General features: G+C 42.7%; 2 protein-coding genes and 69 non-coding genes across 72 annotated transcripts; all 71 read right to left on the reverse strand.

Annotated features, from left to right (window-relative positions):
* Positions 1–8,606: 8,606 nt before the first annotated feature.
* Positions 8,607–64,645, reverse strand: LOC148330594 (cytosolic phospholipase A2 zeta-like). 2 transcript variants are annotated; one of them, XM_088304692.1, is made up of 25 exons: positions 64,572–64,645; positions 61,642–61,714; positions 61,316–61,446; positions 60,067–60,195; positions 58,255–58,289; positions 58,119–58,161; positions 57,478–57,550; positions 57,244–57,380; positions 56,990–57,118; positions 55,405–55,445; positions 55,284–55,326; positions 54,969–55,023; positions 54,517–54,641; positions 54,219–54,308; positions 15,544–15,578; positions 15,287–15,425; positions 14,456–14,592; positions 13,876–14,098; positions 13,684–13,798; positions 13,355–13,492; positions 11,898–11,990; positions 10,960–11,139; positions 10,693–10,865; positions 10,424–10,610; positions 8,607–8,986 (listed from the first exon to the last, which is right to left on the reverse strand). In XM_088304692.1, exons 1-25 carry the CDS (start codon positions 64,578–64,580, stop codon positions 8,769–8,771), a joined length of 2,751 nt encoding a protein of 916 aa, XP_088160818.1. In that variant the 5' UTR covers positions 64,581–64,645; the 3' UTR covers positions 8,607–8,768. The 2 variants fall into 2 exon arrangements, with proteins under 2 accessions (XP_088160818.1, XP_088160819.1); XM_088304693.1 differs by having other exon boundaries at positions 61,316–61,390; positions 64,572–64,637.
* On the reverse strand, positions 19,555–19,626 carry trnaw-cca (transfer RNA tryptophan (anticodon CCA)). Its single transcript has one exon. It is a non-coding gene; the product is annotated as a tRNA-Trp (tRNA).
* On the reverse strand, positions 20,041–20,112 carry trnaw-cca (transfer RNA tryptophan (anticodon CCA)). Its single transcript has one exon. It is a non-coding gene; the product is annotated as a tRNA-Trp (tRNA).
* Positions 20,524–20,595, reverse strand: trnaw-cca (transfer RNA tryptophan (anticodon CCA)). Its single transcript has one exon. It is a non-coding gene; the product is annotated as a tRNA-Trp (tRNA).
* On the reverse strand, positions 20,899–20,970 carry trnaw-cca (transfer RNA tryptophan (anticodon CCA)). Its single transcript has one exon. It is a non-coding gene; the product is annotated as a tRNA-Trp (tRNA).
* trnaw-cca (transfer RNA tryptophan (anticodon CCA)) lies at positions 21,392–21,463 on the reverse strand. Its single transcript has one exon. It is a non-coding gene; the product is annotated as a tRNA-Trp (tRNA).
* On the reverse strand, positions 22,380–22,451 carry trnaw-cca (transfer RNA tryptophan (anticodon CCA)). The gene has a single exon. It is a non-coding gene; the product is annotated as a tRNA-Trp (tRNA).
* trnaw-cca (transfer RNA tryptophan (anticodon CCA)) lies at positions 22,860–22,931 on the reverse strand. The gene has a single exon. It is a non-coding gene; the product is annotated as a tRNA-Trp (tRNA).
* trnaw-cca (transfer RNA tryptophan (anticodon CCA)) lies at positions 23,047–23,118 on the reverse strand. Its single transcript has one exon. It is a non-coding gene; the product is annotated as a tRNA-Trp (tRNA).
* trnaw-cca (transfer RNA tryptophan (anticodon CCA)) lies at positions 23,353–23,424 on the reverse strand. Its single transcript has one exon. It is a non-coding gene; the product is annotated as a tRNA-Trp (tRNA).
* On the reverse strand, positions 23,540–23,611 carry trnaw-cca (transfer RNA tryptophan (anticodon CCA)). The gene has a single exon. It is a non-coding gene; the product is annotated as a tRNA-Trp (tRNA).
* On the reverse strand, positions 24,508–24,579 carry trnaw-cca (transfer RNA tryptophan (anticodon CCA)). Its single transcript has one exon. It is a non-coding gene; the product is annotated as a tRNA-Trp (tRNA).
* Positions 24,686–24,757, reverse strand: trnaw-cca (transfer RNA tryptophan (anticodon CCA)). The gene has a single exon. It is a non-coding gene; the product is annotated as a tRNA-Trp (tRNA).
* Positions 24,992–25,063, reverse strand: trnaw-cca (transfer RNA tryptophan (anticodon CCA)). The gene has a single exon. It is a non-coding gene; the product is annotated as a tRNA-Trp (tRNA).
* On the reverse strand, positions 25,230–25,301 carry trnaw-cca (transfer RNA tryptophan (anticodon CCA)). The gene has a single exon. It is a non-coding gene; the product is annotated as a tRNA-Trp (tRNA).
* Positions 25,418–25,489, reverse strand: trnaw-cca (transfer RNA tryptophan (anticodon CCA)). The gene has a single exon. It is a non-coding gene; the product is annotated as a tRNA-Trp (tRNA).
* Positions 25,605–25,676, reverse strand: trnaw-cca (transfer RNA tryptophan (anticodon CCA)). Its single transcript has one exon. It is a non-coding gene; the product is annotated as a tRNA-Trp (tRNA).
* Positions 26,098–26,169, reverse strand: trnaw-cca (transfer RNA tryptophan (anticodon CCA)). Its single transcript has one exon. It is a non-coding gene; the product is annotated as a tRNA-Trp (tRNA).
* trnaw-cca (transfer RNA tryptophan (anticodon CCA)) lies at positions 26,404–26,475 on the reverse strand. Its single transcript has one exon. It is a non-coding gene; the product is annotated as a tRNA-Trp (tRNA).
* Positions 26,582–26,653, reverse strand: trnaw-cca (transfer RNA tryptophan (anticodon CCA)). The gene has a single exon. It is a non-coding gene; the product is annotated as a tRNA-Trp (tRNA).
* Positions 27,570–27,641, reverse strand: trnaw-cca (transfer RNA tryptophan (anticodon CCA)). Its single transcript has one exon. It is a non-coding gene; the product is annotated as a tRNA-Trp (tRNA).
* On the reverse strand, positions 28,249–28,320 carry trnaw-cca (transfer RNA tryptophan (anticodon CCA)). The gene has a single exon. It is a non-coding gene; the product is annotated as a tRNA-Trp (tRNA).
* On the reverse strand, positions 28,742–28,813 carry trnaw-cca (transfer RNA tryptophan (anticodon CCA)). The gene has a single exon. It is a non-coding gene; the product is annotated as a tRNA-Trp (tRNA).
* Positions 29,424–29,495, reverse strand: trnaw-cca (transfer RNA tryptophan (anticodon CCA)). Its single transcript has one exon. It is a non-coding gene; the product is annotated as a tRNA-Trp (tRNA).
* On the reverse strand, positions 29,783–29,854 carry trnaw-cca (transfer RNA tryptophan (anticodon CCA)). Its single transcript has one exon. It is a non-coding gene; the product is annotated as a tRNA-Trp (tRNA).
* trnaw-cca (transfer RNA tryptophan (anticodon CCA)) lies at positions 29,970–30,041 on the reverse strand. The gene has a single exon. It is a non-coding gene; the product is annotated as a tRNA-Trp (tRNA).
* On the reverse strand, positions 30,686–30,757 carry trnaw-cca (transfer RNA tryptophan (anticodon CCA)). The gene has a single exon. It is a non-coding gene; the product is annotated as a tRNA-Trp (tRNA).
* On the reverse strand, positions 31,110–31,181 carry trnaw-cca (transfer RNA tryptophan (anticodon CCA)). The gene has a single exon. It is a non-coding gene; the product is annotated as a tRNA-Trp (tRNA).
* On the reverse strand, positions 31,672–31,743 carry trnar-ccu (transfer RNA arginine (anticodon CCU)). Its single transcript has one exon. It is a non-coding gene; the product is annotated as a tRNA-Arg (tRNA).
* trnaw-cca (transfer RNA tryptophan (anticodon CCA)) lies at positions 32,048–32,119 on the reverse strand. The gene has a single exon. It is a non-coding gene; the product is annotated as a tRNA-Trp (tRNA).
* Positions 32,236–32,307, reverse strand: trnaw-cca (transfer RNA tryptophan (anticodon CCA)). The gene has a single exon. It is a non-coding gene; the product is annotated as a tRNA-Trp (tRNA).
* trnaw-cca (transfer RNA tryptophan (anticodon CCA)) lies at positions 32,542–32,613 on the reverse strand. Its single transcript has one exon. It is a non-coding gene; the product is annotated as a tRNA-Trp (tRNA).
* trnaw-cca (transfer RNA tryptophan (anticodon CCA)) lies at positions 32,729–32,800 on the reverse strand. The gene has a single exon. It is a non-coding gene; the product is annotated as a tRNA-Trp (tRNA).
* Positions 32,917–32,988, reverse strand: trnaw-cca (transfer RNA tryptophan (anticodon CCA)). The gene has a single exon. It is a non-coding gene; the product is annotated as a tRNA-Trp (tRNA).
* On the reverse strand, positions 33,104–33,175 carry trnaw-cca (transfer RNA tryptophan (anticodon CCA)). The gene has a single exon. It is a non-coding gene; the product is annotated as a tRNA-Trp (tRNA).
* trnaw-cca (transfer RNA tryptophan (anticodon CCA)) lies at positions 33,292–33,363 on the reverse strand. The gene has a single exon. It is a non-coding gene; the product is annotated as a tRNA-Trp (tRNA).
* trnaw-cca (transfer RNA tryptophan (anticodon CCA)) lies at positions 33,786–33,857 on the reverse strand. Its single transcript has one exon. It is a non-coding gene; the product is annotated as a tRNA-Trp (tRNA).
* Positions 33,974–34,045, reverse strand: trnar-ccu (transfer RNA arginine (anticodon CCU)). Its single transcript has one exon. It is a non-coding gene; the product is annotated as a tRNA-Arg (tRNA).
* On the reverse strand, positions 34,162–34,233 carry trnag-ccc (transfer RNA glycine (anticodon CCC)). Its single transcript has one exon. It is a non-coding gene; the product is annotated as a tRNA-Gly (tRNA).
* trnaw-cca (transfer RNA tryptophan (anticodon CCA)) lies at positions 34,350–34,421 on the reverse strand. The gene has a single exon. It is a non-coding gene; the product is annotated as a tRNA-Trp (tRNA).
* Positions 34,844–34,915, reverse strand: trnaw-cca (transfer RNA tryptophan (anticodon CCA)). The gene has a single exon. It is a non-coding gene; the product is annotated as a tRNA-Trp (tRNA).
* On the reverse strand, positions 35,030–35,101 carry trnaw-cca (transfer RNA tryptophan (anticodon CCA)). The gene has a single exon. It is a non-coding gene; the product is annotated as a tRNA-Trp (tRNA).
* trnaw-cca (transfer RNA tryptophan (anticodon CCA)) lies at positions 35,336–35,407 on the reverse strand. The gene has a single exon. It is a non-coding gene; the product is annotated as a tRNA-Trp (tRNA).
* Positions 36,394–36,483, reverse strand: trnaw-cca (transfer RNA tryptophan (anticodon CCA)). The gene has a single exon. It is a non-coding gene; the product is annotated as a tRNA-Trp (tRNA).
* On the reverse strand, positions 36,905–36,976 carry trnaw-cca (transfer RNA tryptophan (anticodon CCA)). The gene has a single exon. It is a non-coding gene; the product is annotated as a tRNA-Trp (tRNA).
* trnaw-cca (transfer RNA tryptophan (anticodon CCA)) lies at positions 37,211–37,282 on the reverse strand. The gene has a single exon. It is a non-coding gene; the product is annotated as a tRNA-Trp (tRNA).
* On the reverse strand, positions 37,398–37,469 carry trnaw-cca (transfer RNA tryptophan (anticodon CCA)). Its single transcript has one exon. It is a non-coding gene; the product is annotated as a tRNA-Trp (tRNA).
* trnaw-cca (transfer RNA tryptophan (anticodon CCA)) lies at positions 37,774–37,845 on the reverse strand. The gene has a single exon. It is a non-coding gene; the product is annotated as a tRNA-Trp (tRNA).
* On the reverse strand, positions 38,330–38,401 carry trnaw-cca (transfer RNA tryptophan (anticodon CCA)). The gene has a single exon. It is a non-coding gene; the product is annotated as a tRNA-Trp (tRNA).
* trnaw-cca (transfer RNA tryptophan (anticodon CCA)) lies at positions 38,636–38,707 on the reverse strand. The gene has a single exon. It is a non-coding gene; the product is annotated as a tRNA-Trp (tRNA).
* trnaw-cca (transfer RNA tryptophan (anticodon CCA)) lies at positions 38,824–38,895 on the reverse strand. The gene has a single exon. It is a non-coding gene; the product is annotated as a tRNA-Trp (tRNA).
* Positions 39,130–39,201, reverse strand: trnaw-cca (transfer RNA tryptophan (anticodon CCA)). The gene has a single exon. It is a non-coding gene; the product is annotated as a tRNA-Trp (tRNA).
* Positions 39,997–40,068, reverse strand: trnaw-cca (transfer RNA tryptophan (anticodon CCA)). The gene has a single exon. It is a non-coding gene; the product is annotated as a tRNA-Trp (tRNA).
* Positions 41,052–41,123, reverse strand: trnar-ccu (transfer RNA arginine (anticodon CCU)). Its single transcript has one exon. It is a non-coding gene; the product is annotated as a tRNA-Arg (tRNA).
* On the reverse strand, positions 41,428–41,499 carry trnaw-cca (transfer RNA tryptophan (anticodon CCA)). Its single transcript has one exon. It is a non-coding gene; the product is annotated as a tRNA-Trp (tRNA).
* Positions 42,085–42,156, reverse strand: trnaw-cca (transfer RNA tryptophan (anticodon CCA)). The gene has a single exon. It is a non-coding gene; the product is annotated as a tRNA-Trp (tRNA).
* On the reverse strand, positions 42,381–42,452 carry trnaw-cca (transfer RNA tryptophan (anticodon CCA)). Its single transcript has one exon. It is a non-coding gene; the product is annotated as a tRNA-Trp (tRNA).
* trnaw-cca (transfer RNA tryptophan (anticodon CCA)) lies at positions 42,568–42,639 on the reverse strand. The gene has a single exon. It is a non-coding gene; the product is annotated as a tRNA-Trp (tRNA).
* trnaw-cca (transfer RNA tryptophan (anticodon CCA)) lies at positions 43,319–43,390 on the reverse strand. The gene has a single exon. It is a non-coding gene; the product is annotated as a tRNA-Trp (tRNA).
* trnaw-cca (transfer RNA tryptophan (anticodon CCA)) lies at positions 43,813–43,884 on the reverse strand. Its single transcript has one exon. It is a non-coding gene; the product is annotated as a tRNA-Trp (tRNA).
* On the reverse strand, positions 44,748–44,819 carry trnaw-cca (transfer RNA tryptophan (anticodon CCA)). The gene has a single exon. It is a non-coding gene; the product is annotated as a tRNA-Trp (tRNA).
* trnaw-cca (transfer RNA tryptophan (anticodon CCA)) lies at positions 45,117–45,188 on the reverse strand. Its single transcript has one exon. It is a non-coding gene; the product is annotated as a tRNA-Trp (tRNA).
* On the reverse strand, positions 45,304–45,375 carry trnaw-cca (transfer RNA tryptophan (anticodon CCA)). Its single transcript has one exon. It is a non-coding gene; the product is annotated as a tRNA-Trp (tRNA).
* trnaw-cca (transfer RNA tryptophan (anticodon CCA)) lies at positions 45,600–45,671 on the reverse strand. The gene has a single exon. It is a non-coding gene; the product is annotated as a tRNA-Trp (tRNA).
* trnaw-cca (transfer RNA tryptophan (anticodon CCA)) lies at positions 45,788–45,859 on the reverse strand. The gene has a single exon. It is a non-coding gene; the product is annotated as a tRNA-Trp (tRNA).
* Positions 46,094–46,165, reverse strand: trnaw-cca (transfer RNA tryptophan (anticodon CCA)). The gene has a single exon. It is a non-coding gene; the product is annotated as a tRNA-Trp (tRNA).
* Positions 46,961–47,032, reverse strand: trnaw-cca (transfer RNA tryptophan (anticodon CCA)). Its single transcript has one exon. It is a non-coding gene; the product is annotated as a tRNA-Trp (tRNA).
* trnaw-cca (transfer RNA tryptophan (anticodon CCA)) lies at positions 48,204–48,275 on the reverse strand. Its single transcript has one exon. It is a non-coding gene; the product is annotated as a tRNA-Trp (tRNA).
* Positions 52,076–52,147, reverse strand: trnaw-cca (transfer RNA tryptophan (anticodon CCA)). Its single transcript has one exon. It is a non-coding gene; the product is annotated as a tRNA-Trp (tRNA).
* Positions 52,564–52,635, reverse strand: trnaw-cca (transfer RNA tryptophan (anticodon CCA)). Its single transcript has one exon. It is a non-coding gene; the product is annotated as a tRNA-Trp (tRNA).
* A 6,057-nt stretch (positions 64,646–70,702) lies between the features above and the next one.
* Positions 70,703–93,068, reverse strand: LOC148330664 (cytosolic phospholipase A2 beta-like). The gene is made up of 25 exons (XM_088305159.1): positions 93,013–93,068; positions 91,963–92,035; positions 91,714–91,844; positions 89,789–89,917; positions 88,123–88,157; positions 87,994–88,036; positions 87,663–87,735; positions 87,396–87,532; positions 87,110–87,241; positions 85,169–85,209; positions 84,032–84,074; positions 83,033–83,087; positions 82,770–82,894; positions 82,396–82,485; positions 81,871–81,905; positions 81,585–81,723; positions 80,887–81,023; positions 80,464–80,686; positions 80,273–80,387; positions 79,943–80,080; positions 79,707–79,814; positions 79,136–79,315; positions 74,191–74,363; positions 73,917–74,103; positions 70,703–71,864 (listed from the first exon to the last, which is right to left on the reverse strand). Exons 1-25 carry the CDS (start codon positions 93,013–93,015, stop codon positions 71,647–71,649), a joined length of 2,763 nt encoding a protein of 920 aa, XP_088161285.1. The 5' UTR covers positions 93,016–93,068; the 3' UTR covers positions 70,703–71,646.
* Between the last annotated feature and the right edge of the window lie 13,593 nt (positions 93,069–106,661).

Consider the following 106,661-nt stretch of genomic DNA (forward strand, 5'->3'; position numbering starts at 1 on the left):
GTTAGCACGATGGCCTCACAGTGAGAGACAGCCGCGGTCGTGGGTTCGATCTCGGCTCTGGCCATCCTGTGTGGAGGTAGCATGTTTTCATCGTGCCTGCGTGGGTTTCCTCTGGGTACTCCGGTTTCCTCCCACATTCCAAAAATGTGCATGGCAGGTTAACGGGACACTCTTAATTGGCCCTAAGTGTGAGTGTGGCGCAAGTGGTTGTTCGTCTATGTGTGCCCGGCGATTGGCTGGCAACCAGTTCAGGGTGTACCATGCCTACTGTCCGATAGCTGGGATAGGCTCCAGCACCCCCCATGACCCTAGTGAGGAGCAGCGGTACAGGTAATGGTTGGATGAATGTTGTGACCCTGCTTGTTTGTAGATCTGTTTGTTTTTTTTCTCTTTCAATCATTGGGAAGGGTGGAGTCTACAGTGCACACCTGCTGGTCATCATCATTAGTTAGGTTCTGAAGCGCTGGTTGTCTCTTTCCCTCAATGAAATTAACTGGATGCATAAAGTAGGCCATAGTGATAAAATATGGACATCATTAAGATATGGTGAATGTAGTAATGAAAATCCACAGTTTTTCGGGGGAGTGAAATTTAGTGTTGATGTAAATTTTACAGAAATCTAGTATGTAAGTGCCAATGTTCAGAAAAAAAAAATGGCCAAGTCATGGAACATTCTTGGTCAGTCACTTTGATTTGTTAAGCAAATTAAAAAAAAATAAAAATTGATGAAATATCAATAATAATACCCATTGTTTTTTCTAATAATTATTATTTTTTCCCCCCTAAAACATTGAAATATGACTGAGGTAATTATGCTGTGTGGCTGATATTATTACTGTCAACAAGCCGATGTTAACCAAGGCCCACAGCGTTGGTACGTAGCATGATTTAATTCCAACAGAGTCTTGCTATAACAATAAATGTTCGATGTTTGAAGTTCTATTTTTTGGGAACGTACAATCAATTAAAATTGGAATAGAAGCCATGAATTTGCCTGTTGAGAAGAAATGTTGCTAATTCTGCATCAATGCTGAATCCTGAGATGCCAAACTGGGCTGGGCTCTGAAAGCATAGCAAATAATTGACACCTCGTCTGTCATGTTTCTTGTTGTGATTGGCTGTTCTTTATCGGGCACTGTGGTTTCCTAAATATCAAAGTAGAGGTACATAATGGGGCCTGAGAAGGACGGGTTTTACACAGCTCATTTGACTCAGATACTACTATCAGGTTTATATTGACAGTTTTAATAAATACGACAGAAAATTATTTATGTTGTTTTTTTTATGTTTTTTGTAACTTCCAACCCCCCCACTTAGTTTACACATCCCAGATCTCAATTATTCAAAGAAAATGAACTGTGCATACTCCAACCGTAAAATTTGAAAATGTGATTTATTTTTGGTGCTTATACTCCATCATTTCCTGAAAATCTCACCTGTTTGCTCATTTTGTGCTCAAGCCAAAGTAATATTCCTTTGGCACCATCTGGTGGAATATTAGTGTTGTTGCGCCATGCATGCTATTCCTATTCTTTTTTGTGTGCGTATGTGTGCGTGAATGCTCAACGTGTTATTTTGATTTGTTGTTGTGTGAATGCTTGATTCAACATATTTATACTGTCAACATAATTTCATATTTTGCATTAAAATTTTACCCATTGGTGTGTATAGCTTCTTCTAGAGCAGGGGTGGGCAAACTTTTTGATTGACGGGCCACAATGGGTTCTAAAATTTGACAGAGGGGCCGGACCAGGAGCAGAAGGATGGAGAGTTTTGGTAACCTCACCTCATCAGAGAAAAAAAATACATTGAATTTTAAATGAAAGTGAACAAAAGCATTACAACAATATATGTCTTTGAAATAAAACATTAACAAGGTTGATTCATTTATTTTTTTTCAAGTTAGGCGGGCAAGATTAAAAAGTTTAACGGGACGCATGTGGCCCCCGGGCCGCAGTTTGCCCACGCCTGTTCTAGAGGGTAGATAGTTCAGTAAGAGTGAAAGTGGCCTGAAAACTCTCCCAAAAATTTGAACTTTAACTTGCCACCTTGGCCACAATATTATCCCAATTTGGACATTCTGTGGTCTCAAGTCTCTTTTATCAGTCAATTCACAAACATTACTTGACATACTTTCTTGTATGGGCTTTACCTCACTTGGTAGAGTTGCTGACCAAGGCGCTGGTAGTTCAAATCGCACATTCAACCAGGGCCGGGGTCTAAACAGGGGCAAGAGGATGCCTGACCCTCTCAAATATATGTTGTGCCTCCTCAAACTAAATTTCCCAAAATGTTTTATATTTTTATTATCTCAGGCTTCTCTGCTCCATTCCACTTATTAATGTCTTGCTTGCCCCCTCAAATATAAAATATATCAAGTTGTTCCTCGTGTCATATATCTCATCTCTCCTTTTCACTCTGCTCAGAGTATGGTCTGCTGCCGGCTCGCTGTGTGGGATTGCAGCCTGCAGCAAGCGGAGCCCCAACTTCCAATCACCCTCCAGTATGCAAATGAACCAATGACAGGTTTCTAATAGCAGTTGCAGCAGTAAACTGAAAATGCGAGGCAAATGAGCTTTGTTAAACTCGTTCATAGTGTTTTGTGTAGTGACATACTTAATTGATAATGACATAATAAAACATAATAAAAACAACAGTTGATATTTTTCTTGTAAATCTTTATGTTTAATCATCCATTTATCCATTATCTGAACCGCTTTTCCTCACGAGGGTCGCGGGGTGCTGGAGCCTATCCCAGCTATCTTCGGGCAGTAGGCGGGGGACACCCTGAACTGGTCGCCATCCAATCGCAGGGCACACAGAGACGAACAACCATTCGCGCTCACCCTCACACCTAGGGGCAAATCAGTGTGTCCAATAAAACTACTATGTACGTCTTTGGAATGTGGGAGGAAACCGGAGTAGCCGGAGGAAACCCACGCAGGCACGGGGAGAACATGCAAACTCCACACTAGAAAGCCGGAGGCGGAATTAAACCCTGCACCTTTGTGTGATAATCAGTCGTCCACCGTGCTGCCACGACGATAACCATTATTATTATTCATTCATTCACTGAAGCTAAAACTTAATAGTAAGGCTGTTAAAATTAAAGCATTAACTAACCTGTTAAAAGCCTCACAAAAAAATAGTAGTAGAAAAAATGCGATTAATCGCAATTATGAAAAAAATGTAATTGCTTGGAAGCATTATTCAAAAGTGTTTTTTAACTGCTTTTTCCTCAAAATAGACAGCGGTAACTTCAATTTCAATTGGCATTTATGGGAATACCTGTTTAATTGACATATTATTTAGTGAGGGGTTGAGGGCCCTATTAGTCCTTGGACCCCAAAAGTTTACAATCCGTTGCTGTAATGTACAAATGTGAAATTAATTTCCCTTACGCCCATGTCCAACTGTTAAAAAAAAAAATGAAAGTGAGGATGATGAATAGATGAGTGGTGCCACCATGCTTCTTGGAAATGGATGCTTATATGTGTTGCAGGTGAGCTGAAGCCTACACATACACCTTGGACTGACCACTAGTCAATTGCAGCGCAGATATAGACAAACAGCCATTCAAACTCACATTACACGTGTTCACTGATAGGGGCATATTCTCCCGGGTGCGGAAGTCAAAAAAGGCACACCGCGACACACCTTCGGGGTGGTGCAGATTGCCCCTTTGACTCGATTGTGTCAGTTACGCGTCTCCATGAAAAATGTAGACTGTGGGGAGAGAAACATTTAAATCTAGTCAAATCTAGCGGTGCGCATATTCTTCCAGAAACTCGACCATCTTTCGTCCTGTGCGATCAGGAGGCTTATTACAGAAGGTGATACATCATATTGCATGTTTTGATTCAACTAACTTCCTCAGTGTTCCACGGAGGACGGCTGCATGACAAGCCGCCCTGCTGACTCGAGCTGGTGGGCAGTTTAGTGCCCACTCAGTGATGATGTGTATGGGAATGTTTTTCTGTCTCTATTGGTGCACTGTCATCAATTGGTGAGCAGTTCGCCCAAAAGTCAACTGGTAGAAGCTTCACCTCCATAAGACCCTGAACTGGATAAGTTGTAGAGAAAATGGATGTGTCAGCATTGCCTTATGGCAAGGAGGAGGTGGACCCAATAGGCGAGGAGGCAGGGAAATGGATGATGTTAAGGGGAATTTATTGAAGGGATCAAACGAGGACAAACAGCGAGGCAGGATACAAAACAACAAGGGCAAACAGGACGCGACTAACTGGGACAAGGATAAAGGGCCGGAACGAGGACGGAAACGAGAACCAGAGCAGGAACGAGATCTAGGGGCGGTCGTGACAGTCCGTGACGCAGCAACAGGGAGCCAAACGGGATAATGACCCGACACTGGGTTGAGGGCATGGGAGGTATAAATAGTCCGGTAATCAGGGGAGCAGGTGTGTGATCGTGAACTGGGAACAGGTGCGTGGCTGGTGAGAATGAAAACAATAACACAAAGCACATGGCAGGGAGGTGACGAAAACAATAACAAAAGACACATGGCAGGGAGGTGACGAAAACAATAACAAAAGGCTGTCATGCCCGACGCGTATCATGACAGTACCCCCCCTCAAGGGACGGATTCCAGCCGTCCCCAAGAATAACAAAAACGAAAAAACCATGTCCCAAAAACAAGGGTGGGCGGAAGGGGTCGGGAGGTGGGTCAACGACCCGTGATCGAGGCCGGTCTGGCGGATGCCCGGGGGGCCAGACCAGCGAGTCCTTTCGTGGCCCTTCAGGGGGCCGTGCGGGTGGCCAGACCAATACGTCCCGATGGGGCCATTCAGGCGGACGTCCGGGACGACCCGAACTCCACCTTGAGTCCGCTGATGGGGCTGAGACGAGGGGCGGCGGCGGGACGCTGGGTGCTGCAGAGGACGGAGCTTGGACCGGCGTTGAGGCGGGCGCAGCCGAGGCAGGAACTTGGAGCGATGGCGGGACGTCGGACGCCGCCGAGACGGAGACGAGGCATGGTGGAACGCCGGACCCCGCCGGAGCCGGGACGAGACGTGGCGGTGGGACGTCGACCGCCGTCGAGGCAGGCACTTGGTGCGGCGGCTGGTCGTCGAACCCCGCCGAGACCGGAACATGGAGCGGCGGCTGGTCGTCGAACCCCGCCGAGACAGGAACGTGGAGCGGCGGCGGCGGCTGGTCGTCGAACCCCGCCGAGACAGGAACGTGGAGCGGCGGCGGCGGCTGGTCGTCGAACCCCGCCGGGACAGGAACGCGGAGCGGCGGCTGGTCGTCGAACCACGCCGAGACAGGAACGTGGAGCGGCGGCTGGTCCTCGAACCCCGCCGAGACAGGAACGTGGAGCGGCGGCTGGTCCTCGAACCCCGCCGAGACAGGAACGTGGAGCGGCGGCTGGTCCTCGAACCCCGCCGAGACCGGAACGTGGAGCGGCGGCTGGTCGTCGAACCCCGCCGAGACAGGAACGTGGCATGGCGGCTGGTCCTCGAACCCTGCAGAGACAGGAAAGTGGAGCGGCGGCTGGTTGTCAAGCCCCGCCGGGACAGGAACGTGGAGTGGTGGCGGTTCGTCGGATGCCGCCGAGGCAAGGGCGGCAGGCGGCGGCTGGTCCTCCAACCCCGCTGAGACAGGAACGTGGCACGGCGGCTGGTCCTCCAACCCCGCCGAGACAGGAACGTGGAGCGGCGGCTGGTCCTCCAACCCCGCCGAGACAGGAACGTGGAGCGGCGGCTGGTCCTCGAACCCCGCCGAGACCGGAACGTGGCACGGCGGCTGGTCCTCCAACCCCGCTGAGACAGGAACGTGGAGCGGCGGCGCTTCGTCGGGAGCCGCTGTGACAGAGACGAGAAGCGACGGCGGGTCGTCGTCCACCGCCCAGGCAGGAAACTGGAGCGCCGGCGAATCGTCGAGTTCCGCCGAAAAAGGAGCTTGGGGCGACGGCGGATCGTCGAGCACCGCCGAGGGAGTGACGGGAAGCAATGGCGTGTCCTCGGGCGCCGCCGGGACAGGGAATTGGGTTGGCGGCGGGCCGTCTGGCTCCGCCGAAGCAGGGATTTGTGGCGGACGCATGGCGTGCTCCGCCGGAACAGGGACTTGTGGCGGACGCAGGACGTGCTCCGCCAGAGCAGGGACTTGTGGCGGAGGCATGGCGTGCTCCGCCGGAACAGGGACTTGGGGCGGACGCATGGAGTGCTCCGCCGGAACAGGGACTTGGGGCGGACGCATGGAGTGCTCCGCCGGAACAGGGACTGGTGGCGGACGCAGGACGTGCTCCGCTAGAACAGGGACTTGTGGCGGACACAGAACGTGCTCCGCCAGAACAGGGACTTGTGGCGGACGCATGGCGTGCTCCGCAGGAACAGGGACTGGTGGCGGACGCAGGGCGTGCTCCGCCGGACCAGGGACTTGTGGCGGACGCCGAACGTGCTCCGCCAGAACTGGGACTTGTGGCGGACGCATGGCGTGCTCCGCCGGAACAGGGACTGGTGGCGGACGCAGGGCGTGCTCCGCCGGAACAGGGACTTGTGGCGGACGCAGGACGTGCTCCGCCGGAACTGGGACTTGTGGCGGACGCATGGCGTGCTCCGCCGGAACAGGGACTGGTGGCGGACGCAGGGCGTGCTCCGCCGGAACAGGGACTTGTGGCGGACGCAGGGCGTGCTCCGCCGGAACAGGGGCTGGTGGCGGACGCAGGACGTGCTCCGCCAGAACAGGGACTTGTGGCGGACGCAGGACGTGCTCCGCCGGACCAGGGACTTGTGACGCTGGCGAGGCGCCGGAGGGGGGGTCAGCAGCTCTCAGGAGGCCAGAACGGGCCCCCCCAGCTTGGGGTGAGCCGGGACGGGGCGTATCAACTGGCGGGGAGCCGGAACGGGGTTCAGCAGCTGGCAGGAAGTCCGGACGGGACTCAACAGCTGGGGAGGAGCCGGAACAGGACTCATCCGCTGGCGGGGAGCCGGCACTTGACTCATCCGCTGGCGTGGAGCCGGAACGGGGCTCGGCAGCTGGCGGGGAGCCGGGAAGGGGCTCGGCAGCTGGCGGGGCGCCGGAACGGGGCTCAGCAGCTAGCGGGGAGCCGGAACGGGGCTCAGCAGCTAGCGGGGAGCCGAGACGGGGCTCAGCAGCTGGCAGAGCGCCGGGACGGGGCTCGGCAGCTGGCGGGGAACCGGGAAGGGGCTCGGCAGCTGGCGGGGAGCCGGGAAGGGGCTCGGCAGCTGGCGGGGAGCCGGGAAGGGGCTCGGCAGCTGCCGGGGAGCCGGAACAGGGTTCAGCAGCTGGCGAGGAGCCGGGATGGGACGCTGCGGCTGGGGGGCAGCCGGGAAGGGACGCTGCGGCTGGCGGGGAGCCGGGAAGGGACTCAGCAGCTGGCGGGGGGGCGACAGAGGGCTGGGCGCAGCAGTCGGTCCGGGCACAGCCGAACCGGGGGCCCTGATCCCTATCAGCCTGCCGCCATAGGGAATCAGGGGAATGGGGAACACGAGGGACCGAGGTTACCGTGGCTGGTGAACGCGAGCTAGGGGGTGCCAGGAGAACGTGAGCAGGTTTTGAAACTGTTGGGGAACGAGGTGTGCGACGAGACCGTGACTTCCGAGATTTGGGACGTGAAGCGCGCGAGGTGGAGTGGGAGGTGATCTGGGAAGACTCAAACGAGAAAGGTGTCAGGAATGGTTCGGGGGGGAAAAAGTGACTGGTACTAACGGTGTCCGGGTTGCGCTGAGCGTCTAACAAGGCGTATATGTAGTCGGCATCGTACTCGTGATCCGAGTCGACCAACACGTGCGGGGCATAGTGCTCAGAATCATAATCGACCGACAAGTGAGGGGCATAGTGCTCAAAATCTTCTGCTAAATCATAATCAACAAAAACGTGAGGGGGTGGATTGGCCTGGTGATCAAAATTTTCGTGGTAATCGGAATCTATAATACAGTGCGGAGGAAGGTCGGGGAGGAAGTCGAGGGCGTTACCGTAACACGAAGACGAGGTACGGGGCTGGTCGGCAGGCTGATGAGGGCGGTTGTCTGGGCGGCGGTGTCCCTGACGCCGCCGGGAGCCCCTCGTTGGGTCCTTCTTAGGTCGGGTCATTCTGTCAGCATTGCCTTATGGCAAGGAGGAGGTGGACCCAATAGGCGAGGAGGCAGGGAAATGGATGATGTTAAGGGGAATTTATTGAAGGGATCAAACGAGGACAAACAGCGAGGCAGGATACAAAACAACAAGGGCAAACAGGACGCGACTAACTGGGACAAGGATAAAGGGCCGGAACGAGGACGGAAACGAGAACCAGAGCAGGAACGAGATCTAGGGGCGGTCGTGACAGTCCGTGACGCAGCAACAGGGAGCCAAACGGGATAATGACCCGACACTGGGTTGAGGGCATGGGAGGTATAAATAGTCCGGTAATCAGGGGAGCAGGTGTGTGATCGTGAACTGGGAACAGGTGCGTGGCTGGTGAGAATGAAAACAATAACACAAAGCACATGGCAGGGAGGTGACGAAAACAATAACAAAAGACACATGGCAGGGAGGTGACGAAAACAATAACAAAAGGCTGTCATGCCCGACGCGTATCATGACAGTATGTATGGTTTCGGATAGTCATGGACCACAGTACTGTATAATGCAGTATTCCATTTTATTTTCATTTAATTATACTTCATTGATGTTGTTTTAATCACTCCAGGATAAATGAATTAATCTGAACCAATCACATTGATTTATATCTTTACATCCATTTTTGCTTTCAAGACCTCAATCCAAAAAGTAAAACTATTGAATATTTATAAAGTTGAACCCTCAGCCATCTTAGCTTTCAAGACTTTATGCAATGTTTCAATGATGCTTTTCTTGTTGTTGGCCACATTATAGGCCGCTAAGTTCACAAGACCGTCAAAATCCTCCTCTGAGTAGATGGGTTTGTCAGTGGTGAAAGGAGAATTGCTGCTCTGCACATCCAGCTCTCCAGCTTTTATTTCTTCTGGAGTCTTGCGCTTCACACCTGCAAAGTTAGAATGACAATGATCGTAGTTACTGTTGTTCTAGTATAAAACATGATATATCTGTTGATCCAATGGATCAATAAAACTACTATTATGGATCACATAATCACCAAAATGCAACAACTAAGTCGATTAGTAGAATCAATCAGTTTGGATTAGGAAACAATAACAATTTGCAAAAGTGAATTCGACTTAATTTTGATTAATTCCAAATTTGTTACAAATTGGGCGTTATGGTGGTTGACTGCTTAGCACAGGAGTCCTCAATCCTGTTCCTTTGAGGGCCGGTGTCCTGCAGGTTTTCCATCTCTCCCTGCTGAAACACAGCTTATTCAAATGATCAGATAATCAGCAAGGTCTGGAGAAGCTAAATAACGATCGCTCAGGTGTGTTGCACCAGGGAGAGGTGAAAAAGGGGCAGGACACCAGCCCTCGGGGAACAGGGTTGAAGACCCGTGGCTTAGCACGTCTACCTCACATGCCCAAGTGCAGCGTTCTACTGTACTGTACTGTTCTACGTTTGTACTCCAGCCTTTCTGTGTGGAGTTTGCATGTTCTCCCCGTGCCTGCGAGGGTTTTCTCCGGGTACTCCGGTTTCTTCCCACATACCAAAGACATGCGTTTTAGATTGATTGGATGCTCTAAATTGTCACTAGGTGTGATTGTGAGCTTGGATGGTTGTTTGTTGTTGATTTGTCTGGTCTTTTCTGCCTTATGGATATGCATGATTTTAGAATGTTTTAGTAAGCCTAAGCACCTGCAATTCAAATTCAAAGCCTGAGATTTGTGACGCAATTGGCAGACGTGCTAACCACTTGTGCTCCACAGGGATAGCAAGCTCAATAGTTAAATAGATGACAAGTGCTTGATATAACGGGTGAAAGGTAAAAAAGAGTAGTTAGTTGCAAATAATACACATTCAAACGCATTTAGTTGGAGTGTGTCAGAGATGGACCACCCCAGCCTCCGATTCCATAGTCCTGAATCCAATCAAACATTCCCGGGAAATATTCTATAAGGGCATTCATTGCCGCCACGTAACAGAACAGTCTATGCAGGAGCTTATTGATGACTTGGAGATGCTCCCTGACATTGTCAGCACATGAAGTGCATGCTTAGACATTGTAGAGTACGTACGGCCAAGGGGAGGCCATCACTCACTACTGTGCCACGTCATGACTTGTGAAGTTGTTACAGCCTGTGATTTCATGTTTCCACTTTTTGGCAATTTTGAGCATGCTTCTCATTCCATCACTCAGTGGTTTATGATTTGATTGCAATGTTTTTTAGTAGTGGTTAATTAATGTAATAATGTGCTAATTTTATTTTTAGGACTGCTCTTTACACTCTGGTCACTTCAGCAGTTTGCAAATGTTGTGATACAGTACATTCATTTATTTGTGCAGATGCAGCTGGAGTCCAGCTCTTGAGCATACCTGGTTCTTTAAAATGTCTGAATGAAATATTGACAAGTGGAAAGAAAATCACGATTGGTGCCTTGGGATTCTCTGTATCTTCAAAGATGTAGACCTCTCTCAAAGGTTCTCCTTCAACAGCAGTAAAATCAATATGGGGGAAGGGAATGTCGTGATCTTTACAGTGGGTTGCTGTCGTCTTTAGTGCCTGTTAAGATCCGAGTAATGAATGGTGATGTTACGAATGGAATATTGTAACACAGACCATTTAAAAAGAAGTTCACTTTTACCTTGAAGGTGTTGCCTGGGTTCCAAGAATTATCAAAGCAAATCATAACATCCGCTTCTCTCTCTGGGCGAAGGACAGGGGGACAGCTGATATTGCTGTAATGACCAGAGTCAATGAGCTGCAGCAATGAGTCGCTGGGTGTCAGTGAGTTTGGAAAGGCATCGGGGTGTGTTTCTGTGAAGAGAATAAATTGGGCAAGTGAAAATGGTACAAAACTATTGCTGTTTTTGCTTTATAGTGTCAAAAAAAAAAAACACGAAGTGCGTACCTTTCCAGGCTGTGAAGTTGCTGTGTGTATTGTAGTTTGAGTGCAGAAAGAGCCCATTCATGAAATTGTATGTCTTCGAATTAAATGGGCGATTCATCAAGCAATCATTGATGATTGTGGAGACAGTTGTGGCTGGATCCAAGAGTTGTGTATCAATAATCGAAGGCTCACTGCTAGCCTCTGTTAAAAGGAAGAAAAAACAAGCCCTTGAATGGACATCCAGTCATTTATATTGAAACAATTACTTTGATGTTAGTTCAATTCTGTAGTTAACACATTTCAGAAATCAAATAAGAAAAACAGGCACTTGGGAAAACTTCAGAATGGATGACATCATCAACAAACACTACAGTATAAGAAGTTGTCATTGAGTTGAAATTGTCTTATTTCCTATTGAAGTTGAATAACATAAAAGTTGACTGCCGTCTCCTCCTCTTCCTTAGCCACTAAACGAGGGTGACTTTTTTGTTTTATTCAATTTTGCTGAGTTATAAATTAAATGAGACATCGTCCTTTTTAGGCTAGTGGCATTGATGGATTTGTTACCATGACAACTAGCTCCGGAGCAAGTGATTTGGAAAAAGTGAATGTGACTTGTGAAGTGAGACAGGGAATGTATTTTCCTTCATAGAGTTAGCGCTTTATCCCTATCACCTGCACCTTTTTGTGAGTGTATCTTTCAGTCCTTGGCTGTATGCAAACCTTTATATTGAACATTCCTGGAATAATCTAAGCATTGACAATAATGGCAGAGATTAAGGGACCGGAACGAGTAAATCTCATTTCTGGGGACTGCAATTGTAATAAGAGTGTATCCTGCTATACTATATAATTAATAACCTTTTTATGACTAAAATGGATAACTGACTAAAAACAATGCCACAATGTAAATATATTTAAAAAAATTCTCAGTACTTTATTCAGTCCAGCACCTTTACCTATGTTTTCAATATCCGGTCCATACGAGGTCTCGTCGATGGGGATCTTGAGTAATTCAGCAATGCTGACTGAAAAGAAACTGCCCCATATTCCTAATTGAGATAAACGAAAAGGTATCATTCATGTTCTTAACAATCTTTGGCTATTGAATCAATCACAACTGAAAATTTCTGGTTGTCTGGTTTTGCTTCTCACCCAACCAGAGTTCATAATTTCATGCACAAGGTGTAGGTGTGGAAAGCTAACTATTTATTCTCCAAGTTAGAGGCACATCCCAAACCGCAAATGGCATCACTCCTTAGGCATACAAAACAGTGGTTATGATGCCTTGCATAAGGCGTTGAAAACTTCCTTGTTAATGTTCCATTTAATTATACAAAGAGTTGTGCAGCTCCTTCAAGACCAGCTAAAGCGCTGTTGTTTGTTTTTCTGTTGTTGTTTTATTTGTTAGAGGCCAAATATTATTATAGTTAGATGTATTTTGTTTGTTGTTTTGTCCTGGGCTTGCACTGAAGCAGAGTTTCATTGTGTATTGAGTATTGTATTTATTGAACACTACCCTGTCGTGTGATGTCTTTTTATATTACGTTGCATAATCCTAGACTATGCCGTAACACAAAATGACTGAGTTGCTTTAGAAGGTACAAAAGGACAGCATTGTCAATGTGAAGTAGGTGGTGGTGAAAGCCTCCACCTTTGTTTAAGGATGGTCTTTCCAACCTTAAAGGTCCCATATCATCAAAATCCAGTTTTGTTTGTACCATTTTATGCATAACATACATGGTTGCTGCAAATCCACTCAACTCAGAAAAAATGGTGACAACGCACCTGCGTCATGTGTAAAATATTTCATCAGATGCCAACCGCAAATAAATGAATGGATAAACTGATTAAATGTAGTTTTGGAGAAACTCCTAAGCACAATATTTGTGCTTTCGAGCAAATGTCAAAGAGGATAGCTTTATCAATGTGGCATTCGCACATGCTAAAAATATATTTTTGGGTTTTGAGACACACAGCCAGTTGTTTATGCATTATTGGTCATATAATAATCTGACAAAGAAGCATCACTTTGCATTGCTGCCATTTTGGAATGTCACTGAGCAAGGAAATGAAACCTTGTTTATCGGGGGTGGTGTTTTGCGCAGCTGCACTTTGATGACCATTGTCTGGGACCGATCATTGGCCTACAAAATATTTACATCACATTTTAGAGCCAGACTACTTTCTTTTAGAACCACAAAGGAGTAGGTACCCAAGAAAGCGAGTAGAATAGAGTAGACCCGGATAGATTTGTCGGTGGTGACTCGCCCTTTGTTGAGTAGAGAAGACTAGGGTAGATACCACCCATGGAAATAACTCTCAAGATAACCAGAACAATCCAGTTAGGATCAATTCAATGCCCTCAGAATGAAGTGACCTGGATGAATGAGAATGTGCACGGTCACATCCTTACCCATCAGATAAGGGATGCGGATTTCTGGGAGTTTTTTGATGAGATGACCAATGAAGAACTGGCTGCCAAAGTCTTCAGTTCGGACAAAAGCACCGTACTTTTGAAAGCCAACTTCATAGGGAGTGAACTCGCACCACTCTGGTAATTTGTTAAAAAGAGGAAGTAAATATTAAAAAAAGAACATGCGCTTCATGTGAGGTGCATTTATGTTGCCAACATAACAAATTTCCATTCGTTATTATTCAGCCTGAACAAAATATGTCTTATTACAAGTAATGTACAATACCTGGACAATGTCAAATTCATACAACACTGACAATGATAATTACCAGCTTCTGAATCTAAGCCACTCTTGTCCTTCATATTCACAGCTGTGTATATGGGGAAAGGGTTTTGGCCTTCATTTACTGTCCTCTGCTGCTCAGAGAGGGTACTGGTAATTTTCTGTAAGGGTTGAATATTCCTTTTCAATTAAAACATGTCTTTGGAAAAAAATTAAGATTTTGTGGGCAATTACTTACCTCCCCAAAAGCAATCTCTTCAAATATCAGGCCTGCCAAATCAGTATGTGACACAATGTGCCCTTTCTTGACTTGGTCTTCCATTTCTTGCTTGTAGTATTCAATTTTTTCCAGAGAGAGGATATTGAGGACTTTCCTAGTAATCTGCTTCCTTACTTCAGCGATGGCACGATCTATGCCGTCTTGTGACCAGTTTGCATATTTGGACAAGACAGTCATAGTCCTATTCAAAATAAAAATGCCAACAGTATTAAAAGTTGAAAATGCCATCTCGGGTGTAATATAAACTTATCCCGAATTCCCCAATTACCACCCAGCCCCTGCATGAGAATGCATAAAATTTGGTTAATAAATCACAGACTGTCAAATAACTCAGTTTTGTGGTGTCTGTGTGGACAAGTGGCCGAGGAATTCATCTAAAGCACTTTGAGTTGAATTTTATGCATTAAAAGCGCTGTGCAATATATTTATGTGTTACTGTTACCCATATCCAGTGACATAAACACTTCAAAAACATAAAAGTAGAGATTTTGTTTTGGTTTTCACTCACATTTTAAATAACTTTAATTCACTAACTCACCAAGTAGCTCCAGACACTCCTGTGAAATAAGATGCAATATCTATGACTTTCATTTCCTTGAGGCTCTTTAGACTGCCAAAAAGGCTCGTCATTGCTCTGGTTCCTCCCCCTGAACCCACCAATGCTATAGTTGGAACCTAAAAAATGAATACACAAACAAAAAAGTTCCAGGCTGTCGGTCAACCACTGATTCATTGCCATTTAGAATACATTTTCCCCATGAAAAATAACTTTTTTAAGCAGTTTTTTTTTTATTTTTATCACAGACAGACGATTAGATGTCTGTGATATGTTTCTGCGACAATATTTCACCTTCTTCAGTGTCACTCTGGATATTCACTCTGAAGAAGGTGAAAGATTGTCGCCGAAACATGTCATGGTAAATGACAATCCAACCGTCTGTCTGTGAGAAAAGAACAAACGATTTCAAATATGAATAAGCGACAGAATGGACTTTATTCAATCATGAAAGATAACTGTGGTAGAAATGATCTGTTCCAGGAAGGATTACTGCCTGGACAATGTGTTGTACACAATACACTTTATACAACTTTCCTTCTTGGTTACATTCTGTTCCTCTGATTTTATTAAGATTGTTTGACTTATTGTCAATACTGTCATATTGACTATTCCAAAACATTCAACGTATTTTCCACATCAATCCTGAAGGTTATGTGCATGGATCCCCGGCATCATTAACTAGACTAACCTGTATGAGGACCTCAGGGTAAGCACACTGACTATTGTATTTACAATTTGTGCCATAGCGTAAAAATGTGCTCATGGCCAAGAATTTTCCGGTATACTTAACATTGTAAAAAAGTTCTGCAACTGGTCTGCTGATGGTGGAGAGTCAAGGCCAAAGAGGGTTTGCATATTCTGCCCAACAATGAGCTTCCTCTTCTTCAAAAACTCTCTCTCTTGTGATGGGATAGCAAAATCCAGACGAACTGCAACAGGGTTATCAGCACTGCAGATTTTCATGGAAAACCCCCCACAAATATTTAAATCAACAGTTAGTACCCATAGACAAGTTGTAGATACTCAATGTGTTTCTATAGAGTACATAAGAAAAGGAGGATGTTTACCATTCATGTGTCTCAACATCTAGATCCACAGTGTCCTGTGCGGAGGGGAAACAAATAGACACACGCGCACACATTAGGGATTCCAAAATGAAAGCATTATATCAGGTGATTAATCCCAAAAAATGTAACTCAGTTAAATATTTTAACTCAGTTAACTCAGTTTGATTTACTTAAAAAATAATTTGCATACTTTGCAAATATTGTGCCATAGTAGCTGTCTTTAGCATGTCTCAGAACAAAACACTGTGTTTAAGTTACCACTGAGCCTTGCAAACCAACACTGCTGGAGTGTGGCGCTCGTGGGCAGTTTTGAGAAATGTTTCCAAAATAAATGTTTGCAAAGATGTCTCCATTTAGATTGTATTCAAGAATCCAAGAAAGCTATTAGAACAGTCTTTGAATTAAATATACTTCATTTTTGGTGATTTTGCATCATTTCCGAGATATTATTCAAGTAAATATCTGTTATAAGCTTTGCAAAAAATAGTAGTTAAAATGAGATTAATCGTGAACAATCATTGAATTTTTTGTGATTAATTAGTTAAAAAAATTTATCACTTGACAGTAGGGCTGGGCGATATGAACTAAAATCAATATCACGATAAATTGGGTAATTTTACCTCGATAACGATAAATGCGCGATAAACAATACCCACCCAAACTCCCACCTGTTCGACCTGATGCCCTCTGGCAGGCGCAACAGATGCATCAAATCGAGGACCAATAGACTGAGAAACAGTTTCTTTCCGAGAGCCATCTCTATTCTGAACTCTCACACACACACACGAGACCACCCTTACCTTGCAGAACAGCATCGTGATGTGTTTTTATATACCCTATTCAGTATTATTTTCCATTGCACTCTCTTATTTATCTAATTTATATATTTGTCTGTATTATTGTTGTATTGCACTGGAGAGGGGAGCTCTCTAATCTCGTTGCACTCTTGAGTACGATGACAATAAAGGGATTTCTAATTCTAAAAAAAAAAAAAATTCCCCCTGAGGACCAAAATCAAAATAAATGCCGGAAATGCATATTTACTGCTTTTTTATTGACCAACTGGTACACATTACTTTAAATGAAAAATAAAAGTACAAAATTCATTTGAATAAACATTCAAAATAGCTTGCTTTGCATGACTTGAACAATGTCACAAAGAACAGGAGAAAAAGGGTACCTCTCACAAAATCTTTTTCTGCAAATATATTGTGCCGAGATGCTGTAATGCCATTTGCAAAGGCCTAGATTTGTGTAAAGGTATCTTGTAAACAATATAAACAATGCCATGTGCAAAGAAGCTAGTCGCCTGTAAACAAAATGCTAAATAAAATGAAAAATATGTCAATGGAATGCCAATGCCAAATAAACAAGTGTGGATGAGCAGGAAAATGTCCCGTCTCGAGTACTCCGGTGCGCGGTCGCCACTTGTCGTCTATGTACTGCACATTCAGGCTCAAACAGGGATCCATGTTGCGACTCGACCACAAGTCGGATGTGGACGCAAAATGCTTGACATGTCTACGCTCCCGTCCCGATGTTGTCCATATCGGGAAGTGCTGTTTGCGACAAATATTTTCGTACCTCTCTTCGGCTACGTTCATGAGGCGTTAAAATCCTGAGCGCTCCACTGTAACTAGAGGAGCTCTATCTTTAGCTATGTGCTAGGCTATCGCGTCCACCTCTGAGACGTTCTCTCGTATGGTGTCGCCTCCGTTATGGGCTGTTGTCACTTGTCGAACCTTGCTTCTCACTTTGAACTTTTAGTACAAGCTCCAAGTCAACAGCATGGTTGTGTTGTGTGTGGTGAAAAAGAAAAGGTTGGACGCGCTGTTTCAGGTGCTTACGACGCACTTTGTAGTTCATGTTCTTTTGCTCAAACATCGTCTTTATGGAACCCAAAACATTTCCAAACGACAGATGTCAAATTTCTTTTCGGGACAAGCACGACAGGAACAATTTCGACTTCGTCTGCAGCCGTGTCAGCCGCTTCAGGATTTGAATAGCCAGCTATGAACGCGTCTTCTGTTTACATTCTTCTACAGCGCATAAGTCACGTGACTACATGCGATGTCGCCGTCTTAAAGGGGCATGAACATCGCCGCAGACAGAAAAGACTTTTCTTTTTCTTTTTTAGACACCGAATTTACCGACATGGGCAAAATGATGTCGGTCATTGTAATACATTTCGGTAACGGTAAATTATCGGTTTATCGCCCAGCCCTAATTGACAGCACTAATATATATATATATAAATATATATATATATATATATATATATATATATATATATATTGTGGCGGACATTAGGACCATGCCTCTCACCCAGCAGGCATCCCGTTTGGGGGCGTATTCATGTGAATGTTTGTTGGCGCGAATTTGTGATTGTGCATTATTCTGTTGTTGGCAGTCTTGGAATAAAGACGTGTTCACAGTCAGTCGTGTGTGCTCATTTCAACTGCCACAATATATATATATATATATATATGTATGTGTGTGTGTGCGTGCGTGTGTGTGTGTAATCTCAATGCCCATTTAATCTAACAGAGATCTTGTGTCAGATTATATATAGACTCGGTAGCAATGGTTTACAATATTGACACAAGTGTCATTATGAATGAAAATGTCACAGACTTGGATGCAAAACAAACAAAAAACAATAACTGGACACAACCGTTGAAGCTATTGTACTTTCACAACCATAAGGGACACATTTCAGTCCCAAATATTCCCCTAAATAAGATTTGTATTCATGTAGCAGATTGACACCCTCTGTTGGTAAACATGCAACCAAGACAGCTGGGCAGAATTGACACCTTTTGGTGATGGTTTGAGACAGGTAGTTGACAAGAGACTAGTATGTACGTGTGTGAGAGAGATGGATAAAAGGGCAGCTGTCCACAATGTCGAAGTCTGTTTTATCATTAATTGTCGGCGAGAACTTAGAAAGCCCTTGAACTCGAACGTTACATTAATGTTTTTGCATGCAAGAAACATCACAAGTTACACTACGGACTCTTGGGGAAATAAAACATGCTGCTTTGCATCACTTGATAAAAGTTTTGTGTTAATTTTATTTCTTTTGCAATATGAATGGCATGAGAGATAATTGTATTTCTTTGTTCATTGTTTTATCGTTTGCTAGTATGTTGTTTGGTTGATGTTGGGTGATAGTTTTGGTTTTGATTTAAGGAGGACTAGTCACATCCCTCCCCGACAAAGTGTGATTTTGAGCTGGTAATGTCAGCGTGTCTGACTCGCTGCGTGAGTTGTCACAGAGGCGTAAATAATGCCTGTGGCACTGATAATGATATTTGTCTAGATCAATTATGACCTTTCAAAGATGCTTTGCACTGGAGAGGGGAGCTCTCTAATCGTGTTGCACACTTGAGTACAATGACAATAAAGGGATTTCTGATTCTGATTCTGATTCTGAGAATGTGTCCTAGCATGCATACTTTCTGTTGTTGTCACAAGAAGCATGTCTTAATGTGTCTGCGCCAAGTAATGCGGTGTTCCCTTTGTATGTGCTTAATACAGTAAAGAAAAAACATGTGGTGTGCCCTATGTTAGTGAAAATATTTGCTTAACTCATTTAATACCATTGACGGCTAAAGACGTCAATGATCCATTTATTTCCTTTTTTTTACTCGGCTGGTAGTGAATGAGTTTAAGAGTTCATCTTGTGAAGACAATTTGGAGACGAGGAAGCTTGCAACTTTGTCAAAACACTGGGCAAATTTGTTTTTTGGTTCGTAGGTCCTGGAAGAGTTTTGTGGAAAGGAAATGGAATCCAGGCATCTCAGTCATGAGAAGAAGTAAATGACCCCAATGTGATTTAAACACAAAACCTTGTGCTCTGGAGTCAGACATGCTACCATTGCGCCACGAAGTCTTGCTATCGCAAAAATCAAATGGAGTTATTGAAAAAGGGTTCGCCCATTACCGTCAAACGCTTAAGGTGCGGAATAGGGGTATATGAATCAGATGCATTGAAGCAAAAGAGGTCCCTGACCCTGACGTGATTTGAACACGCAATCTTCTGATCTGGAGTCAGATGCGCTACCGTTGCGCTACCAGGTCTTCTTGAGGTGTTCCCACTGAGTTGCTTTAGGAAAGAATTCTTAGTCAAGTGGTAGAAGGTGACATTCGATCTTATAAAGACATTTTGGAGATGAACAAGCCTGCAACGTCATCAAACCACTGTAGAAATTTGTCTTTCCCCTGGAGGAGAGCAATGTTTGGTTTTGTTTGGTCGGGAAGAAGAGGAATCAGAAACCTCAGTGACAAGATGAAGCAAATGACGGAAGTGAACCCGATGTGATTTGAACAAGCAACCTTCTGATCTGGAGTCAGATACGCTACCATTGCGCCACGAGGTCTTCATGTCGGAAGGTTTAATGGAATTATTGATAAAGGGTTCGCCCATTACCGTCAAAAACTTACGGTGCGGAAAAGGGGTATATAAATCAGATGCATTGAAGCAAAAGAGGTCCCTGACCCTGACGTGATTTGAACACGCAACCTTCTGATCTGGAGTCAGACGCGCTACCTTTGCGCCACAAAGTCTTGCTACCGTAAAAATCGAATGGAATTAGTGATATAGGGTTCGCCCATTGCCGTCAAATGCTTATGATACGGAAAAGGGGTATATAAATCAGATGCATTGAAGCAAAAGAGGTCCCTGAACCTTATGTGACTTGAACACGCAACCTTCTGATCTGGAGTCAGATGCGCTACCAGGTCTTCTTGAGGTGTTCCCACTGAGTTGCTTTGGGACAGAATTCTTAGTCAAGTGCTAGAAGGTGACAGTTGATCTTATAAAGACATTTTGGAGATGAACATGCCTGCAACGTCATCAAACCACTGTAGAAATTTCTATTTCCCCAAGACCCTGGAGGAGCGGAATGTTTGGTTTTCTTTGGTCGGGAAGAAGAGGAACCAGAAACCTCAGTGACAAGATGAAGCAAATGAAGGAAGTGACCTGGATGTGATTTGAACACACAACCTTCTGATCTGGAGTCAGATACGCTACCATTGCGCCACGTGGTCTTCATGTCGGAAGATTTAATGGAATTATTGATAAAGGGTTCGCCCATTGCCGTCAAATGCTTATGTTGCGGAAAAGGGGTACATATATCAGATGCAATGAAGCAAAAGAGGTCCTTGACCCTGACGTGACTTGAACACGCAAACTTCTGATCTGGAGTCAGACATGCTACCATGGCGCCACAAATTCTTGCTACAGCAAAAATCGAATGGAATTAGTGATATAGGGTTCGCCCCTTACCGTCAAATAGTTTTGGTGCGGAACAGGGGTATATAAATCAGATGCTTTGAAGCAAAAGTGGCCCCTGACCCCGACGTGATTTGAACACGCAACCTTCTGATCTGGAGTCAGATGCGCTACCGTTGCGCTACAAGGTCTTCTTGAGGAGTTCTCACTGAGTTGCTTTGGGACAGAATTCTTAGTCAAGTGGGAGAAGGTGACAGTTGATCTTATAAAGACATTTTGGAGATGAACAAGCCTGCAAAGTCATCAAACCACTGTAGAAATTTCTTATTCCCCTAGATCCTGGAGGAGAGCAATGTTTGGTTTTGTTTGGTCGGGAAGAAGAGGAACCAGAAACCTCAGTGACAAGATGAAGCAAATGACGGAAGTGACACCGATGTGATTTGAATACACAACCTTATGATCAGGAGTCAGATACGCTACCATTGCGCCACGAGGTCTTCATGTCGGAAAATTTAATGGAATTATTGATAAAGAGTTCGCCCATTACCGTCAAATGCTTACGGTGCGGAAAAGGGGTATATAAATCCGATGCATTGAAGCAAAGGAGGTCCCTGACCCTGACGTGATTTGAACACGCAACCTTCTGATCTGGAGTCAGATGCGCTACCGTTGCGCTACAAGGGCTTCTTGAGGTGTTCCCACTGAGTTGCTTTGGGACAGAATTCTTAGTCAAGTGGGAGAAGGTGACAGTTGATCTTATAAAGACATTTTGGAGATGAACAAGCCTGCAACATCATCATACCACTGAAGAAATTTCTTTTTCCCCTAGATCCTGGAGGAGAGCAATGTTTGGTTTTGTTTGGTTGGGAAGAAGAGGAACGAGAAACCTCAGTGACAAGATGAAGCAAATGACGGAAGTGTCCCCGATGTGATTTGAACACACAACCTTCTGGTCTGGAGTTAGATATACTACCATTGCGCCACGAGGTCTTCATGTCTGTAGATTTAATGGAATTATTGATAAAGGGTTCGCCCATTTCCGTCAAATGCTTAGGGTGCGGAAAAGGGGTGTATAAATCAGATGCATTGAAGCAAAAGAGGTCCCTGAACCTTACGTGACTTGAACACGCAACCTTCTGATCTGGAGTCAGATGCGCGACCGTTGCGCTGCAACGGTCTTCTAGAGGTGTTCCCACTGAGTTGCTTTGGGACAGAATTCTTAGTCAAGTGCTAGAAGGTGACAGTTGATCTTATAAAGACATTTTGGAGATGAACAAGCCTGCAACGTCATCAATTCACTGTAGAAATTTCTATTTCCCCTAGATCCTGGAGGAGCGGAATGTTTTGCTTTGTTTGGTCGGGAAGAAGAGGAACCAAAAACCTCAGTGACAAGATGAAGCAAATGACGGAAGTGAACCCGATGTGATTTGAACACAAAACCTTCGGATCTGGAGTCAGATACGCTACCATTGCGCCACGAGGTCTTCATGTCGCAAAAGTTAATGGAATTATTGATAAAGGGTTCGCCCATTACCGTCAAATGCTTATGGTGCGGAAAAGGGGTATAAAACATCAGATGCATTGAAGCAAACAAGGTCCCTGACCCTGACGTGACTTGAACACGCAACCGTCTTATCTGGAGTCAGATGCGCTACCATTGCGCCACAAAGTCTTGCTACAGCACGAACCGAATGGAATTAGTGATATAGGGTTCGCTCATTACCGCCAAATGCGTTTGGTGCGGAAAAGGGTTATATAAATCAGATGCATTGAAGCAAAAGAGGTCCCTGAACCTTCCGTGACTTGAACACGCAATCTTCTGATCTGGAGTCAGATGCGCTACCAGGTCTTGAGGTGTTTCCACTGAGTCGCTTTGGGACAGAATTCTTAGTCAAGTGCTAGAAGGTGACAGTTGATCTTATAAAGACATTTTGGAGATGAACAAGCCTGCAACGTCATCAAACCACTGCAGAAATTTCTATTTCCCCAAGATCCTGGAGGAGCGGAATGTTTGGTTTTGTTTGGTCGGGAAGAAGAGGAACCAGAAACCTCAGTGACAAGATGAAGAAAATGACGGAAGTGACCCCGATGCGATTTGAACACACAACCTTCTGATCTGGAGTCAGATACGCTACCATTGCGCCACGAGGTCTTCATGTCGGAAGGTTTAATGGAATTATTGATAAAGAGTTCGCCCATTACCGTCAAATGCTTATGGTGCGGAAAAGGGGTATATAAATCAGATGCATTGAAGCAAAAGTGGCCCCTGACCCCGACGTGATTTGAACACGCAACCTTCTGATCTGGAGTCAGATGCGCTACCGTTGCGCTACAAGGTCTTCTTGAGGTGTTCCCACTGAGTTGCTTTGGGACAGAATTCTTAGTCAAGTTGGAGAAGGTGACAGTTGATCTCATAAAGACATTTTGGAGATAAACAAGCCTGCAACGTCATCAAACCACTGTAGAAATTTCTATTTCCCCTCGATCCTGGAGGAGCGGAATGTTTGGTTTTGTTTGGTCGGGAAGAAGAGGAACCAGAAACCTCAGTGACAAGATGAAGAAAATGACGGAAGTGACCCCGATGCGATTTGAACACACAACCTTCTGATCTGGAGTCAGATACGCTACCATTGCGCCACGAGGTCTTCATGTAGGAAAATTTAATGGCATTATTGATAAAGAGTTCGCCCATTACCGTCAAATGCTTACGGTGCGGAAAAGGGGTATATAAATCAGATGCATTGAAGCACAAGTGGCCCCTGACCCCGACGTGACTTGAACACGCAACCTTCTGATCTGGAGTCAGATGCGCTACCGTTGTGCTGCAAGGTCTCCTTGAGGTGTTCCCACTGAGTTGCTTTGGGACAGAATTCATAGTCAAGTGCTAGAAGGTGACAGTTTATCTTATTTTTTAGATTAACAAGCCCTCAACGTCATCCCCCCACTGTAGAAATTTCTATTTCCCCTAGATCTTGGAGGAGAGCAATGTTTGGTTTTATTTGGTTGGGAAGAAGAGGAACGAGAAACCTCAGTGACAAGATGAAGCAAATGACGGAAGTGTCCCCGATGTGATTTGAACACACAACCTTCTGGTCTGGAGTTAGATATACTACCATTGCGCCACGAGGTCTTCATGTCTGTAGATTTAATGGAATTATTGATAAAGGGTTCGCCCATTTCCGCCAAATGCTTACGGTGCGGAAAAGGGGTGTATAAATCAGATGCATTGAAGCAAAAGAGGTCCCTGAACCTTACGTGACTTGAACACGCAACCGTCTTATCTGGAGTCAGATGCGCTACCATTGCACCACAAAGTCTTGCTACAGCACGAACCGAATGGAATTAGTGATATAGGGTTCGCTCATTACCGCCAAACGCTTATGATGCGGAAAAGGGGTATATAAATCAGATGCATTGAAGCAAAAGAGGTCCCTGAACCTTCCGTGACTTGAACACGCAACCTTCTGATCTGGAGTCAGATGCGCTACCAGGTCTTCTTGAGGTGTTTCCACTGAGTTGCTTTGGGACAGAATTCTTAGTCAAGTGCTAGAAGGTGACAGTTGATCTTATAAAGACATTTTGGAGAGGAACAAGCCTGCAACGTCATCAAACCACTGCAGAAATTTCTATTTCCCCAAGATCCTGGAGGAGCGGAATGTTTGGTTTTGTTTGGTCGGGAAGAAGAGGAACCAGAAACCTCAGTGACAAGATGAAGAAGATGACGGAAGTGACCCCGATGTGATTTGAACACACAACCTTCTGATCTGGAGTCAGATACGCTACCATTGCGCCACGAGGTCTTCATGTCGGAAAATTTAATGGAATTATTGATAAAGAGTTCGCCCATTACCGTCAAATGCTTATGGTGCGGAAAAAAATCAGATGCATTGAAGCAAAAGTGGCCCCTGACCCCGACGTGATTTGAACACGCAACCTTCTGATCTGGAGTCAGATGCGCTACCGTTGCGCTACAAGGTCTTCTTGAGGTGTTCCCACTGAGTTGCTTTGGGACAGAATTCTTAGTCAAGTTGGAGAAGGTGACAGTTGATCTCATAAAGACATTTTGGAGATGAACAAGCCTGCAACGTCATCAAACCACTGTAGAAATTTCTTTTTCCCCAAGATCCTGGAGGAGAGCAACGTTTGGTTTTGTTTGGTCGTGAAGAAGAGGAACCAGAAACCTCAGTGACAAGATGAAGCAAATGACGGAAGTGACCCCGATGTGATTTGAACACACAACCTTCTGATCTGGAGTCAGATACGCTACCATTGCGCCACGAGGTCTTCATGTCGGAAGGTTTATTGGAATTATTGATAAAGGGTTCGCCCATTACCGTCATGTCGGAAGGTTTAATGGAATTATTGATAAAGGGTTCGCCCATTGCCGTCAAATGCTTATGGTGCGGAAAAGGGGTATATATATCAGATGCAATGAAGCAAAAGAGCTCCCTGACCCTGACGTGACTTGAACACGCAACCTTCTGATCTGGAGTCAGACGCGCTACCATTGCGCCACAAAGTCTTGCTACAGCAAAAATTTAATGGAATTAGTGATATTGGGTTCGCCCATTACCGTCAAATGCGTTTGGTGCGGAACAGGGGTATATAAATCAGATGCATTGAAGCAAAAGTGGCCCCTGACCCCGATGTGATTTGAACACGCAACCTTCTGATCTGGAGTCAGATGCACTACCATTGCGCCACGAGGTCATCATGTCTGAAGATTTAATGGAATTATTGATAAAGAGTTCGCCCATTACCGTCAAATGCTTATGGTGCGGAACAGGGGTATATAAATCAGATGCATTGAAGCAAAAGTGGCCCCTGACCCCGACGTGATTTGAACACGCAACCTTCTGATATGGAGTCAGATGCGCTACCGTTGCGCTACAAGGTCTTCTTCAGGTGGTCCCACTGAGTTGCTTTGGGACAGAATTCTTAGTCAAGTGGGAGAAGGTGACAGTTGATCTTATTAAGACATTTTGGAGATGAACAAACCTACAATGTCATCAAACCACTGTAGAAATTTATTTTTCCCCTAGATCCTGGAGGAGAGCAATGTTTGGTTTTGTTTGGTCGGGAAGAAGAGGAACCAGAAACCTCAGTGACAAGATGAAGCAAACGACGGAAGTGACCCCGATGTGATTTGAACACACAACCTTCTGATCTGGAGTTTGATACGCGACCATTGCGCCACGAGGTCTTCATGTAAGAAAATTTAATGGAATTATTGATAAAGAGTTCGCCCATTACCGTCAAATGCTTAAGGTGCGGAAAAGGGGTATATAAATCAGATGCATTGAAGCAAAAGGGGCCCCTGATCCCGACGTGACTTGAACACGCAACCTTCTGATCTGGAGTCAGATGCGCTACCGTTGCGCTACAAGGTCTTCAGGAGGTGTTCCCACTGAGTTGCTTTGGGACAGAATTCTTAGTCAAGTTGGAGAAGGTGACAGATGATCTTATAAAGAGATTTTGGAGATAAACAAGCCTGCAACGTCATCAAAACACAGGAGAAATGTCTATTTCCCCTAGATCCTGGAGGAGAGCAATGTTTGGTTTTGTTTGGTCGGGAAGAAGAGGAACCAGAAACCTCAGTGACAAGATGAAGCAAAGGACGGAAGTGACCCCGATGTGATTTGAACACACAACCTTCTGATCTGGAGTCAGATACGCTACCATTGCGCCACGAGGTCTTCAAGTCGGAAGGTTTAATGGAATTATTGATAAAGGGTTCGCCCATTACCGTCAAATGCTTTTGGTGCAGAAAAGGGGTATAAAAATCAGATGCAATGAAGCCCATGACCCTGACGTGAATTGAACACGCAACCTTCTGATCTGGAGTCAGACGCGCTACCATTGCGCCACAAAGTCTGGCTATAGCAAAAATAAAATGGAATTAGTGATATAGGGTTCGCCAATTACCGTCAAATGGTTAAGTTGCGGAAAAGGGGTATATAAATCAGATGCATTGAAGCAAAAGAGGTCCCGGACCCTGACGTGACTTGAACACGCAACTTTGTGATCTTGAGTCAGATGCGCTACCGTTGGGCTACAAGGTCTTATTGAGATGTTCCCACTTAGTTGCTTTGGGACAGAATTCTTAGTCAAGTGCTAGAAGGTGAAAGTTGATCTTATAAAGACATTTTGGAGATGAAAAAGCCTGCAACATCATCAAACCACTGTAGAAATGTCTATTTCCCCTAGATCCTGGAGGAGCGGAATGTTTGGTTTTGTTTGGTCGGGAAGAAGAGGAACCAGAAACCTCAGTGACAAGATGAAGCAAATGACCGGAGTGACCCCGATGTGATTTGAACACTCAACCTTCGGATCTGGAGTCCGATACGCTACCATTGCGCCACTAGGTCTTTAGGTAGGAAAATTTAATGGAATTATTGATAAAGGGTTCGCCCATTACCGTCAAATGCTTGTGGTGCGGAAAAGTGATGTATAAATCAGATGCATTGAAGCAAAAGTGGCCACCTGACCCCGACGTGATTAGAACACGCAACCTTCCGATCTGGAGTCAAATGCGCTACCGTTGCGCTACAAGGTCTTCTTCAGGTGGTCCCACTGAGTTGCTTTGGGACAGAATTCTTAGTCAAGAGGGAGAAGGTGACAGTTTATAATATAAAGACATTTTGGAGATGAACAAGCCTGCAACCTCATCAAACCACTGTAGAAATTTATTTTTCCCCAAGATCCTGGAGGAGAGCAATGTTTGGTTTTGTTTGGTCGGGAAGAAGAGGAACCAGAAACCTCAGTGACAAGATGAAGCAAATGACGGAAGTGACCCCGATGTGATTTGAACACACAACCTTCTGATCTGGAGTCAGATACGCTACCATTGCGCCACGAGGTCTTCATGTCTGTAGATTTAATGGAATTATTGATAAAGGGTTCGCCCATTACCGTCAAATGCTTAAGGTGCGGAAAAGGGGTGTATAAATCAGATGCATTGAAGCCAAAGAGGTCCCTGAACCTTAAGTGACTTGAACACGCAACCTTCGGATCTGGAGTCAGATGCGTTACCGTTGCGCTACAAGGTCTTCTTGAGGTGGTCCCACTGAGTTGCTTTGGGACAGAATTCTTAGTCAAGAGGGAGAAGGTGACAGTTTATAATATAAAGACATTTTGGAGATGAACAAGCCTGCAACCTCATCAAACCACTGCAGAAATTTCTATTTCCCCAAGATCCTGGAGGAGCGGAATGTTTGGCTTTGTTTGGTCGGGAAGAAGAGGAACCAAAAACCTCAGTGACAAGATGAAGCAAATGACGAAAGTGACCCCGGTGTTATTTGAACACACAACCTTCGGATCTGGAGTCAAATACGCTACCATTGCGCCACGAGGTCTTCATGTCGGAAAATTTAATGGAATTATTGATAAAGGGTTCGCCCATTACTGTCAAATGCTTAGATGTGGAAAAGGGGGATATAAATCAGATGCATTGAAGCAAAAGAGGTCCCTGACCCTGACGTGACTTGAACACGCAAACTTCTGATCTGGAGTCAGATGCGCTACCGTTGCGCTACAAGGTCTTCTTGAGGTGTTCCCACTGAGTTGCTTTGGGACAGAATTCTTAGTCAAGTTGGAGAAGGTGACAGTTGATCGTATTAAGACATTTTGGAGATGAACAAGCCTGCAAAGTCATCATACCACTGTAGAAATTTCTTTTTCACCAAGATCCTGGAGGAGCGGAATGTTTGGCTTTGTTTGGTCGGGAAGAAGAGGAACCAGAAACCTCAGTGACAAGATGAAGCAAATGACGTGAGTGGCCCCGGTGTTATTCGAACATACAACCTTCTGATCTGGAGTCAGATACGCGACCATTGCGCCAAGAGGTCTTCATGTCGGAAAATCTAATGGAATTATTGATAAAGGGTTCGCCCATTACCGTCAAATGCTTACGGTGTGGAAAAGGGGTATATAAATCAGATGCATTGAAGCAAAAGAGGTCCCTGACCCTGACGTGATTTGAACACGCAACCTTCTGATCTGGTGTCAGACGCGCTACCATTGCGCCACAAAGTCTTGCTACAGCAAAAACCGAATGGAATTAGTGATATAGGGTTCGCCCATTACCGTCAAACGGTTATGATGCGGAAAAAGGGTATATAAATCAGATGCATTGAAGCAAAAAAGGTCCCTGAAACTTACGTGATTTGAACAAGCAACCTTCTGATCTGGAGTCAGATACTCTACCATTGCGCCACGAGGTCTTCATGTCGGAAGGTTTAATGGAATTATCGATAAAGGGTTCGCCCATTACCGTCAAATGTTTTTGGTGCGGAAAAGGGTTATATAAATCAGATGCATTGAAGCAAAAGAGGTCCCTGAACCTTAAGTGACTTGAACACACAACCTTCTAATCTGGAGTCAGATGCGTTACAGTTGCGCTACAACTGTCTTCTGGAGGGGTTTCCACTGAGTTGCTTTGGGACAGAATTCTTAGTCAAGTTGGAGAAGGTGAAAGTTGATCTTATAAAGACATTTCGGAGATCAACAAGCCTGCAACGTCATCAAACCACTGTAGAAATTTCCATTTCCCCCAGATCCGGGAGGAGCGGAATGATTGGTTTTGTTTGGTCGGGAAGAAGAGGAACCAGAAACCTCAGTGACAAGATGAAGCAAACGACGGAAGTGACCCCGATGTGATTTGAACACACAACCTTCTGATCTGGAGTCAGATACGCTACCATTGCGCCACGAGGTCTTCATGTCGGAAGGTTTAATGGAATTATTGATAAAGGGTTCGCCCATTACCGTCATGTCTGAAGGTTTAATGGAATTATTGATAAAGAGTTCGCCCATTACCGTCAAATGCTTAAGGTGCGGAAAAGGGGTATATAAATCAGATGCAATGAAGCAAAAGACGTCCCTGACCCTGACGTGATTTGAACACGCAACCTAGATCCTGGAGGAGCGGAATGATTGGTTTTGTTTGGTCGGGAAGAAGAGGAAACAGAAACCTCAGTGACAAGATGAAGCAAACGACGGAAGTGACCCCGATGTGATTTGAACACACAACCTTCTGATCTGGAGTCAGATACGCTACCATTGCGCCACGAGGTCTTCAAGTCGGAAAATTTAATGGAATTATTGATAAAGAGTTCGCCCATTACCGTCAAATGCTGAAGGTGCGGAAAAGGGGTATATAAATCAGATGCAATGAAGCAAAAGACATCCCTGACCCTGACGTGATTTGAACACGCAACCTTCAGATCTGGAGTCAGATGCGCTACCGTTGCGCTACAAGGTCTTCTGGAGGTGTTCCCACTGAGTTGCTTTGGGACAGAATTCTTAGTCAAGTGGGAGAAGGTGACAGTTGATCTTATAAAGACATTTTGGAGATGAACAAGCCTGCAATGTCATCAAACCACTGTAGAAATTTCTTTTTCCCCTAGATCCTGGAGGAGAGCAATGTTTGGTTTTGTTTGGTCGGGAAGAAGAGGAACCAGAAACCTCAGTGACAAGAGGAAGCAAATGACGGAAGTGACCCCGATGAACAAGCCTGAAACATCATCATACCACTGGGAACAGGGGTATATAAATCAGATGCATTGAAGCAAAAGTGGCCCCTGACCCCGACGTGATTTGAACACGCAACGTGATTTGAACACGCAACCTTCTGATATGGAGTCAGATGCGCTACCGTTGCGCTACAAGGTCTTCTTGAGGCATTCACACTGCGTTGCTTTGGGACAGAATTCTTAGTCAAGTGGGAGAAGGTGACAGTTGATCTTATTAAGACATTTTGGAGATGAACAAGCCTGCAATGTCATCAAACCACTGTAGAAATTTCTTTTTCCCCTAGATCCTGGAGGAGAGCAATGTTTGGTTTTGTTTGGTCGGGAAGAAGAGGAACCAGAAACCTCAGTGACAAGAGGAAGCAAATGACGGAAGTGACCCCGATGTGATTTGAACACACAACCTTCTGATCTGGAGTCAAATACGCTACCATTGCGCCACGAGGTCTTCATGTCGGTAAATTTAATGGAATTATTGATAAAGGGTTCGCCCATTATCGTCAAATGCTTCGATGCGGAAAAGGGGTATATAAATCAGATGTATTGAAGCAAATGAGGTCCCTGACCCTGACGGGACTTGAACACGCAAATTTCTGATCTGGAGTCAGATGCGCTACCATTGCGCCACGAGGTCTTCATGTCGGAAGTTTTAATGGAATTATTGATAAAGGGTTCGCCCATTACCGTCATGTCGGAAGGTTTAATGGAATTATTGATAAAGGGTTCGCCCATTACCGTCAAATGCTTATGGTGCGGAAAAGGGGAATATACATCAGATGCAATGACGCAAAAGAGCTCCCTGACCCTGACGTGACTTGAACACGCAACCTTTTGATCTGGAGTCAGACGCGCTACCATTGCGCCACAAAGTCTTGCTACAGCAAAAATCGAATGGAATTAGTGATATTGGGTTCGCCCATTACCGTCAAATGCTTTTGGTGCGGAACAGGGGTATATAAATCAGATGCATTGAAGCAAAAGAGGTCCCTGACCCTGACGTGATTTGAATACACAACCTTATGATCTGAGGTCAGATACGCTACCATTGCGCCACGAGGTCTACATGTCGGAAACTTTAATGGAATTATTGATAAAGAGTTCGCCCATTACCGTCAAATGCTTATGGTGCGGAAAAGGGGTATATAAATCAGATGCATTGAAGCAAAAAAGGTCCCTGAACCTTACGTGATTTGAACAAGCAACCTTCTGATCTGGAGTCAGATACGCTACCATTGCGCCACGAGGTCTTCATGTCGTAAGGTTTAATGGAATTATCGATAAAGGGTTCGCCCATTACCGTCAAATGTTTTTGGTGCGGAAAAGGGTTATATAAATCAGATGCATTGAAGCAAAAGAGGTCCCTGACCCTGACGTGACTTGAACACGCAACCTTCTGATCAGGAGTCAGACGCGCTACCATTGCGCCACAAAGTCTTGCTACAGCAAAAATCAAATGGAATTAGTGATATAGGGTTCGCCCATTACCGTCAAATGGATAAGTTGCGGAAAAGGGGTATATAAATCAGATGCATTGAAGCAAAAGAGGTCCCTGACCCTGACGTGACTTGAACACTCAACCTTCGGATCTGGAGTCCGATACGCTACCATAGCGCCACGAGGTCTTCAGGCAGGAAAAATTAATGGAATTTTTGATAAAGGGTTCGCCCATTACCGTCAAATGCTTGTGGTGCGGAAAAGTGATGTATAAATCAGATGCATTGAAGCAAAAGTGGCCCCCTGACCCTGACGTGACTTGGACACGCAACCTTCTGAGCTGGAGTCAGACGCGCTACCATTGCGCCACAAAGTCTTGCTACAGCAAAAATCGAATGGAATTAGTGATATTGGGTTCGCCCATTACCGTCAAACGCGTTTGGTGGGGAACAGGGGTATATAAATCAGATGCATTGAAGCAAAAGTGGCCCCTGACCCCGACGTGACTTGAACACGCAACCTTCTGATCTGGAGTCAGATGCGCTACCGTTGCGCTACAAGGTCTTCGGGAGGTGTTCCCACTGAGTTGCTTTGGGACAGAATTCTTAGTCAAGTTGGAGAAGGTGACAGATTATCTTATAAAGACATTTTGGAGATAAACAAGCCTGCAACGTCATCAAACCACTGGAGAAATGTCTATTTCCCCTCGATCCTGGAGGAGAGCAATGTTTGGTTTTGTTTGGTCGGGAAGAAGAGGAACCAGAAACCTCAGTGAAAAGATGAAGCAAACGACGGAAGTGACCCCGATGTGATTTGAACACACAACCTTCTGATCTGGAGTCAGATACGCTACCATTGCGCCACGAGGTCTTCATGTCGGAAAATTTAATGGAATTATTGATAAAGAGTTCGCCCATTACCGTCAAACGCTTATGGTGCGGAAAAGGGGTATATAAATCAGATGCAATGAAGCAAAAGAGGTCCATGACCCTGACGTGAATTGAACACGCAACCTTTTGATCTGGAGTCAGACGCGCTACCATTGCGCCACAAAGTCTTGCTACAGCAAAAATCGAATGGAATTAGTGATATTGGGTTCGCCCATTACCGTCAAATGCGTTTGGTGCGGAACAGGGGTATATAAATCAGATGCATTGAAGCAAAAGTGGCCCCTGAACCCGACGTGATTTGAACACGCAACCTTCTGATCTGGAGTCAGATGCACTACCATTGCGCCACGAGGTCATCATGTCTGAAGATTTAATGGAATTATTGATAAAGAGTTTGCCCATTACCGTCAAATGCTTTTGGTGCGGAACAGGGGTATATAAATCAGATGCATTGAAGCAAAAGAGGTCCCTGACCCTGATGTGATTTGAATACACAACCTTCTGATCTGGAGTCAGACGCGCTACCATTGCGCCACAAAGTCTTGCTACAGCCATAATCAAATGGAATTAGTGATATAGGGTTCGCCCATTACCGTCAAATGGTTAAGTTGCGGAAAAGGGGTATATAAATCAGATGCATTGAAGCAAAAGAGGTCCCTGACCCTGACGTGACTTGAACACGCAAACTTCTGATCTGGAGTCAGATGCGCTACCGTTGCGCTACAAGGTCTTCTTGAGGTGTTCCCACTTAGTTGCTTTGGGACAGAATTCTTAGTCAAGTGCTAGAAGGTGAAAGTTGATCTTATAAAGACATTTTGGAGATGAACAAGCCTGCAACGTCATCAAACCACTGTAGAAATGTCTATTTCCCCTAGATCCTGGAAGAGCGGAATGTTTGGTTTTGTTTGGTCGGGAAGAAGAGGAACCAGAAACCTCAGTGACAAGATTAAGCAAATGACCGGAGTGACCCCGATGTGATTTGAACACTCAACCTTCGGATCTGGAGTCCGATACGCTACCATAGCGCCACGAGGTCTTCAGGCAGGAAAATTTAATGGAATTTTTGATAAAGGGTTCGCCCATTACCGTCAAATGCTTGTGGTGCGGAAAAGTGATGTATAAATCAGATGCATTGAAGCAAAAGTGGCCCCCGGACCCTGACGTGACTTGAACACGCAACCTTCTGATCTGGAGTCAGACGCGCTACCATTGCGCCACAAAGTCTTGCTACAGCAAAAATCGAATGGAATTAGTGATATAGGGTTCGCCAATTACCGTCAAATGCTTATGGTGCGGAAAAGGTTTATATATATCAGATGCAATGACGCAAAAGAGCTCCCTGACCCTGACGTGACTTGAACACGCAACCCTTTGATCAGGAGTCAGACGCGCTACCATTGCGCCACACAGTCTTGCTACAGCAAAAATCAAATGGAATTAGTGATATTGGGTTCGCCCATTACCGTCAAATGGTTAAGTTGCGGAAAAGGGGTATATAAATCAGATGCATTGAAGCAAAAGAGGTCCCTGACCCTGACGTGACTTGAACACGGAAACTTCTGATCGGGAATCAGACGCGCTACCATTGCGCCACAAAGTCTTGCTACAGCAAAAACCGAATGGAATTAGTGATATAGGGTTCGCCCATTACCGTCAAATGCGTTTGGTGCGGAACAGGGGTATATAAATCAGATGCATTGAAGCAAAAGTGGCCCCTGACCCCGACGTGATTTGAACACGCAACCTCCTGATCTGGAGTCAGATGCACTACCATTGCGCCACGAGGTCATCATGTCTGAAGATTTAATGGAATTATTGATAAAGAGTTCGCCCATTACCGTCAAATGCTTACAGTGCGGAAAAGGGGTGTATAAATCAGATGCATTGAAGCAAAAGAGGTCCCTGAACCTTAAGTGACTTGAACACGCAAACTTCTGATCTGGAGTCAGATGCGCTACCGTTGCTCTACAACTGTCTTCTAGAGGTGTTCCAACTGAGTTGCTTTGGGACAGAATTCTTAGTCAAGTGCTAGAAGGTGATAGTTGATCTTATAAAGACATTTTGGAGATGAACAAGCCTGCAACGTCATCAATCCACTGTAGAAATGTCTATTTCCCCTAGATCCTGGACGAGCGGAATGTTTGGTTTTGTTTGGTCGGGAAGAAGAGGAACCAGAAACCTCAGTGACAAGATTAAGCAAATGACCGGAGTGACCCCGATGTGATTTGAACACTCAACCTTCGGATCTGGAGTCCGATACGCTACCATTGCGCCACAAGGTCTTCAGGCAGGAAAATTTAATGGAATTTTTGATAAAGGGTTCGCCCATTACCGTCAAATGCTTCGATGCGGAAAAGGGGTATATAAATCAGATGCATTGAAGCAAAAGAGGTCCCTGACCCCGACGTGATTTGAACACGCAACCTTCTGATCTGGAGTCAGATGCGCTACCGTTGCGCTACAAGGTCTTCTTGAGGTCATCCCACTGAGTTGCTTTGGGACAGAATTCTTAGTCAAGAGGGAGAAGGTGACAGTTGATCATATAAAGACATTTTGGAGATGAACAAGCTTGCAATGTCATCAAACCACTGTAGAAATTTCTTTTTCCCCAAGATCCTGGAGGAGAGCAATATTTGGTTTTGTTTGGTCGGGAAGAAGAGGAACCAGAAACCTCAGTGACTAAATGAAGCAAATGACGGAAGTGACCCCGATGTGATTTGAACACACAACCTTCTGATCTGGAGTCAGATACGCTACCATCGCGCCACGAGGTCATCATGTCTGTCGATTTAATGGAATTATTGATAAAGGGTTCGCCCATTACCGTCAAATGCTTAGGGTGCGGAAAAGGGGTATATAAATCAGATGCATTGAAGCAAAAGAGGTCCCTGACCCTGACGTGATTTGAACACACAACCTTATGATCTGAGGTCAGATACGCTACCATTGCGCCACGAGGTCTTGCTACAGCAAAAACCGAAATGGAATTAGTGATATAGGGTTCGCCCATTACCGTCAAATGCTTATGATGCGGAAATGGGGTATATAAATCAGATGCATTGAAGCAAAAAAGGTCCCTGAAACTTACGTGATTTGAACACGCAACCTTCTGATCTGGAGTCAGATGCGCTACCGTTGCGCTACAACTGTCTTCTAGAGGTGTTCCAACTGAGTTGCTTTAGGACAGAATTCTTATTCAAGTGCTAGAAGGTGACAGTTGATCTTATAAAGACATTTTGGAGATGAACAAGCCTGCAACGTCATCAATCCACTGTAGAAATTTCTATTTCCCCAAGATCCTGGAGGAGCGAAATGTTTGGCTTTGTTTGGTCGGGAAGAAGAGGAACCAAAAACCTCAGTGACAAGATGAAGCAAATGACGGAAGTGACCCCGGTGTTATTTGAACACACAACCTTCCGATCTGGAGTCAAATACGCTACCATTGCGCCAAGAGGTCTTCATGTCGGAAAATTTAATGGAATTATTGATAAAGAGTTCGGCCATTACCGTCAAACGCTTATGATGCGGAAAAGGGGTATATAAATCAGATGCATTGAAGCAAAAGAGGTCCCTGAACCTTACGTGACTTGAACATGCAACCTTCTGATCTGGAGTCAGACGCGCTACCATTGCGCCACAAAGTCTTGCTACAGCAAAAATCGAATGGAATTAGTGATATTGGGTTCGCCCATTACCGTCAAATGCGTTTGGTGGGGAACAGGGGTATATAAATCAGATGCATTGAAGCAAAAGTGGCCCCTGACCCCGACGTGATTTGAACACGCAACGTGATTTGAACACGCAACCTTCTGATCTGGAGTCAGATGCGCTACCGTTGCGCTACAAGGTCTTCTTGAGGCGTTCACACTGCGTTGCTTTGGGACAGAATTCTTAGTCAAGTGGGAGAAGGTGACAGTTGATCTTATTAAGACATTTTGGAGATGAACAAACCTGCAATGTCATCAAACCACTGTAGAAATTTATTTTTCCCCTAGATCCTGGAGGAGAGCAATGTTTGGTTTTGTTTGGTCGGGAAGAAGAGGAACCAGAAACCTCAGTGACAAGATGAAGCAAACGACGGAAGTGACCCCGATGTGATTTGAACACACAACCTTCTGATCTGGAGTTTGATACGCGACCATTGCGCCACGAGGTCTTCATGTAAGAAAATTTAATGGAATTATTGATAAAGAGTTCGCCCATTACCGTCAAATGCTTAAGGTGCGGAAAAGGGGTATATAAATCAGATGCATTGAAGCAAAAGTGGCCCCTGACCCCGACGTGACTTGAACACGCAACCTTCTGATCTGGAGTCAGATGCGCTACCGTTGCGCTACAAGGTCTTCGGGAGGTGTTCCCACTGAGTTGCTTTGGGACAGAATTCTTAGTCAAGTTGGAGAAGGTGACAGATTATCTTATAAAGACATTTTGGAGATAAACAAGCCTGCAACGTCATCAAACCACTGGAGAAATGTCTATTTCCCCTCGATCCTGGAGGAGAGCAATGTTTGGTTTTGTTTGGTCGGGAAGAAGAGGAACCAGAAACCTCAGTGAAAAGATGAAGCAAACGACGGAAGTGACCCCGATGTGATTTGAACACACAACCTTCTGATCTGGAGTCAGATACGCTACCATTGCGCCACGAGGTCTTCATGTCGGAAGGTTTAATGGAATTATTGATAAAGGGTTCGCCCATTACCGTCAAATGCTTTTGGTGCAGAAAAGGGGTATAAAAATCAGATGCAATGAAGCAAAAGAGGTCCATTACCCTGACGTGAATTGAACACGCAACCTTCTGATCTGGAGTCAGACGCGCTACCATTGCGCCCCAAAGTCTGGCTATAGCAAAAATAAAATGGAATTAGTGATATAGGGTTCGCCCATTACCGTCAAATGGTTGAGTTGCGGAAAAGGGGTATATAAATCAGATGCATTGAAGCAAAAGAGGTCCCTGAACCTTACGTGACTTGAACACGCAACCTTTTGATCTGGAGTCAGACGCGCTACCATTGCGCCACAAAGTCTTGCTACAGCAAAAATCGAATGGAATTAGTGATATTGGGTTCGCCCATTACCGTCAAATAGGTTTGGTGCGGAACAGGGGTATATAAATCAGATGCATTGAAGCAAAAGTGGCCCCTGACCCCGACGTGATTTGAACACGCAACCTCCTGATCTGGAGACAGATGCACTACCATTGCGCCACAAGGTCATCATGTCTGAAGATTTAATGGAATTATTGATAAAGAGTTCGCCCATTACCGTCAAATGCTTTTGGTGCGGAACAGGGGTATATAAATCAGATGCATTGAAGCAAAAGAGGTCCCTGACCCTGATGTGATTTGAATACACAACCTTCTGATCTAGAGTCAGACGCGCTACCATTGCGCCACAAAGTCGTGCTACAGCAATAATCAAATGGAATTAGTGATATAGGGTTCGCCCATTACCGTCAAATGGTTTAGTTGCGGAAAAGGGGTATATAAATCAGATGCATTGAAGCAAAAGAGGTCCCTGACGTGATTTGAACACGCAACCTTCTGATCTGGAGTCAGATGCACTACCATTGCGCCACGAGGTCATCATGTCTGAAGATTTAATGGAATTATTGATAAAGAGTTCGCCCATTACCGTCAAATGCTTACGGTGCGGAAAAGGGGTATATAAATCAGATGCATTGAAGCAAAAGGGGTCCCTGACCCTGACGTGACTTGAACACGCAACCTTCTGATCTGGAGTCAGATGCGCTACCGTTGCGCTACAAGGTCTTCTTGAGGTGTTCCCACTTAGTTGCTTTGGGACAGAATTCTTAGTCAAGTGCTAGAAGGTGAAAGTTGATCTTATAAAGACATTTTGGAGATGAACAAGCCTGCAACGTCATCAAACCACTGTAGAAATGTCTATTTCCCCTAGATCCTGGACGAGCGGAATGTTTGGTTTTGTTTGGTCGGGAAGAAGAGGAACCAGAAACCTCAGTGACTAAATGAAGCAAATGACGGAAGTGACCCCGATGTGATTTGAACACTCAACCTTCGGATCTGGAGTCCGATACGCTACCATTGCGCCACGAGGTCTTCAGGCAGGAAAATTTAATGGAATTTTTGATAAAGGGTTCGCCCATTACCGTCAAATGCTTGTGGTGCGGAAAAGTGATGTATAAATCAGATGCATTGAAGCAAAAGTGGCCCCCTGACCCCGACGTGATTTGAACACGCAACCTTCTGATCTGGAGTCAGATGCGCTACCGTTGCGCTACAAGGTCTTCTTGAGGTCATCCCACTGAGTTGCTTTGGGACAGAATTCTTAGTCAAGAGGGAGAAGGTGACAGTTGATCATATAAAGACATTTTGGAGATGAACAAGCTTGCAATGTCATCAAACCACTGTAGAAATTTCTTCTTCCCCAAGATCCTGGAGGAGAGCAATGTTTGGTTTTGTTTGGTCGGGAAGAAGAGGAACCAGAAACCTCAGTGACTAAATGAAGCAAATGACGGAAGTGACCCCGATGTGATTTGAACACACAACCTTCTGATCTGGAGTCAGATACGCTACCATTGCGCCACGAGGTCTTCATGTCTGTCGATTTAATGGAATTATTGATAAAGGGTTCGCCCATTACCGTCAAATGCTTAGGGTGCGGAAAAGGGGTGTATAAATCAGATGCATTGAAGCAAAAGAGGTCCCTGAACCTTAAGTGACTTGAACACGCAAACTTCTGATCTGGAGTCAGATGCGCTACCGTTGCTCTACAACTGTCTTCTAGAGGTGTTCCAACTGAGTTGCTTTGGGACAGAATTCTTAGTCAAGTGCTAGAAGGTGATAGTTGATCTTATAAAGACATTTTGGAGATGAACAAGCCTGCAACGTCATCAATCCACTGTAGAAATTTCTATTTCCCCAAGATCCAGGAGGAGCGAAATGTTTGGCTTTGTTTGGTCGGGAAGAAGAGGAACCAAAAACCTCAGTGACAAGATGAAGCAAATGACGGAAGTGACCCCGGTGTTATTTGAACACACAACCTTCTGATCTGGAGTCAAATACGCTACCATTGCGCCAAGAGGTCTTCATGTCGGAAAATTTAATGGAATTATTGATAAAGGGTTCGCCCATTACCGTCAAACGCTTCGATGTGGAAAAGCGGTATATAAATCAGATGCTTTGAAGCAAAAGAGGTCCCTGACCCTGACGTGATTTGAATACACAACCTTATGATCTGAGGTCAGATACGCTACCATTGCGCCACGAGGTCTACATGTCGGAAAATTTAATGGAATTATTGATAAAGAGTTCGCCCATTACCGTCAAACGCTTATGGTGCGGAAAAGGGGTATATAAATCAGATGCATTGAAGCAAAATAGGTCCCTGACCCTGACGTGACTTGAACACGCAACCTTCTGATCTGGAGTCAGACGCGCTACCATTGCGCCACAAAGTCTTGCTACAGCAAAAACCGAATGGAATTAGTGATATAGGGTTCGCCCATTACCGTCAAATACTTATGATGCGGAAATGGGGTATATAAATCAGATGCATTGAAGCAAAAAAGGTCCCTGAAACTTACGTGATTTGAACACGCAACCTTCTGATCTGGAGTCAGATGCGCTACCGTTGCGCTACAACTGTCTTCTAGAGGTGTTCCAACTGAGTTGCTTTAGGACAGAATTCTTAGTCAAGTGCTAGAAGGTGACAGTTGATCTTATAAAGACATTTTGGAGATGAACAAGCCTGCAACGTCATCAATCCACTGTAGAAATTTCTTTTTCCCCTAGATCCAGGAGGAGCGAAATGTTTGGCTTTGTTTGGTCGGGAAGAAGAGGAACCAAAAACCTCAGTGACAAGATGAAGCAAATGACGGAAGTGACCCCGGTGTTATTTGAACACACAACCTTCTGATCTGGAGTCAAATACGCTACCATTGCGCCAAGAGGTCTTCATGTCGGAAAATTTAATGGAATTATTGATAAAGGGTTCGCCCATTACCGTCAAATGCTTCGATGCGGAAAAGGGGTATATAAATCAGATGCATTGAAGCAAAAGAGGTCCCTGACCCTGACGTGATTTGAATACACAAACTTATGATCTGAGGTCAGATACGCTACCATTGCGCCACGAGGTCTACATGTCGGAAAACTTAATGGAATTATTGATAAAGGGTTCGCCCATTACCGTCAAATGCTTATGATGCGGAAATGGGGTATATAAATCAGATGCATTGAAGCAAAAAAGGTCCCTGAAACTTACGTGATTTGAACAAGCAACCTTCTGATCTGGAGTCAGATGTGCTACCATTGCGCCACGAGGTCTTCATGTCGGAAGGTTTAATGGAATTATCGATAAAGGGTTCGCCCATTACCGTCAAATGTTTTTGGTGCGGAAAAGGGTTATATAAATCAGATGCATTGAAGCAAAAGAGGTCCCTGAACCTGACGTGACTTGAACACGCAACCTTCTGATCAGGAGTCAGACGCACTACCATTGCGCCACAAAGTCTTGCTACAGCAAAAATCAAATGGAATTAGTGATATAGGGTTCGCCCATTACCGTCAAATGGATAAGTTGCGGAAAAGGGGTATATAAATCAGATGCATTGAAGCAAAAGAGGTCCCTGAACCTGACGTGACTTGAACACTCAACCTTCGGATCTGGAGTCCGATACGCTACCATAGCGCCACGAGGTCTTCAGGCAGGAAAAATTAATGGAATTTTTGATAAAGGGTTCGCCCATTACCGTCAAATGCTTGTGGTGCGGAAAAGTGATGTATAAATCAGATGCATTGAAGCAAAAGTGGCCCCCTGACCCTGACGTGACTTGAACACGCAACCTTCTGAGCTGGAGTCAGACGCGCTACCATTGCGCCACAAAGTCTTGCTACAGCAAAAATCGAATGGAATTAGTCATATTGGGTTCGCCCATTACCGTCAAATGCGTTTGGTGGGGAACAGGGGTATATAAATCAGATGCATTGAAGCAAAAGTGGCCCCTGACCCCGACGTGATTTGAACACGCAACGTGATTTGAACACGCAACCTTCTGATATGGAGTCAGATGCGCTACCGTTGGGACAGAATTCTTAGTCAAGTGGGAGAAGGTGACAGTTGATCTTATTAAGACATTTTGGAGATGAACAAACCTGCAATGTTATCAAACCACTGTAGAAATTTATTTTTCCCCTAGATCCTGGAGGAGAGCAATGTTTGGTTTTGTTTGGTCGGGAAGAAGAGGAACCAGAAACCTCAGTGACAAGATGAAGCAAACGACTGAAGTGACCCCGATGTGATTTGAACACACAACCTTCTGATCTGGAGTTTGATACGCAACCATTGCGCCACGAGGTCTTCATGTAAGAAAATTTAATGGAATTATTGATAAAGAGTTCGCCCATTACCGTCAAATGCTTAAGGTGCGGAAAAGGGGTATATAAATCAGATGCATTGAAGCAAAAGTGGCCCCTGACCCCTACGTGACTTGAACACGCAACCTTCTGATCTGGAGTCAGATGCGCTACCGTTGCGCTACAAGGTCTTCGGGAGGTGTTCCCACTGAGTTGCTTTGGGACGGAATTCTTAGTCAAGTTGGAGAAGGTGACAGATTATCTTATAAAGACATTTTGGAGATAAACAAGCCTGCAACGTCATCAAACCACTGGAGAAATGTCTATTTCCCCTCGATCCTGGAGGAGAGCAATGTTTGGTCGGGAAGAAGAGGAACCAGAAACCTCAGTGAAAAGATGAAGCAAACGACGGAAGTGACCCCGATGTGATTTGAACACACAACCTTCTGATCTGGAGTCAGATACGCTACCATTGCGCCACGAGGTCTTCATGTCGGACGGTTTAATGGAATTATTGATAAAGGGTTCGCCCATTACCGTCAAATGCTTTTGGTGCAGAAAAGGGGTATAAAAATCAGATGCAATGAAGCAAAAGAGGTCCATGACCCTGACGTGAATTGAACACGCAACCTTCTGATCTGGAGTCAGACGCGCGACCATTGCGCCACAAAATCTGGCTATAGCAAAAATAAAATGGAATTAGTGATATAGGGTTCGCCCATTACCGTCAAATGGTTGAGTTGCGGAAAAGGGGTATATAAATCAGATGCATTGAAGCAAAAGAGGTCCCTGAACCTTACGTGACTTGAACACGCAACCTTTTGATCTGGAGTCAGACGCGCTACCATTGCGCCACAAAGTCTTGCTACAGCAAAAATCGAATGGAATTAGTGATATTGGGTTCGCCCATTACCGTCAAATGCGTTTGGTGCGGAACAGGGGTATATAAATCAGATGCATTGAAGCAAAAGTGGCCCCTGACCCCGACTTGATTTGAACACGCAACCTTCTGATCTGGAGACAGATGCACTACCATTGCGCCACAAGGTCATCATGTCTGAAGATTTAATGGAATTATTGATAAAGAGTTCGCCCATTACCGTCAAATGCTTTTGGTGCGGAACAGGGGTATATAAATCAGATGCATTGAAGCAAAAGAGGTCCCTGACCCTGACGTGATTTGAATACACAACCTTCTGATCTAGAGTCAGACGCGCTACCATTGCGCCACAAAGTCTTGCTACAGCAATAATCAAATGGAATTAGTGATATAGGGTTCGCCCATTACCGTCAAATGGTTTAGTTGCGGAAAAGGGGTATATAAATCAGATGCATTGAAGCAAAAGAGGTCCCTGACCCTGACGTGACTTGAACACGCAAGCTTCTGATCTGGAGTCAGATGCGCTACCGTTGCGCTACAAGGTCTTCTTGAGGTGTTCCCACTTAGTTGCTTTGGGACAGAATTCTTAGTCAAGTGCTAGAAGGTGAAAGTTGATCTTATAAAGACATTTTGGAGATGAACAAGCCTGCAACGTCATCAAACCACTGTAGAAATGTCTATTTCCCCTAGATCCTGGAAGAGCGGAATGTTTGGTTTTGTTTGGTCGGGAAGGAGAGGAACTAGAAACCTCAGTGACAAGATTAAGCAAATGACCGGAGTGACCCCGATGTGATTTGAACACTCAACCTTCGGATCTGGAGTCCGATACGCTACCATAGCGCCACGAGGTCTTCAGGCAGGAAAATTTAATGGAATTTTTGATAAAGGGTTCGCCCATTACCGTCAAATGCTTGTGGTGCGGAAAAGTGATGAATAAATCAGATGCATTGAAGCAAAAGTGGCCCCCTGACCCTGACGTGACTTGAACACGCAACCTTCTGATCTGGAGTCAGACGCGCTACCATTGCGCCACAAAGTCTTGCTACAGCAAAAATCGAATGGAATTAGTGATATAGGGTTCGCCCATTACCGTCAAATGCTTTTGGTGCGGAAAAGGTTTAGATATATCAGATGCAATGACGCAAAAGAGCTCCCTGACCCTGACGTGACTTGAACACGCAACCCTTTGATCAGGAGTCAGACGCGCTACCATTGCGCCACAGTCTTGCTACAGCAAAAATCGAATGGAATTAGTGATATTGGGTTCGCCCATTACCGTCAAATGCATTCGGTGCGGAACAGGGGTATATAAATCAGATGCATTGAAGCAAAAGTGGCCCCTGACCCCGACGTGATTTGAATACACAACCTTATGATCTGAGGTCAGATACGCTACCATTGCGCCACGAGGTCTACATGTCGGAAAATTTAATGGAATTATTGATAAAGAGTTCGCCCATTACCGTCAAATGCTTATGGTGCGGAACAGGGGTATATAAATCAGATGCATTGAAGCAAAAGAGGTCCCTGACCCCGATGTGATTTGAACACGCAACCTTCTGATCTGGAGTCAGATGCACTACCATTGCACCACGAGGTCATCATGTCTGAAGATTTAATGGAATTATTGATAAAGAGTTCGCCCATTACCGTCAAATGCTTTTGGTGCGGAACAGGGGTATATAAATCAGATGCATTGAAGCAAAAGAGGTCCCTGACCCTGACGTGATTTGAATACACAACCTTATGATCTGAGGTCAGATACGCTACCATTGCGCCACGAGGTCTACATGTCGGAAAATTTAATGGAATTATTGATAAAGAGTTCGCCCATTACCGTCAAATGCTTATGGTGCGGAAAAGGGTTATATAAATCAGATGCATTGAAGCAAAAGAGGTCCCTGACCCTGACGTGACTTGAACACGCAACCTTCTGATCTGGAGTCAGACGCGCTACCATTGCGCCACAAAGTCTTGCGAGAGCAAAATCAAATGGAATTAGTGATATAGGGTTCGCCCATTACCGTCAAATGGTTAAGTTGCGGAAAAGGGGTATATAAATCAGATGCATTGAAGCAAAAGAGGTCCCTGACGTGACTTGAACACGGAAACTTCTGATCGGGAATCAGACGCGCTACCATTGCGCCACAAAGTCTTGCTACAGCAAAAACCGAATGGAATTAGTGATATAGGGTTCGCCCATTACCGTCAAATGCGTTTGGTGCGGAACAGGGGTATATAAATCAGATGCATTGAAGCAAAAGTGGCCCCTGACCCCGACGTGATTTGAACACGCAACCTTCTGATCTGGAGTCAGATGCACTACCATTGCGCCACGAGGTCATCATGTCTGAAGTTTTAATGGAATTATTGATAAAGAGTTCGCCCATTACAGTCAAATGTTTACGGTGCGGAAAAGGGGTATATAAATCAGATGCATTGAAGCAAAAGGGGTCCCTGACCCTGACGTGACTTGAACACGCAACCTTCTGATCTGGAGTCAGATGCGCTACCGTTGCGCTACAAGGTCTTCTTGAGGTGTTCCCACTTAGTTGCTTTGGGACAGAATTCTTAGTCAAGTGCTAGAAGGTGAAAGTTGATCTTATAAAGACATTTTGGAGATGAACAAGCCTGCAACGTCATCAAACCACTGTAGAAATGTCTATTTCCCCTAGATCCTGGACGAGCGGAATGTTTGGTCGGGAAGAAGAGGAACCAGAAACCTCAGTGACAAGATTAAGCAAATGACCGGAGTGACCCCGATGTGATTTGAACACTCAACCTTCGGATCTGGAGTCCGATACGCTACCATTGCGCCACGAGGTCTTCAGGCAGGAAAATTTAATGGAATTTTTGATAAAGGGTTCGCCCATTACCGTCAAATGCTTGTGGTGCGGAAAAGTGATGTATAAATCAGATGCATTGAAGCAAAAGTGGCCCCCTGACCCCGACGTGATTTGAACACGCAACCTTCTGATCTGGAGTCAGATGCGCTACCGTTGCGCTACAAGGTCTTCTTGAGGTCATCCCACTGAGTTGCTTTGGGACAGAATTCTTAGTCAAGAGGGAGAAGGTGACAGTTGATCATATAAAGACATTTTGGAGATGAACAAGCTTGCAATGTCATCAAACCGCTGTAGAAATTTATTTTTCCCCAAGATCCTGGAGGAGAGCAATGTTTGGTTTTGTTTGGTCGGGAAGAAGAGGAACCAGAAACCTCAGTGACTAAATGAAGCAAATGACGGAAGTGACCCCGATGTGATTTGAACACACAACCTTCTGATCTGGAGTCAGATACGCTACCATTGCGCCACGAGGTCTTCATGTCTGTCGATTTAATGGAATTATTGATAAAGGGTTCGCCCATTACCGTCAAATGCTTAGGGTGCGGAAAAGGGGTGTATAAATCAGATGCATTGAAGCAAAAGAGGTCCCTGAACCTTAAGTGACTTGAACACGCAAACTTCTGATCTGGAGTCAGATGCGCTACCGTTGCGCTACAACTGTCTTCTAGAGGTGTTCCAACTGAGTTGCTTTGGGACAGAATTCTTAGTCAAGTGCTAGAAGGTGATAGTTGATCTTATAAAGACATTTTGGAGATGAACAAGCCTGCAACGTCATCAATCCACTGTAGAAATTTCTATTTCCCCAAGATCCAGGAGGAGCGAAATGTTTGGCTTTGTTTGGTCGGGAAGAAGAGGAACCAAAAACCTCAGTGACAAGATGAAGCAAATGACGGAAGTGACCCCGGTGTTATTTGAACACACAACCTTCTGATCTGGAGTCAAATACGCTACCATTGCGCCAAGAGGTCTTCATGTCGAAAAATTTAATGGAATTATTGATAAAGGGTTCGCCCATTACCGTCAAACGCTTCGATGCGGAAAAGGGGTATATAAATCAGATGCATTGAAGCAAAAGAGGTCCCTGACCCTGACGTGATTTGAATACACAACCTTATGATCTGAGGTCAGATACGCTACCATTGCGCCACGAGGTCTATATGTTGGAAAATTTAATGGAATTATTGATAAAGAGTTCGCCCATTACCGTCAAACGCTTATGGTGCGGAAAAGGGGTATATAAATCAGATGCATTGAAGCAAAATAGGTCCCTGACCCTGACGTGACTTGAACACGCAACCTTCTGATCTGGAGTCAGACGCGCTACCATTGGACCACAAAGTCTTGCTACAGCAAAAACCGAATGGAATTAGTGATATAGGGTTCGCCCATTACCGTCAAATGCTTATGATGCGGAAATGGGGTATATAAATCAGATGCATTGAAGCAAAAAAGGTCCCTGAAACTTACGTGATTTGAACACGCAACCTTCTGATCTGGAGTCAGATGCGCTACCATTGCGCTACAACTGTCTTCTAGAGGTGTTCCAACTGAGTTGCTTTAGGACAGAATTCTTAGTCAAGTGCTAGAAGGTGACAGTTGATCTTATAAAGACATTTTGGAGATGAACAAGCCTGCAACGTCATCAATCCACTGTAAAAATTTCTATTTCCCCAAGATCCTGGAGGAGCGAAATGTTTGGCTTTGTTTGGTCGGGAAGAAGAGGAACCAAAAACCTCAGTGACAAGATGAAGCAAATGACGGAAGTGACCCCAGTGTTATTTGAACACACAACCTTCTGATCTGGACTCAAATACGCTACCATTGCGCCAAGAGGTCTTCATGTCGGAAAATTTAATGGAATTATTGATAAAGGGTTCGCCCATTACCGTCAAATGCTTCGATGCGGAAAAGGGGTATATAAATCAGATGCATTGAAGCAAAAGAGGTCCCTGACCCTGACGTGATTTGAATACACAAACTTATGATCTGAGGTCAGATACGCTACCATTGCGCCACGAGGTCTACATGTCGGAAAATTTAATGGAATTATTGATAAAGGGTTCGCCCATTACCGTCAAATGCTTATGATGCGGAAATGGGGTATATAAATCAGATGCATTGAAGCAAAAAAGGTCCCTGAAACTTACGTGATTTGAACAAGCAACCTTCTGATCTGGAGTCAGATATGCTACCATTGCGCCACGAGGTCTTCATGTCAGAAGGTTTAATGGAATTATTGATAAAGGGTTCGCCCATTACCGTCAAATGTTTTTGGTGCGGAAAAGGGTTATATAAATCAGATGCATTGAAGCAAAAGAGGTCCCTGACCCTGAGGTGATTTGAACACGCTACCTTCTGATCTGGAGTCAGACGCGCTACCATTGGACCACAAAGTCTTGCTACAGCAAAAATCGAATGGAATTAGTGATATAGGGTTCGCCCATTACCGTCAAATGGTTAAGTTGCGGAAAAGGGTTATATAAATCAGATGCATTGAAGCAAAAGGGGTCCCTGACCCTGACGTGACTTGAACACGCAACCTTCTGATCTGGAGTCAGATGCGCTACCGTTGCGCTACAAGGTCTTCGGGAGGTGTTCCCACTGAGTTGCTTTGGGACAGAATTCTTAGTCAAGTGCTAGAAGGTGACAGTTGATCTTATAAAGACATTTTGGAGATGAACAAGTCTGCCATGTCATCAAACCACTGTAGAAATTTCTATTTCCCCTAGACCCTGGAGGAGCGGAATGTTTGGTTTTGTTTGGTTGGGAAGAAGAGGAACGAGAAACCTCAGTGACAAGATGAAGCAAATGACTGAAGTGACCCCGATGTGATTTGAATACACAAACTTCTGGTCTGGAGTCAGATACACTACCATTGCGCCACGAGGTCTTCACGTCGGAAGGTTTAATGGAATTATTGATAAAGGGTTCGCCCATTACCGTCAAATGCTAATGGTGCGGAAAAGGGGTATATAAATCAGATGCATTGAAGCAAAAGAGGTGCCTGACCCTGACCCTGACTTGAACATGCAACCTTCTGATCTGGAGTTAGACACGCTACCGTTGCGCTAGAACAGACCTGGGTATTGCACGGCCCGCGGGCCACATCCGGCCCGCCGGGTGGCACTGACTGGCCCGTATGACAGACCTGGGCATTGTATGGCCCGGGCCACATACCTTTGGTTGACTCTGACCGCGAGTGTAAGGTTAATTGGAAATTTCAAAATAAACATACTTTTTAATTTCACCTCATTCATGGGCTAAAGCTGCACTGCTTTTATTCTGAATTATTTTTTTTTTATTCCCGCACAATGTGCGTCGCACATAATGACGTAATGCGTATATCAAGACATGCGCGCGATTGAATCACAACAAGACGACGTTCGCCCTCAAAAATGTCCGCTCTGGCTAAAAAAAGAAAGGTAGATGCCGAATGTAGAATTTTCAACAAAAATTGGACAGCGAAGTATTTATAATATTGCCTTTATTAGTCCCACAATGGGGAAATTCAAGATTCGAACCCAGGCCTCCTGGGGAGACTGGGTCCTGAACGCGGCGCCTTAGACCACTCGGCCATCCTGGCAGTTAGAGGTAAAGCTGTGTGTTTAGTTTGCGGGGAGCAGATCGCCGTGTTGAAGGACTACAATTTGAGTCGGCATTACCAGACAAAACATGCAGAGAAATATAAAAACCTAACTGATGCTGAAAGAGCGCAGACATCGGAAGCTTTGCTAGCTAAGCTGCAAACGCAGCAAGGCTTTTTTACCGGGCTTCATGCATCCAGGGATGCAGCAACCAAGACCAGCTTTGTGATATCCCACAAAATAGCCAAAAACAGCAAGCCATTCTCAGAGGGGGAGTTCGTGAAAGAGTGCTTGGTAGACTCGGCAGCACTAATATGCCCTGAAAAAAAAGCGGCATTTGAGCAAGTCCCGCTGTCCAGGCGAACCGTGACGAGAAGGGTCGAGGACATTGCGGGGAATCTGGAGCTACAGCTGCAACGTGAAGTGCCAAGTTTTGATTTTTTCTCCTTGGCTCTGGACGAGAGTTGTGATGTCCGCGACACAGCCCAGCTACTCGTATTTGTCCGCGGGATAACGCCGGACTTCAGGATTACGGAGGAGCTGGCAGCAATGCGGTCGTTAAAAGGGACGACGACAGGGAGCGATCTCTTCACTGAGGTAAATGCTTGTATGGACACGTTGGGACTGAAATGGGACAGACTGGCAGGTGTCACCACGGACGGTTGTCCAAATCTTACCGGGAAAAATGTCGGACTTTTAAAACGCATGCAGGATAAAGTGACTGAAATGGACCCTGATCAGAAATGAGTATTTTTACATTGTATTTTACACCAACATGTGTTGTGCAAATCAGTGCTAAAAATTAACCATGTTATCGATGTTGTTACTTAAATAGTTAACTTCATCAGGGCGCGGGCACTGAATCACAGACAGTTTGTCACACTTCTGGAGGAGCATGAGAGTGAGCACAGTGACATTGGCTACCACACTTCTGTGAGATGGCTCAGCCTGGCCAAAGTGTTAAAAAGAGTCTGGGATCTGAAAGCAGAAATCCAGGAGTTTTGTGAGAAAAAAGGCAAGGCCATCCCAGAGTTTGCAGATGAGGTCTGGATGGCAGATTTCGCATTTGCTGTTGATGTGACTGCACTGATGAATGAACTGAACACCAAGCTGCAAGGCAAGGGCCTTTTTGTACATGAAATGCACAGCTTGGTGAAGGCTTTCATGAGAAAGATACAGTTTCTTTCAAGACAACTGGAGAGCAACACTCTCACTCACATGCAAACCCTGAAAGAAGTCACACCATCAGCTGATAACCTCTGCAGGTACTCATCCATGTTAGGAGCATTGCATGGTGAGTTTGCAAGGCGATTTGAGGATCTAAGAACAATGGAGGATGAAATCCACATGATTTCCTCTCCCTTTACCTTCAGTGTGGATGATGCACCCAGTGATGTTCAGCTGGAACTCATTGACCTGCAGTCTGATGGAGTACTGGCAGAGCACTTTAAGTCAGGATCTCTGCTGGATTTCTACTCTTCTCTCAAGGAGGAGAACTTTCCAAACATTAGGAGACATGCTCAGAAGATGTTTGTTCTCTTTGGCTCTACCTACATTTGTGAACAAACATTTTCAATTATGAAGTTTACAAAATCCAGGTACAGATCCTCTCTCACTGATGATCATCTGTCAGCTGTGCTTCGCATCTCCACTTCAGACATTCAGCCTGACTTTGATGCACTTGTTAAAGCCCAGCAGAGATTAGATTTCTCACACTGAACAAGAAAAATGAACATTGAAACACCAAATGAGGCAGTTAGACCACAAATGTAGGCATGTTACTGTAAGGCACCAGATAACAATGAACTGGGACACTTTTTCTCAAAATCACAGTTCAGTGACAGTCAATATGTTGTATCTTGCTTAATGTTTGGTGCAAAAAGACAATATTGTGATGTCTTTAAAATGCTCAGAACCTTTACACAACTATCCAACAGTATATGGAACTCAAAATGTATTTTGAAGTGAATGTGACAGAATATGTTTACTAATATGAGTCACAAATAGTAAAAAATGTTAATATTTTGTCTACCATTGTGTTGAGAAATTTGAATGAATAAATTTTTGTAAGGCAACCTCATTTTTTCAGTTTATTTGGTATTTAGTTTCATTGCTTAACTTTAATATATACTCTTGCCAGCTTGTCAAAACAGTGCTATTTACTGCTTTTTAAAAAAAGAAATACAATTAATATTATGCAGAATTGAGTTCAACCTTTTGGCCCGGCCCTCCACAATATTTTATGTTTCTTATGTGGCCCCATGGAAAAAATAATTGCCCACCCCTGCGCTAGAAGGTCTTCTGGAGATTCGCCCACTGAGTTGCTTTGGGACATAATTCTTAGTCAAGTGGTAGAAGGGGACAGTTGCCTTATAAAGACATTTTGGAGAAGAACAAGCCCTGAACGTCATCCCCCCACTGTAGAAATTTCTTTTTTCCCCAAGATCCTGGAGGAGAGGAATGTTTGGTTTTGTTTGGTCGGGAAGAAAAGGAACCAGAAACCTCAGTGACAAGATGAAGCAAATGACGGAAGTGACCCCGATGTGATTAGAACACACAACCTTATGAACTGGAGTCAGACATTGCGCCGCGAGGTCTTCCCAGAACAGCTTTCCACTGAATCGCTTTGTTAGAGAATTCAGAATTTAAAAGAGTCCGTGTTCATTTCAAGAAGACATTTTGGGGAAGAACAAGCTAGTTACAAGTTTGTTGTTCCCGCAGAATGTCTACTTAAGATCAACAGTTGAGGAAGAAGAGGAACAAGTAGTTAATTGTTCAACAGGTTAACAAACAAAGTGATTGACCCTGATGTGATTTGAACACACAACCTTCCGATCTGGAGTCAGACATGCTACCATTGCGCCACAAAGTCTTGATAGTGCAAAATTGAATAGAATTAGTGATGAAGGGTTCGCCCATTACCGTCAAATGCGATAAGTGCGGAATAGGGGTATATAAATCAGATACATTGAAGCAAATGAGGTCCCTGATCCTGACATGATTTGAACATGCAACCTTCTGATCTGGAGTCATATGTGCTACCATTGGGCTACAAGGTCTTCTTGCGGTGTTTCCACTGAGTTGCTTTGGGACAGGATTCTTAGTCAAGTGCTAGAAGGTGACAATCTGAATAACATTTTGGAGAAGAACAAGCCTGCCATGTCATTAAACCACCGTAGAAATTTCTTTTTTTCCCTCGGTCCTGGAGGAGAGGAATGTTTGGTTTTGTTTGGTCGGGAAGAAGAGGAACCAGAAACCTCAGTGACAAGATGAAGCATACGAAGAATGTGACCCCAATGTGATTTGAACACACAAGCTTCTGAACTGGAGTCAAACGCGCTACCATTGCACCATGAGGTCTTGCTACTTTGGCGGCTGCAGAAATGCAATGGGACAGAATTCTTGATAAAGGGTTTGCTCACCCGCAGACTCAATAGTTCATCTTGAGTGCAGAAAAGGGTTATATAAATCAAATCCATTGAGGGTTCAGCGATCACTGGCCCTGACATGATTTGAACACGCAACCTTCTCTCTGCTGTTGCGCCACACGGTCTTGGTAGAACGTTTACTACAGCGATGCAATATGACAGAATTGTGCATCAAGGGCTTGATCGTTACCCTCAACCTTAAATAAAAAAAAAAATTGAGTAAATAAATAATTTCAACGCACATTGTTTTAGGTTGTAGTCACACATCTGACGTTTACAACAAAACACATGGAAGTCACAAAACGTGCTCATGGCGTAAGTCTCAATAAAAGTTTGCACGAGTTACGTGAACACTTGTTTCCGGTTCAAGTTTTCTTTCCAAGTCACACAAATTGTCTGACGAAAATATCTGAATAGGACAAAACCTCCCAATCGCCCTTTATCTGTTTTTTCATTTTTCCAGGAATCGGAAATCAGAAAACATGAAAAAAGTACTGACACTTTTTTCATTTTGTAATTTTGAACAAATATGGAGAAAAGTTATGATTTTTTTTTCTTTTAGTTTTTGCTTTGTGAATGCAAGGGTCTTCCTGGTTATAACCATTGCTTCAGCTAAATGAAGTCGACTCAACATGAGACTGTCACTGTTCTGCTATTATACTGGTATCATGGTGTGTACGTATTTTAATTTGTGTTCTAATTACCTGCTAATTAATATGACTAATAAGCGCTTTGTTACAACTCCACCTGTTGTGAAATGAATATATACATAAAATTGTATTGTATTGTATTTCACACGTAGGTGAAGTGAAGTCCTACTTAGTCCGACTTTAATAAATCCCCCTCATAATATCATCATTTATGACACCACGGCTGGACAAATAGACAGAAACACACTTACAAAGTACTGAGTGAGTGTTGGACGATCTAGCTTCTCTAGAAAGGTCCGTCTTGAAAATCGCAAGTGTATCCGCAACTAAATCCGCACTTTTCCCTCTTTCGGCCATTGTGGTTTAAAGAAGCACGAACATATTTTAAATTTTCGAACGGTCGGCAGTTACGACTTTCAGGTGTGTTGATTCCGCATCCCGCTGCCACTCACGAGTGAGTAACCAATCACGACGCTTTCATCTCCTTCAGCATATGGCAAGCGAGAAGGCCTTACTGTCATCAACTCGTGATCTTATGGACTTTCTTCATTCCTTTCTATTGAGTTGATATGAGCGTTGTGTACACATGATTGATATGTGAATTATTTGTGAAACAATTTGGTTTTTCTGTTGTTCGGTAGTTTTCACAGTGCAGAATGCTGAACTTGCTTGTTCAGAGATCAAATATTGTCCACATCCGTTTGAAATTCTCTGCGTCATTATTTGAACTCCAAGGGGCCGCTACACAGAGCAAAATGCACTATAAAAAAAAAATCAGCAAAGCCGGGAAAGATCAAGCACGATATAGTGAGGGATCACTGTATATTGAATCATACCAGGTTTTGATTTTGAAGTTGTTTGTTACCTGATCAATAACCAGAGACACTTTGCTAGTTTGTTCAGGTGATAGTGGCCCAAGCCATGTGGAACTCGATGGGGCATCAGCAGCAGAGGACTAAAAAACAACAGTCATAAGTTATACCACTTCCCACCATTTGCATCAGGTTACAGGAGAAGCCAAACATACTATAGCAGCCCCCAATCAAAAAACACAACATACAGACTGACTTCAACGACTCACAATTCCTTGACAGAGGTCATAATTAACCCCTTGTTATATTATCTGTGCAATGCCAAGAGGGGCAACCAAAACTCAAACTCACTTTCACTCCAAGTTCAGTCGCCAAGTCTCTGTTAATGTAAAAACGCAGCTTGGTGGTTTCCTTAGCCAACAAAATCTGATTCTCAGGATGGGCACCGCAAAGCTTTATCGTTTTACCCAGAAAATCTATGGAAAGCAGGGAGAAGAAAATCCTTGATTAAATGTTGTACACATATCTGCTCAGATTTCAATGATTTGTCCTAACTTAAAAATGAGTCACCATTGCTGGTATCAAGTAAGCAGATCATTGTGTTGTCCTAACCATTCTGTAGCAGAGGATTTTCGAATGTCTTGGAATCTTAAATACATATTTCAGATGGGATCTGTCCAATATCAGTATGAGTCCTGACAAGTCTAAATTTGAACAAGTCAGACATGCATTGTTGAGCAGAAATATTGGACACTCCACTCGCATTTATTTGGCTAAGCAGAAGCAAACATACAGTACACTACCATAATTGTTGATAAGCTTGTCGACTTTGATTTCCAAAGCACAGAACGGGGCAGCCTAAAAGAAAAATACATGAGACATTAAAAAAGGTGCATGAAAACTCTACAGTATGTAACAGTTTGGCATCATTTACGTATTATCATTTACTTCTGATTTGTTGCTGCCTGGTGTAGTGTACTGAAGCTATGTGTAATTTGAGTCATCTGCTCAAGTGTATAGTTTCATATCATATCTGGCAATTATACATGTAAATAGACAACTGAAAGACAGAAAAAAAGATCCAACAAAACACACAAGGTGCAAATGATGCGTCTTACCAAGAGAATGCCATTACTGACATAGTCAAAAGGGGGCTCTTCACTGAAGGAAAAGAAAAAATGAAAACAAGCGATCAAATTTGAGAGCAAAAATGTTATCAATATTTTATATGTCTGTCACCTGGGGAGCATCTCAAACTGAATTAAAATTTGGTCCGTTGTCTGTAAAAACAGGGAAACATGGTCAGGGTGAGCCGCATGGCACAGAAATGCAACACTGATGAGAAAACGTTATGTAAACTAGTGTTGTCGTCAATTGATTACACCTTGCCAAAGCAAAACGAGATTAACGCTTCTCAGTAGGAAAGATACAAAATGGTTGGAAATCGATCTGTATATTTTTATTTTCAGGCACTGGTGAAATAAACTTGAGAAGAAATACTCTAAAGTCAAGCTGGGGCAAAGACATTATCTGCCTGATGGCTGACAATGCAGTCAGCCTGTGAGCCTCCAATGCGACTTCCATCGCAACTCTAAAATCATAAAAGATGACCGATTATCACCAAAATGTATGTGTGCAAGTGTAGGCATGTGAATATCATTCTCTGAAAATATTAGAACTTATCTTCCAAAATGTTGCAAGTTGTGTTCTAATATTTTCAGACAATGGTTGTCATTTGATTTTATACATGCCCACATAAATTTTAGTGACATTCGGTCATGTTTCTTGTTCAATATGTGACGGAACGTTGCTACTCTATGAAGCAAATATGGACAGGCAACCATATGATGTAACAACCATCCAAAATGTTTCGAGTTTCTTTCTAATATTTTGAGAGAATGATTATCAGGTGCCTACATGTGTGAACAAAAATGTTGGTCACAATGAGTTATTTTTTATGGACAGAGTTGTGCTAAAATTTGTATTGGAGGCTCGAAGGCTGACTGCATTTTCAGTCATTGCGCTGTTGATTTCTCATTTGTCCCCCTTTCTCCTAGGAAGAATGTGAAATGCCATTAATGTTTGAACTTTTATTTCTTACACACACTGAATACTGGAAAATTAATTTTAACTGGTCTGTTCCTTTAACATGAATGATAAGATCTCATTCTTTCACCGCAATGGAAATTGTCGTTACTAAAGTGGAAGGAACTGAACACACATGACGCAGGAACTTATCGTGGCTTACAGATTCATGGATGAGTATATGCTGACACACAATGCTGGTTATTTCACAAACACATCTCTCTTGTAATTTTGGGCATGACACTTCTGGAAAATGAATTCTGAGGTTGATACGTATCAGGTTTAAATGCCCTGACGCCGTTTGGGAGAGCTTTACCAAAGGTGGCCAAGGCCAGAAGGAACCAGGCAAAGTTGTTCATTTTTACCGGCCGGCAGGGAGGGAGAGACAGAGAGCGAGCAGTTGACCTGCTCGCAGCTCTGTAGGACTCCCTGTCGTCCTGCCCTGCCGCCTCCGCTTTTATTAGAGCTTGAAGCAGACTCGTAACAAAACTTAAGGAAACAGAAACTTAACTCACAACGAAGGTGAGATTAGACAAAACGAAACTTAAGGAAACAGAAACTTAACTCTAGAGCAAAAATGTAGGTGTGTGTGCGTGTGCAATCATTAATGCAATTAGTGTATAAAAACATGATTAGAATTACACAAACTGATTATATAAGGTTACTTGAGGTTATTATGATCTTCAGCTTATCTTACAATACAAGAGCCCGCAAAAGTGTTACTATTGTCTGCTATTACCTCTGGTTGCAAGGTGAATGCCATTCTTTCTTTCTTTCCAAATGTTAGGTTGCTGAGATCGTACAGAACCGTTGAAATGAGGTCATGTGAAAAGGGGTCCACGTCATGCAGCTTTATCTCTAAAACATTCTGGAGAAACACTGAATAACTTACTTTGCACGGTCTGCAATTTTGAAATTTTATGTAGTAAACACAAATGTAACTCAAAATCAACAATCAAACAGTCCGAACTTTCATCCTCTTTGTGGACCTACTTTCAGAATGGAGGGGACCCTGAAGGTGAATGTTTCATTCCATTCTGGATTGGCATTGTTGTGCACAGTTTTTGTTTTGAACGCACTTGCAGTTGCAGTCGGCAGACAAAGAGTGACATAAGTGTCTGACTCTGAAACTGTAACCGAGAGAAGGAAGCAAGTGTCCACTCAAAATCTAACCACAAAGAATCATGGTTTGACTTTCAATACACATGAAAGGATGGGTGTACTTACAGTAATCATTTGAAGTATGTATTTTGGCTTTGAGTATGGTGACATTTAATTTCCAGTAAGAAACCTCTTCCTTCTGTTGAGTGAGCCAACAAGAAATAATTACCAACTGAAAAAATGCCTCATATGCCAGCATTTTGATTGAGTCATCTTGTTCAACAAAAACAGCTGAACATGCTTTCACTCGACAGCTTTTGGCTTTGCGACATGGAAGAATGAATCAGTTATTTGCCTAAAATATAGTGTGGTGTTATTTATTTAAGGATAAGTGACTTGTATAATGGATGGATGGATTTTACGTGCAGTATTCCTGTGCTGTGTTTTATTTGATATCATGTATTATTTGGCGAATTAATAAAGTTGACACAAAATTGTTCCTTCTACAAAATTTCACCCTGGTTTAAAAAAAACACATCCCCTTATTGGTTGATGAATGCATATCATAACATTTTTGTTATTTTGTGATGTAGATCATTGGTATCTAGTAAATATTCACATACATTTCATTTATTTTCAGTTAATAACATTTATGTTTGCTGTATTTTTGCATAAACAATCTTAAATGTTTATTTGAATTCTATATTCATCACCGTTCTAACACAAGTTCATATTTTGTGGTTGCTCTCCATTAATGGATGTCTTACCCCCAAATTAATGCCATTGAAAGAGCTGACAAGTTGGCTGTGACTAAAGAAAAGATACACACAATTTATTTTACATTTTTCTAACTGCCATTCATTTTCAGACGAAATGTTAAACAGTTAAACAAAAAACGGTTACCTCTCCTTTAGATCAAAGGCCATCCAAAGTTTACCCTTTAAAGACACAGATGATAAAAGGAAAATTAGGCACGAAATACACATGTAATGATGTGAATGGCTTCGATTAGACTCTTTCACACTGCAAAGCACATCAAAACGCGACGGTTTTGTGGAACCTTGGTGTGTTCACACAACAGAAACTCCTGTTGCATACCAGAGGTGCTGGAATGCAAATCCAATGCTCAACATTTCTGATTGGATGATTTCTTGTTGCATTGTACGTCAGATGCCACGTTTAATACAAAGTCTACGGCTGTTTTTTCTTACTGTTTTGATTTGAATTTTTACACCACAATATGAGATAGCTACAACAGATGTGATCATACAAGAAAATGCAGGTTTTTGTCATATAGTTTGTTTTCTTTAGTATAGAATAAACTAAAAACAGCAACCAGAAAGGAGACTGTTTAGACTTAAATAGGCACAACCTTTGTTGATCTCATGACAGATAAGGTCATTGAAAACAAGTATATCAGGACCTATCGACCAGCAGGTTAATGCACTAGCGGCACTCCCTTGCAAATTACTGTCAACAAAACACTGCCGCTGCAACACTGGAGAGAGTTGAACGGCCGATGTACTCAAGATAAACCCCATATGTAACTTGTTCCATGATGTAACGTTAATGTTACATTAGCTAACTGACCTGTTAACTGAATTAGCTGTGAGCTTGTGGATTAAAAGCAAATTTCACTATTTTGTAAAATGTGTGAAACATGTTTTTTCTTTTTTAAACACACACACACAGACGAACACCCCCCCCACACACGCACACACACACACACACACGCAAGTCCCTAAATGTTCATGTAGTCAATGAATGATGGGATGCTAATCATATTGATTGCTTTGCAACCAATGAGCTGACAGAACTCTCACAATGGTCCATTTTGTTCGATACGTCAGTGAGCCCGCCTATTGGATGTGGCCATGATAATAGCCATAAAAATCTGCAAATTATATCCTTACAATGGTGCTAGAATGCCATAAAAGTGATAGATTTCCTTTTGTTGTTATTGGTTTTATTTCCAAAGAACACAAATCATAGCAGAAAGAATATAAGTACAGTGTGTGTTACTAACACCAGCCAACTAAATCTGTAAGCTAAAAAGACTGTATGTTATTAAAATAAACATCTAAAAATTCCAATTCATTATTTGTGGTAGTTGTCTTCGCTTAAAGGGGAAGTCAACTCAACTATGTTCAATGCAGGCCCGCTAGTGGAAACTGATTAAAATTGCATCTGTGAAATATGAGTGAAGCAGTAAAATCCACCTGTTTTTAGCCATGTCAGGTGGCGGCCATTTTGTCACTTCTGTCGACTGGCAAAAACGTTACAGTTGCTCATGGCTCAGCTAATAACCAATCATGGGTCAGCTTCAGAATTTTAATATTAATCAGAATGCCATGTTTAGACTAATTAAGGTGCGTTGAACATTTTATTGCAAAGATTTTTGGGGGGTTGACTTCCCCTTTCACATTGCTAGTTAGTTCTAACATTGCATGTAGGTAAAATGCCAACGTACCACATGGGAAATGTCATAACATCATTACCTGTGGTTATGAAAACACGATGATGTATCCAAGGTACAACAACTACAATTCGAGCACAAGCCTGGTCCACATTTCAAAAAAGCTGAACTGAGTTTGACCTTTACAATCTCTGATCAAAAAAGGTTCCGTGCAACTCTGATTGAAGCGAGAGTTTCTATTTGTGAGCTCAGGACAAATGAAAAATATAACCAGATTGAAACAAGTGTTGTCAATTTACCTGAGGTTGGATGACAAATTCCTTGATTTTCCTTTCCCCCGCTATCAGTGTGCTGATATCAAACCTGATTGTTTGAATCAAATCGTCAAATAGGGGGTCCTCATCATACAGATTAATTTGGAGCGTAGTCTGGAAACATAATATCAACAGGGTTTTGCTTTTGATATGAGACAAATTCATGACTTTTGTTGCACATATGTTCACCGATGAATATTAATGATAATACATTTAATTTATACACCCAAAGACAGACTGCTGTCGATGATGGCCAAAGCCAAGTTACCAATATTCGGGAGAGTAGGAGGAACAGAGTCATAAAGTGAGCCGGATGACTTCATCTGGCGAACCACATGGGCCATAGACTGTGAGAAAGGTCTGTCCTCAATCCACCTGTCTTCCCTTTCCCTCCGGTCGACAAAAATATTTTGGTGCATGTGTAGTGGATGCCGGCACGGTGAACGACTGGTTAGCACGATGGCCTCACAGTGCAGAGGTCGTGGGTTCGATTTTGGCTCCGGCCTTTCTGTGTGGAGTTGGCATATTCTCCTCGTTTTCCTCCCACATTCCAAAAACATGCATGGCAGGTTGATTGGCCACTTTAAATTGCCCCTCGGTATGAGCGTGGATGTTTGTTTTTCTATGTGTGCCCTGCGATTGGCTGGCAACCAGTTCAGGGTGTACCCCGCCAACTGCACAAAGATAGATGGGATAGGCTCCAGCCATCCCCCGAGACCCTGGTGAGGAGAAGCGGTACGGATAATGGATGGATGGATGTGTAACGATCGCGGAAAACTTCACTTCCCGTGCCTTCTGAAAGGGTCTTAAAGTGAGCTGGCAGTGGCAACTTTTAGTTCAGCAGTCAGGGGTCGGCGCTCCCAAACCGAAAGTGCTTGTTCTATTCCCTCATTGGGTGGACTCCGCTACAGGAAAAACTCCACCTCATGTTGAACTGTTGTTAAAATGGTTTCTTTATTCCACACCTGATTCAAATGAGGGATCGTCAACCTGCTTGTGCAAAGCTTGCTGACGAGCTTCTGAGGAGCAGACCTGCATAGGTTGTGTGAATGTACTTTTTTGCAGTGTGATTTTAGCAAACATAAGTACCATAGGTAAAACATAACATTGTCATAAAATTTTTTAGTTTTTAGTTAATAGTCAATGTTTCCCATGAAAGTAAACATATTTCCTGCATTTTGTTACTTGTGTCTGATCTCCTCATAAAGTTTGAAAGAATTTGGAAATTTCTCACCTGGAGATTATTGTGGAGTCTGAAATCAAAGCTTTGGTTCCATTCTGGCTTGTTGTCATTGGCCACAGCATTTGTCTTGAAAACAATTGCAGGTGGTAGAGTCAGGGTGACATAGCAATCAGACTGTGACCCTAAAATATGAATCAACAATAATTCGATTAGGACAAAAAAAAAAATCTTGGTTCTCTGTATTTTTTTGTCATTTAGAATGATAAATTTAGCTACACACTTAAATTAGAAAATAAAAAATGATGTAGTCCTGGTGATTGATTGACCAAAAACAATGTCATAATTTCTGTTCAGATTAATATGATATTCTCACATACAAAAGTCTGTTGAGCGAATGTTTTCCGCCCTCAGTATGGTGACAGTCAATGTCCAGGAGCAGACAGCCTCGTTCTGTAGAATCGTAAACAACAAAAAGGGGGGGGGATGTTTCTTTTAATCATATCGCAAGAAAAATAACTCTTTGGCTTGCTGTAGTATTTATTGTAGAGAGAGAAGACAATACAATATACCCGAAATCACCAAATGGCGGACCGCGGTCCGAATCTGGACCGCGCGATGGTTCGGACCAGACCCATGACCGCTCTACGATGAATTTTTTTCAGGGCGCATTCGCAAACGTTGCCGCTGCAATTCTAGTTAATACGGAAAAGGCGTCACTGATTTGAGCCAATCAAATCTTTTGTTTACCATCCACTGCCAATTGCGCAGCAGACCGGAAGAGAGTGCTGTTGACAGTATACCTTGCTGAAAAGTTAGCGAGGTCGATGCGTGTTGTTTTAAATGAATGGACGGAGAAATTTAGTTTCATTCTGGCTGCAGCCAATTCAAAACCAGTGTGCATCATATGCCCCGAAACCGTCGCAACATTGCGAAGCGCCACTACGAAACAAAGCACCGCCCTTTTTTGCAAAGTTAGCCGCTGAAGTTTGAGGTGAGCGCACGCAAAAACATTGAACTTCGAGTGCAGTATAAGAGATTTTTACATTTTCGTTTACATTCCAGCGGCATGCAAACGAATGTTAACTAAAAGTATCATGGATTTTGGGGAAACATAAAAAAAGATTCAGTGATGGGGAAGTTGTGAAGGAGTGCTTAAATGCTGTTGCACAAGCATTTAAAGGAAAACACAAAAGACCAGATGTGTGAAATAATCTACCAAATCCCAATGGCCCTGACTCCCTTCCAACCCAGATTTAAGTCACTGGCAGGGCAGTCACAAACTCATTTTTTTCATTAAGAGAAGTTAAAAAAATATTCAAAAGAAAAGGTGGTGTCAAAGCTCATTTTGAATGAGTTTTTCATGAGGACAGCCATTTTTATTGATTGTGTACTGAACATGTTGACCTGTTTTACCTGGATAATTAGGCTTTCTGGTTTTTTTTAGGCTGATAACTCTTTGATTTGAGAAAAAAAAGGTAAAAGATGTTAACTCAATGCTTAGCAGCTGATATATTTCTGCAGGAGATATTTGACTATTTTTTTTCTGGAAGTGGCAAACTTAAGTTCCTGGAGCCACATTTTCTTGAATGTGAAATACACGCCTTATATTTGTTTGACTGGCAAAGGTGTTTAATGTGAACATTGCTAAATATTTAGTATATAAGTGTGCTCTGTTGAAAATGACTAAATATTGAAACTAAAAATGTAAACATAGGCTAGACATTAAGGCACATGTGTCAAACTCAAGGCCCAGGGGCCAGATGTGGCCTGCAACCTCATTTTATGTGGCCCGCGAAGGGAAAATCATGTGCTTCAACTTACTGCTTCTAGCACATTTTCTTCACTTTTAACAACATTGAGATATGAGATATTGCCATTTATTACTGGCTTTTGATTTCAAAACTAGCTTTGTATCAATTTGTTGTGTGTAAGTGATAATGTAAGGTGATTTATATGAGTTTGCAGTCATAACGGCCCTCTGAGGGAAACCAGAACCACGATGTGGCCCGTTCACAAAAATAACTTTGACACCTCTGCATTAAGGGAAGTTGGACTTTGGTTCGGACCTTTTAATTGGAAGACATTTTAGTCGTGGACCTCTGTGACTTTTAATTGAATACCTCTGCAATATACATTACATAGTCCTTGCTCAGGTTTACGCAAACTCATCATCATAGTTGTAATACCAAATGTGAGACATTTGTATGCAAAAATATTTTTTGTGGAATATTTGCAATTAAATGCTTTGAAGGGCACAGTTAGCAAGACAATGTAAACACAAGCAAATATTGTCTGGAATCGTATGGTAAGTAGTATTCAAAAACAAAGTTTCTTTGTAAAAAACTACCAACATAGTCATGCAAAGTATCAACACAGAACAGTGCTCAGTGCTCAACATAGTAAGTACACCTCAACATACTGTATATTGTATGTTAGAAAACTTTAAATCTCAGAATATATTTTATAGAGCGGGGATCGGCGATTCCGGTCTTCGAGTGTCGATACGGTCAGGATTGTTATCAGGCTTCTGCCGAGCTGATCTTTTGAATCAGGTGTGTTGGATGAGTGAAACATCTAAAATGTGTAAGGACTGGAGTTGCCCATCTCTGCTATACAGCATTATAAAATGTGCGAACACTCACCCACACACATGGACACACATACGTCTTATAATCCAAATTCTGAAAATGTTCTTGTGTTCACTGATAACGGGATAAAAAGCTGACTCTCCAAAATTGTTGATTATTGGTCTCATATTCCTTTAATTGAATTGACTTATTTCTTCATCAATTAAAAGCTTTGTACCGAAAGTGATTACTGTTTGGTAGCGTGCACTAGGATAATACAACACTGGATACAAGAGCTCAAGTCAGAGGCCAGGACAGCTTTCACGTACAATATAATGTCCAGAAAGGCTTAAGGAGTCATATCTGTAGACTGATGCAGAGGTCGAATCAGTGCTCCAAAAGAGGAACCACTGTCACGTATCACTTAAGTATATCTTGTGAGCGCTATGACCAACAATGCGCACTGTATTTGTCAACCCAGTGTATTCTCAGGGCATTCAGTCGATTGCAACTAGACAGTTATTTAACGTGCCACTTGCTACAATTGAATGATATGAGAATGAAATGACCTTGATGAATGAAAATAGTCACGGACATAAACAGCTGAAGGGAATTTGCACATTTTAAAGTCTCCAACTGACTTAAGTTCAGTGATCATTCCATTGGAAATAAAGTAGCTTTACACTGGCATGAATTATCACTTCTCCTAATGTCTCAAAATGAAATCATATTAGCCTTACCGTTGCCATTGGGAATGTTAAAGCTCAATAGAAGCGAATGAGGGGAATTCTTCAACAAACTCTCTGTGAACACTGACTCTTTTATAATGTAAATAATGTGGGTGTGTGTATTTATGCTTGAACTGACAAAACCACTCCCTCCGCTCTACAGGTGGTTCGACCAGGTTGCTGTTATGAGTGCTTCAGCCTCGTGACTACCAAGTGCTTTGGTTAACTATATCCATTTGGTTAGCATTTTCACCGCTGGTGGGTTGCTGATTGCAGATATTTGCCCTGAACCAAAAGTCATAGAATCAGACAACCAGAGATGGAAAAAATGTCAGTTTTACTCCTTTTTAACTGTGTATATTGTTGTTGTTGTTTTTTTTTTTTTTTTGCACAATTGCGCTCAATTTAAATTTGATGACTGCAACGCATTCCACAGGTGGAGCAGGGGCAACAAAAGATGAGAAAAGTTGAGGAGCAAAAAAACAAATGAACAAAAAAAAATATCCCACCTGTTTGGAACATTCACAGGTGAACAGGTTAAATGGAATCCGGTGAGTGTCATGAGTGACCATAAAACGAGTTTCGAATTCCAAATTTATCAATTGCCTCCCTGGCCTGATTAGTTACTCACTGTCATCACTGACCTCCGTAAAAAAATTAAAAGTTGCTTGAGGTTCTTGAAATGACTGTCATGATCCGCGTCGGGCATGACAGGGTTCTTTGTTATTGTTTTCGTCACCTCCCTGCCATGTGCACTTTGTTTTTGTTTTCTCAGCTGAGTGGGGCGTTTCCCCTCAGCACTCCTTCCTCACCAGCCACGCACCTGTTCCCCGTCAGCTCACACACCTGATGCCCATCCGCACTCCTAATGACTGGACTATATAAACACCTCATCCCAACAACTCATTGTCGGAACATTACTCCGCTTGGACTGTCACGACCGCTCCCTGATCCCCTTCACGGCCATGTTCGTGCTCCCTCTCCCGTCCCTGGTTTTTGTCACTGTCTTGTTCCTCGGCTTTTGTTCTGTTTAGTCATGTTTAGTTCGTCTCAGTCATTTTGCTAGTGATGGGTAGATGAGGCATCCTGTATCGTTTCGACACAGTGACACAATGTATTGACACTGTGTTGACACTGTGTTGACACTGTGTTGCTGAATACTGACACCTGGTGGACTTGCAGGAAACATTTGACAGGGTCATCTGACACTGATCTGTCAAACTAATTTTATCCAATTCCATTGATTAGCGACGTGATGTGTTTTTATATATCCTATTTCGTATTACTTTCCATCGCACTAATTATTCTCTTATCTAATTTATATATTTAACTGAATTATTGTTGTATTGCACTGGAGAGGGGAGCTCTCTAATCTCGTTGCACACTTGAGTACAATGACAAAGGGATTTCTGATTCTGATTAGGCATTTGCTTTCACATTATTTTTACATACACGCAATTTCATAAAAAAAATCTTTGATATTCGAGACGCAGTTGATAAATTAAGAGAACATCTGTCTGAATGCCCAAGTAAAAGTGTTGTGAATGACAATGGACGCATTGTAATTAAATATTTTTATTCCAAAAAATTAGTTTCTCCAGCGTTTTGTTATTCAGTCTATTTCTTTTTTTGAGGCAATTTCCCCCGCCTTTGAGAAAATCCTCTCACAAGGCACTGAAGAGGCCGGTGTGCACAAAGCCTGTGTGGCTAATATAAATAGGTGAGGGAACGTTGCCTCCATGGACTTCCAGTATAAGAGCGGGTCTTCCGTACGTGCAACGTGTCCTGCTGACATATAGCGCTGCACCTCTGAGTGCGCATCAACAGTGACGTCTTCCATTTTGCGGATCTTTCATGCAAAGTAACGTGCCAATAACTCGATGCTTGTTTTGAGCGTCCATCCTTATGAACACAGTTCGGCGCGCGACCGCTGTGTCGACACGATTCTGGTAGTGGTCACGTGACTTTCTCAAAGCAGTACGCGCACCGACACGTGGTTTGCCCTGGAAACTCGGCGCGCGCATCGACGCCTCGGTGTCGTTGGACCCATCACTACATTTTGCACCCTGCCACGTTTGTTTGTCCACGCCATGTTGTTTGTCCTCATTTGATTAATTTAATAAATTCCCTTTAGTTTACCCTTTTCCCTGCTTCCTCGCACCTCTGGGTCCACTTCCTCCTCGCCTACCGGCGAACCTGACAGAATGTTCCGACCAACCACGGACCCAGCGGGAAGCTCTCGGCGACGTCATCGTCGTCGCTGCTCGGACTACCCCCCTCAGCCTGCCGACCAATCCCGCGTCCTTCACGTAGGTTCTATTTTTCGTTCCCCACCGGTTTTCTCCCCTGCGTTTCATGATAATGTTAAGGATTACCCACCTATCATACCTCCCCATTTTATTATAGATTCAGATTACCAAGAAGATTTTGAGCGCAATGCCATTACACCACCTCACATTTTAGTAGACTCAGATCACGAGGATGACTTTGAATACATTTATGACCAGTTGTATGCCCAGCATGACACAGATTCCGTTAGGATCCGTCACTTTTCTCCCCCCGAACAATTTCCGTCACCTTTTTCTTTTGACCGTTTTGAGACCACCTCCCACGTTACCTCGCGTCGTTCACCTCGTCCCAAATCGCGTAGATCACGGCCACGTCGTTCACCACGTCCACAGTCTGTTTCCGCTCCTAGTCACGTTCCCCTCGCGTTTCATAGCTCACGTTCACCAGCACCAGTAGTCACGGTCCCTCATGTTTCCCGTTCCCCTGACTCCCTATGGCGGCAGGCTGATAGGGATCAGTTCCCCCGTTTCGGCTGCGCCCGGCCCGGCTGCTGCGCCCGGCCCGCTGCAGCCTCCACGTCAGCTGCGTAACCCACGCCGCCTCCACGTCAGCTGCAGCCTCCAGCATCGCCCCCTCGCCATCTGCAGCATCCAGTGCCGGCTCCTCGTCAACTGCAGCCTCCAGTGCCGGCTCCTCGTCAGCTGCAGCCTCCAGTGCCGGCTCCTCGTCAGCTGCAGCCTCCAGTGCCGGCTCCTCGTCAGCGGCAGCCCCCCGTGCCGGTTCCTCGTCCGCTGCAGCCTCCAGAGTCCCACTCTGGCTCCTCCCCAGCTGCTGAGCCCCGTTCAGGCTCCCCGCCAGCTGCTGAGCCCCGTTCAGGCTCCCCGCCAGCTGCTGAGCCCCGTTCAGGCTCCCCGCCAGCTGCTGAGCCCCGTTCAGGCTCCCCGCCAGCTGCTGAGCCCCGTTCAGGCTCCTCGTCAGCTGCTGAGCCCCGTCCCGGCTCCTCGTCAGCTGCTGAGCCCCGTCTCGGCTCCTCCTCAGCTGCTGAGCCCCGTTCCGGCGCCCTGCCGATGGCCCAAGTCCATGTGGCGGCGGAGCACGTTCCGCGTCCGCCCCAAGTTTATGTTCCGGCGGTGCACGTCGTGCGTTCGCCCCAAGTCCATGTTCCGGTGGTGCGCGTCCTGCGTCCACCCCAAGTCCATGTTGCGGCGGAGCACGTTCCGCGTCTGCCCCAAGTCCATGTCCCGGCGGAGCACGTTGTGCGTCCGTCCCCAGTCCATGTCCCGGCGGAGCACGTTGTGCGTCCGTCCCAGGTTCACGTTCAGGCGGAGCACGTTGTGCGTCCGTCCCAGGTTCACGTTCAGGCGGAGCACGTTGTGCGTCCGTCCCAGGTTCACGTTCAGGCGGAGCACGTTGTGCGTCCGTCCCAGGTTCACGTTCAGGCGGAGCACGTTGTGCGTCCGTCCCAGGTTCACATTCAGGCGGAGCACGTTGTGCGTCCGTCCCAGGTTCGCGCTCAGGCGGAGCACGTTGTGCGTCCGTCCCCGGTTCGCGTTCAGGCGGAGCACGTTGTGCGTCCGCCCCCGGTTCGCGTTCAGGCGGAGCACGTTGTGCGTCCGCCCCAAGCTCACGTTCCGGCGGAGCCCGTCCCGCGTCTGCTTCCGGTCAAGGATCCGACGGCGCCTGTCCTGCGCCCGTCGCAAGGGCCTGCCCCGGCAGCGCTCGACGACCCACGGTCGCTCCTGGGTCCTGCCTCGGCGGTGGACGACGACACGCCGCCGCCTCTCGACTCTGCCTCGGCGGCCTTCGACGATGCGCCGCCGCTTCTCGTCACGGCCTCGGCGGCGTCCGACGGTCCACCGCCGCTCCACGTTCCTGCCTCGGCGGGATTCGACGACCAGCCGCCGCTCCACGTTCCTGTCTCGGCGGGGCTCGACGACCAGCCGCCGCTCCACGTTCCTGTCTCGGCGGGGCTCGAGGACCAGCCGCCGCTCCACGTTCCTGTCTCGGCGGGGCTCGAGGACCAGCCGCCGCTCCACGTTCCTGTCTCGGGGGGGCTCGAGGACCAGCCGCCGCTCCACGTTCCTGTCTCGGCGGGGCTCGAGGACCAGCCGCCGCTCCACCTTCCTGCCTCGGCGGGGGTCGACGACCAGGCGACGCTCCACCTTCCTGCCTCGGCGGGGGTCGACGACCAGGCGCCGCTCCACGTTCCTGCCTCGGCGGGATTCGACGACCAGCCGCCGCTCCACGTTCCTGTCTCGGCGGGGCTCGACGACCAGCCGCCGCTCCACGTTCTTGTCTCGGCGGGGCTCGACGACCAGCCGCCGCTCCACGTTCCTGTCTCGGCGGGGCTCGACGACCAGCCGCCGCTCCACGTTCCTGTCTCGGGTGCACCTGAATGGCCACGGGTGGACTTATTGATCGGGCCTCCCGGACGTCCGCCCGAATGGCCCCGTCGGGACTCGCTGGTCTGGCCCCCTGGACATCCGCCAGACCGGTCTCGTTCGCGGACCTTGGTCCCACCTCCCGACCCCTTCCGCCCACCCTCGTTCTTGGACAATTTTGGGGTTCCTTTTTTGTGTTTTTTTTTTCTCCGTGTTTGTTTTTTTTGGGACGTCTGGGATCCGTCCCTTAAGGGGGGGGTACTGTCATGATCCGCGTCGGGCATGACAGGGTTCTTTGTTATTGTTTTCGTCACCTCCCTGCCATGTGCACTTTGTTTTTGTTTTCTCAGCTGAGTGGGGCGTTTCCCCTCAGCACTCCTTCCTCACCAGCCACGCACCTGTTCCCCGTCAGCTCACACACCTGATGCCCATCCGCACTCCTAATGACTGGACTATATAAACACCTCATCCCAACAACTCATTGTCGGAACATTACTCCGCTTGGACTGTCACGACCGCTCCCTGATCCCCTTCACGGCCATGTTCTTGCTCTCGCTCCCTCTCATGTCCCTGGTCTTGTTCCTCGGCTTTTGTTCTGTTTAGTCACGTTTAGTTCGTCTTAGTCATTTTGCACCCTGCCACGTTTGTTTGTCCACGCCATGTTGTTTGTGCTCATTTGATTAATTTAATAAATTCCCTTTAGTTTACCCTTTTCCCTGCTTCCTCGCACCTCTGGGTCCACCTCCTCCTCGCCTACCGGCGAACCTGACAATGTCTTTATTGTACATATATGATTAAAAATGTTTTTAATTTGTCTTGTGGATCTTGTGTTGCTCATGTAATCAATATATGTAGTCATTGAATCATTAGAGGCAAAAGTTTAAGTGAAAATGAATTCAATAATTCTAATACATTCATCCTCCTCATGAGGGTCGTGGGCGTGCTGGAGCTTATCACAGCCGTCATTGGGTGATAGGTTGGGTACACCCGTAACTGGTCGCCAGTCAATCGCAGGACACAAATAGAGGAACAAACATTCGTATTCAAATTCTTGCTTGTGATAAGAGGTCTGGATCATGGATTGATTATGTAATACTTAAAATTATAATAAATATGCATCACTTTATTATATATTATTTACTTAAAAGTAATTCATCAGATCCATCTTATTCTAACTCAACATGTTGAAGTAAATCAACTTTGATTTTTCCATTATTTTTTTAAACCTAACTGGTCAGGTTTATCAGTATTAACAAGTGAACTCAACTATGTCAAGTGAAAACTGTTAACCCTTTAGAAGACAACAGACAGGACATACACATTGGGAATAATGAAAGATACACGTGACTTTAATCACTTGGATGCAAGGCAACAAATGCAAATTCAACCTTACCTAGCTAGCTTGCTAACTAGCCTTGTAGGTAACTAGATCTAGATATGTGCGTGTCTGTGTGTGTGTTGATAGGAACAATATATTAATGACAAGAACAGCTCATAAAAGGTTAATTTAAGAGTTGAGACAATTCCACTGTTCTCGTACTCGCTGTGTGCACGATCTTGTGGTCTCCAAGTCCCCACTCTGTAGCAGTCAACATTACATCATCCACAAGTGGAGATCTGTAGATACCACTCTCCTGCAAACAAGCCGGTTGAGTTGGCACAAATACCTATTTGTGCTTCTGTCATCTGTCACAGGGGTCCTCAATCGTGTTCCTCGAAGGGCGGTGTCATGCAGGTTTTCCAGCTCTCCCTGCTGCAACACGGCTGATTCAATCCATCCATCAATTATCTTTACTTCTTCTCATCAGTAGGGTCGCGGGGGTGCTGGAGCCTATCCCAGCTATCTTTAGGGGGACACCCTGAACTGGTTGCCCGCCCATCGCAGGGCACACAGAGACGAACAACCATCTGCGCTCACACTCATACCTAGGGGCAATTCAGAGCATTCAATCGACCTGCCATGCATGTTTTTGGAATGTGGGTGGAAACCGAAGTACCCAGAGGAAACCCAGGCAGGCACGGGGAGAACATGCAAACTCCACACAGGAAGGCCAGAGCCGGGATTGAACCCACGACCGCTGCTGTCTCTCACTGTGAGGCCATCGTGCTAACCAGTCGGGCCTCCGTGCCGCCCTCGGCTGATTCAAATGATCAGATAATCAGCAAGGTCTGCAAAAGCTAGCTAACGATCGTTCACGTGTGTTGCACCAGGGACAGATGGAAAACGGTCAGGACACCAGCCCTCAAGGAACAGGATTGAAGACCCCTGATTGATCAGAAATCTAAAAAAAATCCAAAAGAAATCTCCATCCATACGCTTTGCGCTACACTTGTACTGGGCATTCATATAGCGCCCATAGTCTCATTTATGTGATTTATCAACTTGCATCAATCCAAAAAGTAAAACAATTGAGTATTTATAAAGTTGAACCCTCAGCCATCTTAGCTTTCAAGACGTTATGCAATGTTTCCATGATACATTCTTTGTTGTTGGCAACATTATACGATGTCAAATGCACCAGAGAGTCAAAATCTTCCTCTACGTAAGTGAGATTATCGGTGGTGAAAGGAGAGTTGCTGCTGCTCACGTCCACCTCTCCAGCTTTTATTTCATCCTCAGTTTTGCGCTCCACACCTGTGAAGTCAAAATGAGGATAATCATCATTTGTGACACCCTGATAGAAAAACATAAAACACTCTATAGGCTCATTCATTAAAAATGATCAGTACAACCCCTTAAATTAATAAAACGCAATCAAAATATAGCTTCAACGTTAATCAATGAATATCAGTCAATCAGGAAGTAGTGATGACTGTCAATGGAAAAAGTTAATTATATGGGAAATCTGAAAGATGAGATTTATAAAGGAGAATAAAATAAGCAATGTCACCCATGTTAAGGAAATGTTTGTGGCTGTGCCCACAGACCATAAATCCTCCTTTCTGTATGATTCTTGGCAAGTTGTATATTTTTTCAGGGTTTCAGTCACTATTGGTAGTTTGTATTGGTATTGTCAGCCCATGTAAATTGCTTAATTCACTGCCATGGACATTTATATTTGTTGCAACCTTCGTATACATATCGAGTGAAGGTTATAACCCAGAGTAGTAACATAGCAATGAAGAACTTCAATAGTATTTAATACAAAAAGCGAAAGTGAAAAAACAAAAACTGCAATGTAGAAAAAGGCAGGGACTGGGGAACAAAAAGTGCTACCAAACCAGTAGGGAAAGTGTAAGACTAACGGAAGAAATGAGCAGAACAAATGTTTTATTTACAAAGTACCAACAAAACTGAATAACGAACATGCAACAAAAAGTAATTGATTATGTAAGGTAGTGACTCCAGGTTACCACAGAGTGTCGCCCCTTCACTTCGTTATTTAAGTTGTTAAGCAATATTGGTACTTTTTGTCCAAGTTGGGCCCCACTAGTGTTGCTTGTATTTTTGAGGAGTGGTCCGTTTTGATTCAGTCTGTCTTTGATTTTGCAGAGGACATTAAAACACACCCGTCACAGCCTCAACCAAGAGGCCCGTGCTGTTTCTCTCCGCACCACCACGCAGCCACGACTACGCAACGTAGACCTCAGCAGTGTGCAGAGGCCTTCTGCATCACATTCGGGTTATAAATTACAAAGTACAAATAAATTAGGATTGATAAACCAGAGAATATTACCAGAAAAAAAAACTTGCCACCAGAAACAAGGAGAGACGACTATATCCAAATTGGAGCAAGACAGAATGCACGCAGAAAAACGGGAAAAAATAAATGATCCAGCAACATTCTGGAGTGCTGGTAAACATTAAGACTTAATTTATTATAATTGCACTCAAGTGTGCATGGCCCTGTTAACCCCCCACCTGCGCAGCCTTTGGGCATGCAATCTAGGCAGGTTGCAAGTTATCAAATTTGAACCACTTCTCGTTTGAATTCAGTATATGTATCCATGATATAAACCAAGGCATTACACAATATACAGTTTTGTCTTGTGAAACATAATAGTTATGGTTTCCTTGAGAGGGCTCTATTGCATATCTGTAAATAAATAACTATTTTGTCATCAAAAGCCCTATATCAGTCTTCCTTTTTTTGTTTTATTTGAAGTGTCTCAAAAAGCAAAAGAAAATAAAGTTACGCTTTTAGGTGACATTTTCTTTTCACAAATGCTCGTTTTCTCTGCTTTTTGGTCAGGGACCAGTGTTACTGGTGAAACCAACCCACATTCCACTGATGATGACTATAGAATGGAAAAAGGTATGAACAAACTTTTTCCACCCACTTCACATATATATAAATTAAGAAAAAAAAAATCATTTCCTACTGATCAGCGGTTTGTTCGAGGTTGCAAATGGTCACAAATATGTTGGGAAACATGAACTTGTTCTTTGAAATCTTGACTAATATTGTTTGTCACTGTTAGCGAATGTCTGGCGAAGACCTTAGAGACCATTTGCGACCTTGAACGAACCTGATGAAAAATCAACGTTCCCTAGATTCGCAAATACTCGCAAACCTTTGCCACTCAGTGAGATATGGTTCGTTTCAGACATTCAACATTAAATTTCTCCACTCAGATTTGGTATGTATGTTTTTGAAGGGGTTAAAGATTAGGAGTTTCAATTATCATTTTCGACCGTGAGTTAATTATGGATTCAATCGTAAATAATCATTCAGAGACAGTATACCTGGTTGTTTGAAGTTTTTGAATGAAATATTCACAAGTGGAAAGTGAATCACAATCGGTGCCTTTTGATTCTGCGTATCCTCAAAGATGTAAACCTCTCTCGAAGGTTCTCCTTCCACAGCAGTAAAATCAATATGGGGGAAGGGGATGTCATGGTCTTTACAGTAAGTTGCTGTCGTCTTGAGCTCCTGTTAACATCAGAGTCATGGATGATGATACGAATGCAAAATTCCAATCCCTTTCAAACAGACCAGCCAAACACGGGTTACTTTTACCTTGAAGATGTTGTTTGAGTTCCAGGAATAGTCAAGGGATATAATAATATCCACCTCTCTCTCTGGACGTAGGACGGGAGCACAGCCAACATTTATGTGATGACCAGAATCAATTAGGTGTAGAATGGCGTCACTGGGTGTCAGTGAGTTTGGAAATGCATCAATGTGCCTTCCTGGGAAAAGAATAAATGGTCAATATGTAACAATAAACAGAATTTGATGCAATCCAACAAGTAAGAAGTAAAATAATGTATGTAATGTAAAACCAATCAGCATAACAAAATGGGTTGAAGCCATCCTTCCCTCAAAACGTTGTACACCACGTCCCTTAATGCTGCATGAAAACCTTTTTTTCCCTTCTCAAATGAAGTTACTATGAAATAAGTAAACTACAAAGATGCCATCAGCATGTCATGTCTGTTTTTCGTGAGTTTCAGCCATTCCTCTATGCAGCGCCTCTCAAACTCCATCAGGTGGAATGGGGAGCATCAGGACACAGCATAAGCAGTTTTATAGGGTGGCTAGGGAGGGCAGCTGCCACACCCACGCAAAGTTTTGCCACTCTACCTTCCATCCCAATGAATTTAGGAATACTAAATTAAACAATTTTATATAAATGTTCCTTATATTGTCTACATAGTGTGTATACATGTTTTAATTACCAGTTAAAAATGACTGACAATGTCAATGACAAAACATACGCTAGCATGCACACTAAGCTGAGGTATGTTTTGACATGCCTGCGCCGAATAATACGCTGGACCTGAAATTACGGTAGTCCCACAATGCCCCCGTCATTTCAATCGTTGAGTATAAAGTGGTAATCTCCGACGTTTTAGATCAATATTGGCCATATAATTGTAAGTCTTTCAGTCTTTGCGGTAACAACCAATAAATAGGGTCTAACAAAACCCTGTAGGGAATGGTACGGCATGAACGAGGGGAAAATACCGGCGAAAATGTGACTGCCCTTAAAAAGGGAGCATCCAAAAAGAGAAGCGGATGGTTGAGCTGTAGTCACAACACCCCGGCCTCTCTAGACTGTCACGACAATGATGATTAATCACATTTAATTACAAGACATGACTGAGTGTAATGGCGATCTGTGCATTCCACTGACATGAGCCATTTAGTCATACTGCACTGTGATGTCCTAAGCCGGTGATGGATGTCGAAGCGGGTTTGAACTCTAAGTGGCATGAATACCACTGGTGACACAAGTAATAAAGGTTATATTATACAATATTATTGTATAATTATTAAATAAATTATAAATATTATAAAATATGTATGTCATGTGTGTATTTACTATGTCTAATATATTAACAATTCTTTATAACCAGGGCTGTGCTCACATTCTGCAGCATGCTCTCTTGTTAGTGTTTTTTTTCTGCACAAACTGCTGCATAGTCTTGGGAAGCTGTAGGCAAAAACGTCTTCTTTTCCATTTTGTAGCTTTCAGCCAGAAGCTAGATGGGGAAAAAATTGCATTCTGGAAGTGTGTATGGGTGTATAGCCAAGGGACGAACAATCATGTCACGGAAAGCGCATACTTCTTTTGGTTGCTAGCTCGTCTCTCTCGTCTCTATAAGGACTGTGCCCATCAGTCCTTACCATGTGACACGCATAAAACTTGCCCGCCCAGGGAATGCAGAAAACAAAATCTGAAATTGCAATTTGTGCGTGTGTATGGAGTGGAATACCCACTACCCCGCAACTGAATCACGAACCAGCCCCAGGTAAAGGTTCCTAGAATCCTCAGATCCCTCCAGGAATTCATCCATCCATCCATCCATTATCGTGGCCGTGCTGGGGCCTATCCCAGCTGTCTTTGGGCAGTAGGCGGGGTACACCTTGAACTGGTTGCCCCTCCAGAGATGCACAATGGAATTCAAACTTTGGCTTTGGCTAGGCCACTCAAGACCCTTCAAAGAGTTGTCCAGAATTCACCACTTTGATATATTGGCTGTGTGCTTAAAAGTACATTTCATTCATCTTTCCCTCACTCCCGTCTAGTCCGACCGTTGCTGAAAACGATCCTCATAGCTTGATGTGCTTCCACCCGGCCTCATTGTCAAGATTGTATTTGTTATGTAATGTGTGGTTTCTGGTTTCCTCCAAACATGACACCTGGCCTCAGTTTTCTCAGAATCTTTGTTTTATCAGATCACAGAATTTTGTTGCTTACAGTCTGTACAGTACTTCAGGGGCCTGTAGGCAAACTGCAGGGCAAAAAGTATTTATACGAACAGCATGTTGAGTCTCCCTGTCCTTATGCCACATTGATTTGTTGCTGCTAATCTCTGAATGACTGAACTAAAGGTATTCATGTTTCTTGACGTGCCTGTATTAAATCTTTCTCTCGCATCCGTGCAGGTGTAACAGCAGAATTACAGAGGCTCAAAGCGGGTAGCAGCTCTTCCTTTCCTTTCACTTTCCTTAGAGCTGTCGAGCACCAAAAAGTGTGTGTTTATCAGTTTCTGCTGTTCCTGTCTGATATGATGATTTGCATTTTGTCCGTATATATAATAAAGTAAAAAATAGACACAATACACACACCTGGTTCTACTAGGAAAAAATGCGATAATATACTGCAGTATGTAAACAATTGGATGTTCTGGTCATAAACCGAGAAACAAATGGGGTTTCAAAAGGCAAAAGGTAGACTGTAAAATTCCCTAGTTGGTTTCCTTGGGTCAAGTGGTCCCGCCAGTGGACCTGAGGCATTCAACCCAAATGAATAAGCACAAGGCCAAAGCATTTTGAAAACAAAACATGAAGAAACAAATGACTTATTCTGACCTTAGGCAAAAGAAAAGTCACTTGGGCGACAAAAGCTTTAAAATACTTGAGACTAAAAGCAACGTTGCCTGTGGTGGTTCGGGTTTGGGGGGCCTGGCGAGTTTTTATTGTTTTCAGGTCTCCGGCAGTTTCCAGCCAGGCACGCCTCCGGTTTGAGAAGGCGTCGGCTCCTGCGCACCTGTTGCTCATCAGCGGCAATCACCACCGGTATAAAACCCAGCCTCGCCAGGAGCCAGACGCCGGATTATCCCGTGACCTAACGTGGTATTGGCTCATGACTTCGCTTGCTTCGCTCTCGCCTGATCGCCTGATCGCCTGATCGCCTGATCGCCTGATCGCCTGATCGCCTGATCGCCTGATCGCCTGATCGCCTGATCGCCTGATCGCCTGATCGCCTGATCGCCTGATCGCCTGATCGCCTGATCGCCTGATCGCCTGATCGCCTGATCGCCTGATGCTCACGTCTGTGTGTCTCCTGTATTTTCGTGTTCCCCGTCCAGCCGTCCAGTGCCCGTCCGAGCCAGTGCTCCCGCTGCCTAACTCCGAGTTCCCGATCACCGCCTGCGCCCTGCCCGCTCCGACCCTACCTGCCTGCCGCTTCCGCCGCCTCGTCTGCGTCTTCCCCACGACGCCGATCATCTCGTCCGCGCTCCCTCCGCTACGCCGCCTGCCTGCCTGCCTGCCTCCCGTCGCTCCCGCTGCCTCGTCCCCGGTCCACCTCCAGCGTCCCGCTCCCGCTGCCTCGCCACCAGCCCGCCGATCGCCGCTTCCGCAACCTCGCCGGACTCGCCGCGCCGCTCCACCTCCAGCGCCCCCTTCCCGGGTTCCAATCTCGCTGCTTCTCCGCCTCCCTTCTCAATAAAACCTCTTCTCCTCACCCCGGTTGCTCTTGGGTCCTATTTTCCCTCCACACGGTTCACCGAACCATCACAGTTGCCAACGACTTCAGGACTTACCAAAAACACCAGACACCCAGACTTTGGACCAAAAAGACATTAGGGCCCACCTAAAAGACCAAAATTTTCTTCAAAATGGACAGGTCGCCTGATGTGCGGACTAAATTCCAAATCTGTACATATGTGACTTTAATGAGTTCCGTTTAACGGACTGGATTCATTATACCGTGTGATTACTACCCTCTGCTGGTGAAAGTTTGATACTTCATAGCACTGTGCGGACTGGGAGCATCAATCTCTTACTACCCTCTATAGGTTACAGTCAAAAAAAAAAACTGAAAGTAAAAAAAAACACTTCCTAAAGCACACCACTCGCAGCATCTCTCTGACCAGCCATCTGATTAGCTGAGGCTGAAGCACTCCCAAAATGCTTTGCAGCACTTCAGATATGAAAACCAACATATCATGACTGTGACCTTTGATCCCTCAAGCGACACTTCATCAATGTGTAAAACGGTATCACTACATGGGCTCAGGAACACTTCAGAAAATCAGTGTCAGTTAACACAATTCATCGCTACATCTATAAATGCCAATTAATACTCTATCAGCTCATCAGCAAGCTCTGAAGAAGCCTGATAACAAAACTGATCTTTTGTTGGAGTAGGTAGGACAGCGGCCCTCAAGGACCAGGTTTTTGTCAACAAAACATCGCTCCCTCCTTTTCTACTTTTAACATTAGCATTAGTTTGTGTATTCTTTCAGTTTGCAATGTTATGTCAAGTTAACACTTCCCAATAGAGCTGCACTATTGTTTCCAAACCACATTTTCAGTTCAGTCGTGCACCTGCCATGTCTTTCACTCGCTGTGCTTTTACCAGCTTCAGAGAAATGTCTATACTGACCTTGCAAAAATGCATGGTAAAAACGTTATTTTGGATTAAGTGTTTTCATGCACACCGATCGGTTTGTCAATTGACATAAACTCCCCCTCTCGTTTGGAATAGAATCTTGATCGGAATAAGCTTGATTGGGTCAGAATATGCCCAATAGGGTGTGCACATGAAGCATTTTTATTCTGATACGGCTTTTAAACAGCCACTGTCAACGAGTTGAAGTTTTGCACCTGCTTTTAATCTTTTTGCTCTGTGCCAAAAACAGAGACAAGAGGGAAACCCTTTTCTGAACAAATCATTTTTCCATTCTGCAGCAATGAGCTTTATATCTTTAAAACATTGAGTGCATACCTTTCCAGGCATTGAAGTTGCTATTTGCATTGTAGTTTGAGTGCAGAAGAAGACCATTCATGAAATTGTGTACTTTGGAACTAATTGGGCGATTCCTCAAAAAATCACTGATGATTCCATAGACATCTGTGGATTGATCTATGAGGTGTGTATCAAGAGTTGAAGGCTCATTGTCAGAATCTATCAAAAGGAAGGAAAACAAACATTTAACTTGACAATGGAGCATTAGTATTAAATCACCAACTTCTAAGTATCGATTCAGTAATTAATATTTGTTAAAGTTTGTATTCAAATAAAAGTCTTGCAACACACAACACAAACAACCAAGTTATATAGCAGTTTATTGCCTCCAGCGATACATGATTCCTTGAACTTCTAGTTCTTACTTGTGTTGCATACCTCAATCACATTTTTTTCACCATATGTGACTGTACAGGATGTGGTTGTGTAAGCATATTAAAGTCAACGTGTTGATATAATTACCCGATCTGATGTAACATTGTTTGAGAGTCATTTTTAACTTGCCAGTTTTCTGGCAAATACAATTATTATTATTTAGAAGTAGCTTTACCTATTGTTTTGATATCTGGCCCAAACCATTGGTCTGACTCAGCTCCCAAACCAGTAGCGTGCATGAATAATTCAGTCAGGCTGACTGAAAAGCAACTGCTCCATATACCTAATTGAAAAAAAAAAACATTTTGACTTTAAATTGCTCCTCTCCATATTGTATGAGTATTAAGAGTACAATAGAAAATATATTATTATTTTACACACACATACATGTATATATATGTTTGTTCTTACCTATCAGATAAGGGATGCGGACTTCTGGGAGTTTTTTGACAAGATGACCAACGAAGAACTGACTGCCGAAGTCTTCAGCTCGCACAAAAGTCCCATACTTTTGAAATCCAACTTCATAGGGAGTGAACTCGCACCACTCTGGGAATTGGTAATAAAGAGGAAATAAATACTCTGGGGAAATAACTTAAATGCTCTTTATGTGAAATGCGTTTTATGCTGCCAACATATCAAACTTGTGTTTTGTTATCACTCAGCTTCAATATAAAGAAAAGGATTTGTACAATACCTGGACAATGTCAAATTAGTACAACATCCAACAATGATAATTACCAGCTTCTGAATCAAAGCCTCTCTTCTCCTTCATATTGACTGCAGTGTATATGGGGAAAGGGTTTTGGCCTTCATTTACTGTCCTCTGCTGCTCAGAGAGGGTACTGGTAATTTTCTGCGTGTCAACACATTATGGTTGGCATTTTGGAAGAAAAATAAGGTGCGAATAAAAATAGTGTACAGCTTCTTACCTTACCAAAAGCAATTTGCTCATAAATCAGGCCTGCCATATCCGTGAGTGACACAATGTGCCCTTCATTCATTTTCTCATTCATTTCTCGTCTGTAATATTTAAGTTTCTCTGCAGAGAAAATACTCAGGACACTCTTACATAGCTCTTTCCTTAGTTCTGCGATGGTATGGTCTATGCTGTCCTGTGACCAATTTGCTTCTTGGCACAAGGCAGTCATAGCCCTGTTCATAATGAAAAAACAAATACCAATCAAAGGCCGGCATTAGAGGTGTGCATGTTTCCAAGATGTGTCACTGTTATCAATTTCCAGCAAATTGCCTGATTTCAAAACCAACAAAAATACCCTATGAGTACATATAATTAAATCACAACATAAGACCACTGTACAGTTAAAATGCCCTTTAAAAAAAAAAAAACTCACCAAGTTGATCCAGATACTCCAGTGATATAAGAAACAGTATCTAGGATTTGTATTTCCTTCAGGCTCTTCAAACTACCAAGCAGGCCTGTCATTGCTCTGGATCCTCCCCCTGAACCCACCAATGCTATAGTTGGAACCTAAAAAATGAAAACACAAGAAGACAGCTTGATATGCCAGCTCCAGAGTGAGAGATGCTTTGGATCAATATTGCATTAATTAAATGTATTTTGCTCCTTTCCAATCAGTGTAAATGTTTGACGTTTAAATGATCCAAAGACCCTCCCCTGAAGCTGCGCTTGGTCCTCGGCATCTCGAGCAGCATTTGGTCCACAGACCTGAGGCAAGCTGGGGCGACGCCATTTAAAGATTTAAAAACAAACAGATGTATCGTAAGCGAACTCTAAAGTACACTGGGAGCCACTGAAGGGAGGCCAAGATTGGGGTGATGTGATCCATTTTCCGAGCTCCAGTTAAAAGGTGAGCAGCAGCATTTTGGACCAGTTGGAGGCGCTTGAGGGAGGACTGGCTGACTCCAAAGTAAAGTGCATTATAGTAGTCTCGACTAGATGCAACAAAGGCATAGATTACTGTTTCGTAGTGTTGCTGATAAAGAAAAGGCTTCACTTTAGCCAGCTGACAATGCCCCTCCCCCAAAATAAAGTATTCTTGCTATGGAATCAAATGTAGTTGTTCCAAACCTGATCTGGTGATGGTGGGGAGTCCAGCTCAAAGAGCTTTTGCAATTTTTGCCCCACAATGAGCTTTCTCTTCTTTAAATACTCTTTCTCTTGTTGTGGAATGTCAAAATCAAGACGAACTGCATTGTAATCCTCGATGCTGCGGATTTTCAAGGCAATAACACAATAGCTGAAGTTAACATTTCAATTTGTATGGTGTAGCACACAAGAGAATGCCCTTCTTGTAAGAAGTGCAACAAATTGAAGTTTGCATTTTAAACGTAACAGCAAAAAGGAGGATGTTTACCACTCATGCGTCTCAACATTTAAGTCCACTGTGTCCTGTGACAAAGGAAAAACACGTCATTCTAGAATTCCTAAAGCAACTGTCTGTATGAATCCATCCATCCATTATCTGTACCACCTCTCCTCACAAGGGTCGCGGGGGGTGCTGGAGCCTATCCCAGCTACCGGTGGGCAGTAGGCGGGGTACACCTCGAACTGGTTGCCAGCCAATCGCAGGGCACACATTCACGAACAACCATCCACGATCACAAACACCATGGAGGGATTTAGGGGGTTCAATCAAATGATATATATATATGTATATATATATATATATCACATGCGAACACTGAGTAAGGGTAAAATGGTGTCAAATCCTTATACAATGTATGTTGTAGTTTTACAAAGCGAGAGTATTTTTTAGCCTGAAGGAATTTTTTTTTTTTTTTAAATATGACATTTGATTATGGATGGCTTTATTTGGTGTAAGCAAGCCGGTTGGTGTCATGCCTGACTGAAGTTAACAACAAAGAAAACACACTATTACCTGATCAATGACAAGGGAAATTTTGCTTGTGTGTTCAGGTGGTAGTGGCTGAAGCCTTGTAGGACTCGTGGTGATATCATCAGCAGAGGACTGAAAGACGCCAATATAGGTACAATGGATATAAACTTTATCACTTTAATCAGATTTGAAGAAAAGCCATGCATGGCAGTCTAGAGGCAAATAGAACCACAACACACTTTACTTAAGACTGCATAGTTGTTCAATATACTGAAAATAAAAATGCAGATTTCATTCTCAAGATTACATTTGATGACCTTTTGAAGAAAACCTACCGTACTCATCATGAGAAAATTGCACACAAACAAACCCGACACACATATGGAGGTGCAGAAAATTTGGAGACAGTCACTCACTGAAACGCCAAGTTCGGTCTCCAAATCTCTGTTGACGTAGAAACGCAGTTTGGTGATCTCCTTTGCTACTAAAGTCTGATTTTCAGGACAGGCACCTCGAAGCTTCATCACTTTACCCAGAGAATCTATGGAAAAGTATACAGAAATATATTGACTGATGAAATAGTTGAATCTCTTGCAATAGTTTGATATTTCTCAAAACACATTGTTACTATTTCTAGCATCCAGCAGTATGTACATTCCGTTGTCATAACATACAATACCAGATTTGCTTAGTAGCGTGTCAACATTGATGTCCAAAACAGAGAATGGTGCAGCCTAAAGGAAAGACATGTTAGACATATAAGTATTATTGAATGTGCAAATGTCAAGATGAACACTAACGACTCGATTACCTACTTAAATACGATGCACTTAGACACTAAGGGCCCTGTTTTGGTAGGTAGGGGCCCGTGCGCTTGGCGTAAAAACGGAAGCATCGCCATTTTGGGTGCTAGGGCAAGTTAAGTCTAGCGTGTTTGGCACCAGGATGTGCGTCACAGAACGCCACGGTGCATGTTGCTGATCATTTGCTAACAGAAAACACTTTGAGGGTCAGTTAAAAGAAAGGCGCAACTCCATTTTCATGCTGGAAATCTTGTTTAGAGTGTTTGTCAGTTTGGTAGATGCGCTTCGCTGGGTGATGCGACCTAATTTGGTAACAAAAAGTAAACAAAAATCTAGACTACCAAAAAGCATGTCTAACTCATGGTGCACAATTTTTGTGTATTTGATCGAGGCGCAGGCAGACGGATAGGGAGCTCCGCGGACGTGTGGGGTGGATATTATCTAGTTCATTCATAAATATGATAACAATGTGCTATATGATTGGGTTGTCACACACAGTTGCACGATCATGGGTGCAAGGCGGTGTCTAATCGCCTACAACACGTGCAGCCGACAACATCAACCGCAAGGGGAGATCTTGCAGTTTACATGCCAATAGCATGCATAGACCCCGGCGAGTCTGTTTCTGTTTCTGCAATGTCGAGCATGGCATGGCTGCTGATTTTAATGCAAATGAGGGACAGAGCTTGGATTGGCCGGAATTTGGCTAGGTTCAATCCCAAAATGTTGCAATGTGCGCCAAAATAATAAAGAAAAGAAAATTCGCACGCACACACACAGTAAGACGGTGCTTTGCACAAGACTTTCACTGGGAAAGCAAATAGGGCCATCAGTGTGCTGTTTTAAGTGCACATGGTACTTTTGATGTGTCTTACCAGGAGGATGCCATTACTGAGGTATTCAGAAGGGGGTTCCTCACTAAGAAGAAAATAGGAGTTAGCTGCTGTTGTCTACAAGATGTGTCATAAAGATTCTGGGACTTGTGTCACAAAAGATACAGTAGATCTGAAATCCAAAGTACAAACTATGAGTTTTCCACTAAAATGGGGGCCAATGACTCAGCATGTCAACAAAATGATCCTCCAGGGTTTGCTTCATTCAGTTTTCGAGAAGAGCTAGTTGTGGCAGGACAAGTGGCGGCTTCTTCACCATAACAATGCTGAGAGCATCCAGCATTCCTAACGGAGAAGAACATCCCTGTGTTGGAGCGACCTCTTTAATAACCCGACCTGTCTCTATGTGACCTTTTTCCTCTTTTCCAAGTTCAAGGGGAGTACATCCTTTGAGATGTTTTGAAGCTGCAGATGACAGCAAGCTGGCCGTGATTATGGAGCTGCGGAGGATACTGGAAGAGTCCTTCCATTTGTGCATGAAAGTGTGGCATGGTAAAATCACTTCAAAGGGGAGAACTTGTAGTTTGGATTTGAAACAGCATATATGTCTGGTGTTAGTCTTCTATGTCCAACTATTGTCTATATGTATATTTTTCTCACGAATTGGGACTAATGGTCAGCTGGTTATTATTGCACACGATTCCATCCATCCATCCATCATTTTACTGTACTGCTTATCGTCACTAGTTTGACGGGTGTCATTGTGATTGTACCAACCATTGGAAGTGAGGCAGGTTACACCCTTAACTGGTCACCATAATGGTGTAATAATTTAGCTAATAATTTGTAATTCGTAATCATTTGTTTTTAGCAAATTAAATGAACGGTTGAGCAGTATTTTGGGTAGGTGCTGTGTTGAGAAAAAAACAGCACAAAAGAATGATATCGCAATATAAGACGCACTCTAATAACTTTAACAATTATGTTATGTTTAGTAACTCAAACAAGGTGGCAATTTTTCAATTTCCTGAAAAGTAGTGGTTTTGGAAAGGTAAGGATTCTGCTCGAAAGCGAAGATATCTTTTGTGACACCAGTCCTGGAGCTTTTCTGACACCAAGTATTCCTCTCACTTGAGCCCAAGTTGATTATTCCAATTGCATTATAGGTCAAGATTTTACCTGGAGAGCATCTCAAACTGTATTAAGATGTGGTCCACTGTCTAAAAAAAAACCATTAAAATGTGTTAGAAACATTTTTCATCCGAAAAAGTTTTTTTTTTAATTCAGAATTCTGAATAATAGACAAAGTTAGATATTGCTCTCTTTTGTGTGGCTCACACCTCATAGAACGTTGATGAGACCTAGGTGTAGTATGAACTTTAAGGGCATCGAACTAAAGTGTTTGCCGCACACTGGAGCTATCTGCTGAGTAAAAATTAAAATTAATTTGAGACCTTTTTCTTGGCATATAGCTCGCTTTGTGTGTGTACTTTTTTTTAATACATTTTTTGCCTCACAAGGCCTTACGACGAATATCTAACATGCTTGCTATTTTTCACCTCACAAGTTGAAAAACCCACTATGTGCATCTACCTGAGCTCCGTGCTGAAGACGGGCCAGATGCGGCCAATCAAAACTCTGTTCACATATTTTAAGATGGCATCCCCAGCAAAGTTATCAGGTCGATAAGTGACCAGACATTGCTGCAAACTTGACCTAAAAAGTGTATTCCTCATTTTATCTGTGAAATTCATAGTTTCCTGCCGGCAGTTATCAGTTTTTTTAAATCAATAAATGTTACGACAGAAAACTCAGGCTTACTGTATCTTACTGTATCCCAGGGCTTACTGTATGTTCTGAGTAAATAGTCTCATAACCTTTTGCTCAGCAGGTAGCAGCAGACTAACAGCTATAGATCAACAAAGGAGAACGGGGGAAAAAAAGGTCTTTGACCTTACCAACGCAAGCGACACAAAAAAAGCCTGCAACACACGAGTCGACCTTCTGTTTTTCCGCTGATGGCCGTACAGTATCGAAATGAATTAATTTAAAATCAAATGGCTTGTGTATTCAATTGATTGTCAAAAACTTAAACAAAGGACATTTTTGCCTTAATTATAGTTAGTTTTCATTATATAAATGTAAAAATGTAGTGTTGGTTAGTTTTTGTTTATTTTTTTAAATCAATTTCGTTTTTATTTGATTTGGTTAATGAAAATGTTTTTTCAATTTTAGTTATAGTAATTTCCTTAACTAAAATAACCTCGGTGTGTTGGCTAAGAACTTGTGGCTGATGTTCGCTCATCACTGCACTCTGGTGGTCAATGTCTACTAAAGTCTCTCATAATAAAAGACATCCTCATCACTGCATTTAAACAACGCTGATCCTATAAACTATGGAGGACTGAAAGTGACTAAATTAAATCAATAAATAAATACACCATAAAAGGTTTAATTAAAATTGTTGTTAATTCATTAATTAAATTTGGAATTAAATTAATAAATGTGTCATTAATTAAATTAGCAATGATTATATTTTTAAAAATCGATATCATGAATTATGTGTTTAATTAATTATTTCTGTATTTAATTAATTAATTATTAATTAATTATTAGCGATTTTGACAGTTAAAATTAGATTCATGAAACGCTGCAACGCAGGACCATGAAATAATTTATTAAATACAGAAATAATTAATTAAATACTGAAGTAATTTATATTTTTCTTACATACAATCATTGATAATTTAATTAATGACACATTTATTTATTTAATTCCTCATTTTATTAATAAATGAAACATTTAATTCATTAATGACAATTTTAATTAAACATTTCATGATGTATTTATTTATTTTATTTTGGCACTTTCATTCCTCCATAATATACTGCTGACATGATCCAACACCACATTAAGACTTTAAAGTAATTGCAAATGTGTTGCACAATACTTGAAACCTTGTTGCATCCAATTGCAGTTATGAACAAATCCCACAATGCATGGATGAAACAATGCTGTCCGAGTACGTTGGGTCTTCATGGTCTTGAAAATAAAGTGTGATACAGAGACAAGCCTGAGCACGAGACGCCAAAAAGCGAGCTACTTTTGTCTGCTTTTACCTCTGGATGTAAGGTGAATGCCATTGTTTCTTTCTTCTCGAGCGTGAGGGTGCTGATGTCAAACAGAATGGTTGAAATGAGGTCATCTTGCAAAATTGGGTTCTCATCATGGAGCTTGATTTCTAAAACATTCTGTAGAAACAGTGGAAAATCTTTTTTTTGACAGGCCGCAGCCTTTGAATTATTTTCTGCGGTACAAAAAAATTTTTTTACGCAAAACCCCAAACTTTAGAATAATGAATTTTACAATAATCAGCCCCAGTCTATTGACTTTATGTGGACTTACTTTCAGATGGGAGGGGACCCTGAAGGTGAATGTTTCATTCCACTCCGGGTTGTAGTTATTGGACACTGTTTTTGTGCTGAATGCACTTGCCTTTGCCGTAGGCAGACAAAGGGTGACATAAGAGTCTGGCTGTGTAACTGGAACATATAGAAAGAAAAAGAAAGAAGAAACATGGTTATAAAACATCATATTGGAAAGTAATCAACTGTCCATTCAATTCAATTCAATGTTTGACTTCAGAATACATGAAGGGAAAGCCGTACTTACAGTAATCGTTGGAATAATGGGTTTTGGCTTTTAGTATGGTAACATTTAATTTCCAGTAAGGAACCACTTCCTTCTGTTGAATGAGGAAAAAAAATAACTTGAAAAATGCAACACATGATACCATTTAGATTTTCTTAATTGATAGTATTTCTATTATAACATGTGGAAAGCACTTTGTTACAGCTCCAGCTGTTGTAAAATGTGCGATGTAAATAAAGTTATATTGTATTGTATAACTACTGACTAGATGGCATCATCACGCAAAAATTGTTTCTTCTCATAATAATTAACCAAGATTGTGTGTCGTAAACTACATTGGTCAGTCTCTTACCCCCAAATGAGACTCTTTGCGGGGACCGACACCTTTCATAATACTAAAGGAAAGAAAACAAAAGGATTACAAAAGGCCATGCGTTTTCAGCAGAAATGTTATGTAAAATAGACTAAAAGTAAATGTTACCTCTCCCGCATCTCAAAGGCGATCCAAAGTTTACCCTTTAAACATGGAGAAAAAAGATTGGTATGGAAATCTAGTTATCTATCTATCTATCCATCTGTCTCTCTTGTCTGTCTGTTAAGGCTTCTGGTTTCAAAAATGTATAGAAGGATAGCTCCTTATTATATTTTTTTATTGGGAAGTCAAGTGAATAATGTCTTTATAATAATGTGTTCCATGCCTCCCCACTAGTCTGAACACAGAATTCAGATTAATGTTGCACCCCCAAAAAAATCAGCCCGTTTTTTTCCATCTCAGGTGACAACCAATTTGCCTTGGATAGCCAATTGTTGTCGACTGAAAATGACATCACAACGCCATAGGGCTCTGACAACAACCGTCAGGGCAAATCTGAATTCTGCCTTTGGTCGTGAGACATTTGCAAAAAGAATAAAAGTGCCAATGCCAATATAGTACAGTCATCCATTTTCCATACCACTTGTCTTAACCAGGTTTGTGGCTTATGGATCCTGGATCTTATCCTAGCTGATGTGGACTAGTCACCAGCCAGTTATCGGCACATTTGGTACAAAGGACCAATCAGACTAAATTCACATTAGTTTTCAGTCTTCACTTCAAGTAAGAAACTTAATTTCGGTGTACAGGAGGAAGCTGGACTGCCTGGAGAAAACCCTCACAATCACAGGGAGAACATAATAACTCAAAAAAAGAGGTTCAAATCCCAAATATCGGGACTGTAAGGAAGACCTGCCATTATCACGACATATGTGTGAAGTGTAATACAGGCCAATATGTCCTGCATTTTAAATCTGTTGTATCAGAATATAACAGTATGACGATGCACTCTGCCTGTCATAAGAAAAAAGAAAAGTAAAAAATGAAACAAAAAGAAAACACTCCATTTATAATTTGTCATCCAAAACCACAGTGTAACTAAATACATGGTAATTGGTCCTGTGAAAAGTGGACTATTTTTGGAATTTAAAAAAGTTATTTTGTTGCATGAATGGCAACAGGTGGATACACATGCGTATCACCTTCGGCCGTATGTACAGTATGTCTGTACGATACGGTGGTGGCATCAACAAAGACATAAACGCATTTCTAATTAATACATAATGAGAATAATGATGTAAATATACTTCCAGTGTTTGTGTACTGTAATCAAACCAGAATAAGTAACATGACAAATTTTCTGTAACGGTGGGCTTAAACATTTACACACTATTATGTCTGTCAAATCTAAAAACATTGAAAAGCAATTTCTCAGTCTTTTATTTAACTGTTTGTGAAATTTGTTCTCACGTGTTCGGTTTGTTCATATCCTGAGCATCTCCTGGTTCTGAACACACTCCCCACTCCCATCACTCCCACCTTGTTCAGTGACCCCTCCGCCTCCGTACCTTGAGTAAATGTATTTCAGAACTGCTCATTGGATAGATCTATGAGTATGCTATTGCCATTTGGGCGCCGTACATTTTGAACAAGAACATGGTCTATTCAACCATCATATTCTGCTTTTCTAGAGGCTGTGAAGTTGGAGATTTCTAACCATCAACAAACAAAAATACATTAGAACTATGAGTTTCAGCTTGAAATCTTTTGAAATTTTTTGGAACATTTAGTTGTATTATGATCATCATGGATAACTGTTGCCTATTTACTGTACCTCGGGCTGGATGGGAAATTCCTTGATTTCCTTCTTCCCCACTGTCAGAGTGCTGATATCAAATATGATTTTTTGAATCACATCATCATACATGGGGTCCTCATCATACAGATGTATCTGTAGAGTAGTCTGGGAACAAAGCACATTTCCAGTTAAATATAACTTATACCTGTAAAACATTTGATCAACACAAGACTTTAAGACTCATTCGTCACACACATGCTTAAGTTATACTTGTACAACATTTGTTTCCCAGTAATGGAGGTTTTATTCGCCAGGATTTTGATTTCTGAAATGGTTTTCCTTTTTTTTCCTTCCTCTGAGAAACAGTGGGTGTCTGGGGCGTGCTTGACGACTGTCTCTTCTGAGCAGATGTAGAATCCATTATGGAGAAAGTGTAGCTTCAGGTAGCGACTTTGTGAGACAATGACGAGAACGCGTATGACTCCCACATCTATATTACCCCCTATCTTGTTGCCACCAAGCTGAAGGGTCATAGGATCGTCCTGGTCTGAGTTGAGGGACCTGACAAAGCATTGATAAAATGACCTCCTGTGAAAAATGAAATTATCGGACACTTTCATCAAACTGCCATCTCCTACGCTCACTGGAGTGGTTTGGATCTGAGTGTCAAGCGGTGGGGATGGACATCAGCACCTCCACATATGAGGCCGTGGTCCCCAGCCAGAAATGGATGGAGTGCCCTCTACAAGGAATTGTGGAGGAGTTCAAATACCTTGGGGTCTTGTTCACGACTGAGGGAAGGACGGAGAGGAAATCAACAGGCTGATTAGCGCGGTGATTCAAACTCTGTTAGAGTGAAGATGGAACTGAGCCGTAAGCCAAAGTCATTGATTAACTGATGCAGTCACATTTCCATGTTCACCAACAGTATGATCACAAGATATGGGTCATGACAAAAAAAAAAAACATGAACACAAGTAGCAAGAAACTCTGTTTTCTAGATGAATAGGGAGCTCGGAGTAGAGACTGCTTTCCTGCATTGAGAGGTGGCAGAAAGGAGGCCTGGAAATCTGGTTTGGATGATTCCTGGTTGCTTCTTTGCTGAGAGAAGGTCAAGGATAAACTGACAATGTCACCCGGCTGGCCTGGGTATGACTCTGGGTTCTCCAAGACGAGATGGGCCAGGTGGCTGGGGAGAAGGAAGTCTGCATTTTTCTGCTTGATTGCTGCACCCTTGACCGTGAATTGTGAAAATCTCTGAATATTTGACACCCATTATAATCGCATTAAAAATAATATATGCACATATATATATATATATATATATATACTCTTAAATACTCACAGATATACCATGGAAAGGAAAAAATATAATTTTTTAAATCTGCATTTAGATGAATCTGTGTGTGCCGAGGCACAAGTATGAGAGGAACCTTTGTATATCTCTTTACCATGCACGTAGACTTGCCCCAGCTTGTTCTTGTATCCGAAAATCCTGCCAAGTCATGGCTTGCATTTGGTTTCAGTAAAAGGTTCCCCAAGTTCACAAATGCTTCAACTCTTTTTAAATGAATTCTTTGTTGCTTGCATCATCACTAATTATGATGATTTCTGTGCAGGTGACACAGGTTCAGTTTTCACTCAATGATGGTGAAAAGGGTCGTTTGTTTAGATGTGCATTTCGACAGACAGGCTGACAGATTGATTAGTTATTTGCAAAAAAAATTATAAAAAAATAAAATAAATAATAAATAAAATAATTAAAAAAAAAAAACTAGATTCACGTGGGGACTGGACAATAGTATAGATTTGTGAAAAAATATTAAATTGACGTGAACGTGGAACATTCCCATCTGACAGTAATGAGATGCAACAGTTTGAAAAAAAATCGTAGCCCCTTGGGAAAGATAAAGTTATTAGTAACAGATGTTTCAATATCTTGGAATCATCAAAGGTCACACCTGGAGATAACTACGGAGTTGGAAATCAAAAGTTTGGTTCCACTCTGGGTTTTTGCTATTGGCCACAGTATTTGTCCTAAAAACAGTTGCAGGTGGGAAAGTCAGGGTGACATAGCAATCATCCTCAGAATCTGAAATGTAATACATAAATATTAGTAGTTGAGCAAAATCTCAATTTAACATAAAAAAACATTAACAGCATGACATATACAAAAACATCATTCAGAATATAATTATGTTCTCACATACAAATATCAGTTGAGCGAATGTTTTCTGCCCTCAATATGGTGACACTCAGTGTCCAAGAGGAGATGGAGTCATTCTGTAAAATCACACACAAAGAAGAAGTAAATATAGGCAATATTAGGCAATGTCACAATAATTTAAAGCACTCCTGGGATTGATGTAATGTTGTTATTTATCACGATTACAGGAGATGATAGATGTAACAGAATCAACATTAGGCACAGTGTAGAGGCCATTTTTTTGTTAGCATACTGCATATGCATATGAAATGTCATGTCATTATCCACACCGCTTATCCTGTCCAGAGTCGCGGGAGGGTGCTGAAGCCTATCCCAGCTGACTACGGGCGAAAGGCGCACTACACCCTGAACTGGTTGCCAGCCAGTCACAGGGCAGACATAGACACCGTCACTGAGTGGGAACGGAACTCGGGCGAGTGTACCAGTACACCATCAGTGACACATGCATATGAACTAAAATACCAATTTATTACTTTATAGAAAACTACCCGAACCGTAATGCAAAGTAAAATATGAGCAGTTATAGTGAGTGTTCCTCCACCCACCAAATTTCTAACATGCATGACAAATGAGCAGTAAATACACAACAACAATAATTGCTACCATCTCAAATTACATATTTAATAACAGGCTTATATTCTACAGCAATCAAAAAATGTATTTCTCAAAACTAGTACAATGTTGTTCACCACTGTATTAAAATATGCAATACGATGTTTTTGCATAACCAGTACAAGATAGTCCATATACTTTAGTTTGTGAAAAAAAAGAAGAGTGCAATTAGTAACAATTTAAAATTGGTATGAAATTTATGTTACCATGTTAATACAGACAAAATACTGACTATTGAGTGGATTTAATTCTCAATGAAGAATGTAGTAATAATATAACAATAACGAACCAGAGTAAATCACTCAGGTGCTTTAATGGTTGTAAGTTGTATTAAATAAGAAGAAACGTTTACACAAAAAAAAACAACAACAACTCTAATTACAGTACACTGACACGAACTTAGTACCAAGTTAGTACTTACCATTGCCTTTGGGAATATTACAGCTCACTATAGCTTAATGTGAGTGTCTCCTCAGGGCTGCAGATGGATTTTAAATGACCCGTGATCCAAATAACCCTAGCAGGTATCCGGGTTTCTGGGTGGGTGTCTCTGAAAGCAAATATTTCCCTCCAGCAACACAACACATTCCTGTATAATGACATGCTCGGTGTTGGGGAAAGTTCATTTTCTCCATGAACTAGCAAAGGTGGGCGTCATCAGTCCATCACTAAGAAGCCATCAGCATTTCAGGCCGACCCACGTGGGCCCAGTCCGACCCTCGTCTGCGCCAGCCAATTGGTGTCCAGAACATAATTTCCACGTCACACACAGGCACCGCACAAGTAGTCACACAGCCAAATAAATAAATAAAAATAAAATAAAAACAAGAGATACACACACGCACTTTGTCTTCTTGTATTCAAAGAAGTATTTATTAAAGATATAAGAAAAGATGAACTCTTTATGCAGAAGTCTTACCACCGAACGAGAATGAACAACAAAGAGGTCTTAAAAACTCCCGAAAAAGGCAGCAGTTTGATGATTTTGTTAGAGGTTTCCAGAAATTCTGGAAATGTACTAGATTCTTAATCGCAGACACAGAAGATAAATTTCACAAAAGTATTTATTTACACCAAAAAATTCAATCAAGCGCAAGACTGACAAAGCACAACAAATGACGCTGGTGGCAACACACCAGGAGAATAACGTGGAGAACAAATAATGATTGCAAAAGACAATGAAGAAAACAAACAAAAAGTGCTTGCTTCAGAAGGACCAATCTGTGTGACGAGAAAAACGAGAAGAAATTATTTACAGCAAGGAATGAAACATGGAACTACGGGCAGAAACGTGACGTCTAGAAATTCAACATTTGGTAACATGAACTTGAGCGAGGAGAATAATCGGACTCCCAGTAGTCGGCATGGTTCCCCTTAAATAGTCACTTGAAAAGATCAGCCACAGGTGGACTAATGTGAAGGACCGCCCACCAATCCAGCAGCGGCTGAACCCAAAGTTCAACAAAACATGAAACATTTTAAAAAAAAAATTAATCATTGTCTTCATGATTTCATGTGTTCCGCCGAGTTCGCAGTGATTTTGCTCTGATTTAGTGACACATAAAACCCCCAAAAAAGGTAGGGTGAGAGACGTGATCCCCTGATTCTGATTCTGATCAACCTGGTTACACCATTTGGAAAGGCGCTCCAGGTGCATCAATGCAAAGACAAACAGACTGGAAAACATTTTCTTCCCGAGAACCATCTTCATCTGAACTCTCGCACGCAACTACCTTTGCCTTGTAGAACTGCAACAAAATGAGGCACCCAGTGCACTTTTTCAGCACTCTTTTTGTTTCCATCCATCCATTATCTGTACCGCTTCTCTTCACAAGGGTCGCGGGGGTTCTGGTGCCTGTCCCAGCTATCTTCGGGGTGGAGGCGGGGGACACCCTGAACTGGTTGCCAGTCAATCGCGGGGCACACATAGACAAACAACCATCCACGCTCACACTCATACCTAGGGGCAATTTAGAGTGTCCAATCAACTTGCCATGCATGTTTTTGGAATGTGGGAGGAAACCGGAGTACCCGGAGGAAACCCACGAAAGCACGGAGAGAACATGCAAACTCCACACAGGAAGGTCGGTACCGGAATCAAACCCACGACCTCTGCACTGTGAGTCCATTGTGCTAACCAGTCGTCCACTCTTTTTGTTTGTTTTTATATTTTTATACTGTATTTATTATTGTTTAATTTTTTCTATCTATATTTGCACTGGGGAGGAGAACTCTCCAATCTTGTTGTACACTGAGTATAATGACAATAAAGGGCGTTCTGATTCTGAATACAAGATGCTCAAGGCTGGCTTGCAACCAAATGAAAGGGACCGCAGAGACTTTGACATCCTTGCCTGATACAATATGGTCTGCACATGGAGATGCTACCAAAGGCCTGTCCCATAGCTATGCGCATATTCACCAATCCCTAAAACAGATTGCAGAAGTTGATAGACTTAAGATAAGCACTCGAACTGTGCTGGCTCCCTTCCTGTTCACCCTCTACACCTCGGACTACAAATACAATTCCACAACCTGTCACCTGCAGAAGTTCTCTGATGACTCTGCGATTGTCGGCCTCATCACTGACGATGACGATCGGGAGTACAGAGGGGTTACGCAGGGGTTCGTGGACTGGTGTCAGCAGAACCGCCTCCAAATCAACGCTGGGAAATCCAAAGAGCTGGTGGTGGATTTCCGCAAGCGTCGGCACTCTCCACCTGCACCAGTGAATATCCAGGGAACAGACGTTGAGAGGGTCTCAACTTACAAGTACCTGGGTGTTCATCTGAACAATAAACTGGACTGGAGCGACAACACAGACGCTCTCTATAGGAAGTGTCAGAGCAGACTCTTCCTACTCAGGCGGCTGAGGTCCTTTGGCGTTCGGGGAACACTCCTCAGGAACTTCTATGACTCGGTGGTTTCATCAGTCATCTTCTATGGAGTGGTCTCCTGGGCAGGAGGCATCTCGGGCCGAGACAAAAAGAGACTGGACAAACTGGTGAGGAGGGCCAGCTCTGTCCTGGGCTGCTCCCTGGACTCTGTGGACTCAGTGGGGGGCAGAAGGATGACGGCAAAACTGTCATCAATGCTGGACAAACCAGCCCACCCATTCAATGACACTCTGAGAACACTTTACAGCTCCTTCAGTGACAGACTTTTACACCCTCGCTGTACCAAAGAGAGATTTCGCCGCTCCTTCCTGCCGACTGCTGTCAGACTTTTTAACAAGAACATTGGGTCAGGCCTACAAACAGGAGGGCATTAGTGCAATTGTGCAGTCCTAGAATGCAATATACACTACTACTTTACTTTCAGCCAAGGGTGTACTTAAACATCGACCAATGATGTATTTTGTTTACCATTACAGTATTCTTATTACAATACTTCTATCACTGTAGTATTTCTACCACTGCAGGATGTTCACTATTACAGTACTTTTATCATTGCAGTACTTTTATAATTACGGTATTTCCTATCATTGCGGTACTTTTACTATTACAATACTTCATCATTGCAGTATTTTTCCATCGTTGCAGTACTTCTACCATTATAGTACTTTTATCATTGCAGTATATTTTATCATTGCAGTACTTTTACCATTACAGTACTTTTATCATTGCAGTATTTTCTATCATTGCAGTACTTTCCTGTCATTTCAGTACTCTCACCATTACAGTACTTTTATCAGTGTAATATCTTTATCATTGCAGTATTTTCAATCATTCAGTAGTTTTTATCATTACAGCGTTTCCCCCTCTGTATAATGGACAGGCATTAGGAGTGTTTCCTTACACTTAGATACGTTTATACTGTGTATATTTGCATGCTTTTTATGAATGTCTGCTGCTAATGTTACACATTAACGGCTACATTACGCCGCCGACTCTGTGTGATCTATATCTTTGCTGCTGTAACACTTCAAATTTCCCCATTGTGGGACTAATAAAGGACATCTTTATCTTTATCTTTATCTTTATCTTTATCGAGAAAAGCCCAGGGCACTGCACAAAAAAATGTGAAGACTGGAAATGGCAAGTTCATGCAATGTTTGGAACAAGATTTTGCAGCACTGCAATTCAAGCGCCGAACATTTAGTCAAGTCTTTGATGGGTTATGTGTCAGGACATAGAGATAAGTTTAATACGTTTGAGTATGCAGGGAAAAGCCTTTCCTTTGGGCAGACAGACAGCACCAAAGAAAGAGAAAGAGGAAAGCTGATGAGACTCAAGAACCAGATGTCCAGGTTTCTGGGCAACAGAGCTTCCCTATATTTGTTCATCTCTCGATTATTGACCGTCTTGTGTCAGAACTCAAGTTTTACAATGGCACGCGTGAAACCTTGGATTTCCTAAACTGCTTGGATTCTATTTCCGCTGAAAACCTTCATGCTGCAACTGCCAATTTATACAAAAAATGTAAAACACATGAAGCCGATGACTTTATTGATGAAGTAACTCATTTTCAAGCGTTAATAATAATAACACAATCAGGCAGACAATTTTCAGCTTTGGATTTATGCAAAAAATTAGCAGGAAACAACTTTAGACTGTCTCCCACCATAGACATTGATCTCCGATTGTACTTGACTTTGCCCGTGACAAAGGCTGCTGGAGAGCGCACTTTTTCCAAACTTTCAAAGGAGAAATCTCTCTTGTGATCAGGCAAGCACCAAGAGAGACTCCACAGACAGTCATACGCTGATGTCAGCAGAAAAAAGTCCGAAAGAAGGCCCTTTAAACACGTTAACTTTAAAAATTAAGTTCATTTGTTTGGTAATGTTTTCGTCCAATAACCTAATTATTAAAGTGGATACGGTTTTGGTCTATAATTATATTCTTTTATTTGATGCCCTAATTTTTTGACTAATCTTGAAGTTGACTGGAGTGCTGTTTTTGTTTAAAAGAAAAGCTCTTTTTATTTGTTATATGATTAATTGTAATAATTGTAGTAATTTTGTTCCATTTTGGTGAAGTGCAGTTGTTGATTACATCAGTGAAATACTATCAAAATAGCTATTTTTTTATTCATATATGTGATTGAAATTACGCGCGATTGGTAAAAAGTATAGTATGCAGACCATTTGATTTGTTGGCTACCCCATTTATTATTTTTATTATTTAAAATAGATGAAATGCATAAATTTGTATATATATATATATATATATATATATATATATATATAATCTGCATATGTTAAAAATAATTCTGACAGAAGCATGGTGAAAATAACAAGATTGACTGAAGGACTGACAATTACAATTTGGCACGGCTTGAAAAATTGACGGACTGACGGAGTTCCAGATATTTTTGATGATGGCACACGGACATCTCATATACTTTGATTCAGTCAGCAACTGCATGTGCCATTATAAGGTTGTTGCACTTCATTACATTAACAGTAAACTTTAATTTATTAACAATTATGATTCACGAGTAATGATCATTATGAAATTGAACAGCGTGCATAATTTGTTTTATCCTATTACGTAATATGCTGCAATAACTGTCGCGCAGTTATGTTTTTGACAAAATATGGAAATGACGACATCATGCTAAAGAAGTGAAGATCTATTGGTTGCCAGCTCTGTGTTTGTAATATATTCACTACGAAGATGTTTCCAGTTTTGATCAATAAATCAATTTTTGGGCTCTCGAAATCAATTTACCAATCCAACACAATTATCGACCTTTCTCAATTACTTGTGTCTACAATACGTGAACTGTCATGTACTGTGACACAAAATATCTACTGCTTTGGCCACATGAGGGCTCCAAAGACTTTGTATATTATCCTTCATGCTGATTCTCTGTTGCAGCACCTTGATTACGTGGAACAGAAAGGTCCTTCATATGCCATTATGTATGAAGCATTAAATTCTGCCATTGTGTATAATTTGATTATATGTTGGAAGAGTATAAAATCACAATACAATAACACAATATAATAAATTTAAAAAGAGATCTGCTCAACTATTGTAACTTTTAAGTCTCATGTAATAAATTCAATAAAAATGTGTGATGAAAAAGCATAAAAATGTCCATTTGATCCACACTGTTTCTGTTTCATCTGAATGCAATTCAAGTTTAGGTTGTGTTCTGAGAAGACGTCGGAGTTACCTCGTCTTCATTATGTCAAACGCTCACCGTATACTGACTTGGTGTTTGTGCTCAGTTGTTTTTTCTTTCAGATATATATCCACAGACATCTATAAAGTGATGAATGTAGTGGTTGAATACAAAGTAGTATTTTGGCCGACCAGACAAGAAGGGGTCGACAAAAAATACAAAAAGCAAGACAAAATCTGATGACAGTGGCATGGCATCTGTTCTGGTGTTGTGACTCAGTGATGGTTTGAATGTGAGGGTGAATATTTATCCGTCTCTAAGTGTAAACTGGGATTGACTGGCAACCATTCCAGGGTGGAGTCTGCCTTTCCCCCTAAATCAGCTGAGGCAGGCCCCAGCTACCCGCAAATCTGAACAGGACGAAGGATGAATGAAGTCTTCATTTTGCGAGAATAAATACATGACATGAATACCTATTACAAGAATGAAAAAGTGACATGAATATGTTTGTAATGTTTTAAGAGGATACTCTGAGGTGGAAGATAATATCAGCCACCTTTCTTATGAGACCTGCCAAATAAAAACGGTAAAACATACAACAAATGGGGTGGGTGGCACGGTGGGCGACTGGTTAACATGATGGCCTCACAGTGCAGAGGTCGTGGTTTCGATTCTGGCTCCGGCCTTCCTATGTGGAGTTTGCATGTTCTCCCCGTGCCTGCGTGGGTTTTCTGTGGGTACGACGGTTTCCTCCCACATTCCAAAAACATGCATGGCAGGTTGATTGGACACTCTAAATTGCCCCTAGGTATGACTGTGAGCGCGGATGGTTGTTCGTCTTTGTTTACCCTGCGATTGGCTGGCGACCAGTTCAGGGTGTACCCAGCCTACTGCCCAAAGATAGCTGGGATAGGCTCCAGCACCCCCCACGACTCTTGTGAGGAGAAGCGGAACAGATAATGGATGGATGGACAACAAATGGGATCTTTTGTCTAATTTTTTTTCCTCTTTTCAATGTGTCCCTAATACATAGAATGAGAATAAAAACTCATCAAACATTGTGTTTGGTTATTTTTCGGTTGTCTTTGTTTTTAGATGATTTGTACTGTAGATTAAAACTACAATTTCACAATTTGCGCCATTTTATTCATGCCTTTCAAGCAAAACGCAAACCAAATACAAAAATTTGGGGCCTGGGGACGTTCATGGACAGAGAATTTGCTATTCGGTAAAACATCTATGAGTGATATTTAGATCATAAAAAAAAGCATCTCCATAAAGACAAATGACATGAGCTTGTTACCTTGTAAACCCCTTTCAACCGTTGGCATTGCGCATCAATGCATAGTTGTAATAAAAAGATAGTGACAAGAGTTCAGCAATTAGAGGTACTTAGACCTGATACCCACTTTGGTTTATTACACTCATACACGTTTTTTTTTTTGAAAGGAAGAAAGTAAATGTAGCTCCAAGGACATCTTTCATACAGCAAAAGTGTCGTTTTAAATGATGGTTTAATTAGAAAGATTATCACACAGTGACATTCAGATGTTTACGATGATGAGTAAACCCGTTTAACTTTTACCGAAAAACTGTGCACATTAACTTTGTCTACAAAATGGTAGCATGTCTTAATTACCATAGTTGCAAAGCTGATCTTTGGACAAGTGTTCACTGAGTTCACGACTGTGGTAGTCATGTTTACAAATCACAATTTGAACACCCATGCATTCATTCGCCAAATTGTTTATCCTCAATTGAAGTAAAAAGGTGTTACAGACAAAATTGGCCTTATTATTAAATTGTTAATCAACATAGCTGCCCACAAGAGCCATCATAACAAATATCGTTATTATGAGCTCCAACAGTCCAGTTTGCCGAAGTTACCTTGGAGTCACAACAAACTGAAGCACTGGAATTGAAAATTGATTTAGAATATGGTTATGATGCATCTTATGACCATGCTTTTTTGCATGCTTTCTTAAAAAAAATGCTATTTGAATCAACCTTTGTTACTTTTTAATTCAACACTGTCTAGAGAAAAACATCTCTATATATTTGGTCTGATCAATCCATAACTTCCTTTGTAGAAGATTTATTTGTACAGTAGAAATAAGAGGCCTGCAATTAAAACAGATCAGTATACACACAGGACAAGTTGCCAATAAGATGGTAGGTTGCCCCCAAAACACAGATATTTTTTTTATCATGGAGAAGTAGACCATTGTTGTTGCCAAAGATTATTTGCTCTCTGAGTGTTAATTTGTCCGTGATAATTGCTGAGTAGTTGCAGCCAAAGACGGCCCTTTTATTCAAACCTCAACGTACTCTCTTTTTCTACTTAAATAACTTCTTGGGCGTTTGCCTTTGTCTAATCCAGGGTGTTAAAACATATGATACAAATAAATAAAATTTCTTGCAGCATCCTTACACAAACTCAATGCAGTGCGCAAGCTTTAAGAAGCAACAAATTGTAACCATGGCCGTTCATCTTGGGGGAGGGCATCCCATTTAAACCCCCCATCCCTGTTTGACACAAGATTAAAAAAAAAAGTAGTGCTCAGTAATTTTATATATAAAGCGCATTCAATATATATATATATATATATATATATATGTATATGGTTTTTACAAATCAATTCTAAAATGACCATTAGTATGGAATTTTTGAGGAAGTCTGGATTTTTTTTATGCCATTTTAGCCCATTTAAACTGGTGAAACCAGCAAGTTTCGAGAAGTGCTGCAGACTAGTTCAGTTTCCTCATTCTGTAGAAGTTGTGCGGTGTAGTTGTCACCTCTATTTAACATCTGGGTGTGTTTTTTTTTTTGTTTTTGTTTAAATAACGAGTAAAAATAGTAAAGTTTGCTGAATTAAGTTTGCTTGCTGGTTTAAAAACAATCCCCGTGATACTTCCTTGTAGAAGGTGTGTCACGGAGGTAAGTCTCCGTAGCGTATCAATATCCACTTAATAGATGGGGTTAGTTTGCTCATATTGTTTTATCTATTGCATCATTCATGGTTTTAGACCTTTAAAAAGGCATTTGTAAAGTTGTAAGGCTGACGTTTGCTTTTGTGTTTTCAAGGCTGTTTGCGCGGAAGGCGACTGCATGTGATGGCAGACTTTGAAGCAGATGGCTGCCGCGGGCTTCGTGTCTTAATCAATGCAAGCATTAAATTAGCGATTGAATGTATTTTTTAGGTAGTATTATGTTGATGGGCTTATACTGCAGAGGTCATGGATAGAATCTGGCTCTGGCCTTTCTGAGTGGAGTTTGCATGTTCTCTCCGTGCCTGCGTGGGTTTCCTCCGGGTACTCCGGTTTCCTCCACATTCCGAAAACATGCAGGGTAGGTTAATGGGACACTCTGAATTTTCACTAGGAGTGAGTGTGAGAGTGGATGGTTGTTCGCTGATATGTGCCCTGCGATTGGCTGGCAACCCATTCAGCGTGTAACCCGCCTAATGCCCGAAGATATCGGGGACAGGCTTCAGCACCCCTTGTGAGGAGAAGTGGAACAGATGAATTGAGTGTGCAAAAGCATTATAAGATATTATACAACTTAAACGAAGCAGTAAGGAGACAAAGTGATCAAGTTGGGAGGTGAATTGTAACGGACATGATTTGAACAGCAGTCATTTTGACATGTGGTGACGCCAGGCCCTCGGAGCGCTGCCATTGGTCTGCCTTCCGGGTTGCTAATTGGCTTACTCTTTGCACTCCACTTCCGGGGCAGTGATTTTTGGAAAAACAAATCTGACAGTGATAGTGTGTCGGGGCTGCTACAAAGCGGTGCCTGGGAACTAAAACAAGCATATATATATATATATATATATATATATATATATATATATATATATATATATATATATATATATAAATAAGAGAAAAATAGTGATATACACACGATATACTTTTTCAGGATTGTGTGTCCTACTTAAATGTGAAGGGGAGTGCATTTACAGAATGTCCCAAAAGTCACAACACTTTTTTTCCATTTCATTTCAGGCATCATCCAGACAGACGTGAGGCCGTCAGCACAAGGCGGTTTGGCTTTGCAGTTTTTGAGGGCATATCAACAGTGTTGGGCAAGTTACTGCCAATATGTAATACGTATATTACATATTACTAGTTACTTCCATGTGAACGTAATAAGTTTCTTTAAAATATTATGCTCTTTGTAGAGTAACTAGTTACTCAAGTTTAAGTTACTTTTAAGTTTTATTTTTTTTTAATCAGGGATTAATTTATTTCTTAATGATTTTGACACTTTCAAATCAAAATGCAAAATTTTCTACCATACTTTATTTGGTAACGTTTACTTGTAATGAAAATATTTAACTATGTCATGTGGGCTATAATATTAAATGCATCGACTCGTTGGTGGGAGATCAGATTTTAATATAAATATTCACTCATATGTTGTCCAGTTAATAAATAATCCATGATTGTAAACCATGAATTAATCTAACAACATACTCAAATAAATATAACAAAACAAAAAAAAGGAAATAAACAAACACTCTGATTTAAGGGGGACAGACAAGCGGATCTTCACTGGATCGTCATCGGCCACCGGACGTCTTTTACTTCGAGGCATTTAGATTTGCATTGCTAATTGCTACCAACCAATCAGAATGACCACTCTTTTCCATACTGCGATTGATGGCACAAAATTCAATAAAATTATATCTGTACTGTATTTGCTGCTTTTTACTTAGGTTTTGTTCCAGCTTATATTTTGAGCATATGTTTGCATTTTATTTGTGAAACCACGACAGCGATTGGTGTCACAAACAAGAACTTCTAAGCCATGACAAATGCTGCCCATTGTGTAGAAGCATACGCTTAAACAAACGCTTGCAAGAGTGACTGTGCAATGGACAACTATTCATCTTTGCTGCTTTATGATCCCAGTGAGTCAAGGATTTCTGATTAATAATAAATGTTTATATGTGTGTTGTGGTCCTGACTTTGGAATATGTTACGAGGCTCACTAACTGTAATGATCTTACAAAAATATTAAGTGTGACCCCTTATATTATTTTGTTACTGCCTAAATAGAATATATTGCGTTCGGTACCCCTTATACTACATGTCAATGGCTCAATAACTAATATTGGAGCCGCGTTGAAAAATTGCTTATTGAGCCCATTAAGGCACATATTACAAGAACAAAAATCTCAAGCCACCCCACTGAACAAATAAGTCACAAAGTGGATACACTGGTTAATTCATTACGTTCTACCATCGAATGAAGTGCATTTAATTGTTCTGCTTGTCACTTTACATAGATTGGCGTTCAAATACACAATATTTGTCGGGAATTTGGACCAATTGAGTGAAATTAGATCATTTCTTGAGACACACTAGAGGATCTCTCACAAAAGGGTAAAGTGGGTTGGAAATGATAGCTTTTTGGTGCAACTCCAGCGCGTAATACAATTTCACTATGAACGGCAAGTTTCTCAAAACAGGATCTGTTGCTGGCAAACCATGCTGCAGAAGACCACTAATGAAAACACTGAAGTCTTCGAGCAAGCATTCAGGCAAATCCATCGAATGTCTCGACTGGAATGCAGCATCTCAAAAAATTCAGAACAGCGGCTTGTTCAAGGAGTTATAAAGTTTCACCCGCATCAACTTCAGTGGCTTCAAGTGAAAGATTAGGATGCTCATCAATAAATAAATGTATCGAGATTCTTTAAAACTCTCTGTATGATGATGAATCTCATAAAAAATATTAATCGATTAATAATATGGCATGTTTCTAATTTGTTGCAATGATTTACTCAAACACAATTGTATTACTGAAAAAATAAAAATGTTCTTTCCCTAATACACCTTTGTAGAGATGGTCTTAGCTTTTAGTAGATCATGTCAAATACTTAAAATAAAATACAATTGAAAGATAAAATAAAATATTGAAACTAAAAACTGTGTTCATTTGAATTTCTCCATAAAGTACCATTTATATTTGTTGTGTGTGCTTTAATTCCTCTTTGTTTTCTTTCGATAAGCTCTTAAACTTGAGTATGCGGATAATTGCGATGTAATGCAATATTAGAAGCTTTAATCTGTGATCTTGAAATCAGACAGAAACATAAAAGGAAGACAAAGGAAAAGCTGTTAGTGTGTAAGATTTCAGCAAGACTAATCTGATAAATGAACAAAAATGGATACATCAGTGGTGGCTTTAAAAGAAATTGTGGGTTGTCAAATGGTGAGCTAAGCTGTAAAAGAGCGAAACATAAAAACAGCTTTATTTACACAGCGTTTATAATTCGTGCTTTTGTTGCCGTCAGGCTAAGATGACTGCCAATGACAGTATAACAGTTGCGGCAATAAAAGAAGGGCTCAAATGACACCTGTGACAATAACGACTGCAAGGCGCCATCTGTGGGACAAAAGAGTGTCACCTAAAACTATTCACAGAGAACATACAGAAAAATAAATTACCGTTTGAGCTTTGTTGTGGATTTTTAGGCTGTCTGCGCTTGACAAAAGAAGATTAGTGCAACTGCATTGAGATGCTTTCAATGGTCACACGCCATGTAGTTTACACAGATTACATTTGTGTATTAGTGAAATTTCAGTTGAGACTTGCTGCCAGTATATATATATATAAATATATATAATATATATGCTGCCAGTATATATATATATGTATATATATATATATATTTATATATATATATATATATATATATACATATATATATATATATATATATATATATATATATGTATATATATATATATGTATATATATATATATATATATATATATATATATATATATGTATATATATATATATGTATATATATATATATATATATATATATATATTATATATATATATACTGGCAGCACATATATAATTTTTTTTTTTGTTGGTGGGCGGTGTCAAGGCCTTCTCTGCTGGCGTAACATAGTCAAGACAAAATTATCATATTCTTCACAATGATGTCATATTATATCCTAGCGTTGTATTTTTAGGTGAGAGTTTTTATCCAGTCAGAATTCAGCTAGCTTGTGTTGCCAGGCAGGTTTCACACATATCTGAGGCCTTCAGATACAATCGTGCCAGCATCTATTCTTCCAAAGTCAATGAGCTTTTAGATTTGATAGACAGCTGTGATAGCCAATCAGATCACGAGTTGGTTACAGTGAGCCTTCTTGCTGGCCTTACGCTGAAGGTGATGAAAGCGTTTTGTGATTGGATACTCACTCGTGAAGGGGCAGCGCTATGCGGAACCAACACCCCTGAAAGTCGTAACTGTCGACCGTTCTAAAAACTAAAATATATTCGTGCTTTTCTAAGCCACAATGGCCGAAGGAGGGAAAAGTGTGGATTTAATTGCAGATACACTTGTAAAGACAGACCTTTCAAGAGAAGCTAGGACGTCCAACACTTTCTTAGAACTGTGTAAGTGTGTTTCTGTATATTATTTGTCCAGCCGTGGTGTCATAAATTATGGTATTATGAGGAGGATTTATTCAAGTAAGACTAAGTAGAACTTCACTAAAGGCCTAGGTGTGAGATGCATGGCCTGCGTGTCCCTAAGCCGAAGTGACGTCATAAGCACAGGAACAATTTAACCAATTTAAACCAACACACTTCAGTAAGCCTGGTTTATTAAAACATGATCAGTATGAACTGTGCCAGGCTGTCGCCATCAAAGTGTGCATTTAGTTATTTACATCATTTAAAGTTTAAATGATGTAAATAAACTGCCAGTTTAAATTTTAAACTGACTTCGAAAATAATCCGACTGGTCTTGCACGCCTATAGTCTCTTTTTAATAGACGTCATTTTACCCACAAGGCTTAGTTTCCGGCCGCCACAGTCGAGGGCAGGCTCGCGGAAGAAAAACACGGAATTATACTTTTTAAGTGACACTGGTCGTTGGTCTCCTTTTGTCTAGTTTCAACAAAAGGTCATTATTAGAACTCTAATCCATTACATCAAGACATTGGAACCATTCGTTTGAAAT

The sequence above is a fragment of the Idiotropiscis lumnitzeri genome, chromosome 9, assembly GCF_059441095.1.
Source record: "Idiotropiscis lumnitzeri isolate Australia: NSW breed Sydney's pygmy pipehorse chromosome 9, RoL_Ilum_1.0, whole genome shotgun sequence".
Taxonomy (NCBI): Eukaryota; Metazoa; Chordata; class Actinopteri; order Syngnathiformes; family Syngnathidae; genus Idiotropiscis; species Idiotropiscis lumnitzeri.

What these genes read in the sequence shown, in the direction of transcription:
- LOC148330594 (XM_088304692.1), bottom strand. An exon ending in TCAATGGCATTAATTTGGGG is followed by an intron (nt 57,551 to 58,118) that starts GTAAGACATCCA and finishes CTCACTCAACAG; the next exon opens with AAGGAAGAGGTTTCTTACTG. An exon ending in CCGCATCCCTTATCTGATGG is followed by an intron (nt 11,991 to 13,354) that starts GTAAGGATGTGA and finishes TATCTCAATTAG; the next exon opens with GAATATGGGGCAGTTTCTTT.
- LOC148330664 (XM_088305159.1), bottom strand. An exon ending in CATTCGCTCAACTGATATTT is followed by an intron (nt 91,845 to 91,962) that starts GTATGTGAGAAC and finishes ATTACATTTCAG; the next exon opens with ATTCTGAGGATGATTGCTAT. An exon ending in AACTCCGTAGTTATCTCCAG is followed by an intron (nt 89,918 to 91,713) that starts GTGTGACCTTTG and finishes CTTTGTTCCCAG; the next exon opens with ACTACTCTACAGATACATCT.